At 39.9% G+C, this 133,285-nt stretch overlaps 1 protein-coding gene across 2 annotated transcripts; it reads left to right on the forward strand.

Moving 5' to 3' along the window:
• The first annotated feature begins 22,446 nt into the window (after positions 1 to 22,446).
• kitlga (kit ligand a) lies at positions 22,447 to 56,496 on the forward strand. 2 transcript variants are annotated; one of them, XM_036003185.1, is made up of 10 exons: positions 22,447 to 22,760; positions 45,620 to 45,730; positions 46,250 to 46,306; positions 46,797 to 46,949; positions 47,561 to 47,741; positions 49,670 to 49,721; positions 50,688 to 50,781; positions 51,030 to 51,139; positions 52,864 to 52,928; positions 53,079 to 56,496. In XM_036003185.1, exons 1-9 carry the CDS (start codon positions 22,746 to 22,748, stop codon positions 52,892 to 52,894), a joined length of 804 nt encoding a protein of 267 aa, XP_035859078.1. In that variant the 5' UTR covers positions 22,447 to 22,745; the 3' UTR covers positions 52,895 to 52,928; positions 53,079 to 56,496. The 2 variants fall into 2 exon arrangements, with proteins under 2 accessions (XP_035859078.1, XP_031135551.1); XM_031279691.2 differs by having other exon boundaries at positions 22,448 to 22,760; positions 49,670 to 49,720; positions 50,684 to 50,781.
• Positions 56,497 to 133,285: the final 76,789 nt, after the last annotated feature.

Here is a 133,285-nt window from a genome sequence, read left to right on the forward strand (position 1 = left end):
TCACAAAGTTGTTGTTTGACAAAGTAGTTAGTGTTAGTTGCGAAATCTGGTTTCTGGCTGCTGACAACAGATCTAAACAATTAAAAATTGACTTAAAAATGCTGTTGAGCTGCAGAGTTGGTGATTATTCTACTTTGGTCCATCAGTACTGTTAAGGGGGAATGACTATTAGAACCCAAATGCAGACAGTACTCAGAGCCAGGAGAGTAAATGATAACAAGGTTTATTTGAATGTACTCAAGTGTGGCAAAATCCAGATTTCCAGGGGACAGCTCCGAAGTAATCCAAGAAGGAGCGGGGCAGTGCAGGCATGTGGTGGGATCCAGTGAATGGGATTTCAGGTCTTCAGGAGTCCAATACGGGTCCTTGGTCCATGTCTGGCAGGAGTTGAGTGGGGGAAGGAGTCAGGTCCAAATGGCAAGCTGATGGCACAAGAAACAGGATAAGAGGTTGAAAACGTATAAGTAGAATAACAAGCAGAGTTGGCTGGACTGAGACTAACTGTAAACGTTTTGTCTAGGATCTGATGCTGAGTTGAGGAAGAACCAGGTATGTGAAGCAGAGGTTGACTGTGGCTGATGAGAAGCAGCTGGACACCTAACTCCCACACACCTGGCTTTACCCCTGAGGCACAAACAGAGAGAGAGAGAGAGAGAGAGAGAGAGAGAGAGAGAGAGAGAGAGAGAGAGAGAGAGAGAGAGAGAGAAAACACTTCTACACAGAGGCAGCGGGCCTGACAAGTATGACCAGTCCCTTTCATTTTACATGTAGTCATTTGATTAATAGATAAAATAAAAAAATGTCATTAATCAAATGGATCGTAGGCACTGCAGTTCTGTGGAGCCAGTAGTGATTAGATAAAGTGGCTCGCAAGAATTTCTGTGGTAGAACACTGTATAAGGGAAATCATGCAATAACTGGATTACAGTGATTGGATAATTTTATACCTCCATCTTTGGTCAAAAGATCACTCTCAGATTTGATACTAAAAGTGAGACTGGTCTTAATGTGACAGCTGTGAAAACTGGTTTCTGGCTCCTGACAACAGATTCTATACAATTAAAAAGTCTCAACGGTGAATGTCAGGAAGAAAAGTGTGGATCTGAGATGCAGATAAAGTAATGTTCATAAGGAAGTGAAGGAACTCGGTCAGACAGACATCTTCAAATATATGTTCTCAGCTTTAATGCAATTGAACATTGTCATATATGGAAGGCCTCTTTAGGTATGGCTTTATGGTTTATGTTCTGTTTTCTGGAGCAACTATGAGTTAAGTGTCTTGCTGAGGGACACATTGGTTGATATATCACCATGGGAATTGAACCCAGATCTCCCACACCAAAGGAATGTGTCACATCCACTACGCCATCACCACCCATAATGCTATAATAGCACACAGAAACTTTGCCTTTCGGCAGGAAAATAGAAAATCTTGCATCACTGTTGCCCTTGAATTAAAGGAAAGTTAAGTCAACAGTAATATAGATAAAGTCTTTGAACGTGCAGTGTGGCCTCAGTTGGAACGATTTTTAGCCTGAATTATTATTCCAGACCAGCCCTGGCCTGTGTTAAACACAGTGTAAATAAGAGTATGAAGAAGACCAGGCAGAAGCTTTTCAATTCCAGCCATTGAACTGTAGATAATAAGTGGGCTTTTATTTCTCCCTTTTCATCATTTTCAGTGTCACAAACTCCCTATTATTACACTTTCAGCTAAAGCCTTAATATTGTAGTGGTGTTCCCAGACATTTCTAAGTTTCTAAGTTCTAAGTACATCTGAGGTTAACGAGCTCCCTGGTTACCAAACAGTCACAAGGATACACAGTACTGTTAGGCAGTAATAAAAAGCACTCATGCCACATAAATCAGGTGGCTTGCTGTATAACTACTTCACAATCATTTGGCCTTAGAACCATTATGTGATAGGTAAGAGGCCCAATGGGAACATGGCTTGCAAGGCCCTGATTTTTGGGGTTTTATGGGGGAGTTTTTTTTCATATCCGAATCAAGCGTCTAAGCACAGTGTGTTCCATGTGATTGTAGAGCGCCATGAGGCAAATTTGTGATTTGTAATATTGGGCTATATAAAATAAATTGAACTGACTTGACCTGACCTGACTTTTTGACATGCATAGACACCAATCAAAGTACAACACACACTGGACCCAACACAAATTTCAAGGGAGCTGGCAGTTCTAACATTGCTGCAAAAATAGACAATGGGTCTCTAAATTTAGGAGTGCTTCTTCTGATTAGTGCTGTAACTGGCTGTTCAAAGGTTCGCCTAACTAGGTTTTATACAAATTAATAAACGCACACGGAGCATCCAGTTAAACACCAGCCAAACACTTTTAAAATCCTCTACTGCCTCTTTCTCGCTTGTTTCTAAGGGCCCTCCCGGCCTTTCTACGGCAACCTGACAGATCAACAGGGACTAACATAAAATCTGTTTCACTGTGTTATTACAGAGCCTGGTTGAATAGCCTACTTGATACGGAGCATCCAGTTAAACAACAGCCAAATGCTTTATTAACACTGCCTTTTCTCCTATACGGCAACCTGACAGATACGATCATCAGGGACTAACATAAAATCTGTTAAAGTGCGTTAAAAGACAAAGGAAAACATAACAAAATAAAACAATCTGAGCAAAACACACCACAGCCTGAAGTGAAAAAAATTAATTAACACAACGTCCATTTAAATAACTAATTATAACTCTACTATGAATGTAATTAAACACTAAAACGTAATTTCGCTACTTATTAATTAAGCATTGCGTTAGTTCATGCAGGACACGGAAGTCATATGCCTAATTGAGTTATCATTCCAGCCAGTCACAACCAATCACAGCCATTTTTACATCAGGCGGTCCATTTAAATGTCTCTCTATTCCTCACTGCTTCCTGCTACTCCAATGCTGCCTCACACCGCTGCTGCTGGCAAAGCTTGCCTCCACCACCCCAGCCTCCACCTTCCCGGTTTTGGGTATCATCATAACTATGTCTTGGATTGGGCCCACTCTTGTGTACAGGGGGGTCCCAGCAGCGTGCTCCCTGTCATCTTAGCATGCGGCTCGGCTGATCCAGGGAGCATCATCAGGACAGAGCCTTCATCGCCAAGTATAACTGTATTTCCATTTGTTGCAATAAATGGTTAAATCTATGACGAGAGTGTTCCTGACTGAACCAACAGTTATACATATATTTATTAATACTACACAGTAAAATGAGGACGGTAGCCTGGGAAAACCCTGATGAACTTCCGGCAAATTTGAGATTTCTCTGTAAGTCAGTCTGGCCAAGAGCCCATTCAAGCCCATTTCCAATTTTTCCAAATCAAGGCACCAATCACAACCGTTGAGGCGGGCTTTACACAATGACGATAGCGCAGCGACGGCAAGCAGCTTTTTGTTTACATTCAACATGATGGCCACCGAAGCACAGCAACCGTTGATGCCACTGTAGCTGCTATGTCACCCGGATCGTTGGTCTGATTGGTTGAAGGACTATCCAATTGTGCGTCCGTTGGTGATGCCCCTTTGGAAATGGGCTGTGAATGAAGCTTGCCCAGACCCACTAGTTACAACTGAGAAGGGTTTGGTGTCAACCAGGCTACCAGGACGGGAGAAGAATTCACAAAATCTCTCTCTCTCTCTCAATCTATAGACAATGTTGGTCTGAGACACACTGACAGTACTGACGTACTGCCCAGGGCAGGTAGCATACAGTGGATTTATAAGAGCTTGTTTACTAAAAAACAACTGCCTGCTGGAAACCAGATTGATAAGAGCGCTGAGACTTTACCATAGAAAATATGGAAATGAGCTTTAAAATTTAAACTAGCAAAAAGTTACTTCAAAATGCTCAAGAGCTGCAGAGTTGGTAATAATTGGCTGTGGGTTCAACATTACAACCAGGCCCTTTTCACTTTACAAGTCTTTTGATTAATTGTCACAAAGAGTAGGTGTTTATACTCTGTATAAATTGTTTACCTGTGTTAAATGGGCTAAAATAGTTTAATAGACAATCTTTTAGTGAGTCTTACTACAACACACATTATGAATTTTGTATAATGTCACAAATATGCTAACTTTTAGAGCAGCCTTATCTACTTTCCAAAGATTAGATTTGGCCTGCAAGCACAAGGATGCACAAAGGACACATATTTCTTGTAACAGCTTTATGGCAGTTGAGGTTTTCCAGCACAGAGTGAGCAGAATGACCAACAAGGGATTTAATGTAAAAACTAAAATATTTATGCAGACAGTTGAAAAACAAATGTGATATTATGTTATTAATACAGAGAAGACTACAGAATTACTTTGGGCACACAGTGACTATAAATCAAATCAATCCTATGTGGACATTTTTTTTTAAATGTAATCAATAAGAGACAACACTGATTAACCAGCTCCACCCATTAAATCAAAGCCAAATGTTATTGTAAAGACATTGTTATTCATATCTGACAAAACAGATATGTCTGTATACGGTCCCAGCGCAGCATTTAACAGCAAAGGCCTAAAACCTGTACAAAGGGGTTGATTTGAACCTACATGGTCTCTGCATTTTAACTGAGTTGCGTTAAAAGTTCAAGTGTTGTTTTTCCATGATGGGCAGGGTTGTTGGTTAGCTGGTTGCCCCAAATCACATTTTATTGGATACTTTTATGTATGCCTCCTTGTACGGGTCCAAAGGTTAATACCACCGTAGCCTTGCATTGCCAGACCTACAGTATTTCCACAGTGCTGTGTCAGTGTTGTATCTTGGTACATCCCTTATCTATTCAGTGATAGGGGAACAAAACTGTGGCTTCTTTGTATTTCTTTAAACCAATCACAAGTTTCCTTGATTAACTATAGGATACAACGACAATTCCCTTGCAAAATAGATAACAGTGATAGTGGAAGGGGAGGGAGATCCTGTCCAGACTAGTTCCACAATAGTCTCACATTGCCAGACCTTCCTCCACAGCGCTGCGGAGGAGGGTCTGGCTAGTCTACACAGCATTACGGGATGGGGAAAAAAACGTGCTCTGGTTCATTGGCATGTCTTTAAACCAATCACAATCGTCATGGGTGGCGCTAAGCGCCGGACGGAGCAATGGTGCCTCTGTAAAATAGCCTCGGAACTTGTTTTGGTGGAACGTGTATGTTCTAGTGCTGTCAAAAGATTAAAATATTTAATTGCGATTAATCGCATTAATGTCATAGTTAACTCGCAATTAATATCAATTAATCGCACATTTTTATTTATTCTAAATGTCCCTTGATTTCTTTTTGTCCCATTATTTTTTCTCATTTTAATGCTCTTATCAACATGGAAAAGTGGATCGGCTTGCTTTGTGCAAATGTTTTTTTATTGAAAACAACATTGGCAAACTGTAGTGTTCAATTTCACACTAACAGTCTCACTTGGAGCAGTCATTCACACTTGGAGCAAATAATCTCTCACACAATGTAACGGCTTTGACAAGGGGGCGGAGAATTGGCATCAGCTGTGTGCTCGGCCATCAAGTGGTATTTCAGACTGGACGTGCTGCGATAATAGCTTAGTTCACAACGACAATACACACAGATCACTTTGGTCTTGTTAATGGAACCATTTGGCAATTTTTTTAAAGTAAACTTTCCATTCACAATCTTATCCTTATCGCATCCATTTCGGCGTCTCGCGCTCGCCATCCACTCGAAACGTAACATTAGCCTACTACTCTTTGGCCGGCTCACAAGCCCAAACAAGTGTGTGCGGTGTGCCTGTTGTTTTGTTTCCGGTCTAGCTAGATCCGGTGTGGTGTTGTAGTTTTTCTAACGTTACTAGTTGTTGCAACAGCATGTAAAAAAATCTACAAAGTTTGCTAGGGCAAAAAGAACGTTAATCTCGCGATAAAAACATTGACGCTGTTAAAATGGGTTTGGGTTAACGCCGTTAATAACGTGTTTAACTGACAGCACTAGTATATTCAAAAGTTGTTTTAGTCGTGCAACAGAAAACTCAGATTGAACAGATAGTCTAGCTAGCTGTCTGGATTTACCCTGCAGAGATCTGAGGAGCAGTTAACCATAGTCCTCATAAATCAACCAGAGTTTAAAATTACAATACAATGAAAGCGGAAGGTAATGGACATCCAGCTGAAAAGTGGGACATCCGGCCATCCAGGACACTCTCTGGTCCCAGTCCTCACGTCACTTCCATTATCTACCGCCCCCCCAAGCCAAACCCCACCTTTTTCTCAGATTTTTCGCATTTCCTGACCCAGCTCTGTGCTATATCACCCTCTATCCTCATCCTTGGAGATTTTAATTTCCACATCGACAACATCAACTGCAAATCGGCCACTGAATTTCTGGAACTGTTAAACTGCTTCAACTTCTTACAACATGTTAACTTCCCCACCCTCACTCAGGGTCATATCCTCGACGTGGTGTGATCCACTGGTCTCACAGTAAATCATCTCTCCAGCGCCAACCTCCATATCTCATCAACATCCCCATTCCTATCCCAAAAGACAAGCGAAAAATCTCATTCAGGAACCTCAAATCCATAAATTCATCTGCTCTCTCAGCTTCTCTCTCCAATTCAATATCTGCCTCCCCCCCTCAGTGTCTGATGATCCAACCCACCTTGTGGACTACTACAACAACACTCTGTCCTCCTGTCTCGACCTACTGGCTCCCATCATTACTAAAACTGTCTCCTTCGCACACTCAGCCCCCTGGTACACTCCTGAACTTCACCAAATGAAGTCCCGCAAAAATCAGCTGGAAAGACAATAAAACCGGTTTAACAGTTCACCTCCATGCATATACCGACTACCTTCACACACAAAAACGCCCTAAAAACTGCCCGGTCCTACTACCACTCACAGCTCATACACTCTGGCTCCAACAACCCCAAGACTCTCTTCTCTACAATAAACAAACTTCTCAACCCCCCTGACAACATTTATACAACCTTCACAGTGGAAAAATGCAACTCTTTTCTCTAATTTTTTCAATCCAAAATCAACACCATTTACAACAATTTGACCACCTCCCCTGCTCCTTCAACCACCACACCTGCCTCCCCCCCTCCACCCTCTCAGTCACTCTCTCATTTCTCTCCCCTTTGGAGCTTTCACATTTCACCACAGGTATGAACAGCTCCACCTGCAGCCTTGATCCCATCCCATCAGCTTTCATTAAGACCTGTCTACCATCCACCGCCCCGCTCATCACTACGATCATCAATTCCTCTCTCAGTTCCGGATCAGTCCCCACAACACTCAAGCTTGCATCAGTCACCCCCATCCTCAAGAAACCTGGTCTAAATCCGGACACCATGTTCAACTTCCGACCCACATCCATCCTCCCCTTACAGTCAAAAATCCTGGAACGTGTTGTCACTGCCCAAATGAAAACCCACCTCTCCTCCAATAACCTGTTTGAACCATTTCAATCTGGATTCCACTCACAACACAGCACTGAAACATCCCTCCTCAAAGCCTTTGACACCATCAACCTCTCCATCCTCCTGTCCCGACTCGAAACTTACTGCAACATCAGTGGCACCACACTCTCCTGGCTCCGTTCCTATCTCACCAACAGACAACAGTTCATACACATCAACAACTGCACCTTCTCCATTGCTCCTTTGTCACAAGGCGTGCCCCAAGGTTCGGTGCTTGGTCCTCTCCTTTTCATCCTTTACATCCTGCCACTCGGAAATATCATACGCAAACATGGTCTTCACCTCCACTGCTATGCCGATGATGTCCAGATCTACATTTCTACCAAATCCATCACCACAGCTACATCCTCCACCCTGACCAACTGCCTCACCGATATTCAAACCTGGATGCAAACCAACTTCCTCCAACTCAACTACAATAAATCCGACTTGATACTCATCGGCCCGAAATCCCTCACAAAGAACACCCATAACATCGGTCTCACTGTCAACAACTCCACCCTGTCTCCATCCCCACACATCCATAACCTGAGAGTCATCTTTGACAGCAACCTCACTTTTGAAAACCACATCAACCAAATAACCAGAACTGCCTTCTTTCACCCCAAAAACATTGCGTGTCTCCGTCCACTCACCTTCTCTGCCGCCGAAACTTTGATTCACGCCTTCATCACTTCCAGAATTGACTACTGCAACAGCATCCTCTATGGTTCACCTGCAAAAGCCTTAAATAAACTCCAATACATCCAAAACTCTGCTGCCCGTCTCCTCACCCACACCAGTTTCCGTGATCACATCACTCCCGTCCTTCAGAACCTCCACTGGCTCCCTGTTTCCCAACTCATCTCCCCCCCGTAACCTCCGCTCCTCTGACGCAAACCTCCTCTCTCCACCACTCAGGACCACGCACCATACCTGGGGTGACAGAGCTTTCACCATTGCAGCCCCCTCCCTCTGGAACTCCGTGACTGTACTGACCTGAACACATTGAAAATACACCTCTTCAGATTAGCTTTCCACATACAATAGTCTTACATTTCTCACCTGATAGCTACTGGTTTTATTGTTTTTAATTGCTTTTAATATGCTTGTTTTATGTGTTGCTTTTATTGCTTATCTGTATTAATGTGATATATGTGCTGGTTTTTACTGTACAGTGTCTTTGAGTACCATGAATAGTGCTATATAAATAAAATGTATTATTATTATTATTATTATTATTATTATTATTATTATTATTATGTGAGGCTCCAGGACTGTGTGTCTGATGTGGTGATAAGCAGCACAGGCGCACCACAGGGTACATGGCTCGCTCCTTTTTTTCTTCGAAGTTCTCTGATGATACTGCCATTGTTGTTGTATCAGAGGAGAATGATCAGGAATACCAGGAGGTCATCTGGGACTTTGTCAACTGATGTGAGTCAAACCACCTTCACATCAACGCCAGCAAGACAAAAGGAGATGGTGGTTGTTCACAGGAGGCCGCCCGGTACTACTCCACTGAACATCCAGGGTGTCGACATCGAGATGGTGCGGTGTCGACATCGAGATGGTGGAGACATACAAATACCTGGGTGTTCACCTCAACAATAAACTGGACTGGTCCAAAAACATAGACATCCTGTACAAAAAGGGCCAAAGCCGTCTGCTGAAGAAGATGAGGTCCTTTGGTGTGTGCAGGACTCTTGTTTAAAAACCTTTTTTGACACTGTGGTGACGTCTGCAATATTTTATGCAGTAGCTTGCTAGGGAGCTTGGAGCACAGAGAGGGACAGGAGAAGGCTAAACAGACTGGTGAAGAGGGCTGGCTCTGTTCTGGTCTGCTCTCTGGACACCATAGAGGAGGTGGGGGAGAGGAGGATGTTAGCCAGGCTGGCATCAATCATGGGCAACACCTCTCACCCCCTACACAAGACTGTTTGTATTATTACTATTGTTATTATAACTAATTCTATTTTTTTTTTCTATTTCTTATTATACTTTCTGTATATTTGTTCTCCTATGTCTATTTAATGTGTATTTGTGTTATTCTAATGTGTTCACATTTTGTTCTTAGAGCTGCTGTAGCACAGGAAGTTCCCCAGTGTGGGATTAATAAAGTCCATCTTATCTTATCTTAATAACTCAAAAAATAAACACAAAGGTGTTCACTTAATTTGATTGAGAACAGATGGATTTCAATATATACAGTATATATACGCAATGATGCTTTTTTGACCAGAGCAGAACAATTAATGCAGGGTCACATGTATGATAAAAATGTATGTTTTATTTCACTGTGTCTTTAAAGAATATGTGTTGCAACGTGCTTTCAAGTTTAAAATGTTCAGTGAGTTACTGGAAATCCCTACTGTACATATTTATATAAACTCCCCACCCTCATGTGGTTTGGCAGTGAAATCCTGTTATGGTGCACAATGGGGAATGGAAACAAGTTAACTGGAAAGGAAATTAGGAACATACAAAAAGAAACAGGATAGGTGGCATTATAAAGCATGTACTGAGATAAAAAAAAATAAATAAAAAAACTTGTTTTTTTGCATAATATAATGAGTAACTGATGTCAATCTCATTTCTCTGCATCTCTCATAGCATCCGCCCAAGCGTACTACAAATGTAATGCTGTTGGCTACAGAGAAAGCTTCTGTTGCAGGAAGTACAACCTGATATGTTGAACATCTGGTTTAGATGTTCAATATATCAGGTTTTACTTCAGGGATATCCTTATTGTTGTCCTTAAAAGCTCCTCATACATGGAAAAATAAATACACAGAGGGCAAACGGGAGTTTGGACTGATGCCCAGATTCAGTTTTCCTTATGATTTTTGAACTGTCATGAACATCAGACAATTCCAACTCTGGTGTCCTCAATACAATTAAGTTAAGTAGAGAGAGTGAAGAGCTAATAAATAAAATAAAAAGAGAAGAAACAAAAATATAAAGAACGTTGCAATATACAACAAAAAATACACACAGTCATACATAGTGTACATGCATAGACCTGTCAGTTAAAAATCCACATCATTATGAAACATATTAAAGTTAAGTAAATTGTATTTATATAACCCACAATAACAATAAATCACAAATGTGTTTCAAAATGCTTTATAATCTGTAGAGGATATGGCATCATCTGTCCCAGTCCTTATTTTCTTAATCAGCTTCATGTGCAATCCTATGCATAAACACAAGTCAAGTCAGTTAGTTTTGGTTATATCCCAAGAGAGCTTTCTGTTTTTGTGGGTATCTTCTCACTGGTATCATACCTCATTCAGAATTGAGCAATATTTGATTCAAAATGTGATGACAGTTGTGGTGTTGTTTGCTTATCAATAAAAGAAATAGCTCATCTATTCAATTAAATCTGATCAAACCACACACACACACATGCAGTTCTGGTGAAGCACTTTAGCTATGTGCTTAACTGCTTTAAATAATACAATAGGATTTCTTTTTCCACCTTTAACTTTTGTTGTAGCTCATTCAGTCATGATTATTAAGGTTATAAAGAGTTACTTAAAGGTACTATGTGTAACTTGCACAGTTTCTGAAACTGTGCAATTTTCATATAGTGATCATTAATGACCTATAACAGCAAACGAGACTAACAGTGAAAAGAACGCAGTTTTCATATAGTTTTTATTAGTGCCTTTTCCCAGGTCCGTTTTTTCCAGCAAAGTCACAGAATGATTTGCGGCAGGTAGATGGCGCTACAGAGCACACAATCTGATGGGTCACAGAGTTCTTTGTAACGCTGCCATCTTGTAATTTTGGAGCCAGAGTCAGTAGTAGTGATTGGGCGGTGGAGCTGCAGTATCGAAATCCCGCCCATGCACCCGCCTGACCAATCGTGAGTCAATCACAGCTGCACATCATGACGTTTCACCCCTTTTTTATATCATCAACTAACTAATAAATGCCAAACTTATCAGAAAAAAACACATGAACAAACATCAGCGTTAAAAATATTTGACGTTTACATTGATTTTTTTATTTGGTCCATGTCCCATCTGCTAACATGGAGGGGGCAGGATTTATGAACTATACTGCATCCAGCCACCAGGGGGTAATCAAGATGTTTAGGATTCACTTATACAGTCTATACATTACCCCCTGGTGCAAACAAGCACATTTTGAACAGGCACTGCACTAATGATAATAAGAAGAGGAGAAACTTAAAGTAAAAAAAAGAGACATGAGAGGAGCAACTGCAACTACTTAATGATGCTGTTGAGACAAAAAGGAGTAAATTGATCATTTGACAATTTGGCCACCTGTCGTCCACTCTGTGAGGCAAGAGCCTAGAGGACATTTAAATCAGGCTGTCGGTTCCTTAAGAGCCTTGGCTGTGAAGAGTAAAAGTTTGATTAATTTGAAGTCAGATAAAAAGTCCCAAATCAACAATTGTACATAATGTGTTTTGGCGTCGTCAAGGTAATGTATGTGTCACAAACTGTTGTCCCATTCCTTTTTATACCATTTCGCAACCTTCGGCACTCAAGCACTTACCAGGTGACTTCAATTTTGTTCAATTCAGATTGGGATTGGGACCTAGACTACACAACTTCGTCTGGACCATGAAGACCTGCAAATAAGTAGTCCATACACATTAGAGGAATACATTAGCGGCAAAGCTCCAGGACCGTTTTCACTAAGAGGAAGGAGACAGAATGAGGCAGTTAATTGCAAACAACACATCATGTGAAAACAGTTATGAGCGAAAGTGAGATAATGTTTATGGAATATGTAAGGCCCTGTGAAACGGTTATGATAATGCATATTTCTCCTCTAGAATCACAGAAAAGGTTTTCATAACAGGTGCGAACATAAAAACCTGCAGCGCCCTCTTAAATCTGATTGTAAAAGTTGGTTTAGTATTCCCTACTCAAAAGGTACCATATTTCTTCCAGAACCCATTATGAATGTAATGTCCCTCGATCCCCCACATCTGACAGTTATTGCTCTTCCAATTCAAAAAACATGTATGTGACTTGTACATCTGTTGATCATCAATGATGGCATACAGTTTTATACCTTATACAATACCGTATGAAAATATGTTTGGAGCAATTGGTGTCAAGTTTAATATTCCACCAGATCCTGTTATTATCAGTAACTGCTAAGTAGTTTCACAATACATTGATGATGCCTCTTTACCAGTTTACAAGCCAAATAAAAACACAACAAAGAAGCAACAGTAATCAGTTTTAAAGTTAGATTATTCAGTCAGTGGGCCAATAAAAACTGTTTTATTATTTTACTGGTTAGCCCACCAACTGCTGTGGTGCCTGTGTGTTGAGAAGAAAGGAGGGCAGACATGATATTTACAAATGTCAAAAAGATCCTGTAGGGACTGGTGTTGGAAATTAGCCTTACGTTCACGTGTACAGTACACCAGACACTGCTTCTGCAACTGTCTGTGTTTCTTTGTACTTGTCCCTTACAAATAAACAAATATATAAAATCTAATCTACAGTACAGTATTGTGCTATCAAAGCAAAAATCAATGTTACTTGTTTGTAGCCTCCTCTCTGTTTTGGTTGTGTTCTTGGGATATTGGACATTCAGGCTGCTATAACTGATATCTTTGGAAACCTTGAAATGTCCATTCGAAATTTAAATTTTTGTTTTGTGGTTTGGAACAAAGTTTCTCCACAAAATTGAAGCACAAAAGTTCATTCTTGATGTTGAGAACAGCGGTGTGGCATGTGGCTCAGGAGGTAGAGCTGGTTTTCCACTGATTGCAGGGATAGCGGTTTGATCCGGTTTGATCCAAACCGCTATCCCTGATCCATATATATATATATATATATATATATATATATATATATATATATATATATATATATAATGCTGTATGCATGTATTGCAGTCCATGTGACAGCATCTCAGAAACTTAATTTAGCAAACTGAGCTGGCTCAGGTGACCAGCCATTGATACCTGGTATTAACATTTGATTTTTAACTGGATAGATAATAATAATAAGTTTATTTAGTATTGCAACTTTTACAGAACAAAGTCACAAAGCGCTTCACAAAAGCAAAATTGTTAAAAAAAAATAAAGACTACAGGAAAAAGAAAGAAGCAATAAAAACAATAACAAAACTAAAAAAAGAAAAAGAAAAAAATGACAAACGAGATTAAGGCCAGTGAGTCTTCAGCGGCTTTTTAAAGGCGTTAACAGAGGCCGTAGATCGTAGGACTATAGGAAGAAAGTTTCACAGTGTCGGTGCCACGACTTCAAACACACGGTCACCTTTGGTTTTTAATTGAGTGTGAGGGACAAGAAGCTTGGGGCCAGTAAGCCCTTAGTCTCGCATTGCTAGACCTTCCTCAGCGCTGCAGAACTGTCCACACAGCATTCTGGGATGGAAGAAAAACATGCTCTGATTTATTGGCATTTATTTAAACCAATCACAATCATCTTGGGCGGCGCTAAGCGCTGCAGGAAGCCCCGGTGCCACTGCAAAATAGCCTCGGGAAGGAACTTGTTTTTGGTGGAACGTGTACGTTCAAAAGTTGTTTTGGTCATGACAACAGAAAAGTCAGATTGGACAGATAGTCTAGCTAGCTGTCTCGATTTACCCTGCAGAGATCTGAGGAGCAGTTAACCATAGTCCTCAGAAATCCACCGGAGTTTAAAATTACAACACAAAGAAAGTGGAAGGTAACGGACATCAGGCCAAAAAGAAGGATATACAGCATAATTTCCGGCGGCAACGGAGCAATCCCGGAAGTGGAAGGTCGTGAACATGGATTAGTAATCCCTTGTCAGAAGACCTACTGTAAGTGGCCTACAGTTTATATGGAGCAGGTCAGAGATATACACAGGTGTGAGAACAAGAACCTTAAAATGAACTTGATGAGAAGCCAATGAAAAGGACATAACGTCGCTGTAACTGTTGGTTTTTTTTTTTTGTGTTGTTCACGGCTGACTTGCTAAGGCAGGTGGAAAGAGAATTGCAGTAGTAGCTGGGATGATATATAACAGCATAAATGAGTATCTCTAGCTCAGGTTGTGATACAAAAGACCTGAGTTTAGCAATGTTTCATATTTGGAAGAAACATATCATATGTTGATCAAAGTACAGCAACTGAACAAATATAACACAGAGATTTCTTAGATTAGACTGTACAGTTGAAGAAAAGGACCCAATACACAGACCAACCTTAGAAGATATGCTATCTGAAGCAATGATAAGGACCTTTCTATCTCTGTGTTGAGCTGTAAAAAAAAAAAAAAAAAAAAGTTGTTCTCCATGCAGTCCTTAATGGCAGTCAGATAACTGCATTGCAATCAAGCCTTCTACTGCACTTCTGAAATAAAAGATGCCAAAGGTGTGTCTGGTTCCCTGAAAACTTCTCCTTGAGTTTTACTTATATGGAACCAGGAACACAAGGAAATTAAGTACAGTGAGAATATAATGAGAAGACTGGCAATACAGGCCGTCTCTGGAGGAAACTCAATGAAGGCAACTAGAGGGCAGATGAGGTACGACAAGCTTTCAAGCTTCAAAACACACCCAAGATGTATTTATTTATTCATATAGAACCGTAAAAACTGAGTTTGCAAAGTTCTTTGACAGACAAGCAGGGCAGAAGAGGTCAATAAAATAACAGACAGCTAAACAGTGGGGTCAAACCCTAGCAAGACAAAACTGGGTAAATAAAAGAAAGAGGCAAAAGACACAAAACATAGTAATGAGAATGACAAAATAAGCATATAAATATATGCAATAAAATAGAATAAAGATTAATAGCAATACAAGATAAACAGATCAAAAGAAACAGTAAAAAGAGTCAATAAAAAAAGATTAAACAGAGAATAAAAAGAGAAGACGAGTGCCTCCTCTTCTCCTATCTCCTCCGTTGTGACACAGAAATCGATCCCACCACGTTATCTTGAAGGATGTCTCAAAAATTCCTCACAAGGAAAGAGGAGGCTTGCCGGTGTATCCTTTGCGGAAAACCTTTCGGTACCTGTGACATACAAAAGAGGCGTGACGGACAGCTGGTGTGTATAAACTATTAGACCTGAGATTCTGCAAATATCAAAGTGACAAAGTATCACAAAAGACTATGGTGATTTGTAGCTAAATCCATTCACTACATGAGACTAATTCATGTAAAAGGAAGAATGAGTCTAACTTGACAAAGCATTTTATGCAAGAATTCTGTAGTCATAATACCTCTGAATCAGATAAAGCTAAAATGAAGTAATAACAAACCGTGAACATTTAAATAGTGCATGGTATGCCTTTTTTGTCTTTATTTCATTTATCACAAAATATCTTTGAATTGATGAGTATGAATAACTGTCTAAACCTGCAGAAATTAAAGGTGTTTTGCTGGTGCTGTTTTTTTCACTTATATAATATGAAAATAATTGGAACCAGGATGCTATACCAAAATCAGAAAGTATAATACGTATAACAATACCCAACCCTATTCAACACCTCTCTGGCACCTACCTGGCAGGGTTTCCCTCAGAAAAGTTGTTTAGCCCTGGTGGGGGCCCAGCTGGGGCCGGTCACAGACTGATGGCAGCATTAATGTAGAGCCCAATAGTTTCTGTGATAACAGAATCATGGACGGAATTGCAAAATTGAGAATTTAAAAAAGTTATAAGACAGACTCCATAGGGCCTTACATTAAGTCAGTGCTAAAATCTAACTGTAGATTTTAAAATGTGACTATGTCTACGTTTCCAACCTAAAAAATGTCTTAAAAATAATTCCCAGTGGCTCAGGCCTGGTCAGCGGCAAATAAGACCAAGTAGGCCACCAGGCTTGCAATACTATGGAAGAGGATTAGGGCCACATGTGAAAAAATGTACTTGAATTCTGAGTTTAAAGTCAGAATTTTGAGAAAAAAGTCAGAAATTTGACTTTATTTTTAAAAACTTTAGTTTAGACTTTAAAAAAGTCAGAATTCTGAGGAAAAAGTCAGAATTCTAAAAGTCAGAATAAACTTGTTAAATGTTTTAAACTCAGAATTCAAATGTATTTTTTCAGATGTGGCCCTAATCTTCTTCCATACTTCCTCACCACTACACTGGGGGAAACCCTGCCCGGGAATATTTATTGCAAATGTCTCATTTTGCTGTATATTAGTTACTTTAACTGTATCCTCACTCTGTAATCCAGTTGGTCTTGTTTTACAAATGCACTGAAGATCAGTGGCTGAAGCCAGAGATGGTAGTCATTAACCTCAGCTTTTTGAAACCATAGAAATTCCAAAAATGCATCTTCTTGTCACAAATGCCTCTTTACCTTCCCTCAGGGTAGGGGGGTCAAACAGGTTTTGCAGAAGTGGAACATCGAGTATATAGACTAGACTTGCATCTAAATGCAAAAGCCTCTGGGGGCCAATTAAACTGTTACACACCTGTGCTGTTGGAATTTGAGGTCCTGTTGAGCCCTGCCCTTCTCTAAAGGCAGTGTGGTTTATTCTTGTGCAGTTAATCCTGCCGCTCGTCTAGTATTGGCCACAGTAACAGCTCCACTTCCTGTGGACAAGAGAATGTAGGTTAAAATCTGGCATAATTATAGACATTTAATTGTAAGGTATCAATCCAGGTATCATTTGTTTAACTTTATTTCCCCACACACTTTGGTAGAATGTAAGTAATGCATAACATTTTGTATATGATCACGTCTGACTTGGGATATAAATACATTGCAGCTTGCTGGCTAGGCATCATCCCCCCAGACTTAACCCACTGCCGGTGGCCTCGTCTTGAGTCACAGCCTTAATTTACTTATGCAAACAATTGGTCACAGTCAGTGCTCCATGTAATTGGTTCAGACATTTAGTGGACGCAAACCATATGTAAACGGAATCTATTTGGCTATAAAAATATTCCCAAAGATAATTGGATCATATTGTAGTCTAATTCCTACCAGTCTGTGGTCTCTTACTGTATAGCCTGTGCATCTCTTCTTGGCTTTTTAATACTAAGTCTGACAAAATACAAAACACTAGGGCTTTGGGTGAACCTTAAACAGCCAATATTGGTGGTGTGGGGTCCTAGTAAATGAGGTGTAATGATGCCACGGTGAGAACTGAAGAGCTGTTTGGGTTGGCATGTAAAGACAAATTGTTTTCAATGTAAAATGTTGAATGTTAAACTAAAATAACTTTAGTCTGTTAAATGTACACACCAACTCCAAAAACTTCTCAGCCATAAAAGGTTTCATCGCTGTTTTGATTTTCTGCATTTTTCTGATTCACAGTAGTCATGTTTCCATCAACGTATTTTGATGTGCATTTTAGAAAATGTTGATGGAAACTGCAAAATCGAGAAAAAAAATTCCTCAAATTCACAAAAAGGTTTTTACCTTACAAAAGCTGAGATAAAGATCTTTTTTTTTTTTAAACACCACTTGGGGTGTAACAGAGATAAGACAGTAGAGATTATGGCCTCTAATTTGCTACAGCGCACAAAAGTTACTTTAAAATGTAGTCTTCTGAACAGCTGTGACCAAGCGCTCAATCTCAATGATTAGCCTACAATTTGTGGATGTAATCAAATGTGCTGAAAACCTTGAAAGTCTTTTTTTAAACAAAATCTTTTAGTGCAGTCAGCCTTTTGATTTAGATTGGAAACAGTTTTTACACTAATTTTAAAATAAGAAAATAAGAATTTCAGGAATCAATAATAGCCAAAAAATGACAAAACATGAAGAGTTTTACGGTAAACACAGAACTTTCCAGTGTGTCACTTGAGAGAGCCTTAACGTGCAGTCGTGTAGTAGTTTTGGGGTCACTGTGTACTGAAACTTGCTATTACAACCATGCTGTTTTAAATGTGTGTTCAAGCATTTCATTTAAAGGAATGTGCACACCTTGGGGCACATAAATGTAATGAATTTGGGACTACACAGTCAGAATCAGCTTTAATGGCCAAGTAAGTGTGAACATATACAAGAAATTTGACTCCATTTTTTTTTTTTTGCTCTCAAAGTTCATTCACAGAAATAGATATAGGGCTACAAACAAGGAAAACAAAGCTGAACATAAACATTTGACTACTATGTACAGATGTAAGTAACATACTTGCATACTTTTGGATTTTTTTACCACAAGACATATATGTAATAGAGCATATTTAACATTGTTTTTTTGACAAGCTTTTGGAAGGCCTTCTACTTTCACAACACTTCATTACTTTTCCTCACCATTCCCTCCATCAGTCTGTAAATATGCTGTGGTTTACTCTCAGCGCTGTCATCATCCTCGTGTCCATCAGAGACAGGCAGCAGTTATCAACATAAAAAAAAAAAAAATCTGACATAACCACAGTATGCTACCTGCCCTGCAACCAATTGCAGATAGACAATGTTACCAACTACCTTGCAAAGAAAGTGGAAAATAAGCAGCTAAGGAGGCAGTTAGTCTTCTCTGGGGTTGTGGGGAGACAAAAGCAGAGCTAAAAGGAAAGTGAATATCAGTTCATCACGGGGTAAGAAACACAATTGCATGATAAAGATGCTCTGTGTCTGCTTGATGTGTAATCAATTAGCACTCATTTGCTAACAAATTCATAACATATACAAATCCAGTACAAATTCAATGACAGATTGCAAATCAGCTTTACAAGATGAATGCTAATAAGCCAGGGCACCATGTTTAGCTGCTTGAGTTTTTTTTCTGGCCCCTAGTGACCAAAAATCAATTAATGCAGCTATAATGTGGATATAGTGGCCAGATTCTCCAGACATTCCACAGGGGACTTGCATTGTAAGTACAGGAAATCTGCTTCTGTTAAGTCTGGATTACATTCATTGATAAATATCATGGAGGAGTTGTATTTTACAGACGGATTTGCAAAATAAGCACATTATGCATGCCCCTCAGACAGCAGCTCCACTTGAGAGGTAGGTGGGTTTGTGTTTCTCAATTTAAGATGGTAGTCATTTAGTAGTCAACTATATCCTAATACTATAATTTCTCTGCCATTAGCCCAAGATGCTATGTCGATTCTGCACCCACACCACAAAAGCCTTCAAAGCTTGACATGAAATATGTGCAGACCACCTGCACTCATAACCACCCCACACACGTCTCATTCTTTTCTGATGAGTCCATGCAAGCAGCTGGTGACAGGACTGAGCACTAAATGCTCTAGACTTAAGGATACTGACCACAACACAAAAACTACTCTAAAGGACATTCTGCAGATTGCTATCATTAGAGAATTTTCCTCAGGCACGGTAAACAGAATCTGCCGCCATAAAACCTCGACGGAAAAATAGAAGAGGCACACAAATAATTTTGTTTTTATGGCCATTTACAAAACTGATCATATTGAATCTGTAATTTATCTTATATTAAGGCAATATTATATGTAGCAACAATTATGATCTAAATAAAATCAGGCTTGTATTATTATTATTATTTTTATTTAATGGTAAAATACTGCTGGGCCTGTGTTAAAGTGTAACTAAACAGTTTAAGAATTGAATGTACTTTATTTTAAACGATTAAAAAAACAATAATAATGGTGAACAATAAGCAACATGAGTTAACATTTCATGTTTGAAAAGGAGTATAAAGAAGGAATAGGCTTGTCCTAAGTAGTAAGTAAGTAAGTAAGTAAAATTTATTTTTATAGCACATTTAAAAACAGCTCGCACTGACCAAAGTGCTGTAAATAGCGCATTAACCACAGAATAATAACAATAAAATAAAATAAATACACTGACAGATCAGTGATTTAAGCTAAGATGACATCAATAGACAAACACTTAATTACAGACATAGCAGAGTAAGACAATTAAAACACGGGGGGGGGGGGGGCAATGTAAATAGGTGAGTTTTGAGCCTAGTTTTGAATATTGTAATTGAAGGGGCATTTCTTGTCAGGTGGCAGTTGGTTCCACAGCTGAGGGCCAGCAACAGAAAAAGCTCTGTCACCTTTTTGCTTAAGCCGGGACCGTGGGACATGGAGGAGACCTTGACTTGAGGATCTGAGGGACCTGACGGCTACATGGGGATGAATGATACCAGCTATGTAGCTGGAGGCCAGGGTGTGAAGAGCTTTAAAAATTATCAGCAGTATTTTAAATTGTATCCTAGACTGGACTGGAAGCCAGTGCAAGGAGGCTTGTGTTCATGCTTTTTTGTGTTCTTCAGCAGCCTAGCCGCTGCTAAGGTGCATCAAAACATCCAAATCCTCATAACTAAATTAATGAAGGTTTAACAGGGACATTGGGGTGGACAGATTGTGTCCTCTGTGTCTGTAGTCAAGATTTTGGGCACCTTTGTTGTAAGACACTTTTAGACCCAACCATCCCACTACTTGCGCTTTTGATCGTGAGAGACAACAGTCAACAAACTCGTATTTGATGTTATTCTGGTCAGGACAGTTTCAGATGGATAAAGCATGTGACATAGATCATTAGATAAGATGATACTCTGTTATAATGTGTGGCCAGGGTGTCATTCTATGCTTTTCTGAATATATCTCTGTTTGTATTTGTTTTTGTACACTTGGCTAAGATTTCTGAAACATTATGGACATTTTCATCCACCTGTTATCATGGACAATTTCTATTAAAATGCATAAAAAACAAGTGAAGTTGGCAGATTAACACGTTTTTCTTAAATCCTGCCTATGAATTGAAATGAAAAGTTCAACAAATAAAACATTCATTGTTCTTGTAAAAATGTAATTTGTAGGAGACAGTATAGATAAAACAAAAACCTGTATAATAAGGACGGATTTTCTTTTTTAAAAGAAGAATCTGAGGCAAAACATGTAAACATGTAAACATTGGACATTGGACCTTTGACAACCGTCAAATGGCCCCAGGAAGGGAGATGCTTTTGATGACAAGTCATTCAGGTCTCATGGTACTTAAAGTTCCCTTTGTCCTTTTTAATTGTCCCAAGGCGCAATACAAAAAAAGAAGATAGCATGCTCATTGTAACACTGCACACGCTAAAATGTTATAAATTCTCAATGGTTTGACTCCGAAAGAGGCCAATGTCACATGCTACACAAGAATGTTACCTCGGGTTAAAATGTTTGAACAAATAACAACTTGAGACACCCAATAGGAAATACCATTAGATACAATGAGGTCACTGTACAATCAGCATTAAGGAATGAGAAATAACAAAAACCTATACAAATCCCACCATTATATCATTATAGTGAGCACCACAGACACAGTGGTTTCTTTTTTTTTTTTTTAAATATGCGACAAGATAATCTAACCTGAAATTTCCACTTAGTAGCTTTCAGAGCTTTCAACTCTCATAGTCTCCATTCATATGTTAGGAAAAATAAGCATGACATTTTGGAGAATAATCCAAAAAATACAAAATAGATGACATATTCAAACATACTTTATTAAACTTTTTGTGTTTAATACGGTTAAATGTAACCTGACATGCTACACAAACTGAATGATGCCAGTGATGCCATATAACTCATTGAGGGTTTTGACGTTTTAATTTTTCACTATTTTATATTAGTTTATTGTGAAAATACTAATAGATGCTGTGCCTCACACTTTGACTCATTCCGTTAGTCACTCAGAGATTTAGAGTTCAGTGTTACACACACACACACACACACACACACACACACACACACACACACACACACACACACACACACACGAGGGGAGGGCACAATTTCACAGAGCAAAGGTTATTCATGTTAAACCATTTTGCGGTTTGCGTTTGTGTGTGTGTGTGTTTCTGCGTGCCTGCGAGAGACAAAGAAGACTACAAGAGATCATTTCAAGTTAAAAACAAAAACTGAAGTAAATGTCAAACTTTAAGGGTCTTTTCTGGATTAAATTAGTAGTAAAACCACTACTTAGCCAACCACAGTCACTACTGATCAGCCAGCACAGAGGAGTTACACTGCTTTTCATGTCTGGTCTGAATCTGTTTATATTGGCAGTAGTCGTTTTGAAGTGAACCCTTTCACATTGCGGCTCGTCAGAGGGCGGCTCTTCATTATAAAGGCTTTAATTCCCTCCCTCTGCGCGCTGTCCCGCTCCGCCGCTGCGAGCCCTCAGTGCTGGATGTTGTATAGGCTAGATGCCACACGTCTTTAGCCTACCGGTTGTAACAGCTGAAAGTTTGATTTCACATTTGTATCGCCGTGTTTCTTCCTTTTCTTCTTCTCCCTTTCTTCTTCTTCTCTTCTGCTTGGATACTGCTGACTTAGGCATTGGATATGTGCACACAGGATGATGACAACCCCTTTCCTCCCCGTAGAAGTAAAATAAAATAGGCTTTCGCACACACTGGATTTACTCTTGTCGTTCCATATGAAGAAGCCAAAAGTAAGTGATTGTTTCTGTTTGCTTTTTTTACTTGGGGAAATAAAACGCTTGGCGCTGCGGCGTGACGGGCAGACGTTGCTGTTGTTTTCGAGTCGTCCAACTTAACCGAGTCACAATCAACCTTTTAGATTGATATTTTAAAATTATTATCAGGCGTTGAATATAGGCTACTTTAATAAAGAGACACTATCTGTGTTGTAATAATTAACAGGATATAAGTGCCGGCAGGATAAAAGCCGAGCCACTTGTGGGGGCAAGGTGTAAAACCCCTGTTTTCCTCATTTTCCTAACTGCTCCATCGGTCCACAGTTTACACAGCGTGTCCACGTCTTTCCTAATTTTGTTGGAGGAGTGGCGCTCTCAATGCCTCCCCGATCAATAAGTTTATATTAACGGCGCCAGTCTGGCACTTAAGAGTATCCACTTCTGAGAACGGTTTGCACCTTGCGTAACTGCCACTTATTTCGTTTTTATTCTTAAAATAATTGCATTTGTAATCTGGGAGGTATTGCAGAAAGATAGACTCACTAAACACACCTGCTCTCCAAATCGAGGAGAAGCCGTTCACATTTCCAGGCAGGCTGGCAATCATTACTTGTTAAAGTAATATGATAATCGGGTGTACTGTGAGGTCAGGGTGTCAGTCTATGCTTTTCTAATTATACATCTCTATTTGTATTGGGGAAACTGATAATTATCCATCCAGAGATTTGAACTACGTTTTCATCCACCGGTTCAGGCAGCTTACTATGCAGCAAGAGCAGCCGCAGTCTGTCTGTCTGTTTCAGTGTTGACGAACTGACCGAAAAGCCGATTAATTAACCCGAGTCGGATCACTGAACCGGGAGAATCGAGTGCCATACGTCAATGAACCGACTCACTCCTGTTTTTTTTTACCTCATTCGTTGTGTGTAGCTAGTATTCTTCTGCTACTGTGTGTGTAGTAATCTAGCTCATTAGCGTCTCCACTGGAGTGTTGGTAGAATCAATCAGGAAATGGGCTAATGAACGAGACCGAATTTAACCTTGCAACCGCTCGAGTCTAATGTAATCAAGCGTTGTCTTGGTCCTCGGCAAGTTTGAGTTATTAACCAAGCCTTGTTTCTGGTGCATCTTAGATGATTGTGTTCATGGCAATTCACACATTATCAATGGGGAAGTACATCACATACAAATACACGTCATGTTATCTTGGTAGTTATGTTAAGTTAAATGTTTGTTACATGGTAGGTAGGCTATCACGAGGAGACTACTGGGTAGGCTACTGAACGAGACTGTAACCGTGCCTAATGCAGGAGTCTATGTAATCAAATGGGTGTTCTTGGCAAGTTTGAGTTATCAACCGATCCCAGAAGCCTTAGAATTGTGTTCATGGAAATTCATACATTACCAAGGGGAAAGTATTATATCACATACAAATACACATCATGTTATCTTGGTAGTTATGTTAAGTTAAATGTTATATCACATACAAATACACATCATGTTATCTTGGTAGTTATGTTAAGTTAAATGTTAGAAGTGAATGTTGCTACGTGGTAGTTAGACTGTCACGAGTGTCTAACGTAATCAAGCGGCGTCTTTGTTGCTGGCGGGGGAAGTAAACGCGCGATCACCAAGATTGCGTCTTAAGGCAACCAACTACTATTAAACAGAAACACCTTTTTGAATGTATCTTTTAAGTGAAAAAACCCTGTGAACATGTCCATTTGGAGAGCTCTGCAAAATTAGCTTACGTGTGTGTGTGTGTGTGTGTGTGTTTGTGTGTGTGTGTGTGTGTGTCAGTTGGGTGCATTAGAAGGTGTGCAAACTAAATTCAGGCAGGTTTAACCTGCTTTACATCCTCCAGGCTGTTCGACTGAACCCCGCGTATATCAGGTTTTTGACTAATCTCTGCCTCACTTTGAATGGAAATTTAAGTCAGCCGCTTATGTTAATATAACAACATAACATTAATACTGATTTAACAGGGTGTGTATGTGTGTGCATGCATATGGGAACAAAAGTCTTCGAAGTTTCCTGGAGGAAGGGTGGGTATTTCTGCATCCCTGCCGCTGTTAATCATATTCCGAGCAGAGTTTCCTTTATGCTTTTTTAATGAAGTTACACAGTAAGTTGTGCCTGGCAGCATCAACTGACAACTTTTATCTTTTATTTACAGTCCTTGCAACTACTCCTGGTGCTTTCCACTGTCACGCAATCACATGTGGAACATATGTAGAGAATCATCTCTCTATTCAGTTCTCTCTGTAGTGTAACATTTCTGATGACGGTTGTGTGTGTGTGTGTGTGTGTGTGTGTGTGTGTGTGTGTGTGTGTGTGTGTCTAGACCTTTACACCTTAAGAGAACATTGTCACATGTCTGCCCTAGATCTGTGAAAGTCATTAAGCTTTAGTTATTTACTGCTCATCTCTGTGATGATCTGCAGCTCGTGGGTTGTTGACTGGCTGTGCTGTTTTCTTAGGAGAAGTGAAACACGGCAGGTGAAGACAAGCTGAAGGGTTTGAGTACCAGACTGATTTACACACATGCATGGTCGAGCCGCGGGGGCTTGCCTTTAACACAGGCTGTAAATCCACAGGCAAACTTTTCACATCATGTAGTCTCTGTTTCCTTCTGCTTTATCGTTGAGGCCTTATACCTGCTTTGTATCAGCGTGCAACATGAATCCCCTGAGTGAACTAGATAATTTTTTATTATAGGAAATCTTCACTCTTTCAGATTTTGAAAGGTGCAGGTATGTGCAGACCAGAAGGCAAAGCATGGAAGGAGCGCTCTGCATTAGAGCTGCAATGATTATTCCATTAGTCAACTATCAAATTAAATCAAAGTATTTTTTATGATGGATTAAATGGTTTGAGTCAGTTTTATGAACTAAAAGTAAAAATTCTCTGATTCCAGCTTCTTAAATGGGAATATTTTCTGGTTTCTTCGCTCCTCTGTGACAGTAAACTGAATATCTTCGAGTTGTGGACAAAAGGAGACATTTGAGGACGTCATCTTGGGCTTTGAGAAACACTGATTAACATTTTTTTATTACCATTTTCTGACATTTTATAGACCATACAACTAATCGATTAAACATGAAAATAATCCACAGTGAAAAGTTAGTTGCAGCCCTGCTCTGCATCATTAGATTGATGATACCACATACAGAAGCATACAGGACGTAGGCGTTGTGGCAACGAGGGTGTTAATGTGTAAGTATTACACTCTCTAGTAATCACAGCTAAATGAATCGGTTAAGCCAAATTAGCTTATATAAAGCACATGTAATAGACTTAAAACTGATAATCAAGTCTCAGGTTAATGATTTGTTTTAATAGATTAATAATGACATCCCGTCAACAGCAGGAAATGAAAGATAAAATGTTAACCATGCTATGTGGAATGTGGTAATGTAAGCTCAGCGGCAGGGCGAGGGTGCTGTCCCTGCTGCTGAATGAAATACTGACTTCCTCTAAAGTTTCTCTTCTCATTTAAAAGCCACATTATACATTGCTTGCTACACTTTGCGTTCCATGGTTAATCATTTCTGTCGCATCTGTGAACCTTAGCTGTCAGAGTTGATCTATAACACCTTATTGGAGCCAGTAAATTTCCCTGTGATGCCGACAGTTACTAACGCTCTGTCTTTGTCAACATCAGCTGCTCACATTAGTGATTCATGCTCAATAGTCAATGCTGCATATCAAAGAGACTAGTTTTAATCACAGATCATGCCTGGCTGCATATCTGTATTGCTATCTGCTTTGTTAAATGAGAGTTAGACCCATCACTGCCACATTATTGTGTGTCAGCTTAACTGCTTGAATTGTAATGGATACATTGTAACTTTGGTTCTCTGAGTGAAGAGACTTTTTCTCCGCCTCGATACGATAGAGAACTGATGTTTGGTCACAGAAGCAGGACTCACCATCCAGGTTCAAACAGGAGTAACTCAATACTTGGAAGAAACAGAGCCATTTCTTTTGAACACCGCAAATTACCAGAGCCACATCTGTGCAGCAGTGTGTTTTATGCAATTAAAAAGAAAAAAGATTATATATAAGAATGCACTTTTCAAAGCCTCAGATACCGAAGAAAGAGCCTTTGTCAGGGATGTTCACAGGGTTGCAAGTGTGGTTAAGCAGATGCAAAAAAACACTTTGGTAGGTGGTCTCTGGTGATGTAAACATTGTTTCTCAGAACCCACTTAATTTAATTTTGTTTTTTAAATCATAGAAAATACATTCTAGGAAACTCTACGCACTGTTAAGTGCCCTTTTTTTTTTGCTCTAAAGCTTTGTGCAGTCGCAGACATTGGCTTTTTTTCCCCAAGAAATGAGAAGCATGCTAAATCCATAAAAAGTTACCTAGTGACATGGTTTGAGTTACAGGATTGTCTTCTGTCATGGAGCCCCCGCATTTGATGTCTTATTTATGCAGCAGCTAAATGTTCAGTGTGCTGTCACAGACCAGAGAAAGGACTGTCTGCTGCCATTCGACTACGTGCCCAGTCTAAACTTAACCCTCCTTAAAGGAGGTCTTTCGGTGAATGTATTTAGCATTACCATAGAGCCAGCCAGGAGACAGAAAACACACTCGAGGATCTCTGAGAATTTTAAATAAATGTTTTTAGATCTCCGTTCCATTAACCGCTACACACTGAGGTCTGTCATTTTGAAATCCTTGCATGGCTTTTCAACCTGACGTGCAAACTTGAAATGACCGGTTGGATCAGTTCAAGGATTTATTAGACCTTGGTTCGGGCTTGTTTCTGTACAAAAGTGTCATGTGAATGCAAACATTAGTCCAGTGTTTTCATATTGCACCACTGATTTAAAGGCATGACCAACATTAATTTATTCAAACAAAAACTAAAAGCCATTTGCCGGTTCCAGCTTCTTCAAATGCGATTATCTGGTTTTTCTCTGTTTTGTTTCATTGTAAATGAAATAGCCTTGGGTTTTTAGAGTGTTGGTCTCATGGTCACTGTGGATTCTGGGAAATTGTAATGGCCATTTTCCACTATTTTCTGACATTTTATAGACACACTCATGAATCAATTAGTTGTAATAATATTAATCAAATAATTCTTGTTCGTTGCCGCCCCAGCCACAGTCTCTCTGTAATTCGGAGTTAAAATGTCGAACCCTGTGAACAGCTGCAATGGCATACAGGTGGAATAAATACAGCAGCTACTTCAAAAACAACGCGTTCATGGAGCTTTTTTTTTTTTTTTAACTTTTGCTTGATCTATGTATGTTGCATTTTTTTTTATTTTAATAAACAGCAAGTGAATCCCTTGAAGGGAATGTAATTTACTCACAAAGAATGCAGCCACAATCTTAGAAACCTGGCAACCACTTCAGCGGGTGCATCAAGGGTTCATTTAAATATTCTCCTCTGCAGTATTCTTGTGTGGCACGAAACAGAATATGAAAATTTTGTACTTTGTGGTTTCTGGTTTGGAAATGTGAGATAAGGACATAGTGCGAACCAGTTTTGGACCCACAGCTCTACCTTAAATAAACCTTTCTTTCACCTCTCTGTCATATAATCATTCTTGACAATATTTTCAAAACATCAAGCCACATTTCGAGCGGTTTTAAAAGTTGTTAAAGGGTTTATAACTCTGCTATGGTTTGGGGAAATTCCTGTGAATCCACTGGATAAACTGAAAACATCATGGCAGTCAAGCAAAGTCAACCAAGTCTGTTTTTATTGGTTCATAAAAAGTTGACTTTTAGGTGTTTTAAAGGATTCACTTAGTAATAAGAGTATTTTCAGGGAGCTGTGGATTTAACCCTCACACCCTTTCTGTTGTAAGTTACTAGAAATGGTGATTAAGTAGGAATGTAAACTTTACTAATGTAAGTCATTTTGGCTACAGTGGATTGCAACGTCTGGATGTAATGTTGCATTACAACCTAAGACCGGACAAATCTGAATGTAATGTTTACTTACAATAGGATTTATCATGTTTAAAATATAAATATATGATATAAAAGGGTGATTTTCAGTTGATTTGGTTTCACTTCTGAGCAGCAGCCTGCTGTCACAGAATAAATGAAGACACATTGTCCGGTGGAGTTGATGACGTCTGAAGCAAATTGTGAATGGTTGATTACTCTAGCCTTTCTGAAAAGAAACAGATTTTAAGATTTAATAAGCACATTCATCATGTTGTGGTTTTGCTTTCCGTGTGTGTTCTAGCTCTTTTGAATGCCAGGTCTGTGTGATTGGCATGCTGTCTTGAACTCACATAATTAACGGAAGCTCAACGTCCATTGCATTCGAGATCTCTGGATATTTATACAAGCATGAAGTCATCTTCAGCACTGAGCTGTCCCAGTGTACATCTGACTCAGAGCAGTTGCTGCTGGAGGGCATTTAGATGGGTTTGATTTGTGTTATGTTCATACAAATCTTCATCTGTTTGCTAAGAAATTGCAGTTTCCACATGATCAGTTCTTCCTCGAGCTAGGATGAAAGGCCTTCAAGGACAATTGATACAGAAGTTAGAAACTGTGTTAGTCATCTCTGCTGTTCACATGGTTGCACGTGGCTTTTGTCATAATCACATTTTTTGACAGTTTTAGCAGGACTGATCCTGTGAATTTGACATGTTATTTCCTTAACAGTGGCAATCTTCAGCTCATCTTGTTTTCTTATAAGACTGGACTTAAACCTTGATGCTAACATTAAGAGGAACTTGGGATTTCAATCAGAAACTGTCAGATGAAAGTAAAAAAGAGTTTAAAGTTGAGGGAAAATTCAATGCCAGCTCTCTGAACTTAACAGTTTTCAATCCTCTACTTTGCTACGGACACTATTTTGTCTGTACCAAAAGGTATTTTGTAAGTGCATCTTACAGTCTGAAGGAAGATATGTTTCTTATTTTTTTATGTGGGTGCAGGGTTCTCAGCCTTTTGCCGAAGCTCCGACTGCTGTCTGTCCGCGCAGCGGGCTGCGCTGCCCTCTATCAGTATTAAATTGAGACAGTTTCATAACCTCTGTAACCCGTCTTAGTCATGTTAAATAGTAGTCCAATTTGGTGTTTTGGTACAGATGGTTCTAACACCTGATATGAGCCATACGGTAGGACGCATGAAAACCACATGCGGCAGCTTTATCGGCATTGCCCTGACTCCCTGAACAAGCTGTAGAGGCGGCGGCATCCCGCTCTGTCACTCTGCTGATCCCCGTTCACGTAACAGCGGCAGTTAAACTGTATTTCACGCTGTGATAGCTATGATGGTTAAATTTGCAATTAATCCGCGGTTCACATGCATGCCGTTACACTACTACTGTATATTCAACATCACTGACAATTTATTGATCAATAGAATGTATTTCAAAATAGAAACCATTACAAATCATAACATTTTGTATTCATAAAACTAATACATAAAAATGTATTATTTTTGTACAAATTAGCTACAACAATTATAGCAGATCCCTTATGTAAGTGGTGGCAGTGGTGGCCTAAAGGTTCAATCCCCAGACCGACAGGATAAAATCTGGGTGGGGAAAGTGGAAGAGCAGCGCTTGTCCCTCCCTCATCACCACCACTGAGGTGCCCTTGAGCAAGGCCCTTAACCCCAACCGCTCCAGTGGAGCTGCTCAGTGGCCAGCAGATCAGACTGTGGTTATACTGGGCAGCTTCCAGGTATGAATGTGTAACTGTGTGAATGTGACAGGTCGTCGTTGCAAGTGAGAATGTGTTAAGGTTAAATAAAAAAATAAAAATAAAAATAAAAATTTTAAGTCACTCCTAAATTTAGGAGCAAAATGTGCTCCTTGGGAAAAAAAGTGACTGTTATGTCCTGTTCATACCAATTAAATGAACTGGACTTTGTGGTCAAGTGTAGTCGGATGCGAAAGCGCCCTTACTGCATTATATTCCATTATATTTTTAATCGCCACTGGGCTCCTAAATTTTGTGTTTTCCTTGACATAAATAAAAGATGTTTTCACAATAAATGTGTGACCAAAAATGTATCAGAATGTTGGAAATGAAGTCTTTGACCCCCAGAGCCCCAGCTTCATATGTGTCCCCCCAAAGGCCCATTCTGACCCAGGAAAACTCCTGGGCTGGCACATTCTTTTCCTTCTTCCTTAGCCCCCATCACAGTCATAGTTGCATTCATTAACAAACATCCTCGATATCTGTACTTCCTGACAGCTAACAGCATCAAGCACCGTTGCAGCACCGATGTTTTGCGCCCTGTGTGATAAAAGCAGACGGCATAATTAGGCCTGTAGCGACGCGTCGATGATGTCGACGCATCGACGTCAAAATTACGTCGACGTCGTATTTTTGCGTCAACGCTTCGACACACACACACGTGGGAGACCAAAACATTGCAGGATGGAGGACGAAACAGCAACCTCCTCACAGAATTCCCATCAAAGCACTGCAAAAAGCCCCATGAAAAGAAAAAGTCCTAAAAAAACAGCTCGCCCTTAAGTTTTCGAAGGTATGGGAATACTTCAAATATAGTACCAAGTACGAACGTTGGTTAAATTAATTTCATGTTTGTGTAGTGTGTTGTGTAGCCTGCGCACTTAGGTGGTGCTAGCTAACTATCTTAGCTCTCTGTGCAGTTTGTTCGTGCTAGGTTAGTAGCTAACGTTAACGTTAGCTAGCTACTGGCGCATAGACAGCTTAGCTAATGTTAGTTATCGTCTAATGTTGGCTTGAATGGTAGCTAGCTTACGGCTGCAGAACACAGCTATCTATAGTAGCTAACGTTAGCTAACGTGAACGTTAGCTACTAACCTAGCACGAACAAACTGCACAGAGAGCTAAGATGCGTTGGTTAGCCTAGCACCACCAAAGTGCACAGCTGCATTAGCATGTAAACCTACAGAATAGCAGTTAAGAGAGTCAGTTTGATTATGCATCAGGTTTTATGTTGGGACTGTTATATTGTGTTAAACACTCTCAGGAATGTCTGTACTGTGCACTGCACAGTGTTTTTCTTTTTTGCACTACAACTTGATTTTTTTGAACAAAAGAGTTATGTTGGTACTGTAAAAGAGTAAACAGGCTGGCCTTTCATTTTGTATAACAGTAAAATAATTATTTTATTTTGTGTAAAGCAGAAGATTTTTTGCTGTGCAAAATTGTTTAATAAAATATATTATTAAGAATTTTTTGGTATTTATTTGAGATACATTATGGTTTTTATTAATCGAGCAACAGAAAAATAATCGTTATATTAATCGTCCAATTAGTCGTTAGATTAGTCGACTAATCGATAAAATAATCGCCCGATTAATCGTTTAATAAATAATCGTTTACCCCCAGCTCTAGGCATAATACACTTTTGTTTTTGAATAACTGGTCCACAATGAGCTGGTTAACATCAGCCATTACTTACCACAGTCATAAATATCTGTGGATGAATCACAAGACATTGATTCATAAGTAAAACAAATGCAGTAGGGATTTAGCTGAGCTGTGGGTGAGAAGTTGTGAAGGTAAAAAATTGGCAGGAAATCAGGTTTTTTTTAAAACCACCGTTGCACAACTCAACTTTCTTCCTTGTTGTCCAAGCCAAATTCCCCTCCTGCTGTTAGTGCGTATCAACAAGTTCCGTCCTCGCAGTTATTTGTTGACATAGTAAGTGATGTGGCTATATAAAAGGAACTGTAAGGGGATAGGAAAATATTGCATTTCCTTTCCAAAGAAAACAACAGAGAGCATACAGTCATCAAATGCATTTTATCTTCATCCTCCCCCTTTCAAATTTGCTCTCAGCAGCGAAATCCGATTTCGGGAACACTAAACTGCAATCAAAGCATCATTAGTTCAGGTCAACACATCCTCTAAAACGACAATTTATTTGGGTCATTTGTAGCTGGGATCACTCATGAGTTTCATACTAATGAAAGACAGCAAATTTCACAGTGAAAGAGAGATTGCCCGACCAGTAAGTTGACAATATAACGATGGCCATAATTCTTCAATCACACATTGGGACTCTTGGGAAAAATGTCTCAGACACAGCAATCTGATTAAGCCACTGCGCCATCTCAAAAACAAATGTCAGAAGAAATTCCTTTCAGTTAATGTGAAGGAACAAGATCCTACCAAGCCAAAGGACACTTACTGGTTCCAAGTTAGAAATAGGAATCTCGTGTATGTCCCTGCAAATAGATTGTTCTTCCTCTCTGTTTCCATTGTTCCCATAGCCACCTTTTTATTTGTGTTTTCTGCTAACCATGTAAAGCTCACTGACATTTGTCACATGTTATTTGGTTACACACTAATCTTTGAAACCCATTGTTTAACACAACGGGTGTCCTCTCTAATTTCCACGAAAGCCATGGTAGTGAAAAGGTTTGTTTGTTCCTTGGTTTTCTCTGCAACATATGCTGAGCCACAAAAGCAGCAAAACAAACTGTTTTTCATCCTGTGAGCGCCTCCATTAAAATTAGCAATAGCTATGTGTAGCTTTTGCTGGTTATCGGAAGCCCCAAGTCCCATTGTGTGGCTTAATTGATCTCAGCCCACAGGGTCTCTACTTCCATCCGTCCAGCTGTAAGTAACACGTTTCCAGACCTGCATAGCTTTACTCATAGGTCAGAGACACCACTGGAGGCCATCTTTCGGTGGGACGTTGTTTTATGTTTTCATAAGTTGCCAATAAACGGGCCCGTCACATCGCTTCGGAAATATCTTCGTTTTAAATTTGTCATTCAGGGTGGCATTGATTAATGTCTTACTCTCTGTTTTATTATATTTGTGGTTTGTCATACTATTTGTTCATGTTTTGCTCATCTGTCCTTCAAGAATTTAAAGCCCAGTTCAGACCAAAGACGAAACGAGTTGAAACTCGCAACTACTTTCAATGTGCCTGTCTGCAACATTCTAAAACCTGCCAGTCTACACCAATGCCATGAGACGGAGTCATTGTATTACTATAGTTTGTAGTTGACTTTACAAGCTGATTTCGCTATTGGCTGTTGAAACAAATGATGTCCCTTACGTTCTAAAACCAGCGTCTGAGTCGCATGCCTAGCCATCAGCTGGCTTGAGTTGAGCTGAGACGGGCCGGTTCAGACCGCTGCAACTTTACCATGCAACGTTCTAAAACGGTTTTGTCTTGTTGCAAATCTTTGGTCTGAACTGGGCTTTAACTCTTTGCAAGTTAAATGCGATGCTGATGCACCAATCAGGTTTAGCCACATATTAACCTTATTAAGTGGATCAGGATATTAACCAGAGCCACATTAAATGTGACTGAGGTCCTCCCTGATTTCCTGTGACAGTGTGGTGTGGGAGATGAACAGGATTTTTCTCATGTCAGAAAATAGCATGAACCAATAGAAAATGTTGGCACTGTGTACAAAGATATAAAAACGTCATAAACATTAAACATTGTAAACATTTCAATGATCAAGGGGGAAGCGTGTGGCTGGGAATAAAGTGGGAATGTGAAACACTGAATGTTCATCTTCCAATTGGCTGCACAATGTAAAGTAATGTTGTAAACTATACTGAATTAAAATCATTTTGTCTAGGCGCCTTGGTAGCACACGGCCATATGCAGAGGCTCATTCCTTGGTGCAGTGGCCGCGGGTTTGGTTCCGACCTTTGCTGCATGTCATCCTCCTACTGTCTACCCTTTTAAGTCTAAGCTGTCCTATCAACAATAAAGGCCTAAAAATGGCACACAAAAATATCTTTAAAAAATGATTTTGTCCCTACAAAAACAATAAAACCTGAAAACAAACCTTTTTAATGGAGCATGATTTTAAGAAAAAACAAGGTTGAACTGAACATGGATCAACTCTGGAACATCTGGACAACAGCAACAGCTGCTTGGTATTTTCTTTGCACAGCCTTCATCATCTGCCATGTTTTAATCCTCATTATGAAACATGGGAACTAATATTGCATTTCAAAATTCTAAACCATGATCAAGACAAAAGATTGGGATAAAATAACCATCTCTGACAAAACAGGCTGCATGTTGCTATGGTGGACTAATGTCATGCAAGGCCCTGTGTTCTGCTTTTATGAGATTATGTGGTTAAGAGGGCCACAAGGCCTGCGGTCTGGAGAGCCTGTTCAGCTAATGATACCTCAGGTTCAAAGTGGTGGTGGAAAATGAGATGGGGGGGTAATCATCCTCCGCATCAAGGGTGAGCAGGCCTCGAAAACCATAATGCACCTGACAATGACGGACAAGAGGGCTTTAGTTTCAAGGGTTGCCCCTGACTATTCAACTCTTTTAGTTTGATATCAGCTGGTTCTGCTGTTGGCTAAAAAATAAATGGTAGATTTGCTTCACCAAAGACGCAGCAACAGCATTGTTTTCTGTGTTCCAGATAGCATGGGAAATCATTTCTTTCCCTGTCAGTGCAGCGGAGACTTCAGTCTCGTAAGGTTACTCAGAGAGTGTCAGGTAAACAAGTGTGTTGAAGTATTCTCACTGAAGCTGTGTTGTTTATTGATATGTTTGGCCCAAGCTGTGTTGGGAGGCCATGAGCATATTTGGAACTTGTAGAAACAAGATCTGTTTGTTTTTGCACGGGTATTATTTTACTGAGATTTTTCCCATCTATTTCCTTGTTGAAATAAGGCAGCTCATAATAAGACAGGAATTTTGGCTCCATTTTGCATCTTGGTTTTTATCAAATTACTGCATCACAGAACATTGTAAGCATGTTGTAAGCATCATGTAAATATGGTTAAACCGGAAGAAATGCATTTATTGCAATAACAACTTTTAGTTACAGGCTACATTTGTATGTGTGACAAACAACGTTGATATTTTTGTAAGAATATCTCCACTTTTATATACTGCAAGAATTAAGAGATTAGATAAATTAAAGTAAAGCAGTTGAAGTAGAAGACTACATTTCAGACTAAAAAGATTTCTCGGAGTACATATTTTAGTAAAACCAAACTGAAGTGGCTGCACCTCCAATTAAATATCTTAGTCTACAGTAGTCTTATCTAAGTAATGTGCAGCCAATAATCTATACATGCAGTTTTAGGAATGTCCACATCATGGTTGTCAACGTTTTCTTGAATGTCAAGATTGAACACCCAAATGCATACACCATCATTTTTAAATGAAAATGAAAAAAATTCATTTTATTTATTGTTTTTCATCGTGTTTGGTTTTTATTCCAGTGCATTTTTTGTTAACAGAGACTGAGAGTCCATTTTATTTATTGTTTTTGGTTGTTTTGTTCATTTATTGTGGATATTTAAAATGTCTTCCAGTTCCAGCGTTAAATATTCTTTGGAAATAAAAGTTTATTGATCTTTTAAAAGGTGTACCTGCATTATTCTGCCATTATCATTATATTAGATGAAAATGGTCTCAGAACGACAATATTATCGTTTATCGCAATAATATCTGGGACAATTTATCGTCCAGCAAAATTTGTTATTATGACAGGCCTACCTGCAGCTCTTCATAACTCTAATCCTAAAAGCTCACTGTGCTTCTATTGTTTACTTCCTCGAAATATTCAAATATAATTCAATGAAAAAACACTTAAAATGTCTATATCTTGATTTAGGCTGTTTTTCAATTGCACACTGAGTTAGCACAGGCGCTAGCCTCTGCGAATACGCCTGCACCATGGACTGTAAATTTAGAAAATGTGGAAAGGCCTTAAACCTGCATTCTATCTCATTTCCATCAGGGGGCGACTCCCCCGGTTGCAAAAAATAAGTCTGTGAAGTCTATGGAAAAATAACCCTACTTCTCGCTTGATTTTCTACCTCAGTAAACATTTTCATAAGGACTTTATTGTCTCAATCGCTAGTTTAAAGTCTTCTTGATCAAGTGTTAAGGTGTGTTCAGACTGAATCTGAAGTACAGTTTTGCACATCGTTATTTAACAAAGTTTTTTTTGTAGTCCCTGTTTAGTGGCAACAAACAGCCAGTGCACCAATAGTACAGACTTTGTGGCTAGCTGAACCACTGACAATACAATGTGTGCATGGAGTCTATGTGCATGCGTGTGACAGCTTTAAGACAGATTTCAAAACCTACCAGCAAGTCCACCTTTGTCGGCTTTTCCTCCAGTCTTCCCTCATTTTCACTCATTCACAAGGCTTTGGAATGCATGCACATTTAATGCATGCAAATTTTTCACAAGCATGTTGTTACAGTTTCTGGGGCGGTTACATCTTTGCCTTAGTTCTCTTTGCCATGAGCGTACTTCACATTCCCTTGTGTATTTCCATTGACCAATGAATCACACTGCTTCTAGAATTTGCTTCACTTTCGGTCTGATCACACCTTTAACAGCAGCAAAGTTCTAACCAATCAATGACAGCATGATGGTATCGGAGCATCAGAACATGGTGTTTTACATGGAAGTTATACAAAGTCCAACAGGAGCTGTCTAGACAGATCAATACTGTGACAAGCAAAGGTTTGCAAGGAAGTGCTGAGACGCCAGAAGGGTTTTGTGTGAAATCCTTAGTGGTAGATCTTCTCTTAAGTGAGTATAATGAATGAAAATGCATATTGTTAAATCCACTTAACAGGTTATATAGTTTTATGGATTTCCATGAATCTTTATGGATCAGAATTTCTGATTAGATTGCCGTGTTTGAAATCCAGATCTGTGAATCCTGCCATTAGATGATTTTTAGCGATAGCCTAATCACATAGTCAAAAATGTAAGTAAAAGAAAATGTTACATCCGTGGCTGGTTTTGACATTTGAAACAAACAATATAGTAAAACATAAAATTATACCTGCAAAAGTACTGTTCATAAAATTTCCTTTCATCATTTTTCTTTTTTTTTTTTACGTCAGACTTTTTGATAATATTACATGATTGAAAACTAGAGAGCCCTTGCAAAGTGCAAAACTTGTGCAAGTAGAAGACTGGTCAAAAGGCAGAAATGTCAGATCTCGACCAGCATCAAAATCTAATCAGTTGCATCGTTCCCCAAGGTACATTTGCACACCGAAGTTTATGAAAATCTGTTCATGTTTCATTTCAGAAAGCCACTTCACAACTTGTCAGCACCAAAAGCTCCAGTGAAATCTGAACTTCCGACTTTCCGTCAGAACTTGCGGTTCATTAGTAGCTTTCAGCTGGCTTGTTTCATGGGCTGTGAATGTGTCTCATAAAGACCTAGAGAATGTCAGCCGATATCGCTGTCATCACTCACGCATCACATCCTGCTGTGTATACTGCTGTGCTTACTTGGCCCTACTTGCTCTCACAAAAAAACGCCACAGGGATGACCATAAGTTTTAAAAGAATAACCGCAAATGACAGGGAATACCATCTTTGAGCTCTTCTAGCCATTCACAGCTGCTCTGATCTCAGCATGACTTACACATGTTGCGCAAAAGATGTTATCCATTTACTGGTTTTACTCTTCATATTCTCAACACATTTTGAGAGAAACTTATTTGTTTTCTGTAAGTGTCTGCATGTGGTTTTGTTTAACATTTTTCTTGAAACTGAAAGAAAACAATGATGTGGGACCAACATGTGTGATGTTATAGCAAGCACACACTGTAAGTGAATCTAGTTTGGGAGTGGCAGTGCTTAACATACACCAGGCTTTCTGAGCGAAAGCTCTTCCCTTTTAGTTTTTGGCTGTGTTTCAAGAATACAGCCTTTCTGCACTGGATTATGTTATTATTTATTTTGACACTGATTTAATTGATCGATTAGTTTTTTTCAGCCCATCTGCAAAGAATATCATTTAATTTGCTGTGTGATGTTTGTTTGACATGAAAGCATTAGTTGCCACCGCCTACCTACTGAATTATTCTTTAAACAAACTTTGCAGGGGTAAAACAGGGTAGTGCCGGAGAAAGTGTTGAGTGTAATTCCCATTCATTTAAACCTGTTAGTCTATGGTGAAAGTGTCATAAAGAGCTCTAGCGCTTTGGTGCAACTTGAAGTGAAATGTTAAAAGACTATCTGGGGCCCTTTACTAAACTATAAACCAGCACCTTCCCCTGATAACTAAAACAAGTATTTTTTTTTCCTGCTGAACTGAGAAAAAAAATTCTAGGGCTGACCTCGATAGAGAGATATCTTGCCCGGTATCAAATTTAGCTCACCCTGCATTTCTTGGGTATGTATGAATAATTAATTTGTATTTTAACTATTTTACCATCTTATTAACCAGTGCTATATTAACGCATCCCTCACGAGTGATGTAGCCTATTTCATCTTTTCATTATTGCTTGTTACTGCTTTGCATGGTTGAACGGTGCTAGAAGATGGCTTAGGTCTATGTTGCTTGGCTGTGTTCTGATGCTTGCATGGCTTTTTATACTGAATGTGGATACTGTTTGATGTGTAGCTATGCTAATGTCTTGCTGCTTCCTGTAGCTCTGCATGGCTAACTGAGAAAGCTTATCTGTTGTTTTAGCGGTCTGTATGGTGTCTTGTTGACTTCTATCTGTATAGTTTAACCTGTACTAATGTCTTGCTGCTTCCTGCTGCTTTGGTCTAAAATCATCTGGCCAAAGGACTACAGTTGAAAATTATGACTGGCTAACACTGGCACATTTACAGAAATGTTGATTAATGAGTGTTGTCCTTTATAAATAAAGAATAAGAATAAGAGAAATTCTTAGTCAACTAACAATCGACTTTAGTCTATTAGTTGATTTAATCATCAGATCTGTAAAACTGAGTTTCTCCACAAAGAATCATGCAAAAGCACCACTTCTTGCGCTTACCAGAGATGCGCACATACATTTCTTGAAAAGAAGTCACTCAGCATAAAAAAGCATAAAGAAATGACTAATCAACTAAAAAAATCTTGATTGAGTAAGTCCAAAATGACCGATTAGTAGACTAAGAGGGGAGATAGTGGTAGATATGTCTACGAGTGTCCAATCACAGGAAGAAACCACCTGAATTAGTTCTGTCCATTAGGCTTCCATGCCTCTGTAACAATCCATGTTAGTGAATTTGATATAGCACAGTTCCTGCTGACGCAGCGAGGCCCCCACAGCTCAGACTGCACTAAAAAAGGTCAAAACAAAGCAGCAACCTCCAGTACTATAAATTGAAGCCAATGCGGAAGTGCCCAAAACTGCAGTTAATTGAGTGGCCACTTGAGGCTGGCTCGAAAAGGTAGTCAATCAAGGTTCTTTATTGGTCATGTCCTCTCTGTCGCTTCCTGTAGTCCACAATCAGCTCCTTTGTTTTGCTCACGTTGAGATGGAGGTTTTTGTCTTGGCACGAAGATGTTTGATTGACTTGATGATGGTGCTGGAGCTGTGTGTGGCCACACAGTCGTGCGTGAACAGGGAGTACAGGAGGGAGCTGAGTACGCAGCCCTGGGGGATGCCGGTGTTGAGGGTCAGGGTGGAGGATGTGGAGAAGCCAATCCGCACTGCCTGGGGTCTGCCTGTCAGGAAGCCCAGGATCCAATCAAAGAGGGAGATGTTGAATCCCATGGTCTAAATCCCCATAGACCCCCATGTTAAAATTCCCAACTTTACAGTATAATTAAACATGTTTTGTTTTGTTCTCTTTAGCTCAGTTCACCCTTTATGACAAGTGTGTGTGTGTGTGTGTGTGTGTGTGTGTGTGTGTGTGTGTGTCTGTGTGTGTCATTTTCTGCTGTTGTGTAGCTAACTCGAAGGTTGTTTTTTCCCTTTAGCGAAGGGATTTTGAGAACGGCAACAAACAGAGAGGAGCATGTTTATCCTGGTAATGTACTTCAGTTGATCGAGACTTCGCTTTTAGTGACAGGTGGTCTGCCATCACAGGAGGCGAGCATAGACTGTAGGCTTTATTCAGCCTGCTTCAGCTCCATCCATAACGTGGATTAGTGGACGTCAGGCACTGCCAAGAATGGCGACGACCGTGGCTACCAGTACATGCCCACTTCAAGTTTAACTTGGCTCTTCAGAAACCTATGGGTGACATCACGGAGGCTATGTACATATTTTATATAGTCTATGGTAAACACACTTGTTTTTTCATATAGTCAGTGAAACACTTATGCACGTTTAAGGTAGACATATACATAGAGAGTAGTTGCAGGGGTTCCATATTACCCAGGAAATGTCAGTGAGGTGGGATATCACTTGAGATTTCTTGTGACTGGTCATCTTCAAACTCAAAATTCCTCTTATGTGTTTCAGAGAAGACAAATATCCTGTTGTTGATTTTGTCTGATTTTAATTCTTTAAAAATAGAGGAAGTAGTGGAATCTATTAAGATTTGTTTAACAATTCGGGGGTTAAGTTTTGCTTTGCTGAACAACTTGAAACACGACTACTTGCAAAATCCTTGACCTTATGTACTGAAGTTGTATCTCGGGCATCTCTGATTTCATTCACTGTATCCTGTACAAATGTGGTTCATGACATGCAGAGGTTAAGGCATAACTGATGAATTAGAAGATGTCCCACATATGTCTTTTGCTTATCTGTCCTAAAGCATTTCTTCCTTATCGTCCCTGTCTGCCATTGAAAGATGATTAGTTTTGGTGAGCAGTAGAAGCTTGGTGGAATTGAATTACATCCCATCTGTGCTTTACATGCTGCTTTTCCTTCTTCGGCCTTTCCTGCTGTTGATGGATCATTGTTCCATTCTCTTCCTGTTGTGGCTCCGTTTGACAAATATATACTAACAGGAGGAACGTGGGTGGCGGACTCTGCCTTGAAGATTTAAAAATTACCAATCTGAATGGCCAAACTGGCAGGGAACATGGAGACGGCAAAAGAATGAATGTAACTGTGAAGGAGAAGCAACGAACTGCTGCAAAAGAGCAAGTATTGTTATCAAACCCTTGCTTAAATAAACTACAGAACAACATCCTTTTGTACAGGTTGAAGTGCCTGAAGATTAGACATGGCTCAGTCACTATTATATTTTTATCCCTCTCACTGAGTCCCATTTATGCAACGCTCTAAAGCTTTTCACCAAAGGGGAGGTTTGCTTTCAAGGTTGCTGAATTGCTTTTGGGTTAGGCTGTGGCTGGCCCTAATCTCTATTTAAGAGACATGCCATTGCATAATATGGTTGGATTGGCACAGAGAAGAGGTAGGAGGGCAGCCAAAGGAATGGCAAGTGTTAAAGGTACAATATGTAACTTTTCTGCATTCAAATGTCTAAAAACGACCATACCTATGTTATATATTTTTTTGAGTTGTGTAGTTACACTATCCCAAATGTTTCCATCAAATGGCAAACCCAGAGAAATCTGTTATTTTATTTTCAGACACGTCACGTTTCATTTAGCTAGTCGCCCGTCAGTGGCGTCATAACCTTTCACCATCTAGTTACTCGTAACTTCCGTCAAAACATGGGCACCCAGATGATACGTTCGAGAGTAATTGTAAATCATACAATGTCACAGAAAAAAATACTGGTAATACTGCTTTTTCTGCCAAAATGCATAATTTTGTGATTAATAACATGCCACTTTGCAACACAGTAATACAGCAGAAACCTTATTTATTGATACATATCAATATTAATCCAGCTTAATGTTACTACAATGTATGTGCTGGTTGACAAGTAGCTAACATTAATGCTAGCTAATGCTTGGTGGATAACATTGTAGGGTTACAACATTGTAGGGTTATTAGTAGTATGATTGTTTTGACCATGGATAAAAGCAGCACTGCGCTAATCCACGAATAAGTTCACTAGTAACGTTAACGTTAGCTGTATAGATAGACAGTTAATCTAATGCTAATTTAGCCAGCTAGCACATTCCGCTCTGCCTGCCTCATTCCCCCGGCACAAAGAGACATCATTCAGGATGATAGCTGACAACACAGCCGGGACATGTAGCAATAGCTAGTTACTGTTAGCCCCAGCCGGTGCTTACGACGCTAACGCTAGTTTAATGAAGCGTCGGGAAACAGAAAATATCAGACCCAGGCATCCTAGTCACAATATCGGCCATGCATAATGTTAGCTAGCTAGCTACGTCTCCATAAACGCTAACGGTGTTCGTACCGAAAATCTCCTCCCTGCCGAATTTCTCCCCCCTTCGCGTTTAGCTGTCTTAAAAGTTAGCTAGCTAAATTAACCAAACAGGTGTGTTAAGCACCAAAACGAAAAGTGAAGAAAAGTGAAGGGGGAGATCAGGCAGCTGGGAGATGTTCTGCTGCTGCACAACAGGCATCGAACATCATTGCCATCGCGGAGAATCCCCACCCACACCCGTCTCTCAGCCTCATTGAGTAGCTAGCTAGCGTTACAACAAACCCCATCCACCTGGTAAAATCCAAAAGGTGACATTGGCATGTGAAATAGACTGTGATAGTGTTGTAAAACCTGCTAACGTTAGCCGCTAATGTTAGCTTGCCGGCTCACTAACTAACTGGTCAGCTACCAATACAGATTGAATCAAGAAAAACGTAATTATGTTGGGGAAACTGCAGCCATTTTATTAGCATGATATGAATAAACGTCACTAAACGTAACGTGAATAAACCTGAATGGGTAAACTCATCCGTGAACAGCATTCTAATCAACGATTGCATTTAGCAATAAAAACTCCCATAATTCCACGCAACTTCCCTACGTCATCAAACGTCTGTGTTTACAATCCATTGTTTTGGTTGAGAGACCCCTAGCTGCAGAAAGTTACATATTGTACGTTTAATGTAAGCCGATTAGGCAGTAAAATACCTCATCTTAAAGTTGCAGTATACTTGTTTACGTTTAGTGTAAAGGTATGCTAATATAGATATTTTATCTTTTTCTGACCAATAGCAAACCCTTGTTAACTGATCATTAAACATTAACCGACAAGCAGGCAATTTCCGTCCCAGTTCCCGTCCGGGATGCTCGGACGTACCCTCCGCACTCCGTGTCTGTGGACAGCTGCGGACTTGTACCGATCAAGCAGCCATGTTTGCGCATTGACTTCGACTTGTGCAGCTACTTTCCTCCCATCTTTACCGCATCGTCAGCTGTGTCTGCCTGGCATACTTTGTGTAGGACGGCAGATTTAACCTGCCAGTCCTCAGTGATAAAGCGGCATGTGTCACATAGCTCTCCACTGTGAGGACCGTCCAGCAGAGAGCAACAAACTCAGCAGAAAAAAGAATGGAAATGAATAATTCTTATTGTTGGTTAGCGGTTAAACTGTTAATCAACATTCATTTTCAGTGTTCCTTACTAAAATACATTGTGTGTATCCTTTCCATCTAACAAAATTGTCTTCTTTCCCATACAACATGCAAAGCTGATTTTTACCAGACCAATTAAAACAGAATGAAAGTTTGTCAGTTTAAAACAGTTTCTGTCATGTGTATAAAAGGAGCCTCTATTTACATCGAGAGAATGTTGTCTGGTGGAAGACTATCACATTTTACAGTAGTTGAGAAGAAAATTATCATTTGTATGAAAAAGGAAATTAGTTTGCATAGGCAATACATTCATTTGTTCCCTATTTTGCTGTTGCATTGAAATGTAAAGTTTTTGATATGCATTTTTATTCATTCAACTTCACATTCATTCATACATTTAGGACTACTTTACCCAAAAAAACTTAACACAAATAAGAACCAAGTCAAAAACGCTCTGTTACCCAGCTCAGACTTATTGTTTGAATTATGGATGTTCATGATTAACCAAAAACTGTTTACCATGGAGCATTATGCACTTAAAGAGACCACAAGCATGTATTTAAAAACCAGAAGAATTTTCGTGGCCATCTTGGGTAAAATCAGTAATGGTTTTGCATTGTGTTCGAGCAAGTAATGATTGTGCATATGTGGCTGTGCATATGTGGCTGATGCTATCAGACCCAGGTCCAAAACTACACACAGGAGGGTTGGTCCAAAACAAAGACAATACTGATAATTCACTCACCTTTGTTTGCAATAATGGTGTAATATGACACTGTGTGTCCTTGGTAAATACTGTGATATGTCGTTATCGGAACATTTTGTATTGCCAGCTACACAAGTTGCTGCAAAATCACTGTAAATCACAGCGTATCATTGATTATTGCTGACTTGCGGAACAGAAAAGGCTGTTTGTGCATATAATATCAGCCTGTAAATGTGGTTATTGGTTCGGGAAGGGTTATAGCTGTTAGGTGTGGCCTGTTGGTGAGTTGCACTGTCACCTGCAAAATCTGAAAATGTTTGGAAGCGCTTAGTAATATTTTGCTCTTATTCCAAAAAAGATGATATTCTGACTAAGCTGTTTACATGGCTAATGAAAATGAATATTCCACAAATGTTCCCGTTTACAAGCAGCTGTGCAAAGTAGGTTTTGTTTTTTCCACCGATGGTGGACTTCTTCGACAAACACAGCCATCCCTTCAACCACCTTCTTGAAAAGGTTGGCGTTGTGATGTTTCCATACTTCCAAAAAAATGTATTGATATCCAAGTATTTTATGATGTTTAAACGTGTTTCTCTTTCCAACCAGATGTGGGATTTTCTTTTGGGCATGCATCTCTACCCCAGCCTTGCAAACTGTTGGCTAGTTGAGTACAACAACAACCATTTGTGTACAACAACCATAGCAACGAACAGAGCTGACCGTAAGCCGTAAAAAGCAAAACTGCGGTAAAAACCCTGATTGAGACACATTCCGAATGCGATGCATGTCCAAAACATGCTTCTAAAACCCGAATAATACCGACATATGCCACATGTCTTAATCCAAAAATGCCTTAATTCGTAAAAAAGGCCTCTTTTTTTCGGAATATCCAAATGGAATATGCTGTTTACATGACCCATATGAAATTTGGAATATTGTCATATTCTGAAAATATGGAATATTAGTGTGCATGTAAACATACTCATTGATGTGTGCAGAGAAACCAGTGTATCATATGTTGTTTTTGTTACAATGTATTACATGTAGAAGATGTGACTAATTGTTAAAACTTCTTGTGTTTGTCTCTTTTGATCTGCAGATTTGGATACTGGTCTGTGTCCATTTACTGCTGTTCATCACGTTTGGGGTACATTCAAGTAAATTTGACGTCAACCCAGTGACAGATGACATCTCTAGACTTTCTATTCTGGTAAGAACAATACTGTCATTCAAACATTTCAAGCTTTAGCGCCACTCTAATTATGGATATCACATTCATGCTGGACTTTATAATGAGTAACTATCATATCTTAAAATCAGGTCAGAATCATGGCTGCCAATACTGAAACAATTCTGTATCTGGAAGGATATATAATGTTATAACTCATAGTTTTTCTACTAGCATGGTGCCACCTGCTTTATGAGCAAAGGTTATATGAACAAAGGTTTAAAAAAGTGAGGAAGCAAAAAACCCCATCTTAAAACAAAACAAAATCATCTTAATGACAGGACAAACAAACATGATACACCAAGAGAGTGGGAAGCAAACTTCCCAAGCGTTTATCCCACCAAATGAAAGTGTTTGTCCTGTATTGGTAAATAATTAAGTGACTTTTTGTCAACATGCTACACAATCAACTTGCAGGTATATGATCTAACTTTATTAACTAGTGCTCCATTGCTACTTTCAAATTTGAATGTTTTTGTACTTTTTCTTTTCTTTTCACAGAGACAAAATATTCCTAAAGATTACAAAATTCCTGTACACTACATTCCAAAAGAAGAGGTAAGATATTGTGTTATCCGCCCACAGTACCTCTTGGGGAATAATAAATTGGGAAGATAATTACCAAAATCTAATAACTAGATTTATGTAAAATTCTGCTTATTTACACCACACCACCTTTTTAATTTTAAGTAAAAACCTTTGCTTTGAAAGAATTTGCAAATGAGCAGATGTCCTGACCATTACTTTGACAAACTTTGCATGTGTATACATTCGTGCTCCCAAGAGCAAGAAAGCTTTTTTTAGCTATTCAACTTCACGCTAAACTTTGGCTGACCTTGGAACTATTGTACAGTGTAAATATTGTGTCATATCCCAAATGCAACTGTGAAAGTAACATCTGACTAGGGAAGATTATTAGATTTTGGTGGATATGCAGTCTATTGAGAGCTTTCTTGTTGGCGTTTTGGTAAATCTGATTAGCACACTATGTATTAAGTGATCAAACAGTACTTGCTATTGCACCTTATATGCCTTCTTTTTCTTCTAGGGAGGGATGTGTTGGGTAAAATTAAACGTCTTCTACTTGGAGGAGAGTTTGAAAGATTTAGCACATAAGTTTGGAAACATTTCATCCAACAGAAAAGATATTAGCATATTCAACCAAATGCTCGAAGAACTGCGGCTCAACATGGGGTCTGTGGTAAGTTCATATTGTGGTCGTACCATAGACCTACTGTACTAAATGTGTCCATTAACAGATGGAAAACAGAAATAACATGTCCATTGTTGCTGCTTAGTATAGGTTTGAAATCTTTGAAACTACAGTTTTGCAATGATTTAAATATTTAAAGCTGAAATCCATAAATTGTTGTCCTTTAAAGTGGCAAGAGGTAATTTAAATTATGTTCAAACTACAAAAAAGATGGCTATCCAGATTTGTACTTGTAACTTCTTCATGTATGCTAATGTTATAGCTTAGGGGACACATGTTATACATGTAGCCATGTGGCTAACAAGCCATGTACAAAGAATCCCCTACAGACTATGGTGTTATGAGGCTAAGCATGGCTGACCAACACTGACATCCAAACCTTTATTAGCAGGTTTCTTTTGCAAGATGAGGTTCATTTATCCAACTAGCTGCCCATTACTTCCACTATTTACTTAATAAAAGAAATGCCATTGCTTTTCTTTTTTATGGATTTCAGTTTTAAAGGCAAGGTAATCCTCTCAACTAGACCCTTGAAATGAACCACTTAAAGACATAAAAACATAAATCTCTCTGAACTGTGTGTCCTTTTGTCTTTGCAGGAGCCGATCATGTATGATTTTGAGTGCCACTACAGGAAAGACAGGTGGCAGACAGCGCGGTATTTTGACTTTGTCAAAGACTTCCTTATAGCTGCACAGAATAAAGAAGATTCAGATGAATGTGATCCTCCTCCCTGTCCTACAACACCACACACAGTAACTACAGAAGAATATTTAACAGGTGAGTGTTTATGATCTGTATTCTGCTTGTTAACAGAGATAGTACTTTTGCAATTTAAGATGTCGCTGGCACTTATATGACAACGACGAAAACCTACATTTTGAGGTGGGACATCAATGAAATACAGCAGCTTTGTGTTTCTCTTGGCATGCATCTGGTTATGAAATCAATGATGAGAATAATCAATTTCATTGTACTATTAGAAAAACCACCTTTCAACAATTTGACCATTTGATGCATCATAACAGATATTTAGGCATAAACCAATCCAGTTACATTTTTTAATGACAAGATCCTTTTGGGAATCTTCATTGTTGAAAATAATACATAATGGAAATAGTGTTTAGTTGCAGCCCTACTGTGCCTTGCTGCTATGTTTATGGATTGATGGATTTTGGTGCAGAGTTGTTGGTGACTGCAGCCTGGGAGAGCAAGTTTATTGCTGCCCCCATTATTAACTCCAGGGTTCAAAGTAAGAAAGTGGGGGGATTGATTGATTCCTACTGCCTAAATATTTTCACTGAGGGCTTTACTTTGCATATTGCAGTACAACTTTTCCAACTTTAATATAAACCCTGCCAGTTGCCATTCAATGATGTTGGGTCCTCTGTACATTTGATCACTATTGGTTAACATTCTCATCAAATCAGGTCAGGTAAGTTGATTATATGACTTATATTTGACAGTGGGTTTCAGTGAAAATGTCTAAGTTTCAGTTTCACAGTTCAGATGGTTTGGGAATGAAGCTGGCCCATGAATCTGTCCGGAGAAAGATAAAATCACCTGAATGGCTGACAACAAGACATTCTACGTGTGATTTGTGATGGGTTTTTTTTATTTTTTAAACCTTAGATAATCCTTATCTGTCCTAATTTGCTCAACATTTTGTCACATCGATACCAGCAGAAGCCCAAGATTTACTGTGGAGCTGCAAGAGCTTTGAGTCAAGCTTTTAAAGGGTCACAAAGTCACACATTGTCACGTACTTCTAGTTGTGTCTACCCATGCAGACAGTATGTATCAGTTACCTCACTGTCAACAGGTTTCTTCAGAAAACAAAAGTAGTTCCAATGAAATGTGTTTACATCAATGTCTGAGGATTATCCGGATTAACCAGAGCATTGTTCCTGGTAAGACACATGACAGATGTGGATATCTGAAAAACCTCAACACATGAATCCAAACAATCCCATACCGCCAGTGATAAGTGAGAAAATGTGTTTTTTATGATTTGGGTTAACCAACTCTTTTATGTATGTTTAAGTGTTTTATTGTTGAAAACATTAGTGGCAGTTGACGATGTAGGTCACACTTCCCACAGACATTTTCTGAGCCTGTCGACAGATTCGAACCAGCAACATTCCATTTACAAGCTCTGCTTGTAAAACCACCGCCACCCTCTTTGGACTATTGTGAACATCCTCTTTTTTTTTTAGGACAGATCTCCTGTGGCCATTTCGAGAAGCTTTTAATCCGCAAACCATTATTTCTTCACAGGAACTTTGCAAGATAAAAACTCAACAGTCTCAGTGCTTAGACAGCCCATTGAGACTTGTCTGAGTCACAGGACTGAGGGAAGGTGTCCCCAGGTAGTGTATGTGAAAAGGAAGAAAAGGGCCGAAACCTGATTGTGTACGTGTTGATTACAGAGCAGTCTTCCAATCTTTCCAAGCGCTTGGCTTTTCTATGCCAGAGTGGTTGGATTAGAGCTTTTATGTGTGTATGAGGAGGAGGGAGGGGGGTTACAAAAAAAAAACGGCATCGAGTTGACTTTTTAGCACCTGACAATGAAATGTTTTATTCATACGGCACTAACTCTCCACATTTTTTTCTTTTTCCATCCATCCTCATTTTTTGCTTGTCTCCTTCTGTAACCCCAAACTCACCAACTCATCTTCTTCTTTTTGTCTTTTTCTTTTTTCACCCAGATTCGCCACTGTCCAGCAGTAAAGGCCCAGAGTGTACAGGCTGCAACACACGTAAGTTTGCAATTCTCAGTAGTTGTGTGAAATCAAGTGCCAGGTCTGTGATCGGGTTTGCAAAACCAGACCAGCTGGTGTGTCAAAGCACCAGCTTTTGCCGGCTATAGTATTTTTGCAAAAAAACACTTTTCTGGCCATAACTTCGTATTGACCGTATTTCACATTTGGTCGGATACTGATTTGGTTACACTTATCTGAGGTGCCCACCTTAAAACTGTAATGGTTGTATAGATCTTCTGTGCTGCCAGGTTGAAGATGTGTGTGTGATCTATCCACGTTTCTTTGCAGCAACATCCATATTTGAAGTGGCTACAACTTTGTCTTCTATCAGAATCAGCTTACACAATTATACTGCGTGCTCAATGAAATGTTAATTCATGTACTTAACTTCTACCATACTGTAAACTGCTTGTAATAACACAACAGTAACATTGAAGTGAGTTTCGTCTTGGCTCAAACAGTGGCTCAGCCTAGCACTTTGTCTCGGGAAATGGAAAATACCTGTTTTTTTCTCTTTGATGTTTGAACCATGTATATGCAGAGTTTGACGCAAGAATGTTGTCTTCACATTGTTTTGCTGAAGTTTTTCTCTGCTTAAGATAAATCTTCATAACTATTTTGGAAGCCAGTCATGGTCCAACATGAGATTTATACAAGTGCGATGGTCTTTAATGTCCAGTGTCAGCTAATAAACAATTCACACATCACACTAAACAAAAAGGTTATAATTATTGAAATAAAGACATTAAAAGTTAGATGAACAATGAAAAGAACACTAGAATGAGGGTAAAACGATCCCTGAATCACCACCCTAACATTTTTGGGTCGAATCAATTATCGTCAAGGAGTAACAGATGTAACAAATAATAAAAAAAAAAATTTCTTGCTAATTTCAATTTTGTTACTAAAAATATTAAGAGTCAGAGAGGATAAAGTGATGTTCTGTCTTTTTTGTCCAAGGTTCTGAAACGAGCGCCCTGACTGAGGTGGTGGAGCGAAGCCTTCTCTCTTTACTTTTCATTCCACTCCTAGCTCTCGTATTCCTGCTCGTGTGGAAGGTGAGCTGACCCCTTACTCTAAGCATTTCCTGAGGCACTCTGGAGCTATGACTTGTTTCTTAGTGCCCTATTTTATGGTCATGAGATACTTTTTGTTCCATGAATTTTTATGACGGCCGGGCGAAGACCTTTCAACTTTGTGCAGATGCTGTGTAGACGTTGTAGCTCAGAGTTGTGTGTATTTCAGCTGGAATTAAGTTCCAAACTGAGAACTATTGGGTTATAAATGATTTCCTACCCCAAAACAGGTCCGATCACGGAGGAATGAAGAGGATCTTCAGCAGAATCCTGGTGAAGGTGGACGTTTCACAGGAACAGAAGCGACTGCAGCTCCACTAGATGCTGAAATATCAGAAAAGTGTGTTTTTTTTCTCATTGACATTCATTTTCCATCAATGCAAAATGTGAACAGGAAACTATTCCCCTTTATGTAACTCACTGCCTGTTCACACTGCAAATTAATTATGGCTGCAGACAGTGGGAGAGGCTCTGCTTTTATTAAGTCGTCCTGTACATTAAAGTTTGGATTTTTATGTGATTTTTCACATATTTCAGTAATTTCTTTCACGGGTTTAGAGAAATAGATGCTTTAGAAGAAGAAGTATATGCTCAGAATATAGAAAACAGTCATAATGTATACATGCATCACTATGGCTTTGACTGTAGAAATATGTCATAGAAATAAAATGAGAGTAGAACGGACATTCCCATTTAAATTACCATAGCAGTATGGTCAGAGTCCATTTTTACGTGTACCATTGCCATTGCAAAGAACTGTGACCGTTGTAGTGGGCTAACTCATTCATTTCCATGGTCAATGCATAGTGCTGAGCCCCATTTTCTGTTGAACTAGTCAAATGATCACAGCAAATAGTTCAACGTCCATTCTACTCTCATTCTTTTGTCTATGGTTTTTGTAGACTTCTCCATAACTGCTGGAATAGAACTGAACTTTTTATTTAATTCATTTTGGAAAAAAAATTCCTTGCCAAGCTAAACTTAACTTTTATTTTACATGAATTAACAAGCAAAACAGCAAGGCAAGGCAATTTACTTATATAGCACAGTTCATACACAAAGGCAGTTTAAAGTAGCCTGGCTCCGCCCTCCTACGTATTTCCGCTCAATTTTCATTTTCCTTCAGTACTCCGTCTGGGTTTGCGGTATATTCTTGGGTTTTCTCCGGTCCGTTGAGGTTGCACGCTAGTTTTGAGTTGTAGTTCCGTAATGGCGGCAGAGAAGATGCGGTCCGTTGTGGCAACGCTACCGAATATCCAGAAGTTAAAGCCCGAGCAACAACAATCTTTGCTGAGTTTTGTTGATGGCCATGATGTTGTGGCCCTCCTCCCCACGAGGTTCAGGAAAAGTTTGATTTTCCAGCTCGCTCTGTTAGTGGTGAAGGAGTTGGCTAAGGTTAACGTTAGTGATGCTAAGCCAATGGTTGTTGTCGGTCTCCCCTCTTGTTGCACATGCGCATGACATATGTCACGACCAAACGTTAGCAATTGGTTATGGCAGATTCAGAGTGGCTCTGGGCAGATCCAATAGTTTTAAACTTCAACAGAGTACCCACCTTCAAGGAAGTTAACACTTGTCAATGGAGAGTGGCCAGACTCTCTGTACAAATGAAATGAGGCTACGAGAGTCTGGTAGGACCAGGCTAAGTTTAAAGTGCTTTACATAAGCCTAAACATACAAGGCTAATACAATATAAAATTCAACAATCATAAAAACAAAACAAAGCAAAAACAAACAGTAAATGTCAAAGACTTAAAAAAGCATAGAGGTGTAGGAATGATCATCTCTAAATTACCTCAGGAAAAGACATTTCAAACAGAAAAGTCTTGATTTAAAATAACAGAGGGTTGGGGCAGATTGTAAATGTTCTGGAAGTTTATTCCTTAACTGATGTGCGTCAAAACGACATAATAAATAATAGAGCATAGAAATGCGATTGGCTCGCCTTACCACGAGAGATTAAACCACGCAACAAGGTCCACATATCAGCCAGTCTTCGCTGATAAATCAGCCATGTAGGAAACAAAGTTTACTCTCTAATATTTTCTTCCTGTCCAATTACAGAAACATGTTGAACGTCATTGAAATAGTGTAACGCTTCTACCCTTCCATGTTCTTCGGTGTAATTGGTGAGCTTTTTTTTTTATTATTATATCACATTAAATTAGAGCGACAAAAACAACACCTGTTTTTTAACGTATTGTAAATGAAGGACATCTTGTTTGAATCCTTTCCTGACATTGAGCTCTGAAACCTCTCCCCACACGTTTCTCTCACAGGGTTCTTCTCTTTCCTCCTGCTGGTGTCCAAAGGTGATGAAAAACAAACATGAAGCTGAAAGGTAAAAGGCACTTGTTGACTGCTCGCGTGATTAACGAGAGGGCAGATTCACAATTGCCACGGCCGAGATTCTTCCCGATAAACCACGCCTGCCACCGTATGGATGAGCTTGTGTTACTGCGTAGCCCCCATGCTTTTGAAAAAGACAGTGAGATTTTAGCAGAGATAAACCGCCCTTACCACACCCCACCGGATTCTCTGGCGCCTGCTAATCGTCCATCAACACCTGCTGCATTTTGAACTTTTGGAGTAAAACATCCCCTTTTGCAAGTTGCTACAGTCCGCCTGTGTTTTTGGGCCCACCAGTTCATCATCAGACAGCGAAGCAGCTGTGACTGACACAGGTTATCTCTTGTATGAACTGAGGCACAAATTACTACCTCTGGTGACCCTCATGTTAACCACATCTTCAACAGCTCTACAGTTTCCTCGTAGTCCAGGCTTTTCTAAAGAATATAATGGTAAGCATTGTAATTCCAAGGTGTAGTCCCATTGTTTGGTTATGGCATGAACCCATGCACCTCTACTAAAGGGTCACATTTAAAGAACAATCTATATTGTAACACATGGTAATCCCAACAAACACAGAACAGGTTACATTTCCTCATATGTTGTTGTTGCTGTTCTTGCTGTTGTTGTTGTTGTCAGTATATATGACTCGGGTGATATAGGTTGTACGAATGGATTACATGGAGAACAAAACACATATATACAAAATATGCTGCTTACTTTTAGACCATTAAAACCTGCAATGACATTCTGCTAACAAGTATCAGGGATGACTTCTGTGGATCCAGGATTTTCTTGAAACAAGGTGAATTCAAAAAGTAGTTAGACGCATGTAAGACAATAATGGTCCTCCCATAGTAAGTGTTAGCTCTACAATGCCTTTATTATTATTTTTTTTTACTCGTCACCTTTTATGCTCGCAAAGCAAAAACTGTTACGGGGGACATTTTTGACGTCCATTCCTCTATAAAAGGAAAAGAAACTACATTTCTAACACGTTTGTAAAAAGAGAACGAATTAATAAGATTGAATATACAAATGCTATATAATATAACATTTTAAATAAAGCTATCAATTAATAAGATTGAATATACAAATGCTATATAATATAACATTTTTAATCAAGCTATCAATTCTTTACTGTTCACTCAACGACCAAATATATTTATAGGACTGACTTTGCCTTTGGTATCAGTGTTGTGCTTGTATAATAAAAAAAAACAATTTGGCAAAGCTTATTGCATTAATCAAGATTCAAATGCTAATGAAATGCTTAAGAGTGATACCACTGTTTATGAAATTTACAGACATGCACCTTAGTTATTCTCACAATCCTCAAAGCTCGCCACATAGGAATATCAATTTTGCCTTAAAGTTGCACCATAATACACTGTCAAAGGAAAAGCACTGTCATCTCCTTCACATACTGAACTGTAGCACTGTCAAAAGGTCCTCCTTTGTTTCTCTCCGGTGTACAAAGATCCATGTAAAGGGAAATCTTTCCCTGGAAGTCAAATCCAAATAGTTTGCGTGAGATTCCATCAGATTTGATGTTTAATCCACATGTATGTAGCTATTGCAATTGCAGAAGCCATTTAGGAGCTGGAGGGGCTCCCAGTCTTAGAGATAACAGCTGTCAGGAGAAAGGCAACAGGTTTAAAATATTTAAACAAGTTGACTCCCACAAAGCCTTGCCTAACGCAAAAAAGTAGGTTTGTGATGGATACTAGGTATTGAGATTATGTAGACTATTGATGACAATCAGTAACGAGGTAGGAGTGTGAACAGGGCACCTTGGCTGTGGCCTTTCCCATCAGGCCGCCCTTCTGCGAATAGCTGACAATGACAGTGTGGCAGGACACAAACATCTGTTTCTATATCTATTTTGAGTATTTCTATCATGTTTGTGGTCTTACGTTGTACCATGTCCATTCTTGGTTTTGTGCCTTGTTTAATTAGTGTGATTGACTATGTGTGTAAATGTCATGTTTATCATATGTTTCTGTGTGGTAGCAGAAAGCGGAAAGATAAGTACAGGGCAGATTAGAATAAATAACCCAACAGATCAGAATGATCCCCAATATCTCTCTCTCGTTTCTTCTTTTTTTTTAAAATGAACTCATGACAGTTTAGATGGGTTGACCTGTGCCCAGTTGATTCGGAAATCAGTGCTTCAGTATGTAAAAACTCTTATCGGCAGAAAAGCCCGCAGTGGCTGTGACATTTCTGTCCGTTCATTACATTTTAGCCTTTGTAACTTTTAGGAAACGGTTCAACTGGTAACTATGCTTGTTTCATGTGTATTTGGGACTATATGCTGGGAATTTTCTTATAGGAGGAGTATATTGTGCAAAATATGTCTTTGAAAAAAAAGTATGCCACATTGGTGTTCATATAGTTCAGACCTTTCAGCATCAATAGGTGGAATTCATTGGTGTGGTACAGTATTGTTTATGTTTAACTGCAAGATAATTTTATTTATTCAAAAATGCATTTTTAAACAATACTTTATTAGTGACATTTAAAATATGTGCCATATTCTCTATGGCAGTTTAGAACTAATTCTGTGTTATCAAAAAAATACCACATGGGTGTTCATATAGTCCACATCAACAGTACTTTTTACTTTTACCAGGAATATCTGAAATTAGTGGTGTGGGGAAAGTAAGTACTGTTATTTAATAGTGTTTAGCCAATTGTTTTTATTCAAAAAATGCATTTTTGAACAATATTGGAGCATATTATCTATGGCAGTCTAGACCTGAGACTCTTAACTTTAATCATCTTTAGGTTTCTCTCCTCAACATGAAGACTATTACCTGCAGTCCCCAGTATTCTGACAGAGACACAGGCTAGTCTAGCCACAACCAAACTAACAAACAAGGTATACTCTGTCAAAAGTTGCTTTTTATACATAGTCTATGAATATCATGAGCTGCAACAGGTCTAAGCTGTGAACGGAAAATAAATAACATGGTCTCCCATTTTCCTGTCTATGCGAGAGCCACAAAGTCTGCATGTCTAATGCATGGAAGCCAGAAACCAAGCAATTTCATGCATTAATCGAGAGAATGACTGCCCTTAAGTACTGTTCCTATGTGGGTTTTTTGTGTGGTCTGAACAAAGTTGCATCCTGAACAGTGCTTTCGGGCTAAAGGGATCCAATCCATCTCACTCACTTCAGTGGGTGATTCAAATGGCTCTAGGCAGGAAATAAGACTGGGTGCCAAAAAGCAAATATAATTATTGCCCGGTTGGTATTCTGGGTAAAAACTCTACTGTTTTCTGTATTTTTGTATAAATGTAAAGAAACATATATGAGATATGAATAAAGTACACATATTCATTAAATTGTTATTTTTTGGTTTGTTTGTTGTTCAGGATTTATATTCAAGCTTCTGTGCTGTGTGATCCTATCAGCACAGAATGAAACTCAGGGGGGAGGGGGAGGACATTCATTTTCCTAACATTTGCTTTAGGTAAAATACCTAAGGTGAAAACTTGTGACTGTAATTACCCACCTACCTCTGGGAAAGAAGTCAACACGTTTAGTCATGCATTGTATGTTTGCCACGTTAATCCTAAATTGGATGTATTTGTTAGTTTCTAAATTACATTATTAAGGAGATGTAAAAGTAATAAAACAAAAACATTTTTCTGTTGTTCACAGAATAATTTGGTTTCTTTTCTAAAATCCTATAATGGCAGTTCTGAGATTCCGGAAAAATGTGTCCAAAAAAAAAGCTTGTGCTCTTCAGCAATGTGCTTTTGTGCTTGAAAAAGCTGCCTAGAATAATGTGTTTTGTGACATGTTCATAAGATAATAAAGAAAACAAATGTCCTCTCCTACACACTGGTAAATCACATGGCTTGCCCTGAAGGTTTCAACTATCCCAAAAGAGTAGAACTATAAAATGTGTGTTTGAAGCTCCTTCATGACTAGGTCTTAATAAAGCCAAAGGGAGTGCTTGGCCTTCAGTCTTCTTTCTACGCCCAGTTCACAATACCAAAATTGTACTATACTACCTTGCACTATCTTGAGTATGTTATTGCTTTTATGCAACATTTAACACATACAGCATGAGAAGCCTTAGTTATGATGAATTGATGTTTAATTTTCTGTGAGGAAAAAATGAATTGCACTTCCTTAATGGTCAAAGCACTGTAATGGTTTGCTTTCCGATTGGTAGTTATTTTCTAACATTAATATGATTACTGCTACTACTACTTGGAGTGAAGCTGAATGTTTCAACCATACAGTATATCCAATACCGTTAATTTAAGCCATTACTGTTAGCTCACTATTTCAACTTTTAGCTTTTTTAACTATTTTGCCATTAATTTAGCTAATCATTCAAACTGTTTAGTCATTACTTTCAACTAGTTATTTCTACCATGTATTCATTTCTTTTATTTAAACTTCTGTGCTCGCTTGCTAACTAGTTTTCAGACACTTCTACGTAACTGCAACATGTAGTGTTCAGGTGTTACAGTTGACTTAATGTTAATATGTGCAGAGGTGAAAAGTAAAGAAATACATTTGCTCACGTTACTGTATTGAGTAGTTTTCTTGTGTATTTTGTATTTTTCAAGTACATTTTAAAATCTGTATTTTAAAATACCGATTTTTACAGACATTAGCATGAACGTGAATGAGCTGTTATCCCTCAGAAAATGTCAGCTCATGGGAAAGAAAGAAAGGTTGATACAGAGTGCCGAGTTTTTAACCAAACATGGACTTCTAAGTATTTATTTACTAAAGTCAAAGGTAAAGCCGTGCGCTTAGTTTGCGGTGAACAGATCGCTGTGTTAAAGGATTATAATTTGAATTGCCACTATAATACTAAACACGCAGAAAAATACAACAACTTGACTGATGCAGAGCAGGCACAGAGATCTGAAGCTTTACAAAAGCAACAAGGCATCCAGGGATGCAGCAGTCAAGACCAGCTTTGTGATATCCCACAAAATCGCCAAAAACAGTAAGCCATTTTCTGAAGGGAGTTTATTAAAGAGTGTTTGGTGGACTCTGCTGCACTAATATGCCCAGAGAAAAAAGACGTTTGAGAACGTGGCGCCTGACATAAAATTAATATTGAGCAGAATTGAGTTTAGCCTATTGGTCCGGCCCTCCACAACAGTCCCTGTTTCTCATGTGGCCCCTTGGGAAAATTAATTGTCCACCCCTGTATGTAGGAGACTGGCTAAATTAATTCACATACATCTAATTAGCTCATACGGGCTACTTAGGTGTGTAGAAGCTAGCTGCTAGTCTGGGCTGTGAACATTAGGTTCTAACCCATTTATGTACTTGAGTAATATTTCATCAAAGTATTGGTACTTTTACTTGAGTACAATATTTTAGTACTTTTTCCACCTCTGAATATGTGGATATATTCTTCCAATCAAATCATAATGTCTATTTTTTCAAATTAGTTGAACTACTCCACAATCTTTCCACGTACCCACTGGCAAAAGCAGTAGTACCCCCTGGGGTACATGTACCCCTGGTTGGGAATCACTGGTCTAAATTACGTAAATATTGCCGTAATCGAATTCGCCTGCTGGTTTTTCGAAATCGTGGTCGAACAAATATTTACAATAGACATTTTTATTTCGTTTTGGCGATATATATGGTAATATCGCCCAGCACTATTGTCAATATTCTATTAGAGATAGAGAATATGTTGCCGCAATGAAATAGTTATTACAAATCTAGAGCTATAAAGATATTTCTCAGAACACGTTTCAACCAAAGTTAACCTCACAAAGCAGTTAGGAAAAACATAGCTTATGCTTTAATAAAACTTTATAAATCCCTTTGAACTATTCACCCATTAATTAATTAATGAATTAATTGTCCTTGAGGTTGTTAGTTTGTGAGGCTACCCTGCTAGTGTTGCGAAAAGTGAAATGTTGTTAGACCTAACCCTGTTCTTAGAAAAGCTAAAAGGGAAGAACAACCCTGCTTACTTTAATGATAAGTCAGTTTACACCCCCCAAGCGGGAAAACAGTACACTAAATTCTGCAGATTTTCATTCTGGATCACTACTGAAAACTGTGAAAACAAATATGCAGATTTTGTTTGTGCCTGTTCAGAAGTGCGTATTTCTTCATGTGCAGCATTGTGGAATTTTTTTAATGGGTTGGTATTTCAAGGACTGTTCTAGACGGTTCTTGGGTTATTTGACAGAAAGAAAACTGCCAATTTCCCTTGTACATCATTGACCAAGTGTGGTGTATCACAAGGCTCAATTCTTGAGCCTATGTATTTCATGGAATTAAGCCTTAGTTTTGAATATCACAAATCCTGTTTAGTTCTGTTTCCTTCCTGAATTTAAGGATACAAAGAGAATTGCGTCTGTTCTAACATGACCCAATCTATTCCTCTGCATACCTGCTAATACAGTATAATCAATGGATTTTCAGTAGGGTTGTTATGGAGCAATTAATGGGAGAACAGAGAATGGTATTATCACTGGTATTATCACTGGTCCAAAAAGTAGTTTTACCTTGTTTAAATATGTTCCTTTCACTCAATATTTACAAAATAATATATGCACACCTATAAGATAAATGTCTAGGAGAATGTATTGCCACAGTGTATAGACTTTAATGCCATTATACTGTAGCATTTTCAAACTATTTTGACATATAGTGCTGCAAGTTTTTGTTTGGAGAACATGTATTTTTTTTATACTACCACTGGAGGCACAAATGGCAGAATTTTCGAATTTGACATATTGGCTATAATACATTTTGGCATTGTACAGAGACCATTCCTTTTTATCATCTTAATCCTAAGACTCATGTGTTCGTTTTACTTGGCCAGTGGTTTGGGATTTCTATAGAACTGGTTTATCAACTGCTTTGTGGACGCTAAGGATATACATCACTGACCAACGTCATGATTTCATCTTTGCTATCAGGAAACAACAGGAAGGCTGTGAAAAGTCCATTGTTCATAGACATTTTACAATGAATGTGTAATTGTGTCATTGTAAATAGGCATACTAAAGCATGACTGAAGCGTGACATAAACAAGTCGACTGACCTCAGCCAGTGGCGTGTATATGGACGACATGTGGTTCAGCTGTTTCCCAGGGTCACACAGGTCTCCTGAATCATGTTGTGCTAGTTTAATAAATCTTACAGAACAAATGATTGGTTCAAAGGGCACTCCCATGACCATGAGTGATTCAATTGCCCTTTAATAATTACGTCCTGGCAGCGACCGCAGCTCCATGACTTTGGTTTTTCCCCTAGTGCTATAAGAGGAAGCTGAGTACAAATTCTAGGGTCAGGAGGTCAGGATTGCAATGAAACAGGACGAGGAAGCATGGCAAAAAAATTAAAACAACTTCAGCCTTGAGTTGTAACATTTAAAATACAGCAGATTTTATCACCAGAATATGTGAGAGAAACTAAGAGTTGGTATCTATGGCAACAGGTGTGACAGAGCAGTTGTAGAAACATGAATCCAGGCAGTGCTGAAAAAAGCAGCATGATCCTTCCCTTGATATAAATAAACACATCTCTGAGTTGATGGAGACAAAAGTTTATGGGCTTCTTGCACAGCATGGGATCTGGGAATTTAGTTTCTACCTCACAGCCAGGAGCTTCCGCTTTCCCATCCTTCCCCTTAGATGGCTCCCAGCTGCACAAACTGATGAAGAAAAATCATTTAGCAACCAGACCTTTTTTGTTTTTGTGACTGTAAGCCAGCTGAACTTGGACCACAGTGTGTTAGCTCTTTGTGTGAGCGCACTTGATGGATTTGTCCCTTATGTACCCATGAATGTGACTTGGATATGTGTTCAAAAAAGGGGGTTTGTTTTTTTATTTTTTTGAAAAATTTGTTTGTGCTTTGTCTCAGCCGAAGACAAATGTGCCTCAAGGTTCTCCACCAGTTCTGGTTTAGATAACAATTCTGAAAAATAATTAAGGAGAAACGACTGTATCTGAACAGCAGTTCATGTGGAGTCACTTTGGAAAGGGATTTAACTGTGGGTCGTATCCAGAAATAACAATGCGTGCAACTGTAGAGTGGTAGCTAACAGCTTCCCTCCTTCACCGCCAACATTACGAGCAAATGGATAGTAACACATATAGTGCCTGAAGTATTTGTTTTTCCAGAATATTCATGTATAACGCAGACATGTCTACTGAAGAAAAGAGATAGTATTTTTATTTAAGAACTACACCAAATTTGGGGGAATGTGGCCAAATATAGCTGTCAATATCTGTGACATTGATTGTCATCAAAATCATGTGTGTGTCCTGTAAAAGCTCGATTTGATGTGAAACCTTAATTTCTTAATCAGCCTCTTACTGTGGCTAACGAGATCCCACACACATGTCTGCCAAAGTTAGAGCAGTTTGGGTTATTTCACATGAGAAAACTGTATTTGTGTTTTTCTTCAAGATTTTCTCACTGGTTTGAGGTAGGCGGGGCTCAGCTGGAAAAATATGATGTAATTTACTTCCATGCAATTATCAGGATTTAGCAGCATTTGAATCAAAATCAGATGACAGTTGGTGGGTTGTTTGGTCACTGTCAATCAAATTTGATCAAACCACACCGAAAAAGTCTTGATGAAGCAGATTAGCAGAGAATGTTGCTTATTTAGTCATGAATTCTTGTCATAGAGAAGATACTGCAGATTTGATTAGGCTTTTATATTTGTCATTTCCACTCAACAGACCAAACGTTATCTGGCTTAGCATTACTTGAGTTCTAAATACTTTAAATTTAAAAAGCAAGTATTTCAGGGTTAATGCTTCTTCAATGGTTTTAGAGAATATGAGAAAGAATGATTATTTGGATGGACTTATATAACTGCTGTCATGTATTAATTGTAACACTTTGTAACTCCCAGCCCCTTCATAAACCTGTGCCAGCATGTGTCATAGCTACTTTGAATATTGGGCCTCTGTTGAGCATATTTTTTATATTTTTTTCACATTTTTGTCCTCGTGAATCACGCTAGCGAAAATTGGATTGCGTCCAGCCAATCGAGAGCACCGGTCGCCTGGCCAGCTGATTGACCTGAATTGTCAGAAAGTGGGCTAAATAACGTTTCAAAGCTATAGGCTAAAGGTGAAAAATCAGCACGGCCATTTTGAAAGGGGTCCCTTGACCTCTCACCTCAAGATATATGTAATTTAAATGGGTTCTATGACTAATCACATGCAGTTTTTCTCATGCAGTACAAAGTTATTTTTGACTATTCTAAAATGGTGTATTTGTATTTCTGCATGCTGTGGTCCCTAAACAGTCTTGGAATTGCATAAATTGGGTATGACTGTAAAGCTGAGACTCCTGTGGAATCAGTGAGCCTAATTGCATTAATGTGTGATGATCATAGTAGCCATTCATTATAGGAAATCCATTTTCTTGAAACTTGACCTCACTGTTTGAAATGACTTCCAGGATCACAACCTCATGAAACTTTACAACCATCAACGAGAGAACATGGCGTTCAGAGGATGTCTGGCTTTCCTAGGTTTGAGAAAAGCCATAGCCATGAGCATTAGAATGACCATCATAAGACTAACCAAAAAGAGGGTTACAGTAAATGTGAGCTGTTGTGAAAGTGTGGGTATTGATGTGGACTGCTGTTAGATTCCCGGACTGAATTATCATTCCAGTCCAGGTGTTCATGTGCACAAGCCTGTGCGTGCGTGTGTGTGTGTGTGTGTGTGTGTGTGTGTGTGTGTGTGTGTGTGCGTGTGTGTGTGTGTGTGTGTGCGTGTGTGTTGGAGGCAGGGCAGAAAACAACAGTCAATAAAGGCAAAGGCAGTGAAATAGGTTCATCAAGGCAAAGTTGTGAATACTCTGCTCCCTGCTCTACTGTGTTGGCACATACATTAACAACAACAACAACAACAACAACAACAACAAAAACATATTATCTACTCACTTGAGTGCATGACAAAGCTCTTTATCGTCATAAACTGTCTATTTGTGAGTGTCCCCTCCCACTCTGTCTGTGAGTGCGTTTGTGGGAATCAGAACAGGACCCTAGTCACAGGTCAGGGGCTCTAAGGTTACTAATAGCCCACACCAATAGACTTGTGATCCACGTCTTGCCCTTTATGGCGCTCATCCCTGCGGCCGGAGGAGAATGCCTTTCCCCCCAGGTGGGGAGCGCGGGCCTGGCCAGCCCCGTCCCGAGAGGACGTAACAGGAGGCTTATCGGAGCGCCGGGCTGTGCTGTAATACTCCTGTGAAAGGTCTTTCAGGCCGCCTCCCAATATTGATTTTTCTGGGCAGGAGGGAAATCGAGAAGGCCCCCCTCAGAAGCACTGAAGCTGGGGAGGAGGAGAAGGAGACATAGACAGGTAGAGATAGAAGTTTATTTGAGGGCGGGGGGAGATGGCAAGAGGGACAGACGGTGAGAGACAAAGAGACGAGCGACTTGCACACACAGCCATTGGCCATACAGGGTTAAGGTTTTATTCCTGTCTGTTTACATAAACAAAGCACTTGCATAACCGGGTCACCACAGACTATTTTCAGCTAACAGGCTACAATCAGGTCGAAGACAACACAAGTGCAATTAGTTTTATGACTTACAGCAGGCTATTAATAAAAACAAGTTAATTTTGTTTCTGCTGGTGTGGTCTGAATTCATCACTTTGATTTTTCCTCCACATCGTACTTTCAAATTTTGAGCTGTTTATACCAGTGATACTCAACTTACTGTTGATAGGGTGTCAGGTGGCCCGCCGACCATTTTGTAATTTAAAATGAAAATAAATTGACTCACATTGAAACATTTTGTACTTTGAATGTTAATAAGGTGCCAGAGTGCATACAAAATATCAAAATATAAAATGTCCCTGCATACACCTGGCCTGTGTGGGGCTGCGACTGGATTTGCCAGATTATGCCAAAGATGAGTGAGGACAGCAAATGTCGAAAGGCAGTTCAGTGAAAAATGGATGGATGAATTTGCCTTTATTTTGCCACCTCATGCCATGCTGCTCATCATCTGGGATCTCCTGTGGTCTATCCACCAGCATCAGTAGTGCATCTGTCAGTTCAGCCAGCGACTTCCATGTTGACCATGCTGCCTTTTTTTCCTGCAGCTCGCTATTGCCGTTTGTGGGTGCGGTTAACATTTCCATGACATTGTGAATAAAACATGTTTTTCTTAAAACAAGGTTGATATCAAAGTAACATCTAGCTTCTACAGGGGCATAAACCTTTTTTCCCAATCTCGTAGCTCATGGTAAGTCTAACATGTATGGTTAAGACATCATGGCTAATAATCAAAAGCCTTATGTTTTATTAAGTCATCTTTGTCCGTATCCAAAAGAGGTCCAAGCGTGACATACTGCACAGCTGAGAAGAGATATGTGGGATGAATACCAGCTGGGAATATTCATCAAATGTCTTGACACCTGCTGGCTTCATCATCTGGATCCCGTCATAACTACACAGGTAGCATCAGGGGCTTTAGTCTGAGCTGGGTACAGGCTCTTCAGGCAGGTCAGAAGGTCTCTCTTGGTCCAAAGTCGTAATCTTCCTCCATCGGAGAGCGCTGGGGGCCATGCTTGGTTCTCATGCTCTTCCAGGTTTCCATTTCTCGTTTGACAGCTAATGTAGATTCAACATCACTTTTTATTGATGTCAGCTGCTGCTTTTCCTTTACTTGTCGTCTTTGTTGAGCCAACAGTTTAACTTGGATTCAATTTGATTTGGTGATCAATAGGCTTTGTTCTCTCCACAAGATTTGTGAATGCTTGGAACAGTTTTTTGGCCAATTTTCCATGTCTTCTTAACAGTTTCCACTGCTGATGGAGAAGCAGGTCTTCGCTCTTCTCTTCGAATGGGTTGCCCGGTTTCTCCATGACATTGACGAGTGAGCAGATATCTTTTCTAAATGCTATCTGCACACTTGCTGGTTGTGGTGGAGCACCTCATCTTTTCTTCCCATGAGCTGGTGTGCATATTCAGTCCTCAATCAGCGCTTGTGGTGGCCACAGCCACACAATTGATGGTTTAAGGTGGTACACACTGACCCACATCACCACACTTTGAGTGTTGAGTTATTTTAAGTTGCAGTCACATAATGTAACATAAAAGACCTTAGTTTGATTGGTTTGAAATTACTTTATTAGATCTGACAGCAGGCAATGGGTCAGGGTTTTCTTCTGCAAGTTTTAGTTATTGTCAATGTTGTCCTCCCCTCTGTGTGTTTATTGGTGTGATCAGTTTGTATATAAGTATCCCTCACGTCTCATTTAAGGGGTCTGTTGATTGAGGGTTTTTTTCAGAATTTGAGAAGTAGAGTCATGTTTTGTTGACCTTTTTTTAACGACCCTATAACTCTTTACCTATTTGCTTTGTTGAATTTTTGTTTTGGGGAAGATAAACCCAACTTTTTAAACTTCAAAGGGTAACTACCGTTTTTTTCAACCTATTTTCCTATGTTTTTGTTTCTAAGAGACTGATGGGAACAACAATCTTTGACATTGGTCCAGTATTAAGCGAGATCACTGCCGTCGGCAGCGGCGAAACAAGCTACAATGAAAGTTAATAGGGCAATTGTCTAACTGGCAGGCTCAGATTAGATTATTCTAAGTGTCTGACAACATTATTGAAAGGATTTCTAAGGAGGTCGACCTTTCTGTTAAAGAGTACAGATAAACATAAAAACATCCGCGAAACTGCATTTACCAAACCCACCAGACTCTATGTAAATAAACAGTAATTTTAGCAACGTAAAATAAAATATGTTTAGCGCTAGCGACTTCAGAGCTGTTTCTGGTTAAACAGAAAGGTCTCAAAGAGGTTTTAAAGGTCTATCTCTGAAGGGATCCTTTCCATAACATCAGACACTTAGAATAATAATCTGAGCCTGTCAGTGGCAAAACAAGCACTTTTGTGAAGGTAAATACAAGCTGGACAATTGCCCTATTAACCTATGTTGTAGCTTGTTTCGCTGCTGCCGACTGCAGTGATCTCGCTTAATACTGGACCAATGTCAAAGATTGTCGTTCCCATTAGACACTAGACACAAAACATAGGAAAATAGAGTCCAAGTTGAAAAAAAACGGTAGTTACCCTTTAAACCTGTGTTCCTTGACTGCTTGATCCACAGCAGTGCTTCAACCTAAGGGCCAGCTACCATCAGCTGCTGGAAGGCTCTAGGGTTGTCTAAGACCTACCACCAAACTAATGAATTCTACTTAAACAACTAGTACTACTCTTTCTGGTACTACTACTTACTTGTACTATAGTATTAATACTTCTACTCCTACTTTATCAATGAGATGTCAACATTCTACATGATGATAGGTACGTTACGTCTGTACTTCTGTACTTTTCTAAATAAATAAAAAACAATGTTCATTCTAAAATCCACCATCTGACAAAGTACTACGTTTTTACTGATTCACAGCACTATGTAATGAAATAAAATATATTGAATGACTGATTACTTTGTAAAAGCCCATAGAATTGTGATTGACAGTTTTATTTGGAAGAAAAATTTGACCAACTGCTGGTAGCGTTGGTGTCTTTTTTTTTTTAAATGGTCACCAGCGGTTGGTCCAACTTTCCCATCCCTTTGGACTCACATGCAATAACCGACATAATCTAGATCATAGTAACCCTGACAACCAAATAAAACTCATTCACATTTCTATGGACTTTCTTTGGGGTGCAAGTTTGTGAGCGCCCAATATCCACTTTTGTTCCCAACATTTTGATCAACACATTTGCCGAATTTTGAGCTTTCATCACAAAAGGAACAACTGTTAATTGTAAAACTAGCAAGTGGATTTGGAGTTGAGATTATTTATTCACACTTACTGATCCCAAGGTTAATAATGAACTTCAAAGCTCAAGGCAACTTACCATCCATAAGTAGAATCGTATTGTTATATTATGATCGGATATTCATAACCTTTTCAGTCCTACATGACTAAAATAAAAAATCTGATGTATTGCCTAACAATGGAAAATAGTTCACAACACTGTACATCCATTACATCATTTCATGTGTGATTTTAATTACATTTGTCATCTTGTGATATACATTGATATTGGAAAAACCTTCTTAATAATATTATATTAATTTGAAACATATAGCCCAGCACTAGCACATAGTCCCTTACAAATACATCAATCAAAAAGTTAAAAACAATACTGTGTTAACATCATAGGTGTCACCAAATACAAAAATTAGCCCAAAACAGCATTGGGATTAGAAATGTAAGCAGAGTGAATGAAATGGTTATAGGCAGAGAGAGTGGAAGACAAACGAACAACGAACAAAATACTGAGACAGACAGTGATAGAGGGAGATGCATCACCTGTGTGGGAGGAGGGACCGAGGGGAGGAGGGGGGAGGAGTGTGGATGAATCGCCCAGACAAGGGGGCCTTGAGAGCTCTTGTTCAGTGTCACCTCGGTGCAGAGTGAGAGTGCGCGACTATTCCAGCCCCCGTCATCTGATCTAAGGTCACCCCTCCACAGTGTGACTCAGTGGCTCCTGAATGCTGCTTTCAGGCCTGTTCAGCTTGAGGATGAATCACTTAACTCCAGCCTTTTATTTCTGGAGAGGATCCCATTTCTATGCAACTGTGTTTCCGCACCGAAGGGAACATTGGTCAGCGTCTCGCCCCCACACGAGGGCTGCCACAGGTTTAATCAGACCATCTGGTGAGCTGTTATTTTAATCAGAGTGGGATCAATGAACCACACAGAAGCGTCCGTAACGTTGCACAATATGCTTTGCACCAGCTATATTCTTGTGTTTTCCCCCCTGTATATGAAATTTTAGAAACATACAGTATATGTATGTGCTCACACTTACATGAAAACGAGCATCTTTAGGCACGTTTAGTTGTAAGTTACTAAGAAGTTATGGCCTATTCTATGTCCTTAAAAAGTATTGGACAACATTGGACACTTTATTTGCAAATGCATCGACAAAAGGAGTTGGATGGGTGTTGCCATATTATCTCTCATTCTCCCTTTTGACTGATTTCAATGCGGTAACATGATAATACTGAAAGCTAGCTGACAAAAAAATGCAAACAAAAGCTACCTCCCTCTTTTACTATTATGACATGAAAGACACCTGTTCTTTCTCAGATGTGGCACAAAAAATATGTAATGAATACCATAGATAAGCACATCATCTGGCAGATTGACTTGGAGATGCTAATGTCTAGGACGTAATGTACAGTATATCCAGGCTTTATGAACGCACAAGACTAGCTTTCTGCACTTAAACATAAATACGTTAGTTGACTTCATTTAATTTTACAAGCCTGAGTACGTTAAAACTTTGAGGTAAAAGTTGACTAAAACTCACAAGGTGATTTCAGCAAGAAACATCAACAAGCCTAAACTTCTGTTACATGCATGCAATGTGGTAGCTAAAGAATTACCGTGTTTAGAAAACAATCTGTTTTGATTAATTTGCCAACTATGGGGCTGTGTTTTGTTCACAAATTCATCAACAAAGCATTTCGATTTTGAGACCTCTCTGATTTTCGTATCTGACTTGCTCTTCTGCAGTAGGCTATTTACAACAGTCTGCCACACCTAAATGACTTTTTCAAAAACTAAGTTAAAGTAATAAAAGTTTGTAGAAGAAACATGTTGAAACCTGTCACACAGACCTGATTACTTCCACTTAAGTCAGATGTAGTTGGTTAGTTTAACAAAAAGCATCCCTTCGGTAAAGGATTGTTGGTGGAACAACAACCAGCCTTTAACTTGAACCTTCTACTTACCCTGACCATAACTATCTACAATACATGCCTAACCCCAACCTCAACGAAAAACAGTGTTGGGGACATCATTTTGGCCTAGTGATCTAAGGCACTTGCTCTCTAAACTTTAACATTTAGTGGTTTACCCACAACAACCTGCAAACAAACAAGAATATTGATAGGCTATTGGATGATTATGTACAAATTCTGGAGTATGTTCAGTGACATTTTTTAAAACTGGCAACAACAGTATGGTCAAGGTTAGTGAAAGCTTGTGGTTATGGCAAATACACTATGGTTCAGGCATAGTTAGGGTTAGGCAACTACAGTAAACCCTTGGTTAAGGCCAGTGCTAGAAACATAAAAGCATTAAATGTTAAGCATAAAAATGTTTCAGACAAACATCTCAACTTTGAAATGATTATTATAACAGCAGAATACAGTGTTTTGGCATCTGACCTCATCACTCCCTGCAGATATGTTTAGATGAGATATTAAGGAGTGTGATGATAAAATAGCTTCCCCCGGTGCAGGGCAGCAGTGGACTGGACAAGACAGAGGGAGAGATGGTGAAATTTTGCTGCTTGAACTATCTCACATGCATCCAGAGATGGGGACTCGAGGTTGAGACTCGAACTAAAGTCGTACACACAGTGACTTGACTCGGACTTGCAGGACTCGTGAACGATCTTTATTTTTAGGAAACGTCTGATGAGCTGAATGTTATTCGCTTCCCTGTGTGACCTATATCCTACCTACGTGACATGTAATACCTAACGTATCAGCTGCGCGGGGCTACACGTGAGAGAGGACAACAAACAACTAGACCGCACCGGCAGCTGCTGTGCCATTCATCAGAAGCTTTGGCTTTAAAAACTCCATACAACAAGGCCCAAACAAAAGAAGTGCTGAATGCAAATATGTGGTATCAAGAAAAAGGATTCTGACTCAACCACATCTCACTTTATCAGGCACCTGAAAAAGCACCCTGATGGGTTAGCAGACATGTTTACCTCAGCATTGGCCATCTAATGTTAGCTTGCTTCTTGCTTTAACTACTACCTACAGGAGATTTACTCGGACTGTCGTTCGCTAGATGTTATTAAAAGATGAATTTTTTGCCCATCACGTAATCATTTGTGTCCCGCTGGCTGCCACCAGGTTCATTATTAACGTCTGCTGCAAACAGGTTACAGGTTTGTTGTTGATCATATAACGTTAAAGTTTTATTTAGTTAATGTTACACTGTGTTTGAGAGTCTGGGCGATGTGTTGACTTACACTAATATAATTAGTCATTAGTTGTAGACACAGTGCACATTACATGGTTGTGTGGTTTGTGGAATAACAGTATATTTCACATTCTTTGGCAGCAATAGTGTTTTGCATATAGCTACAATGTGATGTTTTGCAGTTTGCACTAATTGTGAAGAAGTTAATTACGGTGTTGTGAGGTTTAACATTTTTTTGTATTTGTTCTTATGGCCCCATAGAGCCTGCACAATAGGAGGCAAGGTCTGTCATTATGATTCAGCAACAGACATGCAAGTCCTTTCTTCTTTAGCACCTCAATATTTGGTGTGTACTGTATGTTCATGTTACGAGGCAAAATACAGTTACTAACTTGAAAGTAAAGCATTCTCGGTGTTTTCTGTCGTATTGCAATAGCCTGTTTAACGTGACTTTATACCAAACAACTAATCCAAGATGGTACTGTATGCTAAGCGATAAAGAAGTCAAAAAATATATTACATGCTTTGAATTCCTTGTATATAGCTATGCCATGTTCTAATCAGCCTGAATACAACACGTATTATAATCACAAGAGACTTGAGACTTGACTTGGACTCTAGCTCAGAGACTTGAGACTTGACTTAAAGCAAACAAACTACAAACTTTATTCCTTAATCGTCACATACACACAGTACAATGTAGTGAAATTCTATTACTGCATTTAACCCATCCTAAGTATTAGGAGCAGTGGACAGTTATACATACAGCATCTGGGGAGCAACTTGGGGTTCAGTGTCTTGCTCAGGGACACTTTGACATGTGGAGCCTGGGATTGATCCACCAACCTTATGGATGTGGGGCAACCCTTTTACCTCTGGGCCACAAGCCACAAGACTTGGACCCTAGCTCAGAGACTCGAGACTTGACTTGGACCATAGCTTAGAGACTTCGAGACTTGACTTGGACCCTAGCTCAGACACTCAAGACTTGACTTGGACTCTAGCTCAGAGACTCGAGACTTGACTTGGACTCTAGCTCAGAGACTTGAGGCTTGACTTGGACCCTAGCTCAGAAACTTAAGACTTGACTTGGACTCTAGCTCAGAAACTTAAGACTTGACTTGGACTCTAGCTCAGAGATGTAAGAGCATCTCTGCATGCATCGCACCATTTAGATGGGACAAAAACTCCAGTCTTCTGCATGAAAGTCAGACATGCTATGTGCCCACCCACCACCCGACCCCCACACTCTCACCTTCTAACTCGTTATGTATAGGGCACAAATGGTGACGTGAATCGTGAGATGTGCAGTTGTCCAATATGAATGTAATTCCTTGTATACTCCAAACGCTCCCAATTGGAGGTGAGTCCCCATCAGATGTTTGTCCCCACTTATACTTGTTTGACCAATCATGATACATAACTGCACCCAAACCCATCCCCTACAAACCCCATTTTCCCTGGAATATACATATGTATGTTGATTTGAAAAATAAAAAAGAAAGAAAATAAAAAACACAACATGATTTCTACAGGGACTGATTTAGAAAGGAGCTCTGGGAAAATTGGTATTTATGTCAGAGTAGCAAGGCGGGAATCTTTGCTTCCTAATAAAAATACATGCATGCTTGTCTAATGTTTGCCAAAAAGCACATGATAATCCTCTGGAGCTTTGAAACAATGTTCTAAGAAAAGATTAATTAAAAGTGGCTACCGGGGAAAATCCATCACTGCATTCCACAGAAACTTGTACAATGGGTCAATCAGTAAAACAAGGTGGTAGGCGGTAGGGTCACGGTCAATATTTTGCTGCATTGCGGCCTGAACAGGTTACCATTATGTGACGAATCATGAATTCTGTGTCTGTATCACCGGGTCAGTGCCGAGCCATTGAACTGAGGCTTAAATGTCTTTGGGTTGTAAGACTCAATGTCTCTTTTTATTCTTTTCGGTTTGCCCATTGTATGTTTTGGCATTGGCAGTTGCAGCTTATTAATGATATTTTTGCAGCAATGTTTACCATCTTAACAAACTTGACATGCTGTGGATTAAATGAGATGATGTGGAGGGGGGATGATATTTTCGTTTAGACAAGCTTTTTAAACTCACACAGGTGAATATTGATTTCAAAGATTTGTTTTGAATTTTAAATGTTGCTTCATGCACCAGCTAAAGGAATTTCTATTGCACTCAGACTTCACTGGTTGTTGGCAATGCCAGAATGGATTTAGTCTTAATCTTACGTCTAAAGGTCAGCTGCTGCCCGTGTTCCATCTGGAACAAAAACACCATCACGTAAAGGGAATACTGTGTGACAAACTGTGACAAACAGGGAAGGACAGAAAACAAGAGGAAAGAGATGAGAGTTTGATGGCTTTAGCTGGATTTAAATGAACATGTCTTTTACAATCTGGCAATCAATAATAAAATTTCCTTTACCAGCCTTTTAACCTATTAGTAATGAAATATTGATAACATTCAGTGTCAAAAGTTCAACTTTTTGATACTGGAATGAGAGCAGTGATTGATTAATAGTATTTTTTACAGATTCACACTCCTGACATGTTCCCTCCCAACAAATTCCTCAAAATGTCTCAACATTTATTTTAAGATATGCAGGTCCAGACTCTCTGGGTTAGCATGGGAAGCTCACTTGCATCTTTTCACGCCTGGCAGACAAATTGGAGAAATGAGGATTTTTCATAAATCACAAAGTAGAAACACCCTAATCAGGGAAGATAACAAGGATCCAAAACAATCAGAAAACATTCCAATGGCCCTGGTGTCAGCTAAATGACAAATTGAAGCACAGTAAAGGAACTTATAAGGAAAATAGTGTACAGAAAAGTAAAAGGAGAAGACTTGAAGCATTTCAACAACCTGCGGACACCAGAGACAGGCAGGTTCAATTTTCTAAAAGAACCTTGATGATTACTTACAAATGTGCTTCAGTCAGACCCTCCCTACCCAGAAAACGACCGTATAGGTCGATAGTTCAAGCATCACATAACGACCCATAATTATGTTTTTTTGTAAGGTGGGGACCTCTTGTGTCTGTAGTAAAGAGTGGCGACAAAGTAAGAGCGCGCCAAGTTCTGCTTAAGGAGACAGGTTGGGGTGGTGGATGGTTTAAATACACACAGGGCTTTCACTCAGGAGATCAGGGTGCGTTTCCTTTGTGAAATCATATCAGTTTTACGGACCTTAGTCTGTGACACAATGACATCCGTGATGCCACGTTACGTCCTCATTTTAGTAGTTTTACGTGACTCATTTGAAGCCAATCCCTGATGTTGACCTAACCCTAAGTAAGTCTGTTGTCTTCTCTTGCCTAAACTTAACTAGTTCCATTTTACAACATTAACTACGTGTTTAAAAACTGTGCCCATTACTTAAATAGACTTTAAATTTATGGTTGTAAATACAACGGTCATATATGTCATTTTGGGAGTCATTGACAATCGACCTATTCTGTCATTTGGGTATTAGGATGTGTTGGCATCTCTACTGTGTAGAACCCATTCATTTAGGAAACCTCACCTCACAGTGTGCAGTTCCATATACTTCACTGTTAAACCATAGCGATGCACAGAATTACACTGAATAATTATCAAATAAAAGATCCAGTTTAACATTCGCTCACGTCCGCGCTTTCTCTCTCTCTCTCCTGTTCACGGAGTTGGTTGAATTATGTTTAAAAATCAATGTCATTACATTTATTTCCATCTGGAATAGGGATGGCTGGTGACCAAAACAAGTTTGACCAGCATCACGGTGTTCCACTGAATGGAGCATACATGTTAAAGCAGCCATATTATGCTCATTTTCAGGTTCATAATTGTATTTTAAGGTTGTACCAGAATAGGTTTACATGGTTTAATTTTCAAAAAACACCATATTTTTGTTGTACTGCACCGCTCTCTCTCACTGCTGCAGATCCTCTTTTCACCTGGTCTCTGTTTTAGCTACAGAGTGAGACCTCTTTTCTTCTTCTTTTTCTGTACTATCTTTGATTGCACTCGCACATGTGCAGTAGCTCAGATGTAGATCATGTCAGCTAGCTAGCTCCATAGACAGTAAAAGAAAGGCTGTTTCTACAACTTCGATCAGTTACAAGGCAGGATTAGCTGGGAGACTTCTAAATGAGGGCGCACATGTAAGTAGTTCTTTTGTAGATTATGGTGAACTTGTGTGTGTTGTAGCAGTGCTTTGCTATTGAGAACAAGGTAGCATGCTAGCGTTAGCATGCTAGCGTTAGCATGAGCGTTAGCATGCTAACGCTACGAACTAATGGTTGCAGTTAGCCTGCTCGTTTCGGCTTGTGACGTCACAAGCCGTGCCGATTTTGAACAGCTCACCCAGAGACTGAAGGCAGGACACATTCAGAAACTCTATAAACGTATCTCACTCTAAACAGCATGGATGGATTTTTTTCAAAGTTTGTATGTGTGTGGAAGCACCAGAGACACAACATAACACCCCAAATCCCAGAAAAAGTGATTTTTTCATAATATGGGCACTTTAAAGATTATGATAAATGAGCCCCATCCTGTTTTTTTATGGACTATGAACTCATTACCGTAACAGTAGCAAACCCGATCTATATGACATGAATTGTTGTGGATCTGTAGGAATGGGAGCCGGACCAGACATAGCTGCCAGAACAAATAAAAAATTAGCTTGCAGATTCGTCTGGTTCCCAGGCTAGAAGGTATGGACATTTGCACAAATCTAAGAGAGGTGATATTAAAAATAGAATTTGGCCTACTGGGCATATAGGAAGAATAACAGAACTGCATGGAGCAGTCCCCAATTGCACACTGAAATCTATAAGACTGTGCTGTAGAAAGATTTACATAAACTATTGAAAGATATTAAAAGAAACATTTTAACATTTAAATCAAAATATAGACATCCAGGTTTTAAAGGGGCTGGACCTGACACTCAGAAAATTAATATAGCAGCAAACAAATATTTGCTATGTAAAGATATAGTGGAGTAAGTCACACTCCTTGTGTTGTAATCTGAGATTTGGATAGCTGGTCCAGCTGCGCATGCATGTGGCTGTGAAAAAACTGAGGTATTTCACGTACTGGGGAATGGTCTGTGAGAGGTGTGTGAGAGCAATGCCCGGTCCGCTGTTATTTTTCAGTATTTCGCATACAGCTTCTTCAACATAGACCTCAAATGAGCTGTTGAACGAGGAAGCCACAGTTCACTTTTTGCACCTGAGGCTAAACAAGTCAGGTGTTTGTGTGAGTCAGTGGGTGAGTCAGAATAAGCTGGCAATTGCAATCTTTCACACCCAAACACCCACACATATTACATAAGGACAGAGGAGTAACCGCAAAGTCACAACACTAAATCCATCATCTAGAGATCAAAATTCTTTAATCTGCAGAGTATTACGTTGCAGGAGATTAAATAAACATTTTACAAGAACGCCTTGAAAAACTCATAGTGATGTTGAACTCAAGTGGTAAAAACCATAAAACATACACTTCACCTACAATGACATGAATTGTTAACCTAAGAATATTGGTAACCTTCAAACATCAATCACATAAACAGTTATGGGAGCTATTTTTCCCACGAATGTGGGCATCAGGAGCAAAATGTGATCAGTCCATCATTTAAGCATTGGGGTTTTATGGTACTCAAAAATAATTTGTTTTCTTTAATTCCTTACACAAGATACAACTAACATGATTATAATAGATTTCTACACAATTTTTACGATTTCAGCCCTACACAGGTGGCGATCATCAATGTTTTACTAGTTGGTAATAATAGAAATCTGCCAATCTAATACAACTCAAATGCTCATCTTTCTAGCATACAGTAAGATTCTAACAGTTGTTAAGATCTGTTCCAAGTTACGCCACTCCTTCACTTCATGCACCTGCAACTGATCATGTGGTGTGTGCGTGTATTGGGTTGGAGAGGGAGGGGGGGAGAGTCAGTAGATATCTGTCCATGATCTGGATCTGGAATCTGAATTTCTTTGGCAGTTGAGTTTGAATATCAACAATCTTTGCACAGCATTGCTTACTGCACCTTGAACACATCCGTGGTTCCGCCTTTACAGTATATTGGCAAACTGTACCTAGTATTGCTTAATTCTCTGGCAAATACCACAACTGTTATGTATTAGAGCCAAAAGCAACTATACTAATTACATCTCCCTGAAGACAGTTAGCTAGGCTGTGAGGTGACATGTTATCCAGTACTCTTAACACATCAATGAGTTTTGCAAATAGGCCTCCTTGTTGTCAAAAGATGCTGTCAAACCCTCAGGCGATAGAGCCTTTTCCTAAAATGTACCCTTTCTTTGGAAGAGACCCCCTATTTCATTACATTCAAAACAGGAGTGTAAAGGCTTTTTTGTCTTCATCTGTGGGTTGTGCAAAGCTTGTACTGAACTGGAAAGCTTTAAATAGCTTCCCTCTCCTCTGCACTCATCTATTGAAGCTATAGCCGATGACAAGAGTAAGTATTGTAAAGAGGCATGCAAACATGCACACATTTAAATTGGATTGGCTGTTAAATTTGGCGTCTTGATTGTTCCTGGCCCTCCAGCTCTCGAAGAAAAACACTAATTATTTTACTGACTTGTCACGTCGTGCATGCATTCCAAACGCAGGCCAAATAAGATACATCTACACATGCAATGGTTGTGGTGTTATGAGTGGTTTGGATTTTATGCAACATGCATAAATGACGTAGTGAATTATTTTAGAACAGATTTATGGCAGTACTTATTATTAGTCTATTGGTATTACTGTGCAGCCGTGTTTGGAGGTAATACAATATATTTTATTTACATTTGTTTTGGTGGTGGTGGTGATGGCGCAGTGGAAATGACACATGCCTTTGGTGTGGGAGATTTGAGTTCAATTCCCACTGCAATACATCAACCAATATGTTCCTGAGCAAGACACTTAACCCCTAGTTTCTCCAGAGGCGTGTAACCTCTGATCTATAGCAATTGTCGCTTTGTATAAAAGCGTCAGCTAAATGACAGGTAATAATGTTTACTTTTTTGTGAAGCAACTAAATTGGCTTGTGTGTCAATGTCATTATGAACTGAAAAGATCAATGTTTCTATTCAGCACATTCGGTACATTTTTTACAAGTAAACTCAATGTGCTTTACATTAAAATGCATGCCGTAAACCATGGTCTATTTAAATACTTTCAGTTACGTAACTTCAAACTAGAGTTTAGATTCTCGACCCGAGCCCGACCGGACCTCGGGTCGGGCTCGGGCCGTTATTTTCCGCCACATCCTCGGGCCGGGCCGGGCCGGGCCGGGCCCGGGCCGGACCCTTGATCAAGCAATTTTTTTTTTTTTTTTTTTATCCATTACCTTATTATCCTATTTGGGTGGGGAGATAGCTATGCCATAATCAGAAATATAATAAATATATGTATAGGCTATATAAAAGTAACAAATGTGTACAAAAGTTAGGCTGCAGTTACAAAATGCAGCATGTGTCATGCGCGGAGTCTCCTCCTCTCACACGCATCACACTGGGAGCTTGAAGATGTAAAGAAAAAAAGAAAAACAGGAGAATTAACTTTGAGCAAGTGTGGAGGAAAGTCGGAGGTATGGAAGCAGTTTAAACAAGTCCTGGGCAGTGACAACAATATGTTGTTCATCATTGTTTCTTTTTTTTTTTTACGTTTCTTCATTCGGATCCACTTGCGATCCGTTCCATTCTAAACAAACAGCGCAGTTTACATGCTTCCTCCTTGTTGTATTATTCTAAACAGATTTCTCCAGTTCAAACAACTCTGAATTGTAGTTGAGAACGTCAGTTATAACGGCCCACGTATTAAAAAATTGTCGGGTTTAAATCGGGCTCGGGCTCATAATTACAGTTAATGTGTCGGGCCGGACCGGGCTCGGAAACAACGTGCTCGGGCTCAGGCAGGTTCGGGCTTGATTTTTTGGGCCGATCTAAGCTCTACTTCAAACTCACTTTAAAACTTTTTCTAACCTGCCTGAGAAAACTCTGTTAGAGAATATAATGTCTCCCCCAGAATCACAAAACAACATTTCATCAATCTATAATCTTCTTCTTTCTTCAAAATTGTCTTCTTATTTCTGGTAAAAGTATATATGGGAAAAGCAGCTGGGGCTAAAGCTGGACGAAAACTGGTAGAGGGACGTATTGCTTAGGGTCAACTCCACTTGTACATGCGCCGGTATGAGCCTTATTATGGATCATTTACAGAATCCACTATATCCTAGGGCCTGACTGAAGAAATTATTTCCAGTATGGACGATTCCTGTGTCAGGTGCTCTTTCTCACACACACACACACACACACACACACACACACACACACACACACACACACACACACACTTCTTGCCCAAAGTGTGAGTCTTTTTGAGCATCTTCTTTTGACACCCTTCCTGAAGTTCTAAATTGCCTTAGTGCCCATCCTTGGTGTGTCTCCTGTTGAAGGCAGGTTTACCAAATACTGAGCTGGCCTTGTCGCATTTGCTACCCTTTAGCCAAATGCCGTATGTTGTTAAATGGGGAGAGTCCTAATGCCACTGGCATATCTACTTGGTTAAAAGATTTAATGCCTTTTCTCCACACAAAAAAAGCACACAGTCAGGGGATCTGTAAAAAGATTTCCCAGAACTTGGGACCCTTTTCTCTCCTAATGTATATTAGACTGTGGGTATGAGCCTGCCCAACCCGTTCTCACTCTGAACTCGTAAAATACGGACGTTTGGACAGTGGCTGTCAGTGTCTGAAGTGACGAAAAAAGCGCCCTTCAGCGTGTTTTTATAACGTAGCGGGGAGAGCAGCAGCTACACAGGGTTTGAAGATGACGTAACACTAAGAGCGACTATGGTAGCGAGTAGTATGTAAGGCCGAAATTCCACGTAGGGAGGTTGGGGTGGTGGATGGGTCAAACACAGGACTTTCACCCAGGAGACCGGGGGTCACGTTTGCTAAAGTCGCTTTCTTCTTTTCCTAAACCCAACCGCCCCATTCTTCCTGTGTGTCACGGAAACGTAAGCCCACCCACAAGCTTTTCCTAAACCCAACCTCCACGTTCTTCCCGCGTGTCACGGAAACGTAAGCCCACCCACAACCTTTTCCTTAACATAACTGCGTCAAAAGGGACGCCAATAGTCCCCACCAAGCGCATTTAGATAAAGCGTGTTATATGGCGCTGAAGGAGACTTTTAGCGCCAATAACAACGACAAAGGCATCTGACCAAGCGTCCGTATTTTACGAGATGTAAGTGAGAATCTGTTGGCCTGCCATTGGTCGCATATTATACACGCCATTGTATTCCCCTATTTTTCCTCTATCTCCGCTATCTATTTTGCAAGAGCACTGTCGCTGCATCCAGGGCTTAGCGCCACCCAAGACGATTATGATTGGTTTAAAGAAATACAAACAAGCCAGAGAGATTTTTCCCCTATGGCAGAGTGATAATGGTTGCAGCCAGACCATTCTCCAGTCTTACATCTGTAGGCAGTGATTGTAATGCCTGCTCCAAGGTCAACTCCAAAGGAGTTGAAACATATGTTCCTAATCTGGTGCCTCCATGTCTGAGAAACACTAGTTTTGGTGGTAAGATCTCAAAAATAGCTTTCTGTCAATTTCAATGTTCCTTTGTATATGTCACTGACGTGACTGGGCTATTTTCTTGCTATAAAACTTAGAGAAGTGTCACATAAATAATAGCATGTTTGTTGTGTTTGGAGATTTTTCTTTTCTTTTGAATTGCCCTTTGGTATGAATAAGAAAACATATTAACATTTGATTTTTTTTTTTACTGTGCACAGCATGCATTCGCCTCAAAGTTATGCGTCAATAGCTGTGAATGACATTTGGGGAGTTCCTGAACTCATCCAGAACTGGACTCTGGTAAGACTCCTAGTTGACAATAGTTGAGACACCAACAGGAACCCCAAACTTTTATGACTCTTTTGCCTTGCTCTCTGAGGACTGTTAATTCCCTTTTACATTCCAGAAGCTAAACTGCATCAGTGGACGACTGAAGTTTCCCCTCTAGATCAAAATAGACTTAAGAAGTTGACTGGAGGATATGAAAGTAAAAGGGACGATGCATCTCACACACTTTAAAGGATGTGCTGTGAGAAAGTCGGGGATGACTCAAACATCTTGCCCCCTGACCAGGTCCTGCTGTGATCCCTTTTTAAGGAAATGGGAGAGTTGACTTAGCACCCAAGCCTGTGATCTAATCGAAGTGCCAATCTGTTTTTCTCTGCTTTAATCCTTCTTGCACTTGCACAAGTGATACATGATACAAGCCTTCCGTGACTGGGCACATTACATACAGATAGTCATTCTCAGCCCAAAACAAAATACCATTGAATCCTATGTTTTTGTATTGTATGTAAAAAGAACATTCGCTGTTACCGTTTGACGTTATGGTTAGTTAAATTCCTGCAGAGAAAAAAGGATATATGTGGCCAACATTGGATGGTGAAGATGGTTACGGATGTGCAAGTGATAAATAAGTGTCAAACAGTACAGTCTTTGATAAAATAAAACTTAATGACTAATATTTCTACTGAGAAAATCGGCTCATTTTAAAACGGTTTTGGACGAATAAACACGATGATTAATTTGTACTAGATTTTATTTGTAATAAATATTAAACATGCGCTCCAATTTCAAATAGTCTTGCTTTTGGTGTTTTTTGAGCAACTAAGAAACAAAAAAACTAAATGTTTGGGATGGAGAGAGAGGCGTACCATCTTGTCCATCTTGTAAATCTCATCTGGGATTAAGGATTTATATCCATCCAGCAGATTACATGCCACCTTGTCTTTTTATGTACTGTTTTAGACCATCCCAGATTTTATCTGCTTCTGTAAAACAGAGGCATACACACTTACCATCTGTATGTCTGAAGGTTTATCTGGCTATAATAAAAGCCTGGTCTAACATGTTGTTCCAAGATATGGGTAAAATCAAGTATTTGGCTTAAAATAATGGGTTGATTCATAAAGCTGTCAGACTTGTGATCATAAAATCATGGGAATCTTATTTGAAAAGGTTGGTTGAATTTCTGTCTTCCTCGATGCCAAGGGCATTATAGTCACAGCTCAAAAATGTCTGAATAGCTTTGATTTCACAACTTCCAAGACAATGGTGTACTTATATACTGTATATCAAGCACTGTAGACAGCAGTCTATAATCTACATTCAAATTTCTAATTGTAGGCCTGCACAGTTTGTACAGTATGAATGCATTAAAGCTACTGGAGTCTAACGGTTCCCATTGTACTTACTTGTAAACCATAAAGACATGCATGCTAGGCAACTAGGACTACAGTTGAAAATTTGCCGACTGGCTAACACTGGCGCATTTACAGAAATGTTCATTAATGTGCATTGTCCTAATCAAATAAATAAACAAAAAAAAAAAAATTACAAGCTCCATTCAAAATGCAATCACAATCACTTACAAACATGTAATGATTATTATAACAGTCTGACAAATGAGGAACACATTAATGTCTGTTGCAGCAGTGGATAGGACAGGACTCTGAACTGTGCTTGATTGAAGCCTATACACCCAGAGGCGGATGCAGAAGTAGTAAACATTCGGGGATCAGCCCAAACCTAGGGGCGGTCCGGAGGCATGATCCCCCGGGGAGATTTTTTTCTGCCTTTAATAGTAGCTATATGCACTATTTTTTTTAAAAGAGGCAAAACTTTTCTGATGTTACTTTTTTAAGTTACATGACAGGCAGGGTAGGAATTAGGCATAAACAGCATTACTAACCTTGAACCTATTTTGTTATACTCTACTAGAGTAGCATTCACAGAATGAATGTTTAGCTGACAAATCAGCTATATTTGAATCGATCCCATAATAATCTGGACTGCTCTAATTTTAAATCACTGAAAATAACTAACAAACAATAAGTCACGGGCTGACTGTGACAACATACTTCCTTCTGTTAGCAATTTACTAACGAGCCAGTATAGTAAACCAAACTACATACAGATGTTAACATGCTAATTACACATACTTATCAAGGTCGTAAAAATGGTGTTATGTAGGCCCATGGTCATTATAAATTAGATTTCTTTATTACAGTCTATGATGCCTCAATCAGAATTACTGTACACATTTGGTAAGTACGGTTCGGTTTGGTATATAATGATCAAACAGGACATAATGACACCACCAACAATGATTTATTATACCAGAAGATGAAGGCCTACTGTAATTAGTAAGTTAGTAAGTATGGCTGACTGAGCAACCTTAATGATTATTATCTACATGTTACAATCATGATTACTTAGTTCATGAGTTATAAAATGCAGAAATAGGTTTGGTTACCTTGCACGACAGCTGGATTCTCGCGATATTACGAGATCATGCGGGAATCTTGCTTAAGTAATGCATTTGTGTCGGAACTACCAGCTAACTGAACCAATCAGTGTCCTGTGAGGAGCTACTGTCAGCCATGGGCGTTGTGGTATGTGTGACGGCCGCGACGGGTTGTTCAAAACAACAACGGCGGACATAATAGACAGATGGTTCATTCAATCACCTGTCAGGCATTTTTGAAAGTGCCTGCCCTTTTCCAAACAGTTTCCAATGAGGGGTTCTCAGATGGTTCTGTGTAACAAACCACCATTTTTTTAAAGTAACTGTTCATTTCTTACACTGCACTGTAACTTTTATTTTATTGTTTTATTCTATTTCAGCTGTTTTTATATTCTCATTAACGAATGTTTTGAACTGCTCTTTAATGTGTTATTGAACATGTTGAATTGCCTTGTGGCTGAAATGTTCTATACAAATAAAGCCGCCTTGCCTTGGCTCTGGCTCGTTAGGTTTTAATAGGCCCCTCCGTTCCAAAACAATCATAATGCAAAAGCAAACCATGATAATTTAGACAACAGTGTGCTTCCAACTGTGCGTTAACAGTTTGGTGAAGGCCCTTTCCTCTAATAAAATTGCAATGCTCCTTGTGCACAAAGCCAGGTCCATAAAGAAAAACATTATAGTTTTATGTGAATGAACCAGCCCAGTATTCCCTGAAATGACACTAATATTGTACAATTCAGCACCTCAGGATCTACGCCCAGTGCAGTAACGAGAGTGCCTCTGTAGTTTGCATCCTGTTAGAGACCTGCAATTAACGTTTGTAAATAGTTTAACCATAGTTTACTTCACATTATCATAATCCTTAACCCTTACCTTAACTATACCCAGGGTGCGATTTGCCAGGGAGGATGCTATTTCATCTTGAGATTATTTTCCATTGAGTATTAAAGTTCATAAGTAAGTGTTTTGGCATGCCTGGCTGAGTGGCACTATATCCATGGTATTGAAAGGGGGATTTAATTCTTGCAATCTGCTTTTTTCACAAATCACACCCTGACCATATCATAGTTCAGTCAGACAACTCACAATTGAAATGTTTATTATAACAGCAAAATATTGTGTTTGGTGGCCAGACTCAGATCTCATCACTCCCCGCAGATTGGGTTTACATGAGATATTGGGGAGTGATGATAAAGTAGCTTCCCCCTGGCTGGAGCCTGTAGGTGGAGGCTGGGGTGGTGTTGGGGCTTACAGAGCAGTCAGCAATACGGGAGCAGGGTAGCAGCGCCATTGACGAGCAGCTTAAAATGACCTCCAAATTGATGGGGTGTGTTTGGTAAATTATTCAGAGTGTGAAGCGTGTCCTTGCTTGCTTGTGCTAGATGTTTCAAAGTGAGAATTTTCAAACGTTGTATTGGACGGATGATTTTCATTAAATGTAATCCAGAGTTTTCCAGGATTGTCCAATATCAACATTCTTGCCTGGCAATAGGATTGGAAAAGACTTGGCTGGCTCAACAAGTAACCGGGCTACACTGTAACAGCATGATATCACTGGCAAGTGACAACTTGGGAAAAGTGAGCATAATAGTTGTGGATGGTGTGTGGCTTGGCAACTATTCTGCTAAATGTCGCTGACTACATTGCTTGGCAGAAGAATGATTATTTTTCTCAATAAATTATTGCATTTTTTTGTTGCTGTCTGTTTATTTTATTATCATTGCCAGGTACTGTATATGTAGTAAACGGTTTTATAAAAGCAAAAAGAAACTTGAGACCCTGATTTACAGTGATTTTACAACAGCTTTGCGTTGTGCTAACAATGCCCCTTAGCTGTTGTAAAATCCCTTTGAACCACGGCCAGGGCATAGTGCTTTAGTAAACAAATGAATATCCCACAACCTTAGCTGTTGTACAACCGTTAAAGGCATTGGAACTGATTCTACTTGGTTATTCAAATAAAAATAAATTGATTTCTATTAATGTCAGTGTTTTTATACTTTACTCATTCAACTGCTTGTTTTTGCTTTTTTTTTTTTTTTTAAATTCCACATAAATCCAAAATATGATTATTACCTGTGTGTGTTGTAATGCTCTGGCATGGATACAATGTTGTTCCCTGAGAGTTACAACAGGAGTTCAAAATGTTTAACTTTCTGCCATAAATAATGAATGTTAAACGTTGCTTTGATTTGCTCTAAATCAACCACACAAACGACTGTTGTTCAAAAACTTTGTCCTTCTTCATGTAACACTTCCATGATGGAGATTCATCGCTGGCCCAGCATACCTCACTGAATGCACCACTTGATTCCTGTCATGTGAAATGGCTTCAATGGATATTTTATCAAAGCTTAATGCAGTTAAGTCATGTGTCTCTGGAAATGAACGGTCTTCATAATTATCAGATTAAATGTTCAGTCGATGGTTTATTAAACAACATACCTTCCTAATTAGAGAAATTAACAGATTGTCTGCAGTTGTCAGTCTTTAACTACTTCACATCCTGCAAGAAGATGTAAAAAAAAGATGCACACATGCAGTAGGATAAATGAATTTTTTCCTGAGGGCTTTGCACTTTGACTGTGAACTGTACTAGAGGTCCTTGTCCTGCATTTGGCCATATGGACTGGACTGCATTACTATATTGTTTAAGGATGAGGCCCAAATGCCATTTGCACAAATGACTGCAAATTCATTATAGATGGTCAATCTATCATGGCCTTTTGTGCTACTTCATATTCCTACATCACTACATTTTAAAGGGAAAATAGTTGCATTTCAGATTAAGATTTTACGTACAAAACACGTTAACATCTCACTGAAAAGGATATTGGTAGAAATAACGGTTATGGCTTTATATTGTAGGTCGTTCTGTGTATTTTGGCCATCTCCCTTATGGCAACATTTGCAGCTGCAACACGGGATGCCAAAGACAGACACGTTTCAGTTTTTTGTTTGTGTGATTGATTATTGCATCATATTATAGTATTGCCGTCACACAGCGTCACCCTTAAATCATGCGTCGCTACATAACTTGCACAAAACTGCAGAGGGTTGAATGCAAGAAAAAACGGCAGGATTTGAAGTAGAGTGAGACCTCTCCTTCAGCTCTCCCCTCTTTATCAGGCAATGCATGCTCTGAACAGCCAATAGGAACGCTCTCCCCCTCTGAAATGACCTGTGATTGACCAAAGTGTCCCGTGATGGCTACATTTTATGAAGCCTGAAAACAGAGCCAAGAGAAGATGTAGAAGTCTGGTTTTCTCTCAGACCACTTGAATTACATACTGAAAGATTGTTATGGAATTTTTGCCCGACGACGCCAAAAATAAAGTGCCTACCACAGCTTTAATAGTGGTCCTGACTGATGGTTCTTCTGGTGAATAGACGGGAGTCACGATGATAGTAACCTGTGGCTGTATGTGAGTATTTAACTCCTGTTTGTGCAGTGGTTAATGATATTGTTATGACCCTGGGGTCATGCTTTGTGATTTGTTGTGCCCTGCTCTATCAGTTGTTTTCCTGAGTGTACACAGGTAATGAAGAACAGGTGTGAACACCGGATTGGTCCAGCAGAGCTGATCTCCTGATTGGTCATCTGGAGGACAGCAGCCATTTTAAGCCTCATTGGACAGGAGTTCTGGCTCTCTCTTCATTCCCAACATGTGCCTGTGTAAACCTGTGTCTTGTGTTTGCAGTTGTTGTGAGTAATGTTAACAGCCTTCAGTCAAAATGGTTGTTTGGGTTCTTGGATTTGTTATCCTTCAACCATTTTGTTTTATCTGTGAATACATATTTCTTTGACTTATTTGCTAGTAGCAGTTTGGTAGGAGTGAGAAGTCCTTTTTTTGTTGGTTCCCTTTTTCTCCTGTTTTTGTTATTAGAAGCTTAGGTTAGAGCTTTGTCTTTTATTTACGTTTTGTTTTGGCTTAGGTAAGTTTAGTTTGCCTTTAGAATTGTTTTGTTTGTTGTGTTGGGGCCTCATCTCCAAAATAAAAAGACTGTTACTTTGCAATTCTTTGTCCTGGCCATGTTTGGGAGTGGGAAGAGTGGGGGGGGGGGCACACCTTATGTTGCGTCCGGTTTACCCCTAGACATCAGGTCGTAACAATATGTTTATTGTTTATTAAGGAGCCCCATTAGTCATCACCGTAGTGAAGACTATTCTTTCTGAGGTCCAATGCAAGACAAACATAAACAAATATTATAAAGCACCATACATATTTTAATATCAGAAAATGGAAACATAGTAGGATATGGAGGTCATATTATTTGCTGTGCAAAGCCGCCATGTTTATGAAGTTATTTCATTTCAGTCTAAGCATATTATATCTAAGATATTTGTGGATATGTACATCATACTAAAGTGTTTTCTGGTTTCCACAAATGTATGTCAAGTATGTGAAATATTTCCAGTTTGTTAATAAATGCACAGCTGAGACCATGAAACATCAGCTAAGCTCAACCATATTTTGATATATATATATTTTGATGATAGGGATTTATTAGGTAAGGTAAGGTTAGATAATAAATGAATACATTTCTTTTACTGAAAACAGCTTCTGCTGCTGCTGGAAACATGAGGTCAATGAGAACCGTGACTGGATCAAAACATTAAAAGTGTGAGCAATAAAACCTAAAACATTAAGCTGAAAGAAAAAAGAGAAAAGAAAAGCTCTGCAGAGCTGAGCGGAACTGCACTGTAGGGTGATCATTCTCTTAGTGTTCATCAGGAGCAACCATTTTCACATCATATGTAATCGTTTGAACTATATTGTTAAAATAAAGAAAAATATTGAAAAGAGCAGCTTTAAGTAAAACAAAATCAAAAAAGTATGTCCAAAAATACGTTCTGACATAAATCAATACTCTTTTGATTTAATAAATATATTCATTATAAATGTAAATCAATTTTGTAAATAACTACTCTCTAACTCTTGGGCCTTCCCACATTGGGAACCTACATAACAATACAGTTCCTCTTACTGTGTGTTTCATTCCATGTCTGCTACATATACTGCATTTTGACAGCTGTTGTACAAACATGCCAATATTAATTTAATTCAGAGTATAATACCACCCAGCAAACAGCTGTATATTGTTTTTATAGCGGATTCCCTGTTAAAATGTTCTGTTTCCAGTTTGTAAACTTTTAAATCGAGAGTACACTTTAGTTCAGTTTTTGGGGCAGCAGTAGCTCAGTCTGTGGGGACTTGGCTTGGCCCTGTACGGACCAAGTACCGATTGGGGACTGGTAGCTGGAAAGATGCCAGTTCGCCTCCTGTGCACTGCCGAAGTGCCCCTGAGCAAGACACTGAAGCCCCAACTGCTCTGACATCTCTCCATTAATGCATGTGTATAGGTCCTGATTGCGCATGTGTGTGTATTTTGAGCCTGTGTGTGTAATGTATAAAAATAACAAAAGTGAAAAAATCTTCTTCTTCTTCTTCTTCTTCTTGAAGAAGTGTTCTAAATCAGTGTTCTTAAAACACAATATGTAATAATGAAGAATTGAGCCAAAAAGACGGTCTTGTAAATCTCAGTTGTATACATAGGCGTAAATCCCAGGGGGGTCAGTGGGGGGGGTCAGGACCCCCCCCCCCCATCTTAGGGTTGTCCCCCCCTGGAAATATCATTAAAAACCATGCTGTGTATTGTAAATAACATAATGATGTATACTTAAAATATCTGTGTAAGTAGTAAAACAATACAAACCCCCAAAAATACTTTTTAAGTTTAGAAACATTTTTAGTCCCCCTCCACTGCCTGCTTTACCCACACACAAGTCCACTCAATGGGAGAGAATGAGAGAACATACTGGTAGTTACTGTAGATTCGCTACAGTACGTTAGTTGTGGAATGTAGTAAGTAGGTTGTTCAAGGCTATTTTATTCACATTAACATCGGATGAAGTTGTTCTTTTCTCAAATAGAAATGACGCTGAGTCATTAATAAATAAGTCATGACAAAAAAGTTTGCTTTGTTAGTGTAATATAGAGCTTAGATCGGGCCCAAAAATCAAGCCCGACCCTACCCGAGCCCGTGCACGTTGTGTCCGAGCCCGGCCCGGCCCGGCCCGGCCCAGCCCAGCCCAACACATTAACTGTAATTATGAGCCTGAGCCCGATTTAAACCCAACATTTTTTTTAATACGTGGCCCATTATAACTGACGTTCTCAACTACGATTCTGAGTTGTTTGAACTGCAGAAATCTGTTTAAAAGGGTATGCTTGGAGAAGTAACAAAAGAGGACACTGAAGGATGACTATCTTTTCTGCCATGGTGAGCCTGCTTCATGTGTCTGTTCATCGTCCCCGTTTTTTGTTGTCATAGGCGAGCAGCGTGCCGCACTTAATGCACTCGACAAAGCCAACACATATGTTGTCACTGCCCACGACTTGTTTAAAATGGTTCCATACCTCTGACTTTCCTCCAAACTTGCTCAAAGGTAGGCTAATTCTCCTGTTTTTCTTTACATCTTCAAGCTCCATGTTGCACTTACAAGCTACACAATACAGCACAGCAGGCCCGGTGTGATGCGTACGAGTGGAGGTGACGCTGTGCATGATTATGGCATAGCTTTCTCCCCACCCAATTAGGCTAATAAAGTAATGTTTAAAAAAACACAAATGCTTGATCAAGGGCCCAGCCCGGCCCGGCCCAAGGATAGTGGCGGGAATCTCGGGCAGAGAATCTAACCTCTAGTGTAATATAATGTAACGTTACCTAGCTTGTTTAATAGCTTGTTGGATGAAATGCACCCACTACAACTAACGTTAACACAGCGATAAGCCTAACAGTATGTGTGTGAACTAATAGGGTTAATATTGAAGATCTACAGTTGTGTTTTGCTCAATATGATGTTAAGTGGCAGATCAGTAGGTTTGTTTCAGTTAAATATATGCTCGATGGTGTTTTAAGCCCCCAACGTCTCCTTCCAGGCAGCGCTGCAACCGTTGACTTCAAGTCACCTAACCCTAACCTTAACCCTAACCATAACCATAACCATAACCATAACCATTGTCTAATCCTAGTACCTTCTAGGCAGCGCTGCCTGGAAGCAGACGTTGGGGGCTTATACCACAGATAAACTAAATAGATATCCTCGGTCCCAGACAAAACCTAATATTTATGTGGAGGATGCAAGATCATTTTATAATTATAATATGACCGCGTGGTGAACCTATGAACCTAATTCATATTTAGACATCTGACGTTAAAGATTTGTGTTGTTGTTGCCCAGATAAAATTACAGAGAAAAGAAAAACAGACATAAGATCCTTTTTCAGGACACCAAAACGCCAAGTTAGTACAATAAGTCCTCATATCAAGACAATTTGGTAACATCTTTATAAGGATGGGTGCTTATGGAAATACTAACGTCACTATGTCACAGGCAAAGGAGACAGAAAGAGCTGAGGAACAGGGAAACCAGGGACAGTCAGGTGGAGAGTCTCAGGTAAGTGTGTTGAGCTTAGTTAATATTTTTGGAGGTGTGTGGCTGTCAGGGTTAGCAGATGAGCTTTACCACTGGCTCACTAATTTACATTATGATCAGCTAATTTAACAAGTGTACAAAAGCATTGTATTTCTTTTATATGGGGACACTTTTTCAAAATAAATCATTATGTTTTAAGGTATTGTTGTGGCTTGATTGTAAACTTAAAAATAAATAAATAGTTTTAAAGAAGAATATTTTGGTCAATTTAGTCAGCTTTTTCATTGAATCAAGAGAAACACTGAAAAGAAGGATAATGGTACAGTCTCCATGCTACACTAATGATAGTATTAAGGCTTTCCTCTGTGTACACATATCCTCTACAAGTATAATTGTGTCTGTATTATTTGTAATTTGCTCGTTGCAAATTTTATGTGTATTGTCCCCCCAACTGTTAGATGAGATTTACGCCCATTGTTGTATAACCAATTTATTTATTAGGATTGTATAACTTGTTGAATGGCAAGATTGTCCATTTTATCCTCAGCCATCTGATATAACTTTTAAATTCTTTGCTGATAGTCCTCCCTAGGTTATATAAATATGTAATAAATCTGGATTGAGAACTTAAACCATTTGCACTTGTGCCCATCTGTTGTGCAGATATTACTAAAATTGAATCACTGCACTGTATAGCAGTGTGCAGCACAAACAGTAAGAGGCAGGAAAGGCTAATGTTGCAATTTCCCTTTCAAATGACCCCCTTGTGTTCTGTGAGAAAACTATATTTAGTGGCTTGGTCACTGGCCTGTCTGATTTTTTTTTTTTAAACACTCTGGGCCAGAACAATGGTGGGAATTTAGTCAAAAGAAATTGGAGCAAAGAGGCCTGCACTAAACTGACTGATTTACAGTGATTTTACAACAGCTGTGTGTTGTGCTAACAACGCCCCTTAGCTGTTGTAAAATCCCTTTGAACCAGGGTCTCAAGTGTCTCATTGCTTTTATAAAACAGTTTACTATACAGCACCTGGCACTACATGAAACATATTGAATTAAAGTGTCTGTTTTAATGTGTACAGTTGTGCAGGAATGTACAAATTATTGTATAAGTAAAAGCAGATAGTAGTAAGGATGCACGTTAATGTAACGCATAATGTCAGGAGTCGATCAGGATTTTCATGTAGTCTTACATTTTTCATATTTTATTGTAAATGTTCTTTTTTTATGTTATGCCTTTATACCTTTGCACTGTGTTTATTGTTATGCACCAAATCATAATCAAGTCAAATAGCTTGTATTTGAAAACATACTTGGCAATAAACCATTCAATTACAATTCTGGTTCTGACGGATTAGGAAAAATGTGTAAATTAAATATATCAATACATCGAGAACTCCTCCGTGACCTCTCTAGCTTTCTCCCTTTTCCTCTCTGAGTCATTTGTCTCTTCTCCTCCCTCCTTGCACATTTCCTCGAGGGGCTACCATCCATCTCTCCCTGACTGAATCATATGATTGCTTCGCTTCCCTAACCAAGTAGAGCTGCACATTGACTTTGCATTAGAACAGGAATGGGAATCAGTCAAACTGGCTGTGGTAAAAAGGATTTCTAATGTGCCCTCTCATCTTGCTGGAGACAACATCCCGACTGGGCGGCTCTGTGTTGAATTAGCTTGCCTGTGACCTAGAAAATCTTTTCTACTTTGACGTTTCAGAATCATGTTGAAACCACTCAAAGAAAGACAGTCAGCCTTGTTGTTCATTCCCAATTTTATTGTGGCTTGTTTTGCACTGACCCCGCCAGTGACAAGGAATACATCAACATTCAGGTCAACAACAGAAGTTTGTGCTGTTCAAGTGATGAACCTGACTTTAAACTTCTATAAACGTGTGAAACCTGAACTTGGTGACATTTGTATTTTGTATAGGTCAACTTCAACACAGTACTAAAACAGATTACTATCTGAATGTTTGAACTTTTAGTTTACCTTTCTTATTTGAGCTCCTTTTTGGAAATACCAAGACTCTACAGCACCATGCTAGTAGCTCTGTGAGGCTGTACTTGAGCTAAATGCTCACATCAGCATGCTAGCATGCAATGATAATGCTAGCATGTTGGTATTTAGCATGTATCATGCTTACCAACTTTACCCTGTTAGTTTAGCATGTTAGCATGCGAACAGTTGCTAATTAGCACTAAACACAAAGTACAGCTGAGACAGCATATCAAGGGGTTTGCAGGTTTTTGATGATAAACCAAAGTATTGGACAAAATTAAGTGTTGGCCAGATAATGGCGCTAGAATAAAGTTCAGGGGAATAAAGTTATTACAATTCATCCTCTGGGAGCCTTGAATAGATGTATCAAATTTTACAACAATCTAAAGTTGTCGAGATATTTCAATAAAAAGCAAAAATGTCGACATCATGGTGGCGCTAGAGGACAAGCTAGGGGATCACCAAAATCAACAGGATGCATCCTCTAGAGACCTTGAATATCTGTTCAAAATGTTGTGCCAATCCACAAAGTACATGTTAAGATAAATCACTACATAAGTGAAATTTTGACCTGATGGTGGCGCCAGAGAGGATCATCAAAGTTGTTTGGTTTTATCCTGACATCTTGAATACCTCTACAAAACGTAATGGCAATCCCTACAATAGTTGTTGAGATATGTCAGTCTGGACCAATGGGGTGGACCGACTGACCAACAGACCGACCAACTAACCAACAATCAGTAGCACAAAAGGATGTGTATGTTTTTCTGCTGCTAGGTGCTTGCTTTGGAAACATTAGACTTGCTGTTATTATCATTTTTGTTTTTTGAGAAAGTTATCTACTCATATTTCCTCATGAAATGATTACAGTATTTTGTTTTGTTTTATTCTCTAAAGGCACAAAGCTCCCTCTAATTTTTATTTTGCATATTAAAACTGATTTTAGGGTAGTATAGGGCAGTGGTTTAGTCTACGTGATACACAGGTATACGCTAGCCTGGAAATCCAGACCCAAATCCGAAAGATTAAGGGTCTGGCATTGAGTAATGAAAATGGCCCAACTCGAGGGGCCGGAGGAGTGGCGAGCAAAAGTCAAGGAGGGTAAAGGGATAACAAAAATAGAGTCACTGGACAGGCGACAGCCGGGCTCGGGAACTGAGGACAGTGGACCTCGGGGATCGGGAAACTGAGGACAGTGGAACTCGGGGACTGGGGAACTGAGGACAATGGAACTCGGGGATCGGGGAACTGCTGGCTGCTAGGCTCGGGAACAGAGGCTGCGGACAACAGCGAAGGTAAAACCCCTTTGGAGGCCAGCGGTGCAAGCGAAAACCCCTCTGGAGACCGGCGGCCAGGCGAAACCCCTCTGGAGGCCGGCGGCGAAAACGAAACCCCTCTGGAGGCCGGCAACGAAGGCGGGAACCCTCTGGCGGTCAAGCACAATGGCGAAAACTCTCTGGAGACCGGCAGCAAAGGCAAAAGCCCTCTGGAGGCCGGCGGCGAAAACGAAGGCTCTGGAGGACAAACAGGCTTGGAGACAGGGAGGCCAAATTCCTGCTCCGAAGCCTGCCAGCGCACCTCCATTAGGTGCCTAGCAAGGGCGGGGTCCTCCTCATACAGACAGTGAAAAAATCCGATCATGAATTTTCCATCAGAGTCCAATGAGTGAAGGTGAGGCTCCAAAACTGCTGGGTCCATTGTGGTCGGATTATTCTGTTACGGCTGAGGCCAAGGGCGTAGGAACCGGGGGGGACGGGTGGGATGTGTCCCCTCCAATATTGGAGACAGTCGCATTTGTCCCACCCAAAAATTATACAGCGGAGGAGAAAAATATTTGATTTTGAAATCTTTAACTCGCATGCTTTTATTTTGAAAGCGCAACAGAGCGTCTTGTCACCGGCCCGCCCCCTCAACTGCTCAGACTGTTGAAGACTGGGAAGCCGGGGTCTGAAGCTGGCGACAGGTCGTCAGAGGTTAAGACTAAAAGACAGCAGCAGCTCAGTTTAAGTGATTTCTTTCTCATTGGGAAGAAAAGAAAGAAAGGAAATGTGAGTTGGTAATAATTTTGTCCAGGAGGATAATTATATTTTCTGTCTAACGTTAGACTTGTTGATGTTAAGCTGATGTGATTCAACATCTAACTAGTACACTCTTGCTAGGTAAACGTTGTTACTATTAACGTTACTAGCCAACGTTGGCTGGAAACCCAGTCTCACGGCAGTTCGTGTAAATGTCACGTTATTTTTAATCTATTTATTCGTGTTCAAGGGGACGTTTTCCTCGTTTTTTACGTGTAAATGTCACGTTATTTTCTCGGGGAAAGGACGCCGGGAGACGGCTGGGAGACGGCCGAAAATGACGCTCCATAAGCCGGGATGCGGCCGCCCGCTGGGGACGCGCCACAATAACGGGATGGCGGAGGTTGGGTTCATGAGAAACCCAACGGGGGACGCGCCACAATAACACACGGGACAAAACGCCACACATCCCCGGGAAACAAAGCGCCACTATCCCCGGGAAACAAAGCGCCACACGCGGGACGCGATCCCCGCTCGCCCGGGTGAAAGTCCTAGTCCGAGTCCTATGTGTTTGACCCATCCACCACCCCGACCAGCCTCCCTACGCGGATTTTCGGCTTTTTATATTACTCCCTACCATTTTCGTGCTGTGGCCACGAAATATGCTTCCCATTGAAATACATTACTTCACATGTTCGTGCTGGCCACCACGTAAAAAACGAGAAAAACGTCCCTGTGAACACGAATCAATAGATTAAAATAACATCACATTTACAAGAACTGCCATGAGACCGGTCTGTGAATGGTACCGTTGTCCATGGTAGCTTGATTATCAGACAAATCCAGTCTAAGAATACGTAGTATGTGGCCCTGCAGGGTCATTATGATCAAGATCGTGGCTAAATTATTGTTGGCCCTCAGAAAAGAGACTACAACTAATACTACTACTACATAATCCTTCATTTTCTACTCTGTACTTTTTGATAGCTTGCCTAAGATTCAGTATAGCTGTAAATGTTGAATGCTATCAAAATAATCAATGTTTTATTTCTCATTTAATCAAATGTTACTGTCCAGCCCCAAAGTAGATATGGGAGCTTATAAACCCAGCATCAGTCTATTGGAAAATACATTAAGCTAGGGAACAGAAGCTAGGGCAGGACTTTGGACTGTTTACATGAAAACTATTTGATTTGCTTCATAATTACTGAACATACTGTACATGCTATGTTGTAGAAGTTAGTTGGCGATACTAGAAATGGATGCTTTTTATCAATAGGAAATGATACAACTAGACAAGCAGTTAAAGGATATGTTTTTAAAGGTTTATAACACTCACATGTCATATATATGTTGAAATGGTTGTTGGTCACTGTAATCATTCCATCCGTCTTTAATGGCCATGAAACGATTCCTTTTGTCTCTGCAACAAACAGCACTTCATGCGACTACCAGGATGTATCCCTCCAGCTAAACAAATAAACACTGTTCAAGGAAACACAAACAGGGAATTTCATACTAAAATGCAGTAACTTTTTCATTTTTATGATTGACATTTTGTTTTATTTTTAACACAAAACATACATCTCACTACATGGACACATCATCTCCCCATCTGAACTTAATCTTGCAAACCGTTTGTATGACATTTTTCCAAATGCTTCTATTCTCGCCATCTCACAAGCCCATTCTTGGATTGAAGGTACCCCTTCGTTTCTCCATACTCTCAGGAGAATATGTCTGGCTATCATTAGACTGGTTTGGACCCAACTTCTTGTGTGCTTATCTATCCCACTTAAAATTGACCCTTCTCCTAGAACATGTAGTATGTTGGGCAGTGTTGGGCTGAATGTTACCTGGGTCCCTGCAATCCGACATAGGTTATCATGTATCCCAGTCCAGAATTCCTGGACCTTATCACAGCACCATAGGACATTAAGTAATTGACCATCCTATGTCTTACATTTCCAACACTTTGGTGTGTATTTTAATCCAAGTCTAAACAATTGGGAGCAACAGAGTAGTTGCATTACAGAGATCAATATTATTGATCAGAGGAGTTATTACAGCAACCAATAACTCTCTCAACCTACTTCCAGGCATTTGAGTGTTGTATTAAGATTCACTTGAAACATTTCAACCCCAAACTTTAATAGGAGAGAAAACAAAATGTGTGTCTACAAAAACTTGTAGTTATTTTTGAAGATATTCCTGGAGTTGTCTGACCACTGCTTAAAGATACATTTTCTTTGCACTACAAAATGCTTTAAAGGGAGACACTACAAGTGAATAGGGTAAACATTTTAACGAATAAATATCAACATGAAACTTCCTCAGTTGATAAGGACAATATTCTTCTTGTATTTTATATTTTTGTCTTATGCACTAATTTGCATTTCCTGTTTCACCTTGTTGACATATTTCAATCAGGAGAGACTTCATTTAAAGTGAAATAAGTTTATTGAACATGGTGCATAAAAGGTTGATATGTTTAGAGTCTTTGGGGATTAGACTCCATCGTAATGTTAATTTATAAGGGGTATAGAGGCCGTGGATATATAGGAATATCCCCCCGATGGAGTCTAGACACTGGTGGAGGTGATGAAGGGATAAAGAAAGCCTGAAGATCAGGATGGATGTGATGTGAAGCGGGGCTTCTGATGGAGGAACCCTGGGCGCTGGGAATGATGGGAACTGGAGGTGAACGGAGTGGAGGAGGGTTGCGTTGATTTTGCCTGAAATGACAACTGACAGCAGCAGAGAGTAGAACAGATTTAAAGTTTGAATGCAACAACATGATAGCTCATGGAGATTGTGGTAAAATCTGGTTGGTTTAACTGAAAGAGTAAACGCCCCACATTCAGCTGATGACAATGCAGCTGATTAGGTTGGGAGAGAGAGAAATGTTAAACATAGAAGTCTTCCTGAAATAATTTATGCTGAGCTTCATTAAGTCAAAGGTTTTTACAGAGGAAATCTTTTAAATTACATTTTTTATCACTGCATAAATCAGAAAAATACTGTCAACAGCCATAAGATATCTATTTTCGACACATTTTTTAGGGTATAAAATGTTGTTTAAATCAGGCTATGAATGATTTATGAGCAAAGCCCTCTGAAAGAAACTTGGGAATATAGATAGGAATTATATTGGACAGTGTGGTATTTGTAAGTGCTACTGAAGTGGAGATTTCGAGAAAACTAATTTTGAGAAAATGGCCTAAAAATGTATTTTGCAAGACACTACATCACATTAAGACAATTTATTTTTTGTATTATAAGTTTTCTGAAATGTGCAAAGGAGGCATTTGTTAATGCTAACTTTTGCTGAATTTTGAAGAAATCCACAAAGGCAAGGTGAAGTAAAAAATAAACACCTAAATGTATATTTTGGATGTTTGCTTTCCACTAAAAGACATGTTATAATAATACATATGTCATGGAAGCAAAATAGCCCAAAACCTCAAAATTAACCAGTGCACGAAAAAACAATGTTTTGACTGTAGTGGTCCCCCTTGACAAAATGTTCTTACAAAAAGAAAAAGAAATTGTGGTAGTTGTGGTAAGCTCCGGCCTCCACTATCCCTATTCCTCCCCACTGGCACTGGATTCCAATTCCCAGTCGTCAGCCTCACATTCCGATCCTCCTTTACAATAACAAAATATGTTCTTATCACCACCACCTGTCTGTTGCCTGCATTTGGGTCCCTCCTGTGTTCATAACAGTTTAATATAGGAAGTAATAACAGGGGGAATTTGCAATAAAAGAAAAGAAACTCATCTGTGAGTGGCAAGATTCCCTATGGTATAGGTTTTAAAAAAGAGTTTGTAAGAGCTGTAATCTTTGAAGGACAGGTATGGCTTGTTCTCATATTTACATTAAGCTTACCTTACCTTACACGCTCACCTTAAAGTGAGTCAAATAATTTTGAAGTGGCAAACACATACCCAGCACCCTGACTCACTAATCTTAACTTTCCTCTCCAGGTTCAAACACAATTTAAAACTAAATCAACAGTGCTTCTGCTCACACAAAGTTTAATGTCACTCATGGCAGCCTATATAACGGTAAAATTGCACATACTGTAGTTACGATGTGAAACCTCTTATGTAACTCCTTATTGTCAGTGGGATATCACCACACTTTTCTTTTCATTCCTCGAGAAACTACTGACTTTATGTATTTAGTCACAGTCTAATGAGTATCAAAGTGTCAAAAACCTGACTGGTCCAAATTTGAGAAAGAGAGAAGGCTGTCTTTGGAGGATTGTTGGTGGTTTGAACTGTGCTGCACTATAGAAATAGTTTATTTACAGGGACAGAGTGTCATGCCTGACAGCACTTCAGCCAAGCATATCTTGCCAAGTATAGTCACAACAGTTTGAAATAGCTATTTTTAAGAGTTCAACATTTAACTATTAACAGATGTACCACATGGGTGGGATGCCATAATGGCCTACAATAAATGATTAATGTGCAGAGGAGGTCTTTTATTCTTGTCCAGTACATGATCAGATTTTGACAAAGCTTAAAGGAATGATAAATCTCTCCAACTGGCTTAGAGGACATAGGCGCTAAATTTATTTTTTTACCAGGACTTGCCTGAAAACTATTTATCTATATAATAGCTTTTGGGTGGGGGGCAGCAATAGCTATATAATAGCAACTCGTGCCCCCCTGCCCTCCCTCCAGGACTTGTACACTGGTAGGACCAGGAAGTTGGCAGAGAACATCACCAAAGACCAGACATAAGAACAGCTTCTTTCCCACTGCCATCACTCTACTGGGCCATCCCCACTTTGGCCACTCACCCTCTTCTCTACACATTACATACCTATCATTCCAATATGCATCTTGCACACTATTTTGCACTATTACTTTTTGCACTTTACATCCCACTCCATGTGTACTTGTCTTGATATTATGTCTTATTTGTATATTTGTATTTTTGTATATTTTGTTGATATGTGCCTATATGTATATTGTTGTCTCTATTGTACAGTATGTGTCTATATTACTATTTGTCTACTGAATGTTTACATATCTATTTGTTGAATGTATAGAGAGTTAACACCTACGAAAGTCAAATTCCTTGTGTATGTAAGTATACTTTGCCAAAACTGATTCTGATTCTGATTCATCTATCAAAACAACCAGACAAATGAAAACGAATAACACGTTACCAAAGAAAATAATCATGTAAAAGTATATTTGCAGCCAGACAGCAGGAGGCAGGTTGGGGTTTGTGTCCTGTTTAAAATAAAGTAAACGGTGAGGAGTTTTTTTTTACTTTACAAAGTAAGGAACTACGTCACGTTCTGCATCACGTGCATACCCACAAGTGAGTTGACATAACGGATGTACTGGTTTTAACCCAAACCCCAATCTTTTTCTAAACTTTACTAAGTAGTTTTGGTGCCTAAACAACTGTTCTCACTCCGAACTCGTAAAATATGGATGCTCGGTCACACAAAAATCCTCCCTCAGCGAGTGTGTACAACGCACCGGGCAGAGCAGTAGCTCCACGGCGCTTGAAAATGACGCAGTATTAAGAGCGACAACAGTAGAGAGTAGTATTAAAACCCGAAATTCCGCATAGGGTGGATTGTTGGGGTGGTGGATGAGTCAAACAACACAGGACTTTCACCCCAGAGACCGGAGTTTGCGTCTCGCGTGTCACTTTTCTTGTGACAGTTGTCACTAAACCCAACTGTCCCATTCTTCTTTACCTAAACCCAAGTCTCCCGTTCTTGTCCTGCCCACCCACAATCTTTTCCTTAACCTAACTGCGTCAAAGTGACACCAATAGGGGCGGCCTCTAGCTCACCCAGTGAGAGCGTGCGCCCCATGTAGGCTGGGTCCTTTGCAGCAGTGCAGGTTCGAATCCAACCTGCTGCCCTTTGCTGCGTGTCATCCCCCATCTCTCCCCCCTTTCCTGTCTATCCACTATCACTGTCTAATAAAGGGAAAAAGCCCCAAAAAAATAATCTTTAAAAAAAAAAAAAAAAAAGTGACACCAATAGTCCCAACCCAGCGCGTTTAGATAAAGCACGTTTAGATATAGTCAATAACAACGCCAAAGGCACCTGACCAAGCGTCCGTGTTTTACGCGATGGGAGTGACAATGTGTTGGCCTAAACCTAACCAAACTGTGCACATTTTATAACATTATTGACTAGTGTTTAAAACCAAAACTGTTACGTTCTCTGTTTTTTTTTTTTTTATGAGGTTGGAAAACGCTCCGGTGGGTCATATTTTCTGCTACCGCTAGGGGCGCTAATTTATGAAACGGGTCATATTTTAGTGTGTTTAAAACAACCTATATATACATGGAGAAGCTGAATCGGTATATACAAGACAATGCAATCGACCATTATGCCCATTAGATTGATGCTCTAATACAGCCACCAATATGTAGTATAGTCTGGTTTATGACCAAATACCTACAGTAGTATAACTACAGAGAATAAAAAATAAGGGAGGAACAAGTCCACATTCACTTTAGCCAACATAACTATTTATGTTTTTTTTTAGTTATATATCATCCCTTTTTCCTGAGACTTGCAAAATAATCCATTTTAACCTAACATGTGATGTTCTCCATCAGGATATCATCTATAATGTCAGCCATCGATTGTAATCTGGTGCATCGGTCTTGAGGCAGTTCTAAGTGATAGCTTTCTTTCTTGTCTGGTGTATTTTTCATACTCCAACATTGCAATATCGCATTACCTGTAGCCTCAATGCTGTTAACACAGTGTGCTATCAGTTTCAAATCAGGGTATATCAAAGTTCACTGAAGTTGAACTTGGCGGGAAAGCTTCACACAGATTTACGACACTGTGCCTTAAGGATCGAATCCTTGACGATTCTATTCACATGACTTGAATTTGTTATGAAATGCAAGCATGACCAAACCTTGAGGCTGTGTGTCCATTTGGCATCTTCGACGAACAGAAAAGTGCTGTGAAGTGCTGAACCAGCTATGATGAAGTGCTGCTGAACTAGCTTGGAGCGCCTGAATTAAATTCAACTTCAAGGGATTTGAGGCAACGACATAAAAAAGCTTTTAAAAGACAGACACTGGACTGTTAACTGACATTAATCATCCATTGCTGTTGTTTTGTTTCATGTATCATACATTTAGCCTAATAATTATAACTGTATTTAACCTGATCATAGTGACCGTTCACAACCAGCAGTTATAGTTTTTCTTACTTTTTGCTGCCCTTACAGAGTCCAAAGTCTATCACGCTATTATTGCATTTTCTTTTTTTTATTGCATAATAACCTTTATTAATATTTCAATTTCACACTGTTGACTCAGCATGTCTTTAGTTGTGCTACTGTGTCTTCATTTCCCTCAGTGTTCCCTCTGGTGCAGGAACAGTTGCAACATGAAATTTCTGATGTGTTTTTTTTTGTTTGTTTTTTATTAATTTCCCGCTGACAGTTTTACAATGCATCCCGACCTCAACTAACTTCTGGATGGGATGAACTCAACATCCTGGGAGAAACACAAATCAAACAGTCTCTATAAAATGAAGCTGAAACTTTGTGCAGCTTAGCATCTACAACTGAAGTTGTTGTTACTGTATGATGCAACTACATTGAAAAAGAAAGTTGAATAAAATTGCAAGAGTGACAAAAATATAGTTGTGACAGACATTGAGCTTATGCTGATTTAGGAGGGTCTGAACATACGTAATTTCCCCCTTTCATCCTCAGTCATCTCTTTGAGCAGTGATTCCCAACCTGGGGTACTTGTACCACAGAGGGTACTCCCTCAGCATTCCGGGATGGGAGAAAACATGCTCTGGTGTATTGACATTTCTTTAAACCAATCACAATCGTCATGGGCAGCGCTAAGCTCCGCACGGAGCCGCTGTAAAATAGTCGTGCAACAGAAAACTCAGATTGGACAGATAGTCTAGCTAGCTGTCTCAATTTATCCTGCAAAGATCTGAGTTTAAAATTCCAACAAAAAAAGAATGCGGAAGGAAATGGAAATCGGCGAAAATACATTCATCCGGCAGAATTTCCTGTGGCACCGGAGCAATCCCAAAAAAACATCAAAAACCCTATGAGTGAACGAGGAAGAGATAGAGTGACCCTGCCCAGAGGAAGCCCGGGGCCCCCGTCTGGAGCCAGGCCCAGATGGAGGGCCCGTCAGCGAGCGCCTGGTGGCCAGGTTTGCCACGGAGCCCAGCCGGGCATAGCCCGAAAAAGCTACGTGGCACCTCTCTCTCCATCCCATGGGCCCACCACCTGTGGACGGAACCGCTGGGGTCGGGTGCGCTGCCACATGGGTGGCGATGAAGGTCAGGGGCCTCGACGGACCAGACCCGGGCGGCAGAGGCTGGCTCTGGGGACGTGGAACGTCACCTCTCTGTGGGGGAAGGAGCCAGAACTTGTGCGGGAGGTGGAGCGATACCAGTTGGATCTGGTTGGGCTTACCTCTACGCACAGTCTCGGTTCTGGAACCATACTCCTGGATAGGGGTTGGACTCTTTTTTTCTCCGGAGTTGCCCAGGGTGTGAGGCGCCGGGCGGGTGTAGGGATACTCACAAGCCCCCGGCTGAGCGCCGCTACGTTGGAGTTTACCCCGGTGGACGAGAGGGTCGCCTCCCTAAGCCTGCGGGTTGTGGGGAGGAAAACTCTGTTGTTTGTGCATATGCACCAAACAAGAGTTTGGAGTATTTGGCCTTCTTGGAGACCTTGAATGGAGTCCTGTATGGGGCTCCAATGGGGGACTCCATAGTTCTGCTGGGGGACTTCAACGCGCACGTGGGCAATGATGGAGAAACATGGAGAGGCGTGATTGGGAGGAACGGCCTCCCTGATCTAAACCAGAGTGGTTGTCTGTTGTTGGACTTCTGTGCTAGTCATGGATTGTCTATAACAAACACCATGTTCGAACATAGGGATGCTCATAAGTGTACCTGGTACCAGAGCACCCTAGGCCAGAGGTCAATGATCAAGTTTATAATTGTTTCATCTGATCTGAGGCCGTATGTTTTGGACACTGGGGTGAAGAGAGGGGCAGAGCTGTCAACCGATCACCATCTGGTGGTGAGTTGGGTCAGGGGGTGGGGGAAGACTCTGGACAGACCTGGTGAGCCCAAACGGGTAGTGAGGGTAAATTGGGAACGTCTGGAGGAGGCCCCTGTCCGACAGACTTTCAACTCACACCTCTGGCGGAGCTTTTCGTGCATTCCGGTGGAGGCCGGGGGCGTTGAACCTGAGTGGACAATGTTCGGGGAGCTGTGGTCTTAGGGTCTTAGGTGCCTCAAGGGGCAGTAACCCACGAACACCGAGGTGGACACCGGTGGTCAGGGAAGCCGTCTGACAGAAGAAGGAGTCTTTCCGGGATATGTTATCCCAGAGGACTCCGGAGGCAGTTGCAAGGTACCGAAGACCCGAAGGGCTGCAGCCTCTGCCGTGAAAGAGGCAAAGCAGCGGGTGTGGGAGAAGTTTGGAGAAGACATGGAGAAGGACTTTCGGTCGGCACCAAGGTGCTTCTGGAAAACTGTTCGCCACCTCAGGAGGGGGAAGCGGGGAACCATCCAAGCTGTGTACAGTAAGGATGGGACGCTGTTGACCGCAACTGAGGAGGTAATAGGGCGGTGGAAGGAGCACTTTGAGGAACTCCTAAATCCAGCTAATACACCCTCTATGGTAGAGGCAGAGCTGGAGGATGATGGGGGATTGTCGTCAATTTCCCTGGTGGAAGCCGCTGAGGTAGTTAAACAACTCTACAGTGGCAAAGCCCCAGGGATTGATGAGATTCGTCCAGAAATGCTTAAAGCTCTGGGTGTGGCGGGGTTGTCTTGGTTGACACGCCTCTTCCACATTGCGTGGAAGTCTGGGACGGTGCCTAAGGAGTGGCAGACCGGGGTGGTGGTTCCCCAAAAAGGGGGACCAGAGGGTGTGTGACAATTACAGGGGTATCACACTTCTCAGCCTCCCTGGTAAAGTCTACTCCAAGGTGCTGGAAAGGAGGGTCTGGCCGATAGTCGAACCTCGGGTTGAAGAGGAACAATGCGGATTCCATCCTGGTCGTGGAACAACGGATCAGATCTTCACTCTCGCAAGGATCCTGGAGGGAGCCTGGGAGTATGCCCAACAGTCTACATGTGCTTTATGGATCTGGAGAAAGAGTATGACCGGGTCCCCCGGGAGATACTGTGGGGGGGGGTGCGGGAGTATGGGGTGAGGGGGTCCCTTCTCAGGGCCATCCAATCTCTGTACGACCAAAGCGAGAGCTGTGTCCGGGTTCTCGGCAGTAAGTCGGACTCGTTTCAGGTGAGGGTTGGCCTCCGCGAGGGCTGCGCTTTGTCACCAATCCTGTTTGTAGTATTTATGGACAGGATATCGAGGTGTAGTCAGGGTGGGGAGGGGTTGCAGTTCGGTGGGCTGGGGATCTCATCGCTGCTTTTTGCAGATGATGTGGTCCTGATAGCATCATCGGCCTGTGACCTTCAGCACTCACTGGATCGGTTCGTAGCCGAGTGTGAAGCAGCTAGGATGATGATCAGCACCTCTAAATCTGAGGCCATGGTTCTCAGCAGGAAACCGATGGAGTGCCTTCTCCAGGTAGGGAATGAGTCCTTACCCCAAGTGAAGGAGTTTAAATACCTTGGGGTCTTGTTCACAAGTGAGGGGACAATGGAGCGGGAGATTGGTCGGAGAATCGGCGCAGCGGGTGCGGTATTACATTCAATTTATCGCACCGTTGTGACGAAAAGAGAGCTGAGCCAGAAGGCAAAGCTCTCGATCTACCGGTCAGTTTTTGTTCCTACCCTCACCTATGGTCATGAAGGCTGGGTCTTGATCGAAAGAACGAGATCCAGGGTACAAGCGGCCGTGTGGTGGCTCCCTAGGGAGGTGTTCCAGGCACGTCCAGCTGGGAGGAGGCCTTGGGAAGACCCAGGACTAGGTGGAGGGATTATATCTACAACCTGGCCTGGGTCCCCTGCTGGAGCTGCTCCCCCCGCGACCCAATATCGGATAAGTGGACGAAGATGGATGGATGGATGGACCGGAGCAATCCCAGAAGTGGAACGTCAAGGATATAGACTAACAACATGGCAGCTCTTTCCTTAGAGCAGGGATCTTCAACAGGGGGTCCGGGACCCCTAGCGGGTCCTCAGAGTCAACGCAGGGGGGCCTCCAAATTATTGCAAAATGTTTTTTAAAAAATTAAATAGTCTTAAAGGACAATTCCGGCGCAAAATGAACCTAGGGGTTAATAACATATGTGTACCGAGTCGAACATTCTCTGAGATCTGTTTTCATGCTAACTAAATGTGTCTGTAGCTTGAAACTAGCTACCACAAACCGGTGTTTAGCTGCTAACGCTAGCTTTCGGGGCAGATGGTAAGTCACTATTTGATACCACTAACAAAGCTCAAAATAGCACCACACTTAAACCGTAGCATAATGATGGTCCCTACATGCAAACCGAAGCATTGAGAACATTGTAAGTGTACAGACGCTTTATTACAAAGATAGATTATAAAGACAGTAGCGTTAATGTTTACATGCGGCCGCCATCTTGGATAACAGTCATGATCAGTTGAATCACGAACGCTGTGTTTGAGCTATGTTACTGGTTACTGGTTGCACGGCGTTCGTCGTTCAACTGGTCATGACTGTTATCCAAGATGGCGGCCGCATGTAAACATCAACGCTTTTCAAGCTACAGACACATTCGATTAGCAGGGATTGTCCTTTAACATGAATCTAACATTTTATTAGCAAATATAAATCCTCACTGATGATAGGCTTACTGGCCTATAGGTAAGGTAGTCACTTAGATATCCATCCCCAGATACAGTTCATCCTAAGGATTTACTGTGCCACATGTATGTTTTAACATAAAAACATGTTTAATAAAATCATGCCAACAATTATTAGGATATTTTAATAGCTTAGTATTCTATGCAAAACAAAGGTATGTATAAAGGTTTTAGGCTGCCTTACACCTTATTGTAGGCCCAGTTTAGTATGAAACTTCATTTTATACAACATATGTAGTAGGGTGTCCTTGCTCCGTCTCTCTTTCAGTTAAGGGGTCCATGGCCTAAAAAACGTTGAAGACCCCTGCCTTAGAGGAAGTGCTTGTGCTGCCCTGGCAGGTTTTATAGCAGGCCCAGGAGCAGGATGGGACTCGCTTCCAGCCTGAGAGTTAAACATGTTCATGTGTATTGGAAGGGCAGGCAGACCCCTGGGCTTAATAATGTGACACAGCTCCACACCAACATAAAGCACTGATACTGGAAAATCAGCCAAAATAACATTATTTTTTTCTGAACAATGATCAAACTCTGACTGTCCTGAAACCTAAAAAAAATCCTTGACTAAGAGAAACTGCCATATTTAAATTATTAGAAGTCATAAGATATGACGATAAGAGTACGTTCCTATCGCTTAAGACATGTATGTCCAGTGGCCGGTTAGCTCAGTTGCTAGAGCAGGTGCAGGTATAAAGAGTTTTATTCCTCGACGCAGACGGTCCAGGGTTCAAGTCTGACCTGTGACAGTTTCCTGCATGTCTTCCCCTTCTCTCTCCCCTTTCATATCTGAGCTGTCATGTCTATTAAAGGTGGATTTGGCCAACAAAAGAAAAAACGTAGTGAAATTTAACCTCTGCATTTAACCCAGCGTAAGAGGGGGAGCAGCTTATAGGGTTTGGTGTCTCACCCAAAGACACATGACATGCAGACAGGCGAAACCAGGGACCGAACTGCCTAACCTTGGGGTTAAAAGACAACCGCTCTATCTCTTGAGCCACAGCCACTTCTTTTTGAAATATGTGAAAAGAATCAAGATCATTTTGTTTCCAAAGGAAATAAACGTTTCTGTGAAGAGTTTTCATTGGAACTGTTTCTTCAGAAGTAATTAGTTCCAATGAAAACTCTTCACAGTGAGGTCTGTGGATTATCCTGATTACACGGGGCATGGTTTCTGGAGAGACGCGTTGTTGAATAAATGCCGCAAAAATCTCTGACTTAGATAGCTGAAAACGCTCAGCTAACCAAACCAAAAGTATCTGCGTGGGAAGATACCAATAGGGGTGAGTTTTTATTATTTATTAGGGTATACAAACACCTTAACCTTTAACACTGCCTTATCGGCTCAGTTCTAGAAATGCTCAATATTGTTATAATAATAATATTATCAGATGGGGATTGCTTCTGATTCTCCCAATAACCCCTGGGTGGATCTGTGCCCAATACGATGTATAGGATTGATGTGTATCGACTACGCACATGGCTCCAAGGTAAATTATTTTACTCTCTTGTGAGTGCCTGCTTTATGTGTCATACCGTCACATATCCAAATAGTTTTTTCTCTATAGCTTTTAATGTCAGAAAATCGTGTGGGAAAACAAAAACAAAGTCTGTTTGGGATTATACTGAATTAAGACAAACATTTCAGTTTCTGAGTGTACTGATGCTTTTTATCTGTGCAGCATGAAAGCAGATTGGTCTCACCCAACAGGCTAGTTATAGTTTTTTGGAAAGCAAAAAGATGTATTGTGTTTGTATTAAGCAACAAATGAAAAACTTACGAAACACTTTTTAATAAATATTCTTTCAGGAAATATCAAAACTAGAACTAACCAGATAAAATGATGTGTTTTGCTGTTATGTGTTCAAATGATGGTGTTGTGTAACTGGCATCCACAAATTGTTGCTGATCAAGTTCCCAAATATATAAGGTTTTTACCCAAGTAAACACAAGCCGTGTTCTACATTAAGCTAAATTAATATAGTGATATTCATACTATTTTCCAATTTTTTTTTGAGAGGACAGAATTCTATGCACCTGTTATAGCCATCCATCTTCGTCCGCTTATCTGGGGTCGGGTCGCGGGATCAGCAGCTCCAGCAGGTGACCCAAACTTCCCTTTCCCGAGCCACATTAACCAGCTCCGACTGGGGGATCCTGAGGCGCTCCCAGGCCAGGTTGGAGATATAATCCCTCCACCTAGTCCTGGGTCTTCCCCGAGGCCTTCTCCCAGCTGGACGTGCCTGGAACACCTCCCTAGGGAGGCGTCCAGGGGGCATCCTTACCAGATGCCCAAACCACCTCAACTGGCTCCCTTCGACGCAAAGGAGTAGCGGCTCTACTCCGAGCTCCTCATGGATGACTGAGCTTCTCACCCTATCTCTAAGGGAGACACCAGCCACCCTCCTGAGGAAACCCATTTTGGCCGCTTGTAGCCTGGACCACCTGTTATAGTGCTGATGATTTACTGTTATAAGTGTCGGAGTGAGCTAGCAGCCTGTCAAGACAAAAATAAACAGCATCAAATAGGACCGTTATATTGAGTATATTGAACCACAACATTGGTCTTTAAACTTTTGTTTTATCTTCCAAAATAGAATAAATAGTCTTCAGCCTTAGATCCACAGACCTTGGGAGACACGGAAAATATGTTTTTATATTTACATAATAAAAGATACAGAAACATGACATTTCAGCTTCCAGTGAATGGGAAACACGTAGGATTTAGATGTCAAGAAACATGCTATATTGAATAAGCTTAGTTTGAGGACTTCAGTGCAGCGTGAAGGGAGATGTAGCATAAGTAGTCAGGAATGTCTTGAACATACAAAGTTTTGTTCTAAGTTTGTGTTCTAAGACTGGCATGCATGTATTCTTGTAAAAGTAAAGACAAACTTTATGGATAAACATGAAATTAAAGGACAAATCTGAGAGAAGCCCTTCAGTATACCAAATAAATGACCCACTTCACATTACATATATAAAATAGCCACTACTCATACACACAGGGCCCAAAATTAGCACCATCTACTAGCCAAATGCTGGTAAAATGTGCAAGTGGCTGGTAGCTTTTCTTAACTCACCAGCCAAAAAACAATGGTAATCTATTGAGTGGCTGGTACAATTTGAACATTCACTAGCCAGTTGGCTGGTGGACAAATAAGTTAATTTTGGACCCTGCATACACGTATCACATTGAACTCTTATTGAGAAAATATGAATAATAATCAATGTGATTACAAGCAGGGCTTTAAATTGACACCCGTCAACCTGCCAAATGCGGGTTAAAATTAACTTTGGCTGGTAAAATTGTAAAGTTACTAGCATTGTAAAGTTAGCAGAGTAAAGTTACTAGCCAATTTGGCTATTGGTGAATGAAGCGAATAACACTGCATCTGTTTGAATCGGCAGGCTGCAGAAACAATTTAGTGTTTCCAAATTGGTCTGTTTTCCGCCAAGAAATTTGGGCGGTTTTGTGTGTGTTTGGCTTGAAAACGTAATCTTTATCTGGCAACACTGCCTGTAGTACTAGTAACTGATGTTGTAACGTTTCATATAACTGTTGCATACATGCCTAGCGTGTGTGGAATCGATTACGAGCTACGCTGAACCAGAGAAGACTTTAATGTATGTCTGCCATAAACTCAAATAAAAACTATTTAAAGAACCATGGATGCTAAAAATGTATCCAGTGGCACTCATAGTCAGGTTTATTTTCCTTTGAAAAAATGTGGCTAGTAGAAAATCTGATTGGCTGGTAACTTTAAAAATCTACTAGCCATGTTGGCTGGTGATCAAAAAAGTTAATTTAAAATCCTGATTACAAGCAGGTGGCTACAGAGTTAAAGTTTTTCTACTTTCCATCATGTCTAAATGCTGCAGGACCACCATTATAGACAAAAAGCTGAAAAAGTAAGTAATAATGTAGCATGCCGGTCATTATTTTGAATTAAAACCCCGGCTGGGTGATGCAGGACCCCGACGCCAAGGGGAGGGGTCTTGAATCAGCTTGAAGGGGATCTAATTCATAACAATACATACTACTAATAGTACTACTAATGGGTAAAAGTTCAACCTTCTAGCTTCAAGCTATAAATCAGCCTGAAGGGGATCTAATTCATAACAATACATACTAATGGTTGAAGGTTCAACCTTTTAGCTTCAAGCTATATACTTCTAATGGATATTATCTACAGATCATATGCATGTCCCATTTAAACAGCTTTTTTTTAGGGTGGAACCTCATGTAAAACACTTAATTGCTAGCTCATCAACCAAATTACAGGGATGATTTACAACAGAATGAATAAACAGGGTGGGGCCCAGTTTAGTTGGAAAGAGTGTATGTTTTTCTGCATAGAATTAGATCTGAGGTTTGAGCTTTCTTTGTACCTAGGGTGACAGAGCTTTCACCATTGCAGCCCCCTCCTTCTGGAACTCCCTACCCATACACATCTATGACTGTACTGACCTGGACACATTCAAGACACTAATCAAAACACACCTCTTCAGATTAGCTTTCCACATACAATAGTCTTACATTTCTCACCTGATCGTTACTGGTTTTATTGTTTTTAATTGCTTTTAATATGCTTGTTTTGTGTGTGGGTTTTATTGCTTATCTGTTTTTAATGTGCTATATGTGCTGGTTTTACTGCAAAGTGTCTTTGAGTACCATGTAAAGCGCTATATAAATAAAATGTATTATTATTATTTGTCTGATCTAAGAAGGCCTGGCAGTTGGCATTCTTAGGAAGGGAAGGGAAATAAAGGAAATAGTAATGAGTTCTTCTTCTGTAAATAGAGCTGGTTGGATCTTTGTCACCCTGATGTTGGAGAGTTATACCTAATAAAAGTTCAGGCCCTCCAGGACAGTGGTTCCCTACCTTTTTGGTGTTCCAAATGTTCAACACTATACAATTTATTAAAGTGGATATTGTTAATGTTTTCCTACAATTGAGCTGTCAATATTAAGGTTGGTTTTATCAGCAATCGTACTAGGCTAGACTACTACTACTTGGAGTGAAGCTGGATGTTTCAACCGCCCAATTCTTATTTTGGCCCTCGGCATTTGACAGGCTCATGCTTATTATCCTCTTATTTTGAAAGTGCTGTAAAATGTTTGTTTCGCAATGAATTCGTCATTTTGTGCAGCTAATTCATGCATGAAGTCATGAAGTCATGCATGAATTCATGATAATTCATGTACCATTATTATATAAAGTGTTACCAAAGTACTTAATCTGAGTTTTACGGCAATTTAAAGCACAGTGCTGTTAAACTTCCCTATTAACTTACAACTTCTATCTTACATCACTGGCTAACGTCAGCCAGTCAAGATGGAGCAATCTATATAAAATATCATTGCAAGGTAATTTCACATAACATCAACATTTATTTTTGGCCCGTGGCCTTCCATCCAGATACATTTTTGGCCCTTCATATGAAAGAATTCGGGCACCTCTGGTTTAGACCCTGTATATAACTGCACCATGTAGGCCTAGTGTTTAGGTGTTACAGTTGACTTAGTGATAATATGATATATTCTAATCATAATTTCAATTTCTTCAAATTAGAGCTACTCTACAATTTTTGCATGCGGAGTAGCCAGACCCTCCTCCGCTCCGCAGCGTGCGGATGATCTGGCAAAGCGAGACTACCATCTTGTAAACAAATTGAAAAAATAAAAACATTTTATTCAAAAAAATAAATGAATCTTTAAGTGATATATCAAAACTCAACTTCAATTTGAGTTATTTCACCCATCTTTATTCTTTTTTGTTATTTCATCCTTAAGTGAAACAGAAAACATCCTTTGATGGACTTTTTATGTGGTGTCTGTAATCTTTCCTGTGTGTTATGAAAGTAATGTAGGAGACAAACTAAGACAGACTAGATATTGCTGCAGAACTGGTTATTCACTCCTGTGACATACTTTACTTACAGGTGCTGTGCCTGTGAGCTCGGAATGTCCTGAAGGCTTTGACATGAAACTTTGCCTTGAACCAGTTATAGACTGTTGAACATTAGTTCACAGTCAGACTTTGATAGTACCCTAAACGAAGTTGACATGCTGGACAGAAAGAAAGTGTTTTCGCCCTAGAGCAAAATTCTTTCTGTATTTCTCTAAAAGAATTTCATGTTACCAAGCTACACACATCTACTCAGAGAGTGTTCACATGCAACAGTTGTTGTTAATGCTTGCATCTTAATGAAACAAACTAATAGACAAAGCAGAGACAAAGATTGCAGAAATACAAACGTATTCACTAATAAAAGGGACCTGGCCAAGTGAAGTAATGTGTTCTGCTTGTTATCTATCTAGTAAAGCGAGACGTATCTGTATGTATGTGTGTCTGTGTTTGGGGGGAAGGTAACCTGCATATCACACACAGACGCCACAGCGGGGGTGGGGGGGGGGGGGGGGGTATAAAACAGACACTATATATAGTATTAAGTTGCTGTGAGCTGTATCCTACATTCACTTCTGAACAGAGGCAGAACACAGAGATGGAGACTCGAGTCTGAGACTTGGACTCGAGTCGCACTTAAGTCGCACAAACAGTGACTTCAGACTTGACTTGCGACTTGACCCAAAAGACTTCAGACTTGACTCGGACTCGAGCTTGGAGATTCGTCAACAACCTGTTTTCATGCAATTATTGCTTTTTAAATCTAAATTTATTCATGTATTTCTATTTTCTTTTATTGGGGCATATACATTGGGGAAACATATGACGACCTGCATGTCTCCGCCCTTTGCCATAATGTGCAACGTAACGCATGCGCTATGCCTATGTGCACGCACTCACATATCAAAAAATGCATTGACGATGGCGACACCAAGTCTTCCCAGAGTTGTGCCTTTTGTCATTAGTTTTGCTTTCAATAACTTTGTGAACAGTGGCAATAAGTGAACAGTTACATGCAAGGTGTGTGGCACCAAGATAAATGATGCCGGATCAACAACGTTGAACTTCATCAGGCATCTCAAAACGCACCCAGATAGGTCAGTCACTTGCTAACGTGAAAGAGACGTTACATTTAGAATGTATCGTCACAGGTAACTCGCTAAGTGTTGTGCTAATGCTGGGAACAGGCAAATTGTATTTTTATAGTTGTATCCAGATCAGATGGCCAGAGACTTGAGACTTGTCTTGGACTCGTGGCAGAACACTTGAGACTTGACTTGAATTTGTCCCTCAAAGACTTGAGACTTGACTTGGACTTGAGCTCAAAGACTTGAGACTTGACTTGTACTTCCAAAAATTGACTTGTGAACATCTCTGGCAGATCATAACGTAATCTCGGAGATTATTCCATCACAGCGTTGTGCAATGTGAGAAAATCTCAGAGCTGAACTGGACAGACACAGCAGTTTTCATCAGACTCCCCCTGGGTTGGGTTAATTAAGTCTACTGCTAACTTACAAGACTAATAACATTACCGTCGCCAAAATAACCCTGCTAATCAAATCCATACTTCACCGTTAACCGTCAAGCCACTAAACCTGTATGGAAATTAAGACCTGTGCTGAAGTGTTAAATTCGTTAACGATCATACAACACGATCTCTCTCTCTCTCTCTCTCCGCAAACACACACACACACACAAACACAAACAAACTGTCCGGTTCTGGTGGTTGATTAACGCAGATAGGTGCTGATTAGCTCTCATAACAGGCCCTACCCATAAATATAGTAGTAAATATAGTAGTACAATGTCTGATGTAGACGTAGCCTGCACTGTAAGTCAGTAGTAGGCTATACAGTGGAGTTGCATATTAAGTGGTTTGGGGTCCTTCTGTAAGTAATTTTGGGGTACAATTTGGTTTTGAAGAATTCCACAAGCAGCAATACCACAGGCCAAGCAATCGGCCCATTCCAAACAGGCACATTTTCACTGTACTAGTTTAGTAAAACACAGAGAAACTATCCTCATTCTGTTGAGAATGATTGCTGTGTAGGTTTATCCTTTAATTAAATACATAATGCCACCAGAAGGTTGTGAATGAACAATACTTTTGAAGTTAAGCCTTTGTAAAACTGTCAAACCAAACAAACTTCAGCAACGTTGAAGGATTTTAACAACAGTGTGTTTAGTTTAGTTAGTTTCAGTGTTGGTAATTAATCTGATAATTAGTAGGCTAGTAACTAGTGTTTTTTAATGAGACGAATTAGCTAGCTAGCTAGCTAGCAGCCATGAAAGGTACAGAGACAATTAACCACTACGTTACGCCTCCGTTAAGGTAAGAATAATGGGCTCTTCAAATAGCTTGACCCAAAGCTGTCTGAATTAGCCTATGCCTAGCCTATGTGTTTTCGGTAGGGTGACCAGACGTCCCCGGTTTCGGTGACCTGTCCCCGGCTGGAGCTGTCCCCGAAAATGTCCCCGGTTTTCACTGTGACTGACAGACACGAAATTGGAAGAAAACAAGATCTTACTCTTTAACAGAAAGGTTGACCTACTTAGAAATCCTTTCCATAATGTTGTCTGACACTTAGAATATTAATCTGAGCCTGTCAGTGGCAAAACAAGCACTTTTATGAACGTGAATACAAGCTGGACAATTGTCCTATTAACTTACTGTACATTGTAGCTTGTTTGTTGTTGCTGTTGCCAACTGCAGCGATCTCGTTTAATACTGGACCAATGTCAAAGGAAAATATTTCCTCAATAGTTTTAATTGTATCCGATACTCAATGAGCTGTTGCAGAAACAAGTCCAGCCTGAAGCAATAAAGCAAAAGCTGTGAGATAAATGTAGTGCAGTAAACATTACAACATTTCCCTCTGAGGTGTAGTGGAGTACAAGTATGAAGTAGCAGCAGGGGCGATTCTAGGATCAGACCTTTAGGGGGGCTCAGCCCCTAATGAGAATGTGACACGGATATAGTGCATGCAAAAGTGTTAACCCCCTTGCTGTGACAAATGGTTTGCGAGAAAATTAACATTAAACTTAAATGTAATGTTATCATATTTGCAATCTGCATAAATAAACTCTGCACAACCATTACGCTCTGTGAAATATCTCACAAACTCTTCATTTAACACATGCATTGGTACAACAAGCGGTTCCCAGGTAATCCGGTTTTGAAATTGCAACAAAATTTCTACATGGTCTCCAACTTTGTGCACAAATTATAATGTATTCTCATGTAAACTATTTATGTCAGCACAGACTTTTTGTAAATTGCTTAGCCAGTGTATCTCACCATAATGGTTATTATATTGCCAGATTCCAGACAATCCCACTTACTTATATATATCTCACTTACAAATATGAATATATATTTCTACTGGTATGCTTCCTAGTGACATTAATGCAAAAATATGAAGAAAAAACTGTTCCACCTGTGTGTGCATGGTTAAAATTCTGAAGTGCAAAATAGCTCAGGCTACAGCACAAATATTTCTATCCATAGATAGGAATAATCAAGTCTAACCTCTGAATTTCTTTTCAAAGTGCACTAGATTGATGCATTTCAACGTTAAAATAGACAAATTTTCTTACGGGGGAGCATGCCCATGGACCCCCCTAGTGAGGCTTGTGCCCCAGTGCAGCTATAGGTCTAGTGAGGGGCAGTGTCCCCATTTTAAGTTTTACAAAGATAAAAACATTACCTGTTTTGGAGGTATTTATGCTTCGGAGCTGAAAATATCCCCGGATTTTGTCTCAGAAATCTGGTCACCTTAGTTTTCGGCTCTTTTTGTTTGTCTGTCAGCAGTAGGATATTAAGTGAAAACTACTGGCTCGATTTTCATGAAACTTGGTAGAGGGGTGTAGAATGGGCCAAGGAAGAAGACAATTCATTCCTGTTTAAGAATTACAACTTTTGGTTGCTCACGTCACATCTACGTCTTCAAGCTCAGTTGGGGGCTGCGCAGTAACACTCAGCCATCACCGGAAAAGTGCTTCTAATATCCTTCACTGGTCTCCGTCCAGAGCAACGGGATCTGTTGGTCCATTTTATATGTGTCAATGATATTTTCCATGGCGATGGTACAAATAGTAAAGATGACTATCTTTGAGGAATTATCAAACAGAATAGGAAATCTAAAAAGAAAAATGCAAAATAATGTTTTAAAAAGCATGTATCAATCGCAGACTTTAGATAGCAGATAGTAGAGCAGAACTCCAATATGCACATTTTTGTCTGTAGAGGACGGACTAATCAGTAAGTCAAAAGAAAGTGGTCCAATATTTATTATGATTGTGATATTGTCTAATCAATTGCTGCATGGTTAAGCCTCATTGGTTTGTGTAGACAGCCTCGCTGTGCCTTGTTGGCGTCTAAAATGATGGAGTGTTTCAGTTACTTCATGTGATTAAGTGAGATAGACTTTTGGGCATGCAACACATGTATTCACTGACATTCCACTGTGTGACAGCTTTTAACTTAAGCACTTGAGACAGAAAGATCACATAGGGAAAAGTTTTTGCACAGCTTTGTTGTGTCAAAGTGCTGACATACATGAGGCCATCATCATAATTTGCCAAAGAAGGTAAGTGTTGCCTGTCCTCACTTGAGATGAAAGCATGAGAGAAAAACTTGGCTGACTCTTTTGCTTTGTCTAAAATAAATTCATCATTGACATATGCGTGAAATACTGATTGTTACAAAGTTTCTGTCAGGGTGCATATCTGTTAGTAGGCTAACATCTCAGTCGATATTCTTTTTCTTTGATGGTCTTGCATGTATACAGGAAAAATGCATACTGAATATGCACAATGATGAATCTGCTCTTTTCTAAGCTGCACGAATGTTCTCGTCATTTTATCGACTGTTATCTGATCAGCTCTCATAACAGGCCCTACCCGTAAATATAGTAGTAAATATAGTACAATGTCTGATGTAGACGTAGCCTGCACTGTAAGTCAGTAGTAGGCTATACAGTGGAGTTGCATATTAAGTGGTTTGGGGTCCTTCTGTAAGTAATTTTGGGGTACAATTTGGTTTTGAAGAATTCCACAAGCAGCAATACCACAGGCCAAGCAATCGGCCCGTTCCAAACAGGCACATTTTCACTGTACTAGTTTAGTAAAAAACAGAGAAACTATCCTCATTCTGTTGAGAATGATTGCTGTGTAGGTTTATCCTTTAATTAAATACATAATGCCACCAGAAGGTTGTGAATGAACAATACTTTTGAAGTTAAGCCTTTGTAAAACTGTCAAACCAAATCAGTAGTCCTTAGGGGTGCAACCAACTTATTTTCATAATTGCTTCACCTGATTTGTTTTTATCAGGAATGCAAACTCCTCACCCTTGGGCGAAATTCGCCGTTTTGAAACCAAAATGGGTCACCTACATGATTTGTGCAGATCCGATGAGAAAAATATTTGAGGCTGTAGGTGGGGGATCTGGTCCGAAGAAACCCCGACCCAGCTGTACGCGTGCACGCTCACACACAGACATGCTAGGAGACATGCACTGTAAAATTCATGGCTCGATCCGAGACCTTATTATACATCCATGTCCGAGACTCACGCCACCTTCACATTGGCACAGTAGATACGGACGTGAAACGACCGGAAGTCATTCATTTATTATGGAGATTCGCAGACCGCATGCGAATGGGTCCAAACTGATGTGAACGAGTGCAGTGCGAAAAAAAATTGGGCCCAATGATCATCCGGATGCATTAAAGTGCCCATATTATGAAAAAATCACTTTTTCTGGGATTTGGGGTGTTATTTTGTGTCTCTGGTGCTTCCACACACATACAAACTTTGAAAAAAAAAAACATCCATGTTGTTTTGAGTGCGATATGGGTTTCTGAATGTGTCCTGCCTTCAGTTCTCCGGGAGCTGTTCAAAATCTGCACGGCTTTCTACGTCACTAGCCGAAACGAGGGTGCTAGGGGGCTAACCGTTAGCATGCTAGCTCGTTCTCAATGGCAAAACACTGCTACAACGCACACAAATTCACCCTAATCTACAAAATAAATTGTATAGAACTACTTACATGTCCCTGTTCTGCAGGTATTCCACACAAAGTTGGAAGTGCGCCTCGTTTAGAAGAAGTCTCCCGGCTAATCCTGCCTTGTACAGGCCGAAGTTTATTTGTTGGGAAGGATACTTTCAAAACGTATTCCGTTACAGAATACAGAATACATGCCCAAAAATGTAATTTGTAACGCATTCCGTTACGTTACTCAATCTGAGTAACATATTCTGAATACTTGGATTACTTCCACATTGAGTTCTTCTGTTCCAACTGGCTGAATGTGTACCTAAATACACAGATACAGTAGATTTTTGTATTTGTAGTCCTGAACTGCATACTACAAAAATCTAACCGCAGTCTAAGCTACCATAAGCTAATTTTAGCTAACGTTAGCTAGCATGTCAAACGGGGCTAGTCAGTCTTTCAACGGCTCTGGGGCTAGTAAATCAGCACGTAGGAGAATGTAAAGTCGCACGTCAACTATAAAATAGCAAGGTGACGAGTAAAACTACAGCAGATAACTACCCTTGGCTAATTAAAAAAACAACTTACTTTAAGATGCTTCTTCAGGTTGGAGGTGGAGTAATTTGGACGCTGAAAGGAGGTTGGTTGCTGGCATGCAAAGGCTGCACTGCACAGTTATATTTCATTCTCCCTTCTCTTTCTTTAATGTGAAATGCTGTTTGAATTTCCAAAATAGAAACGCATTCCTGCCCTGGCTCTGTTGTGCCGGTGTTGCACCGAAATCTGTGACCCGTCGTGATTTGTGTCCATCCTGTTAAAAGCGTAGCACCCCCTCCATGGTTAAGGTTAGGGACAAGGGTTTGGCTCAGGTTGAGGTAGGGGGACACCGATCTCGATGGGTCACAAATTTCGGTGTAACACCGGTTCCGCCTTCCTGTGACTGATCACGCAAATAAATAGCTCATTTTTTCGTTTTCATATTGGGGCTTCTGGGAAATGCATGGAGTTGCCTTAATTTATTCAGAGAGTAAATAAACTCGTGAAACAGAGAAGTATCGTCATGTAATCCATTGATTTCAACAATGTAACTGTATTCTAAATACCAACTATTTAAATTGTAACTGTAACGGAATACAGTTACTCATAATTTGTTTTCTGAATACGTAACGCCGGTACATGTATTCCGTTACTCCCCAACACTGAGTATTTATAAAATGAAATGTCCAAATTTAGCGTGCAAAGCTTGTCCTTTTGATGACTCAAATGTATGCTATACAAAAATATCTTTATGGCTAAATTGCTTACAAGAACACAACATTGTTTACAAGACCACAGATTCTACATAGATCTAGCCTCTTAATTTTGCTCTCAAAGTGTCCCAGATTGATGCGTTAAACTTTAAAATGTACAAAATTTCCTTCCGGGGGACCACACCCCCGGACCCCCCTATATGGTCAGGGGTCCGCTGTATCCTTCTCACCTTTTTTACCCATGACCTGGTTGCATGCCTGTTTTATACAACAGTGAAACATATCCATTACAATTTTCAATTTTGTTTAACTTATGATGTATTCAAATTGTCTGCTTTGCCCAACCAACACTCCAAACCCCAAAGTTATGAGTGCTTTTGAGCAATTTTTTTTCTTGCTTAAAGCTGTTGTTGTTGTGTGCACCCTCATACAAATAATAATAAAAATAAATAAATAATTAAATACACAATACATGTAAATAAATGAATAAACAAAAAACTAAATAAATGTAATAAATAAATAATTTAAAACTTTTTTTCAGTTTCATCTCTGGTAACCGCAACTTTATTCTTTGAGCCATCATATTGGATGTGCAAACAAGAATTCTGTTGTTGGTGTGCAGTCTCCTGCCTCACACAGCATGTTCAGATATCTTTGTCTTTGCATGTGAGTGTGAAGTCTACCACCTGGGGCCAGACGGAGCCATGCACCCAGATGGCAAACTCCGCTTTAAAGAGGACAAGGTGAGAAGTCATGTTAGCTCAAAGACTTAAAAGTCCTTTTAGTTGGCTGCCGTCCCAAAATAAGCTTATCTGCCTTGTTTGCCGTGGGCCTCATCAATGAGCTACAAATGTACCGGGGTCAAAGGTATCAGGCCGAGCAAATAAACAAGTGACAACAGTGGCCTTTCATCAAACAAGCAAAACTACTGTTTTGGGTTGCTGGGAAACTGGACAGCAGACCTCATGCAGACACCCTACCAACTGCTTTTCTTATGGTGCTTACCCACTGATAGTACCAGCTCTGCTCGGCTCGACTCGACTCAGCCGCGGTGCCCCATCCTCCATTTTCCATTGCAGATTTAGTGAGGCGAGCGTGGCTGGTCGTCATAGTGACGCCGTAGGAAACTGCCGTGACCTAACGCGACACACACACAGAACGTCGAAGGTGTGTTGTTTTTGATTCTCGGCATGTGGCTGTTTGCCAGAAGACAAATTTAGTTTCAAGCTAAAGCTGGAGGAGGCAAAAAAAAACACCGCTGGCTAAACTATTTAAAAATGGGGGGTTTGTTCAGGACACCCCCGTCTGTCGCTAGCAATGATGACGTAGTGATTAGTGACGATTCTCTCCGACCAATCAGTAGTCTGCAGGTTTTTTAACGTCACCTTTTGGTATCGCCTCAGCTCGCTTGGAACCTCGAAGGAGGTGATACTAAAAAAAGTACCTGTTGGCTTTTTTTCATAATGGAAAAACAAAAAAGGCGAGTAGAGTCGAGGTGAGTCGAGCAGGTACCATGTAATGGAAAAACGCCATTAGTGTGATCCTCTAACTTACAGAGACCTGAAAAAGGTTGTAACATCAATGTCAGGTCAGGCTTGAATCAGGCTTGGTTAAAATCAGATCAAGCAAAATCAGTTATTTCTTTCTAAACATACATGTTAGAAAATACTTGTTGAAAACATGAAAAAATAAATAAAAAATAAATACTGTAAAATGTGTAGTACTCAATTGTGGAGTTTGGCCATTAAACATTTTTTCACCATTTCTGTGCCCAGGAATTTTTTTTAGGGCGGGCCTGAAATCATGGTTCAATGACACACTGGAGCCCTCCTTAACATAACCCTTCCTCTATTATATAAAAACTATGTTAACAAGGGGGTGACAAGTTGCGGCTGGAAATCGGAAGAAGGGTGGAAAATAGCGAGTTATAGGAGCTTAGCTAGGAGCTTCATGGAGACAGCTAAAGACTATGTCAGCTGCCCTACAGCTGTCAGAGTTAGCTTCGACTTCATATATTACCTTCTAACAGCTGTAGGCTTAGTAACGTGACAATTTGCAAGAAACAGGTTGCTTATAAATCACTAAAATAGTAGTGGCAGCACCGTTTGGCTTAGTTATCAATGTCGTTAGCATCGTGGCTAACACTATTGTTACTTAGTTTATGACATATCGTTTCGGCTGTGCTTTCTAACTTGATGTCATTGTGCTAACCGAGCACCGTTAGCCTTTACAACAGAGCCCGCTTCACTACACTTGTTAGATAATGTTTCATTACAGAGTTCTCTGTTGATTTGTGTTTGTCGCTGTGTGCGTGGTGGGAAATAATGTAAACAGAGAGCAGCGTGCCAGAAATGACGTGCGTGACGTAGGTCCCCTTCAAGGCCAGGCTGATGTTGGAAGTCCCTCTAGTGGACAGAAGGTGGAACAACAACCACATGCTTATAGTGGCATTGACAATGCATTAGCCTGAGTAGTCTAGTACATATTTATAACAGGCTGCATTTGAGCATTTAATATTCAAATATTAATTGAATATTTTAAAAAATAACAAATGAAATTCAAATGGTATTATAGGGGAAGACAGCTCTATACGCCAGTAGCCTAGATTAAATTACGTCTCCTTCCATTTAGCGCCCGTTTTTATTTCTTTTCAGTCCTCGTTTGTGTTGGCCTACTATTTTCCTTATCTTGTCCCCCTGTACTTGTGTAAAGCGTCCTTGGGTTTCATGAAATGCACTATGTCGTGCAGTATAGTGCAGTTTACGATAAATCCAAAGTAGGCTAAGTTACCGTATGCAACACTTTAAATGCAACGATGCACCTGTAACGTATTCTCTTATCATAAACGAATGATTTTCTGTCCGAGCAAAATATTCAACGCTAACTCAGTAATCTACAATGGGCAATAAAGCTTTTCAACAGCAGGTGTGGTAAAAACACTACTGCTTTAGTCCAAAGCGGCTGCTAGAATCAACACAAACAGAAAGTTACATATAGCCACTTTAAATTCCTTTAAACACAAGCAAAATAGCTGTCACTAACTTACCTTATTCAGTATACTATTGTTACCGATACAACACCACCATAAAACTCTGAGTAGCCTACCGCACACATTTCTAATACCAGTCAACAGGCCAGGTTTACACAGTCCTCATTGCAGCTTTGATACATTAGCTCATGTGTGAACCTGTTTCATACGTGTTTTCTGGGCAAAATAAACCAGTGTGCTGTACTTTGGATTCCGCAATCCATTTATTCACAATTCTGTAATCAATATGCTCAATGTGATGTTCTACTAAAAGTCGGAGACGAGAGGAAAGTTCTCGCACTAACTGGTTTATTAAAGTACTCTAAACAGTGCAGAGAAAACGTACAGATGTGTTGCAGTTTTATTCATTTTTAACTGCTTTTTAATGTTTTATGTAAAGCACTTTGAATTGCCCTGCTGCTGAAATGTGCTATAGAAATAAAGCTGCCTTGCCTTGCCTTGCCTTGCCTTGCCTTGCCTTGCAGAAAACGGTGCTCTCACTCAACAGCCCCGGTAACAACAACAACAACAGAGATTCTGTCACCATCGAGCCAGCTTCTGCTTTACCAACACACACTGACCATGCATCTACCACGCATTCCTATGATTGGCTGAAATGATGGACTGGTTTTGCTAAACCAGAACTTCCAACTGTACAAAATTAATTTGATAAAAATATGTGCACGGTGCGTACAGGATTACGGCTGCCGGCGCCACTGCACAGCGGCTCTTTCTTTGGCTCAGTGCTTTCAGCAGACATGTCTCCAACATCTCAGAGCAGACAATGCTGCTTTTTTTCACGATTCTGAAACCTTATTTTAGATACTTTTTTTATCATTCAAATTTGGCTGGGTGGTTTTGTAACACATTTTTCTGTGGTGTGTGACAGACTCGAAACACATTTTCTTTTGCTTTACCCGGAATTTAAATTATGCAGAATTAAATTAAACTTAATAATATCTGTATAAACTGAGAAAGCTACTGACAAAGTTTGGTTATTGGACTGACTGAGTAAAATCTTCATGACAGTTCCCACACGCACCCAAAAAAATGTAATTAATTTGATTGAGCACATGCATGCACTTTCTTGATTGTTTCCAGATTCCTTTACTCTTGAATGACTTTTGTGTCGTACTGTATTTGCATTGAATTGATAGTTTACAAAAGTTCACTGAATTACAAGGCTGTAAAAAACAGGGCCCTATTGCAGACTTATATACTAAGGTTTTAATTACATTAAAATGAAAAAGACGGCAGAAGTTGGCTTTGTTTGGTGAATAGCTTCAGGTTTACCGTTCTATACATGCACATACTTTAATGTGATACAACCATTGAAGATAACATCTTCAACAAATATTTCCCCCTAGTTAATAAAAAGTTGATAAACAATGCATATTTGAATGCTACAAGGCGCAACGGCAGATTTAATCTCGGCTGCGTTGTGTTTTTCATCAAGGGCACACAAAAAGTAATTACTCAAAGGAGGAGAAAGTGATCCCGCATTTCTTGGTTTCCCTCATCAGTCTGAGGAGTCAGTCCAGCATACTTTTTGAGTCGCGTTTGCTTGTTTCTCAGACCACTGCCATTCCACTCCAACACTAAAAAGACTCTCAAAAGCTCACAGCTGAATTTGGACCATGAGTAATTCAATCAATTACGTGAAATAATTTAAAATACATAGACAGTGTCCTCATTTACGATCCTAGGAGCATGAGGGAAGAAGCTCCTCCTTCTCAGTGTTGGCCTGGTGTATCTGGTACCTGTCAATTACACACTGTGGGTGCTACTGTGATATTTTCTTCTCTCACTTTCTGTTGACAGTCATAGAATTGTTTTTCTATGACTTTGGTGTTTTCTCAATCACAGGTGGTTACTCTTGAATGACTTTTGTGTCTGTTGTTTCATTTGGGCGGTAGGTAGGTGTTTTTTGGCAAGAAAACAGTCAAATAAAACAGTAACTGATTCAGGCGAGGCCTATTGCAAAATACGATAAATGACTCACAGTCAAACAAAAGTGTCTTAAAAAATATTTAGGTTTGAGGTTTATAAAGGTCACAGTAGGGCTAATGAAAAATTCTGAGACCCAATCTAGAAATTAGAGAACTTAAATAAGTAGCTTTGAGACAGTAGTTTCATTAAAAGAATACAAACCATAAAAATGTGATTTTCTTAATCAATCACATACTATAGCTATATCATCTTAATAGGATGTATCTTATTTTTTTTATTATCATTATTATTGCAGTTCAACATGGACATGACAGGTTGTTCATTCCAAGGAGACATTCTTACAATGAACATATTGACACCACTAACAAACAATGTTTATCTTATTTTATTAAATTCATCAACCGTTGAACTTATCATACTGCAAATGTTCTCATACGGTACATTGTGTGATTTCATCAGTGCTCATTTCTTTGGCAGGTTGTGTGTCTGTCAATCACACACTGTGATATTTTCTTCTCTCACTTCCTGTTGAAAGATTGTTGATATAATTATTTTTCTATGACTCCTGTGTTTTCTCAATCACAGTTGGTAACAGAACTTGTATGTATATGAAAAAGCTTATACTTATACTAATACAAATAGTACTTATACTCATATTTATTTGAATAACTATTATTTATTGAAACAATGTTACAACTGCTTTACATTCGGGAAAAAAATGAGCTGAACTCAGGCTAGAATAATAAAAACGGCAGTAATACTTTTGAACAGCACACAACCATGTGGTTTCAAATTGATTGTAAACAGGCCAGCATAGAAAAATAGACTTTCTATTAGTAGCAAGTTGAAATGATGTCTGTTCTGGTCTTTTGAGGACATGACAGCAAATGCAGCATCATCTTCTGCAGAGGTTAGGCTTGCCTCCTGCCGTGGTGCGCACTATTCAGAGCGCGAGAGCCCCCTTCACAACAGCGTTGTCCTTCCAGTTGCAGAGTTTGCTGGTGCTTGGCTAGCGCAAGTCAACAGTATCTGCTAGCCTGCCATTAAATACAGTCTTATATACTCCACAGTACACCCAAGGCAAATAAATTATAACGCCAGAATATCGATGTAAATGTCTGTGTTGATAGAATAATGTTAGAAATAAAACTACCCTTGCATCTCAATGATCGCATTACATTTTGAGGGACTAGTTTCTCAGCAGCGGCGGAATTTTACTTTGCTCCGGTTAGTAGTACTGCGCCGAAAAGTAAACAGAGAAGCGCACTACAGTCGGGACACCTAGTAGTAGCCTAGTACATTGGTATTGAAGCATGTGATTGGAAACTAAGGACTAGGCAACATGGTGTTTCAGTGTGCATTTAGAAATTGTAAAAATAAACCAAACAGATGGCCACCACAAAGTTTCCACAAATGTCCATTGGGAGATCCAGAGGAACCAACTGTGGCTTCTTGCTGCTGGCTTGGACATCAAGGTGGAGACTCTACTCAAGTGGCAAATGTGTAGTGATCATTTTAGATCAGACGACTTTGAAAAACCCCGCAATCTAAAGGACCACAAGTCACTGACAATGAATGCAGTTCCATCCGTCTTTCCAGATGCACCAACAGCTACTGATGAACAGGTAATAACTTTTGGTAGGCTACTCTAGCTAATAAAGCTAGCCCCTTTCATAACGTTAGCCTAGCTGCTACTGATAGATTGAGGCTGACAACGTTAGTGGAGATAACATTACAGTTCAATGCATTGTGGAGAGTGACAACGTTAGCTAACGGTATAGCTACACTCTTGGTAGATACCTGGTTGGGCTAACCTCTAACTTTAGGTAATTGCTGACAGAAAAGTCATGTAAGCTCGGACAGTTTACATGCAATTTACAGCGGCAGGTAAATAAACTTGTGTGATTGTCATGGAAACCGGCTTTCTCAGTACCCTAGGTAATATCACTCCGCCGCTGCTTTGGCCTATGCTACCAACTACAGGGAACAAAGTATAACTATTGCAATGCGATGCAAGGGTAGTTTTATTTCTAACATTATTCTATCAACACAGACATTTACATCAATAGTCTGGCATTGTAATTTATTTGTCTCAGGTGTACTGTGGAGTGGTTAAGACTGTTTTTAGTGGCAGGCTAGCAGATACTGTTGACTTGAGCTAGCCTAGCACCAGTGAACTCTGCAACTGGAAGGACTGGATGAAAAGTGTTGAAAACGGTCTCCACTGATAAATAACACACTGGCTAACTTGGAAATTAGGTATTATGTCCAAAATTCTGAACCACCCCTTTAAAAAAGGAGAGCTCTAGAAAGGGACGCGGCCAGATGATCTAAACTTAATGATAAAAACGTAACTTTTTTTTTATAAAAAGAGAGTGAGTTAATAGCGAGAGTTAAATGCCAAATAAAGACAATGAGACGGTTAAGCTAAGCTAGTAAGGAGCAGTGTAAGATGCTAGCGGTCTTACAAAACATAATACAACGTTGCCTGCAAACCAGCGTTTATATATTTATGAATCAAACTTTTTCTTGTAGCTCGTCAGCAGCAGCCACTAGTCCAGTTTGCTGCTAACAGTGACAATGAAGAGCCAGTACCAAGCAGCAGCCGTGAGCCCAGAACTTCAGAGTGGGCAGGTAGGATTGCCCATTGAGTGAATATTATAAGAATTAATAAGAGTGTGGTGTAGACTTGCTCCATATGAAAAAAAGCCCTGGGATAATTAATGATGCCAGATGATTTGGCACTACCTTAATGAAACTGACTTGACTTTATCAGAAAGCTTTGTAAAAAGGGGAGATTTGTGCTGAGAATTTTGACAATTTATAAAATGTGATTTAGTGTCAGAAGCAGAGCCAGTAGTGTGCAAGGGATAGCTGCTGTCAGTGTGGAAGGCACATCTACGGTAAGCTCTTGCACCACAGTGTGAACAAGCAAACATGATCAGATTAGTTTAATATAATCCCTTTTTGTGGCCAAATGTTACTAGTGACCCATTGTGCCTTTTATCCTCAAAATTAGGATGGTAAATATGCAAAGCCCACGACTGAAAGGGAATAGAAAGTTATATGAAATATTACACAAACCAAAAAAATTGATTATGGAGTCATTAGAAAGTGCAATAAAATGTATCTAATTATTTTTCATTTTAAGGTTTGGATATCTGAACACTTATTTGCACAGAAAATAGAATCTGATATTGTTGAACATCATTGTGTTGTAAAGATGTTAACTTTTCTAGTAAATCGACATTGTGAAGCAACACTTACTGTATTTGCATTGAATTGATAGTTTACAAAAATTCACTGAATTACAAGGCTGTAAAAAACAGGGCCCTATTGCAGACTTATATACTAAGGTTTTAATTACATTAAAATGAAAAAGACGGCAGAAGTTGGCTTTGTTTGGTGAATAGCTTCAGGTTTACCGTTCTATACATGCACATACTTTAATGTGATACAACCATTGAAGATAACATCTTCAACAAATATTTCCCCCTAGTTAATAAAAAGTCGATAAACAATGCATATTTGAGTGCTACAAGGCGCAACGGCAGATTTAATCTCGGCTGCGTTGTGTTTTTCATCAAGGGCACACAAAAAGTAATTACTCAAAGGAGGAGAAAGTGATCCCGCATTTCTTGGTTTCCCTCATCAGTCTGAGGAGTCAGTCCAGCATACTTTTTGAGTCGCGTTTGCTTGTTTCTCAGACCACTGCCATTCCACTCCAACACTAAAAAGACTCTCAAAAGCTCACAGCTGAATTTGGACCATGAGTAATTCAATCAATTACGTGAAATAATTTAAAATACATAGACAGTGTCCTCATTTACGATCCTAGGAGCATGAGGGAAGAAGCTCCTCCTTCTCAGTGTTGGCCTGGTGTATCTGGTACCTGTCAATTACACACTGTGGGTGCTACTGTGATATTTTCTTCTCTCACTTTCTGTTGACAGTCATAGAATTGTTTTTCTATGACTTTGGTGTTTTCTCAATCACAGGTGGTAACAGAACTTTTATGGGTTAGGTTTGGGTTAGGGTTGTATTATTATAAGCTTATACTTATAATAATACAAATAGTACTTATACTCTTAATTACATTTATTTTAATAACTATTATTTATTGAAACAATGTTACAACTGCTTCACATTCGGAGAAAAATATGCTGAACTCAGACCAGAATAATAAAAACAGGCCTGGTGTATCTGGCACTCTTCCCAACCTTAACTGGCTGTTACTCAGATGGTTTGGATCTTTGATGATTCTCCTAGCCTTTTTCTTACAGGACCTGGTGTAAATATCCATTAGGCAGGGTAGGGCACCATCTATTGTACGTTCAGCTGAACAAACCACTCTTTGCAGGTGTGCAAATGTGTGCTGTTTCCGTACCTGGCAGCAATGTTCCCCGTCAGGACACTCTTGATGATGCAGGAGTAGAAATTCCTCAGTATTTGAGGGGATACCCGGAATGTCCTCAGGTGTCTGAGGTGAAGCAGTCTCTGCCCTGCCTTTCTCCCCACTGAGTCATTATGCAGCGCCCAGGTCAGACCCTCGGTGATGTGGACACCAAGGTACTTTAAGCGGTCCACCCTTTCCATCGATGACCCGTTGATGTTACTATTAGTAAGTGGGACGTAGTTTCTGCCCTGCTTCTACCAACGGCCACTATATTTTTAGACTTGCTGACATTCATGGGTAGGCAGTGGTGTAGTCTAACGTATTGTAGTGGGTGTACTGTACTGTATGGCTGGGGGAGTTTTAAGCATCAATGACTTAATTTCCTGTATTCGGATACACTTTTATGCACCAATTTACGGTGGAAATACCTTTATTTAGCCTATGTGAAGAAAAAAAACACAGATGACAATTCAAAATATATCAAAAATGTAATGGAAAGTATGTTGATGCGTGTCATTGGGCATTTTTTAGTGGGTATATGGAAATCCTGGAGCTTTCTTAGTGGGTATACTGCGTATACCTGCGTATCACGTAGACTACACCACTGTGAGTAGGTTGTTGTCCTGACACAAGCGGTTCAGGTCCTCTACTTCTTTCAGGTAGGACTTTTCACTGTTGTCATTGATCAGGCCCACCACAGCTGTGTCGTCAACGAACTTGACGATGGTGTTGGAGCTGAAATAGGCTACACAGTCTTGTGCATTAATCTCTCCTTTTTTTTTTTTACCTTGTTTATGAACGGCATCACAATTATTGGGTTTTTAAAGAAACTTCGGACTCAGCTGCTGTGATATTTTGCAATGGTATGTTGGCGCACCGCCGCTGCAGAATCATTAGCGCAATTCACGTGATCATTAAAGCCTCTGGACACCCACACAGGTGTTTAGAGTTATTCTGGCTGATGTGACCTCTGCTCAGGTTGAAGGTGGGCCGAAGCTTTGCTGGGTTTTTATTAGGTCACAAATCTTGTCCGCCAATAAGAATGATGAAGGTGTCATTTGTCATGCCCTAACAGGTGCTACACCGGAAGATTTCAATCAATCATTCTTTACACAGCCACACATTCCTGGGAAGTCTAATTAGCCAGATTCACTGAATACACCTGTGTCGGTGTTAAGAGTCTTTAATAGCCTCTGCTCTCGATTTATTGTAAAAAAATATATATAAATAGAATACTGTAGAGTGGATCTCCATGGCGTATATGAACCACTATCTTGCTCTCGCTCTCGCGTCTGGTGCAGCCAGTTTCATTTATAATAGTGGAAGCTGTTGCAGCTCTCGAATAGTTCTCAAGTTACATCCCTGTTAAGTTTCTGCACCAATATATTTGAGTAATTTTATGAACAAGCTGTAGTTTGGGTCACTATTAATATGTAGGCAGTCACAAGAGCTATACTTTGTAGAGACCCCCCATTCATTTTCCATACAATTGAGTAGCAGGGCAGGAGGGCATCTGTTGGGTGCGTACCTCAGCACTATAGCCTATACTGCAAATAAAAACTGATCTTAGTCAGTCAGTGAAGCAGAGTGGAGAGACAGAGAGGTGGACATGCAGCGAGAGCACACAACAGTATTGTGCAGTAATGCGCATGATTATAAATTAATATACATTTGGATGTTGATTACATCCTTCCTTAGTTACTCTATCCAAAAACAGCTTTGCTGGATCATTTGACTGGGTGGGTGCGTCAATTTGTACATGCCTCATTTATACAGTTTTCGGCCATTTAAAACAATAGGCGTACTTCAAAACTTGCGCATCAGCCGCTTTCAGTGCGCAGGCCTTTGTAGCCTTCAGCATTTTTGTCTGAAAAAAACGCTCTGGTTGTTGAGTGATGGGCAGCATGTCTCAACATCAGTAGATACTGCAGGCTTACATTCCTAAAATATTGAGGTAAAAGGCAACCAGCCGAAGCAATTACTAGATTCAATAATTCAGATTTTAGATACTGCGTGTGTGTGTGTGTGTCATCAGCTCAAGGTGATGCAGATGTTGCAAGCACCACCAGGGTTGCCAGGTCTGTGGTTTTCCCGCGAAATTGTATTCCTGAAGTGTCTTTACGTATTTAACACTTCAGCAGAGGTATTAATTTATAATAGGCTAAGTGGCTTGACGATTATAAATTAACGTATTAACATCTGCTGGTCGCGGGGTGAGCTCCTCGACCAGCGACCAAAACGCACTCACTTCCCTACAGCACAAGCTCTCCACCGCAGTTTCCATGGGACGGCACCACCCACCACACAAGCACCTGCCAAACACAGCGACACAGACACGCGGCGGCGGCTACGTTTACAACAACATTTTCACCGGAGTTGAGGTAAACGCTTAGAAATAAACACTAGTCAAATATGTTGTTACTGGAGCTAGTAGGCTACCATCAAAACATGGGATATCTAACCGGAAATGTGTTTACAACGTCGCGGGAAAGATTTAATTAGGGATTATCTTGTGGGGGGGGTGGGGGATTGCACAGGTAGGACTGGCAAGTTAGCCGATAGCAAGCATGATGCCTTCTATTTCTAGATCTAGATAAATTTACTGGTACTTATCTGAACTAACAACATGATCACTGTCACCAGATATAAAGAAAACGTTGACTTTCACTTGGTGCTATTCACTGACAGTAAAAAAATATGTGTCGTTATTGTATGCACTGCTGTTCGTAGACTAGCTCCAGCGCTCGTTGCTGCGTTGCTAAATGATAGCAACTCACCAGGACACTTCACCAACTCTCGGACCTCGGACCATGCATTTAATTGGCTTTGACGGCCATCAGTTCTTGGCAATTCCTCATTCGCCCTCTCACGTCTGGACAGGTTCGAAATTATACGGCTGCAGGCCATCATACATGTTATTAGTGGTTCTTGCCACCTCTTCCTCATCCCAGTCAGTCGCCATAGTTCAAGTACTAGGCTGAAGCTAGTCTCCTCCACGTCTCCCCAAAGTTACGTCATCACAGAATTGCGTTAAAACCCCTCCGCTAATACCAAAAACGACAAAAACTGGCCTTTAACACCATTTGGAGACATTTCTGAAATGATATACATATCTTGAGTGCTTTATGTACCCATTAATCGACAGTGGTGGTTAACCTGCAACATGGGCTTTAAGATGGGCTTTTATTGTGAAGGGTAGACATGGAAGAAGTGAAGCCAGCATTATGTCAGCGTTTTTTTTTTTCTCAACCTTTATTGTCCAGCCATTTTGTTTTATCTACAGTTTATTAATATCCAATAGCCAAGGCTGTTCAAACTGCTCCAAATTCCAAACCCCAAGTTCATTGGGTACCCAGGAAGCCAAGTGTGAAGTAGATCGGATGAAAGGTTCTCGAGATATGGACCAAGAGGGTCCCTGATTTATTGTTGAATGTTCACAGAGCTATTTAATGATAATATACTGTATCTAATTACACAAGGCAAATTTAACTTTGTGATTTAGTTCAAACATGGAAAATATGGATAACACTAAACAAAATAAAAGGAAAATCCATTTTACTGATGGAGAAATAAGAAAATGTATAGGATTGTTGTATCCAGAGCATAAAAACTATGGGGTACTGCAGACAGTTAAGGATGTGAGGAAGAAATTAAAACATATAAAAAGCCAAAAAGGATTTATCGGTTTTTAAAAACCCGCCGACAGGGGGAGGTTCTCTATATACAGCACATATACAGCGCTACCATCATTGATATTTTTGAAGATTCCCCCACTTCTGGGGGATTGAACGGCATCAACGGTTCAGAGCTGTCAGCACCAGCAGTGGAAGGGGATGACTTGGAGGTTAACCTGTAGGGTGGGGGACAACACCGTCCAACACATGCTGTAGTTGAGGGGAGAGCTCTTCAGTGAACTCAAATAGGTTTTGCCTAGCCTGGATGCCAGTCAAACTTAGCCCCGCCCACAACATTTGAGGTCGGGAAGTTCGGTCTGGACTTGATCCGTTGTGGAGCAACTATGCTCGAACCAGAGCTGTTTGGACCAATCAAATTGTCAGGGTGGGCTTTATACGATGATGGACAGATGATCAACAGTAACGTAATCAACCCAACGTCGCCAAAGAGAGCTTGGGTTGAATTTGTTTACAACAAAGATGGCTGCCGCTGGAGAATTGAGACGTGTAGATTCCGCCATCGCGTCTGTTATAAAAGATATCGACAGCGCATTCATTTTAAAAGAGGAACAGAGAACCGCGATCAAGGCATTTGTCGATCGGAAAGATGTTTTTGCTGTCCTTCCTACGGGATTCGGCAAAAGTTTAATTTATCAGCTGGCCCCGATGGTCGCTAAGAAGATGGGGCACATACCGTTGCTCTGATTGGTTGTAGGTCTATCCAATTGAGTGCAGAGGCATTTTCTTTCCTGGCTCGGTTGAAACACGCCCCATAATCACAGCCCAATGGAGCAGAATCAGACTAGGTTTTGCCTCCCTAAGCGAAACTTCTAAATCAGCTCACTGTCAGAATAGACGTCCAGTGGTTTTGTCTAGTCAAGGACGACTGTAGTCTTCATGCCTTTTGTTTATATATTCTGACGCTCTGCCATCCTTGTTTTTCTTTTCTGGTTGTGTGATTGTTATTTTGTCCCTTATTATATTATTACCATGTATGCTAGTCTGATTTTCCAATTTACGCCTACTCCATACTAGGCATAAACGGTTACACTTACAGGGCTTATGTCTAATGGTGCACTAGTCATAACGTTTAGTTGGTTGTAACTTTCAGTGCTAAGTGACAAAAACAAAACAAAAAAAACAAAGAATATCGGCTGATAAATTATTATTAGAATTTTAAGCTCTCAAATATTGAAAGCAGTAATGCTAGGATTCTAATTTTAATAATTAATCTTTATCAGGCAAAAATGTCAAATTTTTCAAATGTCAGGATTTGCTGCTTCGTTTTTTTTTTAAATTGATAATTTAATTGCTAACAATTGGTAGTTTTGACTATAATGTTTTTCAAAGG

The sequence above is a fragment of the Sander lucioperca genome, chromosome 7 (genome assembly GCF_008315115.2).
Source record: "Sander lucioperca isolate FBNREF2018 chromosome 7, SLUC_FBN_1.2, whole genome shotgun sequence".
Classification (NCBI taxonomy): Eukaryota; Metazoa; Chordata; class Actinopteri; order Perciformes; family Percidae; genus Sander; species Sander lucioperca.

Bases quoted from the DNA above. Each gene is read 5' to 3' on its own strand.
- kitlga (XM_031279691.2), top strand. The intron at 46,950-47,560 runs GTAAGTTCATAT...TTGTCTTTGCAG, and splicing joins GGCTCAACATGGGGTCTGTG to GAGCCGATCATGTATGATTT. The intron at 51,140-52,863 runs GTGTGTTTTTTT...GTCCAATTACAG, and splicing joins GATGCTGAAATATCAGAAAA to AAACATGTTGAACGTCATTG.